General features: G+C 45.4%; 1 long non-coding RNA gene across 2 annotated transcripts; it reads right to left on the reverse strand.

The window, feature by feature from the left end:
• Window positions 1-32,549: 32,549 nt before the first annotated feature.
• Window positions 32,550-114,932, reverse strand: LOC138504863 (uncharacterized). 2 transcript variants are annotated; one of them, XR_011280021.1, is made up of 4 exons: window positions 114,849-114,932; window positions 114,616-114,758; window positions 33,986-34,146; window positions 32,550-32,633 (listed from the first exon to the last, which is right to left on the reverse strand). It is a non-coding gene; the product is annotated as an uncharacterized lncRNA (long non-coding RNA). The 2 variants fall into 2 exon arrangements; XR_011280020.1 differs by lacking the exons at window positions 32,550-32,633; window positions 33,986-34,146 and adding an exon at window positions 113,232-114,034.
• Between the last annotated feature and the right edge of the window lie 29,247 nt (window positions 114,933-144,179).

The following is a 144,179-nucleotide window of genomic DNA, read 5'->3' on the forward strand; positions in this document are numbered from 1 at the left end:
TGAAATGCATATGCTGCCCCACTATCTCAACAGTGGTGGAAAAACGTCTATGAGTAGGTATTGCCGCTCTTCCTTTGTCGTCCTAGGAGAAAGAAAACCTGAAGACGGGCCAAGGAGGACGATCCGGAGACCGGGAACGAAGATCCGATGGGCCCAGTGGACCGCCCAATACTCCCATCAGGACTGGCGAGGAGAACCGATCGATCAGTACCGGATGGAGAAGAAGATGCTGAACTATGCCATCTACAGAAGAGGAAGAAGATTATGCGGACAGACCGGTGCGTGGGTCAAAACCCTTGGGCACGCGACTCCCCATCGACTCAAATTCAAAGTTCAGTCGCGTGGGGGGGGCTTGTTGGGTGTCCTGACCCATGTTTAAGCTATCATGCCACAACGTTTGGTGCTGTGGGCTTAGAAAATTCAAGATGGCGGAAAACCCACATGTGCGCCGAAATCCAGGAAAGCTGCGCAGTTTGTGCGCACACCAAAATGGTTGCCTCACTTGCCACCCACCAGTGCGAGAATGAAAGGCCGGGTTGCCATGAGGGAAATGGGTTGCCAAAGGAAAAACAGTAGCGCCGGTTAGCTTCAAAGCGCTTTAAAACCACCATTGGACTACCCGCACAGTAGTCTGAAACCATTGGGAATGGCAATGCTGATTGCCAAATGCAACCTAGAATTGTTGGGAATTCATTTTCTTAAATCCCAAAAATGGGTGCAGTACCAGTACTCACCACTATCCAAAAGCCGGCAGTTTAAAACCACCCTGTGTTTCTCTGAAGGCAGGCTCAAACTGTCTATTTTAAACATTGCAACACATCTAAAAACTCACTGGACACCAGCAGACATTTGGTAGAATGGAGTGTTGTGTGCCTACAAAATCTGGGAAATGAAGAGCCCAGAACAATGCTTATAACAAAACTGGCTGAGCTATGGAGTCAGCAGTTTAAGTTGCACTGGATTTAAAGACACTAAAATCGAAAATGTTTAGATCAAATGAGTGACCTATGTTTGGTGTCACATGCCTTTGTAACTGTTGAAATGCCATAGTTTTGCACTTAGAATCAGCCTTCTAGCTGCATATGTGAAAATGTTTAGTTTTATTTGAAGGCAGAAACTGGGGAACAAAAAGTGACATTTTATCTGAAACCTGGCTTAAGGAACTGAATTCTGCCTGGCAACTACCCCCATCAGGAGTGAAACTTGAGTCACAGCTGTGTTCCCAGGCCTAGCTGCCCTTTTGCTGCTCACACTAAGGATATGCCATCTATCTGATAATTGAATTACCTGTGCTCTGCAGGAAAGTGAACAAAGCCCTGTCCTGGCTCAGGCAAAGGTTTTATTGGCAGGAGTCGTAAATGGTCGTAAAAAGTGGCTTCCTCCTGAGGAAAGGGGAGGGGCACTGCCTGTGAGAGCAAGCTGGCTTGGCAGAACTGGAAAAACCAGAAATTCAACCTTGTGCTGAGGGTAAACCACACCCCTTTGGAGCCAGAACATAACTTTAAAAAGATGAATAACTCATAGAGCGGACATGTGAAAATTTTATAAATGATACCATAATTCTTGTGATTTTTCTGCCCACAGTTTAAGAGGTTTTTAGAACCGGTGGTATGTTCAGGGGGGTGTCAGCGGAAAAGTGGGGATAACTCTAAATGTATGCATGTTAAAAATCTGAAACTTCATCAGTTAATGTCCGTACTCCCTGCGCACATGTATGTAAAGTTGGGTCAATGTCAGAAATTGCAAAATCAGTTAAAAAGTGAAATATGTGCCATTTCTGAATGCAAGCTCCCAGGAAGAGCAGAGTTTGAACAGGGGATACCTCCTGTAATGCATGATGGGTGCATATGATTTTAAAACAATATGTACCTCTGCAAATATGTATTTGTTTCAAATCTAGATTTGTGTGTAAGTTGACAGGAGGAGTGGACTTTCTGCAGGCTGTAAAATGACATCACTCTGACTCACAGTTCATTCCCCAATCAAATGATAAATGGAAGTTTGACCAATTAGAAGCTGAGAGAGAGGTAGGGTCAGTGATGCTAGAACACACCCACATTCTAAACACATAAAAGCAGACAGACAGGACAGATAGGGACTTTTCAATTCCATCTGCAGCGGGACGCTCTGCCGGAAAAATCCATACTTTACCTCCATCAAACCTCCAGAGAGCCAAACTAGAGACTTCAATCTATCCAGAACTAGAGACCCAGACCAGAGAACCAGAGAGAGCTGACCCAGATCACTGTGAAGTGCAGAGACCAGAGGCGAATTTAAAACCCTGACCAGATCCGTGATGAGGCCCATTTCACTCAAGAATATAGTGTGAGTACCTAGAAAACTGTGCAGAACCAATCTCCTAGTTAAAATAATATAATTCAATCCATTTTTAACCTAAGTAGAACTGCAGCTTAGCAATTGTGTTATCCTGCCATCATTTTTAAAGCTGAAAAAGTGTGCGTTTAAAATTTCAAATCTGAAAAACGACCTTTATTCAATCGCTCATATCTCCGCAACCGTCTGTGCTAGAGACTTGCAGTAACTTTTATTTGGAAGCTGAGATCCTAGGCTTTCGTAGGACCCCAAAACGATAGAGATAGTCCTTGTGGTTCCTCTGTAATAGCGCTCGACGCATCCGCGAACTTACAGCGATTTGCAAATTTCTTCACGTGTAAAACTGCTGCTGCTTGCCTTCCATTTGCCAGAAATTCGTTTAACCTGCTAACTATCCCTGCATCATTGCTAGTGTGAGCCTGGACTAATATTAACTAGATACCACTCACCCTGAACCTCTGAAAGGGAATTAAAAAGCATTTCCAGCATATTTCTCATCCATTGCTAGCACATATCAAAGCAATTTGGGCCTGTGTTTTCAAACTTCTGTAGTCTAAGCTTGCTGGGGTGAACTGATTTACATTGATTGCATTTCTGAGAACTGTGTGTTTTCCTTCCATTTCCTTGCCTTGCATCAAGGGGGGGAGGGGATTGCCAGAGAAAAGTGATTACATTGTTTGGTTGAAATCATATTGAGTATTTTCTGTACTGCATTCATTGAATATTGCATCCACCTGAGCTTACATAAAGCATCCTCTACCACATTATACTTTTGTTCCTATTTACCAGTGTGCTACCTTATCCATTTCATGTCAACTCATTAGTGATTATAAGAAGTGTGCTAGTGCCAGATTCTCCGTTGTTGATCTTTATCATATCAGATTAAGTGTGCTATTCAAGTATTAATTTATTATAAAGTGTGATATATATATATTTTAAATTATCAAATAAACCTTTTAAACTTGCAAAACAGAACTACTTCTTGGCTCAGTAGGGTCAGGGGGATTCCAAGAGAGGGGTGTTATATAGGGGTAGTCATCCAGAACGCATGAACTGGACCTAAAGATATATCAATAAGGGTTTTCATTCAGTATTATAGACTAGGCGTTGACTTAGCTGTAGTGTTGAATTGAATCCTCTTACAGGTTCAACTGTTAAATTAAAAATGTTGACATAAACAAAGATTACACTTTGCATATATTGAAAGTAAAAAGAAGCAGCATTTCATATAGTACATTAAGGCTAGATTCCCACCATTCAATAATAGTTACAAAAAAACAATATAAAAATACAAAGTCACATCCCTCTCGAAAAGTTGCAATACACCATCATTCATTGTATTCAGCCTACTCAAATATCTCCAATGTTTACAGAGTTTAGAAAGCCAGAAATTCTCCTTGTCAATTGAATTTGAATATTTAGTTAAAACTAGGCATTGTGTCATCAGGTGCCGAAGAGTTTCCTTACTAGCTATATCATTACAAAAGCGACAAGATTCGCCCTTCCCCTTAAAATTCCATATCTTAAACACAGCTCCTTAAGTGAATATTAATGCTGAACTTAAAATATTTTCTTTGTAAGAACCTGTTAGGACGCCTGGCTAGACAGGTAGCCAAAGTTCCTAATTTTTAATAGTCATATTTCATATGAGCTAAGGACTTAAATGCATGAAATTCCTCAATTGTATTCCACCAGTCATCTCTATATAATATATTTTTTTTACATTAACTGGATTATGTAGTAGATGTTGTTTAGAAATACCAATTTTCTCAAGAACCTACATGCACACAGCCATTACATGGCAGTTCTTACATTCAATTTTAATTTGATGAAGATCACAAAAAAAGGATTTTTTTGGATGGTCCAATATTTTAAGTAATATGATAGAAGCCTCCAAAAGGTTCTGCTTTCTAGTGAGCACAGACCCAATTCATATCAGATTGCAGCTATTGGAGTGGATTTTTGTAAATTTCAAACTATTCTTCAAATAAAACCTAATTGTTTTAAAATGTTTCAAATCCGCAAACAAGGTCTCAATACCACATACATTCCTTGTATAATTTATTCGAGTCAATGCATCTCATTTAATCACTTAATGCCATTGTGCACACTCTTAACGAGCCATTGACTCATGTCACACTTGGTTTACAATAAATTGGAAATCCCAAGTAAATAGAATGATCAACCTTTTCTAATACATCTGCTCTAACTGAGCAAGTATAGGACGACTCCCTTTTTAGCAAAGTGCACTGCATAACTTACAATTTTTGAGAATGTATTCCTAGGTGGTTCTCACTGGCATATGTGTCAAAGCAATTCAACAGGTACTGCAAATCTCACTTTGTTCAGTCAAACATCAGGAAGTCATCTGCATAGCTTAACCAAGTGATTTTAAAGTGGGCCACCTTTGGAGATTCAAAAGCTGCATTTTCCAGATGTTCCCCAATGTCTAACCTGTACACGTTGAAATAACGTGACGCGAGGATGCAGCCCTGCATAATCCCTCAGGTCACTGAGATTTCCCTACAAATTGGGCCATCTTGATTGTGATGAAACCTTAGCTTGGAATTATCATGGAATGCAATTATTACCCTCAATCGGTCACTTGGAAGACCCCATGCATGTAACTTCTTCCACAAATGTTCTCTTTTCACATTATCAAAGGCGGAAGAAAGGTCTATCATCACCACAAAAATAGATAAATGCTTTCCCGACCAGGCCAACGTTTGGAGGCTTTTTAAGATTAAACCATTGAGTGATGACCGTATACATTTTCTAAAGCTTGTTTGCCATTTTTTTAAATGGCCCATCTCCTTTGCACATCTCTCTGGATGCACAAATAGCAATCTAGCAAATACTTTGCTATCGACCTCCAGGAGAGAGATGGGACGACAATTCTTTGGTTCTGAACATGCACCTCCTTATGAATTGGCACTAAAACAACAACATGCCATGATTCTGAGAGGTGATGTGTCTCAATTATATTGTTAAATAGATAGGTCAAAATATTCAACCAAACTGCTAGGGTACTATGAATGATCATGTTTGACAATTTATTTGGGAAAGGCCTTTCCGAGGATTTCCAGAATGGCTTCCTGACTGATTTCCAGTTGCCAATCATCAAGACCATCCAGGAAGTCAAAGGATAATTTTGATTCACCCCTAGAAATGATAGCTTCAAAATGATGCACCCATACCTCCTCAGAAATGGGATTTAATTGCTGCATTACCCGCGAGCAATCAATTCCATAGATCAATCTCCAAAATGACGATGAGTTTTTAGAACCCAAAATCCTTTGCATATTCTCACAACCATTTTGGAGAATTAAGGCACGTCTTCCCCTTAGCCAGTTTCTATAGGTCAGCCTTGTTTTATTTGTAGTGTTCTTAGCAGTTGCTCTTTAAATTTTTGAAACCTAAATTTAAGTACCTTAATTTCTACTCTTACACATTGTTTCCATTTAGCCATTTCTGCATCAAATTTATGAAGAAGTTTTGGATTTGCCGACTTCTGGATCTGACTCCTCCCAGAAAATACACTTGATAAATAAATACACTTGATAAATAAAATAATCCACAGTAAATGTACTCATTTTCCATGCCCCTGTGAGCGTGAAAGCCAATCTTCCAGGACATCATTTAACCTATTGACACGGTCTAAGTTCCACTGAGTATGATAACCATGATCACTTCTGTCCGTTTTAGTGCTTTTCAAGGGGGAACAACACCCCAACAAATCTTTGTCCACAAAGATATAGTCAATGACTGAGCGAGCTATTCCACTATACCATGTATAATGTGCCCTCGGGTCAGTCCTCGATATCCCATTTAACATACACAGGCTTGTTCTCTCAAGAGAAGTTCACCATTTCCAACCATTAAAACGTCTATGGATCATTGGCTTTCAGGCAACAAGCAAATAAATGCTCAAATCTCACGCCAATATAACCCTCTCACCCACATTCTCATCGCTACAGTTATTGACAAGCAGAATAAGATGATTTATCATGTCACCTATCAGGCCTATCACTGTGTGCCAATATACATTCATAACTAGAATATGTTCTTGCTTCCACCCCAACTTGTATTTAACATGGGTGGATAACAAACCCCTCATAGGCCCTCATTACAACCCAGGCGTTAAGGGTTTAACGGCGCCGTCGGCGCCGTTAGCCCTTAACGCCTGAATAGCATTTTTACGCCTGCTTTTAGCAGGCGTTAAAATGCAAGGCGCTAACCCGCCTTGGTGCTAATTACTGCACCGTAATTTACGGTGCCGTAATTAGCACCTTCCCCTCTCCCATTATGCCCTACGGGGCAAAAATGGGAATGGGGAAGGGTAAATGTGGATTGGGGATTTCCCGCCCCACTCATCTTGGAATGGGGCAGTAAATCCGCCATCCACCATGGTGTAAACAGAGTTTACACCATGGTGGTAAATTAGGGAACGAGGGCTATAGAGTCATCCACCAACACCAAGGAGATGCCAACATTCGATTTTACCATAGTAAGTAGGCTTCCCTCTGGTCTCCCTTTCACATTTGATCTGGCAAGATGTTGCACAATAGTGAAACCATCCGGATACAGTACCCCCAACAACCACATTTCCTGCAAAAGTACAATTGTATATTGTTTCAACATTTGACCTAAGGCTGGACATGTGAATAATGTATTGTGTCCTCTGGTGTTCCAGGAGAGTAAAGACAGATGGCTATTATTCTCAAAGCTACTGATTGTAGGACAGCCCATTGCGTGGACAATTCAATGCCCCCGCACCCATAACCAAGCCAGCTCTTTAGTAGCAATTCAAGATTCCCGCGTCCGGGTGGCATGTTTTCCAGAAAGTTCAGGGTAGTCCTTTTCTACTAGGTTTTTATCCTTAAACAAGTAACTACTTGACACATTCCCTGTAACACCACCCTTATTTACAATTGGTTCACTGTAGGAGGAAACATCAAAGACTGCTTGGTGCAAAGCACAGAGTTCTTGCAAAATAAGACCAAAAACAAACCTAGTATTAATATACAGCAAGACACGATCAGTTCTGTATAAATCCACAAAGGCAATTCTAGCAATATCCACTGTTGAACATGCATGCAGATTGTCCACTGAATTTAGAAGTCTTAAGATATTTGTCCGATTTTGGTCAACATCGGACTCTCCGGCAATAAATATTTTACACATAATAAATATGAGGAAATATCTCTTGGCTCTAAAAAGGGTCTGATGCCATGTAGTGTCCTGTTTCCTTCCTTGGGATTTTGAGTGGTAGGAGCTGACTGCTGACTGTCATAATCCATACATCTTGACCTTTTTAGGATGCTCAACGTACCTCTCCGGGATGAAGTATTTACAATTCCAACAGAAGCTGACTGTTGATTTTTGTGATCCATACCTCTGGCCCCTTTTAAAATACTTAGCACATTTCTCTGTGTTGGTTTTTTAACAGTTTCCTTGATACTAGGATGAGGGATTTTATCTTTCTGCATTTCGTTTTGGGGTATTGGAAAGCCTTAAATATAAGAAAATAAATAAAAAAACAGGCCTTAGATGCAGTACTTCTTTCCGTAGAGGCCTTTCACCACTTTGATTTCCACCCTCCTCCACTTGCAAGGTGGTAGACTGTATTCCGAGATGACACCTCCCGACCCTCTGTTAAACAGTGGATGGGCTTTAATTTCTCGCAGTCTCAGAAAGAGCCTCGCCTGTGCATCCCTAGCCTGAGTCAGTTCAAGACATGAATCATCAGAATTGGAGGCTAAAGCTGCAAATCAATTTCCTATAGTCACTCATAGTGTTTGTGAGAAGCGATGAGCCGGATCAAAGGTCTCCATTCCTTCACTTCCTTCACCCATATTTTCTAGATGATTAGAAGACACATCATTAACCGAATGGTTCCAGACAAATCCGTCAAAATGTCCTTTACTTTTGCAGCACACATTTGTTGTTTTATCGGTGGCTTAGATTGATAATTTAGCAAAATGGAGACAACCGAGGGCTGATTAGTCACGGGTCTCAGAAATTTCCTTGATGATTGTTTGAAGGGTAGTTTTTGAAATGGTCCAGTAGCTATTTTTTCAATAGGCTGGGAAGTAGGTTTCCCTATTTTATTGTTCTGCCTTTTTGTAGTCTCTTTTTTTAGAGGACAAGCCTGTAGAGAATCTTCTACGATAAAAACATCTGAAGAGATTGAATTTATTGAACTCTCATTGGATATTAACTCACACTCTGACTGTGGCACTTGCACCTTTTTTTAAAATTTAGATCCCCCCCCCCCCTTTTTGTCCTTCATCTTAGAACCCCTCTTGAATGAAATCAAGAAGCGTATGTTCCTGGGACAGATAGGAGGATTGGAGTCAAGGAATGCTTTCATAGGGATAGCATGTACTCTTTCCGTCAATACTGCTGGTATCAATCTATTGTCCCGAGGCTTCTCCAGCTGATTACAGTTAAGAAAGGACTGTAGTTTATTTGGAATCCCTATGTTATTACATTTAAAAAGTAGTAATTCCATTAATGTTTTCCTATTCTTAGACTCTACTTTAAGTCCTTCGTACAAGGAAAGTAATATACATAGGACTTAATTAATTTCCTCAAATGTATTTTTGCTTGTGTGCATCATGCATGCTTCTTCCATATTGACATGCCTAAGCATTGTGGATAGACATCGTGGTGGATGCTACCCGGGGGTAGATGCATTTGTAGAAAGCGGTTCGGAGCCATAAAGCGATATTTCTGTTACATAAGTAGAGTCAGACCTATTATGGGAGAGAGTCACACCTTGCTCCCATTCATCTCCTTTGCCATTTCTGCCCATACTTAATCGTATTGCCCCCTTAGTTTACCCATGGTCCATGTCAACATGCTGCAGAATTTTTCCCTCTCCAAATTGTACCCCTTGTTCATGCAGCGGGGCGGAGGAACTTGTTGAGAAAGGACCAATTGAGCAGGTTGAAAATAACCTGTTATTTTCCCTTTTATATTTAGCCCTGCTTGATTTGCGTGCCCAGTAAATACGTGTTTAGCAGTTAATTGTCCCACTTTCTCTGGTGTAAAACCATCTAAATCCAGCCCTGTCCCTGAATTACCCTCACCCGGTGAGAAGGGTAATGGTAGGTCCAGAGCTATTTGCATAAGTTCTTGGTGGAGAAAAAAAAACAATCTTGAGACATTTGGGGTACAGACATGAATGCATGCTGCTTTCCAATCCTCAGATCATACAAACGTGTTTTGTTCTTTTAAGATGATTGTGTGTATTTCACAATGAATGCTTTCCTAAAAATCACCAAAGACTTTTGAAGTGCAAACCATCAGGTTTTAACCAAAAAACAATGTCACCTTGGGCGGCTCCTGTATCCTGGTTAAAGCTGCCAGTGCTACCGCTGGAGCAAGTCAGCTAGACAACTTGACAGCACTCTGCCAAGGCACTCCAACAATGCGCACGCGCCAATGCACGCAGACACCACATTAAATGGGAGTCCCGGGTTGGTGAGCAGGATTAAGATGAAGCAGCCAATCCAATGATTGAGTTGTGTGCTGCGCAGCTCTGTTCACTGCATTCGGGTCTTACTGGATATGGTGCATCCTGGAAAGAAAGTCCAGCAGAGGAAGTCTATAATAACACGGAACTACAGCAGAGCAACAGACAGCTTGACAGCACTCTGCCAAGGCACTCCAACAGTGCCTTTTTTGTTTTTACACAGCAGCCCATCATTATTCGAATGAGCGCTTGCCTAAAGCTGAGTTTGCATATAACAGTACTATACATAATTCCACCAAGATGAGTCCATTTTTTGGTACACTGGAATACACCCCACGTCACTCACACTCTCTTTCTGCTCTTCCCCAAACTCCCAACCTTTGACTTGCTTCTTGCCATCATCACGAAGAATCATAAGGAAGCCAATCACAACCTAGAACAGGCCAAACGAAGACTAAGTTTCACACCAATAAGCACAGAAGAACAAACCTGGAATGGGACATTGGTACCAAGATGTGGTTGCCCATTAGATACCTAACTCAGTGGATGTGTCCTCCCAAGCTGTCACCTCGCTATCTCGGCCCATTTTACATCATCGTCAAGATCAATCCTGTGGCTCTGCTTTCTTATTACAACTACCTTGACCTGGAGACGCATCCATACAGGTTTCCACTCTTCTTTACTCAAGCCATGCCTCACCAATAGATTTTCCACAAGGTATCCATCTTGTCACAGAAACCAACCTCCAACCCAAGGTCAAGAGGAATAAGAAGTCTCCGCTTCTAAAAATCATGCCTGTCGACTACTCAGGAGATTTGACTCAACACATAACTGGAAGCCTGGACCCCTGAGATGAGGAGGGTTCATACGGTCATCATGACCCACATGCTGATTCCCCAATGATCCCAATACGCTAGACCAGTAATGTTTGTTACCGGTCCCCCGTTTGTTCAAGATGGCTGGTGCCATAGCCACTCAACCCTTTCATAACACCGGAGATTGGGATGTGCTCCACATTGCATCCCTTGGGTTCCTGCCAGCTCTTCTTCGGGCGAGAGCCTTTTCTTCCCCTTGGCTGTCACGTGGTGCTTTCCTCCCTACTGCTTCTCTGCTAACCTTTCTTTCCCTGCTTCTGCTTTCGGCAATTCTCCTTGGCTCCCCTTGCTCCCCTGCTGTATTCCTCCAAGGAGCTGCCGCGGACACTGTATCTTTCTTTTCGTCAAAGTTTTTGTGTTGCTGTCTTGCTTTTCCCCCTGATTGCAGGTCTGATCCCCTGGTTCCCCCCTAGTCTTGACCTGTGCCTAGCAGGTATGCATGGTTGTGATTAGTAGGGATAATCCCTACCTCTACTCAAACCGCCTTCACTCCAGACTTAAGGAAGTCAGGACAACTTGGAATGTGGCTTTATCAGAACAAACGCTGAGCTAACCAAGACTGGACCCAGCAGCTGTGCTACAGTCAGGCATTGACCCTGTCTTTATGTCATGTCAAAACTTGATTTGTATGCAAAGTGGATGAGAATATGTACTGCTCCTACCTCGGTCGGCATTCAGGGCGACCAATCAGATGAGGATCCATTCATTATGGCAAATCGGGTGGAGATGTCTGCTAGAGCTCGGAAACACAGCACAGCCCCTGGCTAGTAAGCTAGAACTGGCCCAGCCCCTAGTGCAAGGCTGGAAGTGCTGCCCTGATGGGGCATTGGGGACTGTTCTGCGGGTGGACCTATCCCAGTTTGAAAAGTTGGTGCATTGTGCTACTGGTAGGTTTGGGCATTGCAGAAAAAGTCTGAACCTAAAGGCAGGCACATTGTATTGTCTGAATGCGACTCTTCTGCCTTATTCAGTCAGGTGCTGACTAAGCTTTTTGGTTTTTACCTGCGGTTGACTAGAATTTCGACACTTCTGTTCATGTGTCTATAACTGAAACAACACCTCGGCGACACAGAAGCACCTGCCCACACAGAGCTGCTGTGAGTTTCAGGAAGTCCGGAGAACTCCGGACAAGCCGGTGACAGGCCGAAGATCAGCGGTAACTGCCTGACATATGAGGAATTTTGCACCTGTCCTCTTTTCCTCTCACAGGATCTCCCAATGCTTGCATTGCCGGTGTCAAAGAAGGCTAAGCTATGTACCGGATGCGTCTTTTGTTTGACCAGGTCTTTTGGCTTCGTTATGAGTTTGGCGGTTTTACCTCGGGTAATAAATACTGCCAAACTCAATTACCATTACCCCAAAGAGTAGCAAAGAGTCCCCAGAGTATTTAGAATCCGAATGCCACATCAGCTGCCCCCATTTTGGAGTCTCACTGGTTTATTTTGGAGTGTCATTGGTTTCATTGGGGACAGGACTTATGGTTCAATGTCGTAACTGTAAGTCGAGGTAATGTCTGCAGGTATCCAGTGATTTTAACGAAAACATTTCAGAGAATGATTTTATAATGAAACGATTCCAAGGAAAACAAATTGGGCCTCATTACAAGTTTGCCGGTCTGGTAACTAAGATACCGGTAATCTTGCCAGTACCGTAGTTACCGGATCAGCAAACTATGAGTTCTGCGCGCGGGTGCCTTCCCGCTCGCCAGGTCGGGCCTGGCCGGCCAACCGGCACCCGCGAGCAGAGCATGTCGGATGCACCGGGGCCATTCACAAATGGCTTCCCCATTCCCATTGAGCCCAACGGGGCTCAAATGGGAATGGGGAAGAATATTTTCGGGTGCCTGGGAATGGGCAATTACCGGGTCCACCGGGGTTGTAATATCCCGGTAATTGCCCATTCCTGGGCGTTGGAAAAATGTGCAAGTTCGGCAGCAGCCTGTCGATTTTGCCGGCAAGGCTGCTGCCGAACTTGTAATGAGGCCCATTGATTTTTAAAATAAATATATATGGGGTGAGATAAGGGATTAAAATGGGTGTGGCGGGGTTTGGGATGAGTTCAAAAGCATAGGGAAACAGGGTACTGGGGGTAGGGAATAAAATAATTTGATACTTTTTCATTATAAAGGTTCCGTTATAAAATCATTCTCTGAAAATGATTTTAGTAAAATCACATAGAACCATGTCTGCACTTATTTGTTTATGTATTTATTTATTTTGCAATTTATATAGCACACCGAACCCAGAGGCATCTAGGCGCTGTTCTTACAGAGGAAAACTGTAAAACGTACAAGGGTTTCATAGTTGCACATAAACATGTCAGGCACTCTAATACGGGCTAGGCTATAATGTCACCTTGAGTAGGAATGTTTCTTATGTGACTAGGATTTTAGGTGCTGAGCATGACTTAGTTACGTATGTCCTGAGACTTATAACCTGGCGATTTCTATACATATAGGTTGCCAAATCCATAATTGTGCAGAGCGGTAAAACAGGCAGCCTTTTTAAATACACATGTATTTATTTATTTATTTATTTATTTATTTGGTATTAACAAAGCACATAAAGGAGCTTGCCGCAAGCCACGTCCGGTGTCCTGTGTAGAACTTCATGTTAAAAGAGCCTGAGTTAAAATGAACGATTTAATGGCACCGATAATTCGGCTGCCATCTTTTTCTGGCTCCTTCTGCAGAGCAGACATGTGGCATCTCCCCACGGCATCTAATTTGGAGCCGCAGCTCCCTGTGAATGCCTGAGGGGGCGGGAGCCAGAGCGCGCTCCTCAGGGTTTGTGCCATGCCTGAGCGAGGGAAGGCCAGCTACATGGAGAGAAGCAGGCAAGAGTGAAGAACACATCCTTCCCCAAGTCACCCACCCGCAGCAGCAGCACCACCGGTGCACGAGATGCAGAAAGAGGAGCCGGGTACCCCGGCCGGCTAGCAGCCCGACGCCGGTGCACATAATTAAGCAGCAGCCTTTTGGTTCTGGCCTGGCAATGAAGATATTTAGGGAACCTAAATGACGAGGCATGTTGTTTCATTCCGTTTTGAAACCGACACATGCACTGCCAGGTGTCCACAGCAAGACCCCGGATGCTCATTTTTCATTTCAAGTGTTCTTTTCTCCGAACCTTGTCGGTCACAGCCAAAATATCCTTCAGAATCCCTCAGTAGAAGCAAGTTGGAATTCTGTCTTCCCAAAGCAGATCGGTTCCCAATGGGCATCTGCCAGAGATTGTCCAGAAAACCCTGCAGACGTATTGACAGGCATCCATTTCTTTCACTCAAATTCACATTTAAGGCCTAACTCAAGTGTTTTATAATGGTGCAATCTCATTGGAAAACGCTCTGTGAACCAGGCCCTTAAGGTGTATAGTTTGTGTACATGACTTTCTGTCTTATGGACTGTTTGGATCTTTTGTCGTTTTTAACAACTTTATAAACTGTAAAGGCTTGAGTGCAAATCAGACTATTTCTGATTTATTTTAATGAATGTTTAATGGAACAGCTCCTGCCGTTCTTACATGATGAATGCTGACAGGTTACTCCGATTCTAGGTGTTAACAGAAGCACAATCGAATGCCTCTGAACTAATAAACTGTGGAAAGATACAGTGCAGGCTGGTCTCATGTGGGATGCAAGCACTTAACCTGTGATCTATCCACGCATACCAAGCGCGGCTAGAGGTAAGCATAGCATGCCGAAAAAGGTATCGAGCCAAATATGAACTATACATATATGTTTTGCTTTGCTAGTCAATCGGTATAACCCCTTAAATGCTGAGCTCTATGCAAGTCTATGCAAATAGGGCGAGCATCCTCGTCCTTAGCACTTAAGGGTTAACGGCTAGACCTTTGAGCTCAGAGAACACAATATGTACGCCAAGGCGGCCACAAGAAATGGAGCCACAATTTGGGCTTTCACAAACACAATAAGATTATCTTTAGTTGAGAATACATTTCTCAAAGACAAACCGTGTTTGTCACAATGTACATCAAATGCAATGCCACACATAGAACTAAACCATGGACATTTTGCTAACAGTCGCTAACACTGCTGCCCTAAAACCGTTAATGTAAATGGGCTCGTTTGTGGGCACCCCCTTGCGTAGGAAAATTCAAAGCAGCATTGATTGATCTTCTAACACAAAAAGGGGTGGGGATCTTTATCGTGGTGCAAACACGTAAAGGCAAATTTGATAGAGTTAGGCCGAAGTGATTTGGTGCAACACAGTGAACATTATATGCAACTCAAAATGAGAGATCAAAAAAGGCTCACAATACATTGAAAAAGGAACAGGTACCAGCAGACACAAACCACTGGATTGGCGGAATATTGGTCAATTAAAGAAGACTGTGGATATCAGGAATATCTAGACCAGATAAGCCCACAATCCACACGCTCGTTATATATGAGATTTCGTTTCGGCATACTACCATTGGCATAGTTTGAATACTCATGGCAAATAAGGTATACTGATATCTGCCCACTGTGTGTGAAACACAAGGACAGTGTGGCTCACTTTGTGTTCTATTGCCCAATATATTGGCATTTGTGGTGTGTATATTTAAAACCCATTATGTTACAAACTGTCGTATGCCATCTATCAGATGCTAATGCGTTATGCAAATCACGCAACAGAGATGTAGTTACTTATTCAGTGTCTTCCTTTATATTTAGAGCATGGTCAGTTAATAGGAAATATGTTGCGAATCAGAATGCTACTCCTAGTATACCCCAAGAGAGAATATTGCCTGCTGTAACTAGCTGATTTAGTATTTCATCATTTGTACTGTAACTAGCTAAATACTATGGGGCAGATTCATGGAATATTCTGCGTGGAAAAGAGAGTACTTGCGTAGCTCAACTGTGCGCACATCCGCCTTCGTCGATTCATAGAACTGAATGCGCGATACTTTCCCTGGACTTGCATGGAGTTCGCTCTCACTCGGCACGTCTGTGCGAGCTGTCAAGGGCCGTGTGTAACACTTGGAGCAGAGCATGGGTGTGGCCTGCATAGAGGGCTGGGAAGCAGTGGAACACCAAAAATGGGGAAGAACTTGCAAAAAAGTGGGCATTCCAATGGACGGCTTGAAGGCAGTCCCTCGCATACTCACTATTGCGTGTCACAAGATGTATTCATGGATTCGATTGTGCAATGTCTTGGGTGGGAAATGGCCACGCAAGTCCTTCATACGATCCGTCACTCGAAGGCAGGCATACGTACACTTGCACAAAAAATTTTCAGCATGCAGGTGGGCTTGCATGTTGGATTTCATGGTGTGTTAACTCAATCATGGTTCCTATGTAACTTAGGGGTGTGCGTAATCAGTGTAGCGGGGTGCAGGAATGATTTACGTGGGTTTGCATGCAGATTTCCAGAGTTACGCTGAGTTCCGATTTCTTTTACGCATGTTGTGCGGATGCTGGATACAGTTACAGGGGACCCCGTGCAGAGTCCCTGAGTCACAGGCCTGCTTACAGGCGACCCCACACACTGTTTGAATGGTGCATGTATTCACGCCGAGGGGAGCACGCAAAGGTAGCTGTTCTGGCTGTTCATGCTTTGCATGTGGGCGTGTCAGGGGCATTCCGGCGTGACTTACGAATACGGTTATTTTGCGTGGCGCGCATTATTCTTTCTGTGTGCAGGCTCGTAGAGTGTCCTTCTTAGCACGCATTGCTTGCAGGATTTCTGTACCCAATTCTATGAATCGGCCCCTAAATGAACTGCCAGTCTTGTGAATACTAACCACTGCTATTGAACTTCGTCAGCACATACCCTTGTCAGCCATAATATGGACAACCTCTTACTGTGAATTTATATAATGCACTTTTGTACTGTTTTACTTAGTTTGTAAAATGTCTGCACATTGAACCTAAATATTTTTATGAATTACTTGTGGTGGGTCCATTTTAAATTAGTCAAAGACTAGCATATAATTCATCTATATCGGATACATCATATTGTACGTTCTTCATTTATGCTTATATAGGGCCTGATTCATGGAATTGTCTGTGCGGACATCGGGACATTGCGTGACAAACTGCATGCAAAATCCCACTCAGCAGCACTTTATTTTGTACTTTGCAGAGACTTCGCGCAAGCCCGGCAAATCACTGCGAGAGGCCAAGTGACTTGTGCCCGACACCAAGCAGAGCATGGGCGTGGCTTGTGCAAGGGAAGGGTAGGGGGCGGAACACAGAAAATGAGGAAGAACACAGGCGTGCGTCCACTATTGCATGGAATGATACGTATTCATGGAAAGCAAGCACGCAACTTCTCGGGTGGAAATGGCCATGCAAAGCCCTCATACTATCCTACTACCCGAAGGCAGACGTACAGACAATTACGCATAGCATTCACTGCATATCGTCAGATTTACATGTGTGTGTGCACAGATTTTCTGAGTTTTCCCTGAGCTACAATAAATCATACGCATGTTGTAATGGGGCCAGTAAATGTTACGGGGGACCACGCGAGTGGGTTCCCGCGATGCACACCTGAGTGTGCGGGTCCCCATGCACTGTTTGAAAGGTGCATGTAATCGTACCCAGCGGGAACGCAAAGGTGGCTGTTCTGGCTGTTTCTGCATAGTGTGGGTGCGTGTCAGGGGCGTTCCTGCCACCACTTGCATATAAGGTTACTTTGCGCAAACAATTCCATGAATACACGGAGCACGCAGAATAAATTCTATGCGTAGGCTCGAGCGGTGTTGTTCTTGGTGTGTGGCCTTTGCAGGATGAATGTACACTTTTAGAGTTTTAACCGTGTTACAGCTTACTTAATGGTTCCAATGTAATTAAGCAAAAAATTAAGGGGAGTTCAGGGATTCCCTCTGATGGAAATTAGTCCCGGTTATGAGAACCTTACCCAGATTTGTTAGCTTATCAGTCTTTGTCCTGCCCAGGGGCAGTCCAGCACCGAAATGCTAGGCAATTCACCTCTTAACAAGAGTACCAACAGCAATCCCAGACACGTGTTTTGGTCTGGTTGAACCTCATCAGTGGGGTGGAGCTGTGCCTCTCTAAGAATAGTCTTGGGGGCATAAGCAAGATGACACAGAGCCACACAGGTTCGATTACGGGTCTGCACTTAGAAACCTCTGGGTATTATGCGTATTGTAAATAACCTATCATATCATAACCTATCATATCAATAGTGAGCAAGGGGTCCACGTATGGATTCTGCTAGTAACTTAGGATCTGATCCAAAGTTGTTTAAATTATGTAAACAACAAGGGTGTCCTGGGAGTCCCTCTGCCGGACATTAGTCCCGGTTACGAGAGCCTTACCCAGAGTCTTTAGCTCACTATCTTTCAAAGAGGAGAAATATCCAAAGCATATAAGTCTTTGTCCTGCCCTGGGGCAGTCCAGCACCGAAATGCTAAGCAATTCAAAATGGGGGTTGGGGGGGGGTTCCCCTGCGAAAGATAATGAGCAAAAGAATCTGGGTAAGACTCTCCTAACCGGGACTAATGTCCGGCAGAGGGACTCCAAGGACCCCCTGACAGAATTAGCAAATTCAGCAGAAGATCTTTATTGCGATAGAGGATGGTCTTGTTCCCAGTGAACAAGGCAATCCTGGCAGTGGATGGCAGTAGTGGCTACTGTGGATTCCAATGATAAAACTATCTCAGATTAATGTGTTTTGTGCTGCTGATGAGTGGTGACAGAGGTCATGATGAACAACACTTTTGATGACATTGGCACCCAGAGAGTGAAGTACCATGTGGCAAGCATTTGTTATGCCTAGTTTCAAAGCATAGAACAGGTATGTGTCATCAATTTATCCTAGATGTTTCAATGATTGACAAAGTCATTCACGCTGTCGATTTTGACACCTTACCTCTTTTGCAGGGTTGAAAGATATTTAATGTCTCTCTTCTCTCGCAGGAGTAGGGACACAGGCTAAATGTGTACATCTCTCCTCCCTAACAAGACTGGGCACACACACGTTTTTAAATCCCTCCTTATTTGTAGGAGTTTGGCAGACACTGATTTTTTACATCCCTCCTCTCCTATTCCTTTCTCAGGTGACATGAGCCTGAATAGAGGATGTGTCCAATGAACCACACTCAAGTCTGCACTGAGTATCTTCACATTATGGATCATAATGAAAACATCATTACCAAAGCTCAGGAAGGCATACAGTAAGTCACATTGTACACTAACAAGCCTACTTACTTATTAGTGCTTGGTGTGTTAGGAGAGATGACAATCCCTATTTACAGGCTTGCTCCCTAGAGAAGCAAATGATGCACTGCCTATCTAAAAGAGGTTTGAGAGATTATTCAAGGTCTCAGTGAGTGTCATAGGGTTACATTCCTATACAAATACATTTCATTTTGATTCCGCTCTCGACTCAATCAACGTAAGCTGTCCGATTTGGTGTACGTGCTTCCCAACCTCATCCGAACTCAAGAGAGAAATTTGGACATCACAATTCTTCCATGGTCTCCCATGGGTACATCCAAATCTGGTGAATGAGAGTGAAGGAATTCACATGGGGGATTTGGTGAGATTCTCCAAGCCTTAATATTATGGTCCTTTAGAATTGCCACAGAGTGTAGAGATGTATCCCCAAAACCCCAGCAATCCCAATTGTTGTCACTGTTTTTTGGATTTACAGGCATTAGGCAGACTAATCTTGTCTTTGGGCATCTGAGGGACGTCTGGAAATATCTCTCCTGTTCAAATCTCAGAAGAATCCTCCAGTTTGGTGGAGAGCTTTCATTTTATTATGTTTTCCTGCATAGAAACGTCCCTGGTGTCAAGTTAGTTGTTAATAAACCATAATACCATTTCATCTTCCATAATGGCACCAGTAACAATCTCTACCCCATATACACATGGGGAATACACAGTGAAAGATCCCCTTTGTTGAGTGTTCAACTTTTCTGCTTGGCTGTGTCTATCTTGTACGTGAAGTCCTCTGGAAGCGGGCCTATATGGTTTTTGAGATCTATAAATAAATAATTGGGAATAAATACCCATTCCAATAGAGGTGTCTTTACTTAATGTTATACATTGAGGATTGCTATTGTCCAGAAATATTCTAAAGAGTTCATCAGTATGATGTTTGAATGATGTTAGATGCAGAACTAGTCCTTGTTGTTGAAAGGTATTAGGTAATTGTTGGTTATTTACAGAGACAGAAACCTTTTCTTTGAATCGGTCTTCAGCAGCATATCGCAGTAGTTGACCAGACCAAAATGCCTTTTCATCATTGTATATGCCCACAACGTTACCCCTAAACTGAACAACATTGTGTTAATAATAAAGTCCAAATCCATGGGGGATCAGTGGAGAATGTCAATACTGTAACAGAAACTGAAATGACATATAAAATGGCCCAGCAATTATGTTTGATAATTGTGTTTCTAATCGAAATTTGAGACATACAGATTTTGAATTTTGAGTCCAATTTCTGACATATTTATCAAATGAAAAGAAGGAATGGTATGTTCTTTTTGTTATGCTATACATTTCATTTAAAGTACAGTGCAACGTATGCCAAAAGACAGTTTGGCACTAAAAAAGATTTCCAGAGCAGAAAGCAGCAGCTAGGCACGAACTATCAAATTAGCAGAGTTTTTACAACGGTGAAACTGCAGATGAACAACAGTGGACCGCAGAGCAAGTGGCAGGACATTTCAAAGTTTGGCAGCCGACATTGAAAAAGCCCGGTCACCAATCAGAACATATCGGAATCTAGGGACAGAAATAAAAAATCGGTCATTTGCAGTCATTGAATGAATATGTCACTTATGATGCTCTTTTCATGGTTTGGACAGACTTGAGCGAGTATAGAATTCATCTTGCAATTGATCTACTGAATTGAAGAGTGTATGTTCTCTTTTCTTTTGATTGTGGGTTATGCTACTATTCTGCCTTTGAAAATCACCCCTCAGAGGAACCTGTATTGCTTTGTTGGTCACCTACGTGTGAAACATCAGGGTATTCCTTTCCAACCTACAGTACCACTTGTTGTTGGGTGAAAGGTTATTTTTTTAATGACTGAATTGGAGTCTCTTCGCTGCTTTGTTTGTCTACTGAGAGTAATGTGATGTCTTTGATCTGGTTGTTTTGAAAGTCATTTTTTTAAGATGCTCTTCAATCATGTGACAAATGCCGTGTAAATTAACATAATTGGCACTTTTCCTTAACTTGATGGAGTGGTTAACTTGGGTCTGGAGGTCTTGGTTCATCTAACCAATCAAATGTAATAGAGGAAGTCATGCCCTAGAAGACTACAGCATACCGTCTAAAGCCAGAAAAATCACTTAATGGTTAAGCTAGTCTCATCCAATGTGTGTCTCCAATTCAGTAATCCATCTACTGTGATTTCCATTTCATCAAAACTACACAGTTCTTCAAAAAGGGGTATTTTATGATCCATGTTCATCCCTTGGTTTAAGTTCTCAAAGATATCTCTTAATTTTGTGGTTTCTTGTAACCCTGTGTCTATGAAAGCCTGGCGTCTCAATACCCTGAACCTGAATAGAGGCAAGTTTTAATCCTACTTAAATTCGAGTTTAAGCAGTATGTGTGAGATATATGACAAATTGAAATGTATTCTTTTAATGTGAGAGATTTCCTGGACTTGACCTTGTGTTGCCCCGATGTACGCATTTTCTCCACCCCGAGATCAAGGTAATGCGGGTTGGCAAGGGAACTTGTTGGTTTACAAAATGCACTTTGTGGCCACATATGGGCTATGTATATCCCCTATATTCCCAGATTGATACTGCAGGCTCCTTTTAAAGATCAGTCTTTCAATCTTTCAGATGGAAAGGTATATCTATCATTTCTGAACTCTCACTAGCTTGTATTTTAGTTTTGTTGTGTTTGATCTCATAACATCTGGTTCCTTGTTGCATTCCTCTTTCTGTTCCAGTGTTTTGGGAACTGTTTTAATGTTTGACCCACTTCTTCATGGAAGGCATCTGCCAACTTTACAAGTGAAATTCCCTATGCCTGTTATCGCTAAGCTCTCAGTGCTCTCTGGTTAACTATCAACTTTTTCTGTTTGTGAAAAATTACCCTTTTGTTTGTTTATATATGGTATATTTCTAACTTGCCAACCACGGGCAACGCGGTTCATAGCACTTGTGATTTTGTGCCATTTCAATTGGTGAAGAGGAGTCTCTACATGTTTTTCCTAGTTTTTGAGTTAATTCAGTGCTAATGAACGAAGCTTTTTCTAAGGCTTCATTTTGATTATTTTTGTGCCAACACAGTTTCTCTTATCCAGATCTTTTTAGTGTGTTTTTTTCTACCGTCTACATTTTGCTGTGTAGCACTGCGAGGTTGACATGCCTTTTGGGTCTTCATCATTTGTCCAATATTCTTGGTCAATTGCTTGGCCTGTTGCTCCATTCTGAGAGATCTAGTCTCCTCCCTGTAGACTACATAGAGGACTCTCTCCATACCTTTGTTCCGCCCTATATGTATGCGCATATTATATTATTTAAAACCTTGTGGGCTGCCTGTAGATCCATAAATCATAACATAATTGTTAAGACTACTTCATAAGAGGACCATTTTGAATTATTTTGAGTCTCCATCCCTGAAAAGATCCTCGAGAATTCTGGGGAGAACATCCATTTTGCATACAACATATTGGTTTGATTGGTCTTTATTCTGAATAAAGTCATCTTGTGTGCAAACGGTTCTAGATTTTCCCCGACAGAATATATGTCATTCTCATGATACTGAGTCATAAAACTATGGAGAGTTTTGGTTTTTGTAGTAGGGTTTTAAAGCATTGATTGCTGAGATCTGCCCTTCCTTTGTCTTTCAACGTTGTTATAACCTTCCTCTGAATTAGGGTCAATACTTAAACACACCTCCCCTACTTACATCCAAGGTCTCCCATTTGTGTTAGAGATGGGAAGGCTGCCTCTCAAAGACAAAGGTCCCTCTCCAATTGCTTTCCAAAAGAGTTGTCACTGAGTTGCTTTCTCAGATACCCTTTGAGGGATTTGATAATATGAGGATTCTCCTTCATACTGTTCAAAATATGCATTGTGTGACTTTTGGGGTAATCTCTCATTTATACCATGTCGATTGGCAAAGTTGTCATTCCCTCTCCTTTCCAATGCTAAAATGTTCATTGGGCCACCCACCCATTTCTTTCTTGTAGGTCAAGGTATTCCTTTGCTTCTGATAGGGAATCTAATTCTTTTTTTTTTTTGGGTCAGAATAAGTTTGGGGAGGGGAACTTATATACTTCAGTCTGTCTTGCTATTCAAATTGAGCAGGCAGTCTAAATCCACTAGAACAAATCAACAAGCATGAGGGCACATTGGAGGAGACCTCAGACACTGGAGAATAACCCCTTTGCCAGACACTTGTATTTGATGGATGTCAGCTTTGCTGTTGTAAGAGCCCTTGGCTGTCCCCCATTTCCTGACTTAGTTTGCCATTTTAGTCCATGTTAGGAAGTATTTGCTGTTTACAGTTAAATAACTCTTATTTCAAATCACAAAGAGTGAACTGACTAGCTCCAATATTAGATTGTTTGAGGAAAATAAAGTAAATTAGTTTTATTTTGTTGTTCCTCTTGGAAGAATTAATTCTCTCACCGGAAAACCTATACTGTAGTTAAGTTTATTTTATTCACATGTTTCCAGCTTAAATATTCTTGGTCTAGCAATCCCTTGTGTTGAATGGACTATCGTGACAAGATCAGTCACTGTCCACTACATTTAGTTTTTAGTAGCAGACTGTGATTGTAACCTTGCTATTTCTTCAGAATATGGCCAGATCAGGTTTAAGTGTCTCTGACTAAGTGGTTGAGTCACTTATTGTTTTGCTTGAGCTAGACTGCCTCTCTCTTGGATACTTGTACTCTTTGTTGTTTAAATACATTCAAGTCATGATGAAACTAGTCAAATGTATCTTGGCAGTCTATTTCTTTTGAAGAGAATAACAAAGATGTTTGTTATTTTCATCACTTAGTTTTTAGTTTGCTCATTCTCATTTTGGATAACTTGATTTTTTAATAGCACTCTATCTATTTTGAGCCTGCAAACACTGATTATGTCTCCTGGAGACTCTGATATTGAGTTTCCCTGTTTTCCTTTTTTTGTCTATTGGACCTTAACTCGCATTTGATTCATTATATTTTGTTGCTTTGGATACCTCTTGCAGCTCCGTAATAACGGCTTTATTTCGCTAATGACATATTTGGATCCATATTACTTGGACAGAGGCCTTCTGGGCAACTTAACTGTTTTAGAACAGACACTCTTGTAAAATGGGTACCCCTTAGGTTCAAAACCTGTACATTACATTCGGCTGGCATTCAAAAAGCATACACCCCCGATTGGATCACTTTCTTGAAATGTAACAAGCTTTGTATGTAAAATAAGCTTCAGCTTGTGAGAATGTTTTTGCCCAGAACATTGTACTGCAGCTCATTAATGGGCTCAAGCCTTCTTTTAAACTTGAATTCCCGTCCTATGTGAGATGAGACCTCCTACCCATATTCCAACACTCCAGCACAGATGTAAGTGCTGTGAATGGAAATTCCTTCATTGATTCTATTGTTACTCTGCGCATTCCCATTGATCTCCCCTATAATACCCTAGCCCCCATAATGCTATTTTCAATGGCACTGTGAGCCCTTTCTCGTCTAATAAATATGTTCTCTTGGGCTTTGCAATGGGAACACACTGATTTAAACCGGTTCTGAGTTCCCCAATGCATTGAATTTCAGAGGTTGTATTGCAATAACTTTCTTAATGTAACTGATCATTAATAAAGTTTTTCATTGAATTTCAAGATTTTTTTTTTAATTCCGTAGATTTTTTCTGCACTACTGCCCATGACCTTTGGCCATGCCCACTGTACATTTTAGAACACTACAAACACACTAGCCATGGCCTTCGGCTGTGCCCACTGTTCATTTTAAAACACTACCAGGGATACAATATATTACATATTCCCATATAATGTTTCCCACCTCGATTGTTCTAATTTTATTACCCTCAAAAATGGAACTGACTGGTACAGGAATGTATTGCATGTGTATGTCTTTACACCCAGCTAGGTCATACGAGTCTTTGCAAAAGTCTCCACCAGGGGTGTTGCTTGGTCTGGAAAAGATCTGGGGCTACACTAATGTCAGGACTGTCAGGACTCGGGGCTAGCTAGCCTTTTAGTTGTTGCCTCTGAGCTTCTAACCAGGGCTGCAGCCAAAAAACCCAGACTAAAGCCCCTTTAGCCCCCCTAGCAATGCCTCTGGTCTCCACACATCGATTTTTATCTCAAATGTCTACTTAAGTTTAATTTGTATTCCTCACCCTTTTCATCAACCACTTCTAGCTGCTGACTCAGTAACGTCCTCCTGAACCTTCTCTCTCCTCTCACTGCTGCACTCTCATCTGTCAACATGCTTGGTTGTGTTTTTGTGTGTATGTGTGTGGGTCTGCCTTTATTTGTCTGGGTGTTTGTATGCTTGAATGTCTGTGTGTGTGTGAACTCATGAAACCAGCCTGGCAAACAAAGGTCAACATTTAGTTTAGTATAGTTCAGTTTATTTATTTATAGAGCGTGCCTAACCCTGAAGTAACTGGGCGCTTTTGCTTAAGCATGGAACAATAGTTACGAAAGGAAAAAGTTGATTTAGCAGTTGACTTGTGTTACATATCAAGTAAACATGCCAGACAGGTGCAGTGTTAACAATGTGCACTATAGTTACAGTTGAGGTGAAACACAAAACAAATTGCCTAGTGTTACAGATTTAGGCAACAATTGAAGCGGTACAATTGAAAAAAGCTGGGGAAATGTGTTTGTTTTAGTTTTGCTGGGAGAAGAGCCAGGCTTTTACTTCTTTTCTGAAGGGCCAAAAGGATGGTTAAGCTCGTAGTGCTGTTGGCAAGGAGTTCCAGAGCTTAGCTGCCAGCATCGGGAAGCTAGACCCACCAGCGTTTTGTAATTTGTATTTGGGAATGTGTAGGCAGTGTGAGTAGTTTGACCTGGTCGGCCAGGTAGATGGTTTCCTGTTGAATTTGTCGAGCATGTATTTTGGGGCTGTGTTGGATAGGCATTTATGCATGATCACTAGGGTTCGGAGTGTAATTCTGTCTCTCACTGGTAGCCAATGAATTTCACATCTTACTGATGAGATGTGGTAGGTTCATAGGATGTTTAAGGCAGATCGAAGTGCGTTATTTTGGAACATGTGTAGTTAGTTCAGGTTTTGTTTATTGGAACCTAAGTATAAGGTGTTACGGTAGTCCAGTTTAGATAATATAAGTGCTCTGGCCAGTGTAATGCAGCTGTTGGTGGACAGAAAGGGTTTGCATGCATTTATCAGCTTAGAGATGTAAGCTGTCACTGAAGCAGTCGCATTGAGTTGCCTAGTGAGGGAAAGGGTGGAATCCAGGTATATGCCTAGTGTTTTAACCTTGTAGGAGACCTTGATATTATTCCCATCAATATTGAAGGATCTGTAAATGGTATCTAGTTTTTTTTAGATGTGACCGTGGGCCTATAAGAAGTAGCTCAGTCTTATAATCATTCAGCCTGAGGCCATGGGTGGCCATCCATTCCTGAATATGAAGGTAGATTTTGTTTAATATTTTGGTGTCTTTGTCATAGCAGCCTGTAAGAGTGATGAGGACTTGGGTGTCATCTGCATAGTTAGTATAGGTGACACCCAGGTCATCCAGGTGGTCAAACAAGAGCTTGGTAAATATATTATATAAAGTGTGAGAGGCAAAGGATTCCTGTGGGACTCTGCAAGAGATTGGGACTGGTCCGGCCCAGGTCGTAGGTACGAAGACCATCATAGTCCTATTTGCTAAAAAGGGTTGTGTCCAGGCATCGGCGTTCATGGAGAAGGAGGCTGCTGAAGTCAGGTGTTTAGTGAGGATGTTATGGTCGACTAAATCAAAAGCTGCTGATAAGTAAAACAGAAGGAGGATGGGCAAATTTCCATTATCTATTAATTCATCCATTTGGATTTTTAGATCGAAGAGGGCTGTTATTGTGGCATGTTTTGGCAAAAATCCTGATTGACGCAGCCCCAAAGGTTTGTTGTCTTCTAGGTGTTTTTGTATTTGGAGGTATAGGCCTGTAGTTGTTCGGGGTATTTTGGTAGAGGTTTGTTTTTTTGAGAAGAGGCATGACCATGCCTCTTTGAGATTATTTGGGACTCTGCAGGTTTGAAAGGAGGCGTTGATCAGGGAAGTGATGGAAGGAGCGAGCTCCTTTGTACCCTCCTTACTGATGGTAGCTGGGCATATGTCCCCCCTGGCATCTAGAGGTTTTTAGGCTGGCTATGATGTCTTCTACCTCCTTTGTGGAGACCTTGAAAAATTGGAATGGATGGCAGGGTTTGGAAGATGGGTCATGAGGCTTGCTGAATATAGTGCCCATTGTCAAACTACGTTTTTTTAGCTTCTATTTTAGATTGCAAAACAGCTATTTTGTCAAGTAAGGCTTTTTGGATGTTGGCACACCAAGAGACATCTTTAATGCAGGTTTCTGTAGGTGGAACAGGAGACTCCAACTCCCTGTGGATGTTGAATAGCTCGTTCAAGCCTCATTTGGCATTTTGTATTCTAACAATGTAGGTTTCACTTTTGGTTTTTAGGATGGCTGCTTTGTAGGCAATAGAAGCAGCTGTAAACTTGTCCTTGCTTAGGTGAATGGGTGTTTTTTTCCAAGTGGCTTCAGAGCTTCCTTTGGAAATATGTAAGGCTTTTAAGCCAGTAGAGAACCACTTGTTTAGGTCGGCTATTGGTGTAGCTTTTCCCATTTTTAGCGGAGAGATTCTATTTAATGCCTATAGTAAGGTATGATTATACAAGCCCACGAAATGTGACAGGTCCTTGTCTAAGCAATTAATGGGAATGAAGTAAGGGCAGTCATTTACCCACAGTGATGTTACAATTGTTTCTAGAAAGGGCTGGCGGGGATTGAGCGAAACTTGAGGTTGGACACTTTCTATCCTGTATGTTAAAGGAGATGAGGTGGTGGTCGGGCAAGGCACAGGGTGAGTTGGCAAGGATCTTAGAAGTGCAGTTTAAGTCTGCCAGCCAGTCCAAGGTTCTTCCCTTGCTACGTGCTGGATCACTGATATGATGTTCAAAGACGAGCTGTGAGAGTGTGTTCTCTAGGGCTGTTGCACTGATATTGTTCGTGTCATGGAGGCCTAAGTTAAGGTCTCCAAGCATTATTATTTGTGAACCAGGTTTGGCGTTCCGCGTGAGGAGGTAAGTGATGTCTTCCTAAAAGGAAGATATAGGTCCAGAGGGTCGACATAGGAGATGTAACAAAAGTGCACATGCAGCTAACAACAGGAGTTTGACTGAGAGAAGTTCACCTGAAGAGAAGGGTTCTTTAGAAAATGTTCTTAGGCCCAGTTGATTTTTTGTGATAAATGCGACTCCACCGCCTCTGCTGGTATCTCTGTCTGTCTGCTCTGATAATGGTGTAGTTTTGTGGGATGGCTAGAGACGGTGATGGCCCTGCGGCTGGGTGTAACCATGTTTCATGATCGCTAGGAAGTCACGTTGGTTAGATGTTGAGATCTGCTATATCTAGGGTGTGGGCAGTTAGTGGTCAAGCATTAGTAAGGCCTCCTTAATGTGAGGTACCTGAGAATTTGGTTCCTTGTAATGTGAGGTCTTGTTGGTGTTGCTGTGTTCAGTGTTAACTCTTGTGGACGTGAAAGGCGTGGGATTGAGATCTGTGGAGGTTATGTGGTGCACGTTAACCATCCCTTTAAGTTTGAGGCAAGATTCTAGTCTTGCATTTCAAAGCCACTGGCTTTTTCACTGTTTGTTGTTATTTCTTTCAGGAGAGGCGGACAGGCATCATAGATAAAAAGGCCATCTGTGAGGGCTGCTGTTGCAAAACCCTTAGGATTGTGGAGGTGTAGGGTCTAGCGGTGGAGAGTGCAGCCTTTTATGGCATTCAAGTATCAGAAAATATATAAATCTATGATAATATGAACATTTTAGGTCCCAAGTGAATCATGGGATCTAAAGAGGGCCTGTTTTCATTCATGTAGGTCTACTTTTGTGTAAGGAAAAACAATACCAGTACCAGGGTTCAACACCAGCTGCGGAGATTCTTTTTGTGAGGGACTTTCTAACCCCATGATAGGTGACATCAGTGTGCATTGGGAATTTGCCCATAAACAGACTTAGGGTATAATTGTAAATTACCACACCATCTGCAGTGAAAGATAACTCGGAATGACTATGTCTCATGCAGTTTGCAACTCAAACGTTTTGCATCTCATAAAATGATGTATTTTAGGTGTGAGGCTGACAATATAAATTCTGCCAATATATAGCACGACTCAATCCCGGAAACCCAAATAGAGGAGTTTAGTTTCCATGGTTCTAGGTGATTGGGTTGAGTTTTTTCAGTTGAATTAGAATTAGTCAATTTTGTTTTCTTTCTTCAAATTGGCTGCAAATATATGTGGGGGAGGCCCGCCGCAATTCCCCCAATCACCCCCTATATTAGTTATCATGATTACCCATACCCCCACATATATTTGTGTCCACATTCAGCCAAATAAATGAGACAGATTCTAATTCGATTAATTCTACCTCCACCAAACTTCCCGGTCCCTTTTCCAAAATTCACAAAGGGAAAATGTAGGTTATATGGCCACATGCTAACAGTTTTCACTGCACCAAAGTTTTATCAGAGTTTCTAATGATATTGCAGTACCCAGAGCATGCTTCTTATCGTGCAATGAATGTTTGCATGGGGTGTTTGTTGCTGTGAAAATAGCATCTGGATTAAGAATACGGGATAGGACAATTACAACGAAGGAAATTTGGTTTAACTCGTCGCATTTCTTGTATCAACTTTGGCTGAAAGTATATGTGGGGGGTGGCAATCGTGATAATTAAGAGTGGGGATCCGGGCCGGGGGATGTTGAGGTCTCCTCCTCATATATGTGCAGCCAAATGTAAAAAAAGAAGAAAAAAACAATCAACAAATTGGAATTTGGCATACAAATATCGACCAAATCACGCAGAACCCATGAATATCACATCACCTCGGGGGTGAAAATGAGACGTGCTCTGCTGCTGACTAGCTCATGCATGGGGCACCACCCTACATGATGCCAGTTGTGGATTCATGTCATGATGGCAACTCAGATTCTGCCTAGTGTTTTGCAGCATTTGAAGTGATATTATTCATCTCGGCTGTTGCTGGTGCATGCTGGGAGGGAGAACCCTTCAATGTGTGCGTGAACCCATAGCCTGGGGTTCTTTCTTCTGTTCCGGCAAGGCCGTTTTGGGGTCGTCTATAACTGTATTGCAGATTTTCTTTCACCTGTCAATTGTTCTTCCTTTTTATTGACACAATTAATTTGACCCCTTATTGTGGACCGGGGGAGGGGTGGAAATGAAAGTATGTTCGATTTCTCTACTTCCAGGGAAGACATTTTATTAATCATGGCCAAGTACCACTCAATATTTGAACACGGTTCAATTAAGTGAAGGCATGACACTCGAGAGGCCTTGAACAATGATAACTTCAGGAGTTGCAACCTGGGCTCCCCAGGTGTTTTGGGCTACACCTCACACAATCAGGCACCACCCATATGCATGTCAGTCAAATCCTGCCCATAGAAGCTGTGCAGCCCAACATGCCAACAGCAACAGGAGATGCATAATTCTGCCTTCCTAGGTGTCATCAGCGAGAGGTGTGGCTGCCATTCTGGGCACATGGAGCAAGGGGCAATGTTTTGATTACCATACTCATTTAACTGGGAAACCGCAAGCGATTAGAAATTAGCCAACAGTGTGAAATATCCTCCACCAGGAAAGAAGGAAAGATGAACAGCTTGTTCCATAGCAGAGCAGATCTCATTCTGTTACAGCTGCCTGTGCCATACCAGAAACAGAACATCCATAGTAGAATCTCATTTTCGTGGATACTGTTTGTGATGCCATTTTTTATCTGGTGCTGCAAACATTTTATGGCAAGCCACACCCATTATGAGTGCCTCTCTATTTGCTTCCTGGGTTTGACCACTCCATTACTCTGAGGCCCTGATTTACAGAAAAAAAGTGCAAAGTTTGTGTAAAAGTGTTTGCACGTTCGCTAAGATTGCGTGGTGCAAATGCAACACGCAAGGAGGTGATTTACAGTAATAAGTGCAAGCAGGGACCTACATTGCAAAGAAAACAGGTTTGCACCAGACACGCCCACAACACGCCCCAATGCAAACCAAGGACCCATTGAAATAGACTGTTTTGTGTGCAATGTGAACCATATTAATAGATGCAGCAAAATAATCCAATATTGCAGGATGATTACTCACAAGTAATCACCATTACTTGCACTTATTACAACCCCAGTCCCAGTAGTGTTACAAATCTGGGTCCGCAAAATGCAAATTGCACCTACACCCACGATTTCTACTCTCTGTACAGCCACCAATCTGTACTCGAAATCCAAATTGCACCTATGTCCTCTATTCCCACTCCTACACCTGCATCACCAATCTGAACCCTGAAATGCAAATTGCACCTACGCCCACTATTCCTGCTCCCTTTACAGCCACCATTCTGCACCCCAAATTCAAATTGATCCTATGCCCACTATTCCTAATCCCTGTACAGCCACCAATCTGCACCCGCCAAATGCAAATTGCACCTATGCCCACTATTCCTACTCCCTGTACAGGCACCAATCTACACCACACACATAGCAACGCACCCACACACCCCCCACAAACTACAACCAGACACAAGAATCAACCAAATACCTCTTGACTCTGCACCCACACATCTGCCGAAAAGTGAATCATTGGACATTTGGCTGACACATATATTTGTCTCTGGTCTGTCACCTTTGGCCCCCACTCCGTGGGGGCGTAACTGTGGATGGGAAGACTCCACCTAAGGTAGCGCCTGTGTGGTGCAGATGTTAGACGACCCCCCCTGTGCCTGTACATGTGCACCAGGAAGGCAGCAAGACAACCATCCCCAAGGTGGCTTGGGTGTCCCCAGTGCAGGCATCGCCCAATGGCCCTGAGCCCAGGGCTAGGCTAAAGTGAGGCTGGAAACTGTGGACCATGTTGGACCAGGACTGTGGCAGGGGTCCCAGCGGAAGAGCTGGCATGCCTCTGTGAGGTAGACAGGGACACACTGGGTTGTCAGCCCTGAGCAACGGGCATCCACCAAATGGTACCAAAGGGCCAGAGTGGAATGTGAATCCCAACAAAGCCCAGCAGCTGGATGTACAGGTGTGGTGAAGGCAGTCACGGTGGGACCTGGGTCCTGGACAGGTCTCCACAAGGCAGGCAGTGATGTCCCAGGTCTGCACCCCACAAAAAAACAGTCCTGTGGGTACCATCCTACGATGCAGGGTGGCAGCTCAACCCTAACCCGGCTCTGGTCCTGAGGTGTCGCAGCCCTCACTAGAGATAAAAATACCACAGCGCCAAACCCAGAGCACTGGAACTTGGGCAGCAGACTCATGTGACCTAGCCGATGAACCAAAATAAGAAATAAACCCAAAGCACACCTGGTTAGGCGTTTGTTCTTGGTAATTTAAGGTAGTATGAGAATAAGGTATATAGTGTTAAGGGAGGTTTTAGGTGCAAGGGAGAAAATCACAACCTTGGCATCTAGGCTGTTTTAGGAACACAACAGGAATGAGTTCCCTTTTGGGGAACCTGCATCCCCTACACACTGTCTGAGGCCATCAAACAGCCAAAAGAGTTTTTTTTATATATATAGAGCCTAACACCTGCTAGCCTAGGTGACAGGTAATTCATTTCTGGGTGTTCACATGCAACATTCAATCAAAGGTAACTTATGACATTAAGTATTCAATTGCCATTTATTTTTTTTTGTTCAAAGATAAAAATATGTATTTTTTTTACTGGCCCAACACGTTTCAAGTATGTCACTCTTCATCAGGGGCGAGAAGTAATTTCAAAAACGAATCTACAAAAGATATTGAAAGAAATAATAATAATAATAAGTAAACTTGCTTAGACAACAGATTTTCAACCATCATTCTGACATATATATTAGTGCATTTTTAGACATATGTTATTATTGTTATTCACAAAAAAAGTCCACAAAATCCCCATCACATCCTATAATCATGACTCATCTGTATAGATAATAATAATCCTTTGTTCTACCGTCATACAGACATAGAACATAATGCATTCATAGACATTGCTAGATTTGCAACAATCAGTCCCAGCCTTAGCAGTGCAAAGACCTCCTAAATCGAGAATTTGTGCACTTAGGTACCATATCAGTTCATTTAATCCACAGTTTAGTGGTGCGATCATTTAATTAGTTACCCAATACTTTATTCCAGTTTTGTTGCACTGTACCTAAACAAAATGTCTCACTATTTCTGACCCATTAGAATGCTGACTAAATTGCTACTGAATGAGCGGCTGGGTTTCTGTCTATTTAGGAGTAACAGTATGCACCACAAGGCCACCCAGTATGATGGGATCTGGGCCACCCCCATAAAGCCACTCACTCTGCATGCATTGTTGTGCTGGAGCGGGCTTCATGCTGCCCCCAGCCAATCTTGGCTGCCTGCAGGCCGCCAGTTCTCCTGCTGCCCTGGCACCTCTCGCCCTGCCCAACCCAGGGGCCCCTCCACCAGGGGAGGGGGTCTGCTTTCAGTAGCAATTAAATGGTACATGCTTATTATAATGGAGACAGTCAATTACAATATACGTATTGAGGATTCATGCATCGCTAACGGGTAATGATGTAGCTCTACATGGGATGGTGTGTGATGTTCTTTGTTTGCCATTGTTCATGGGTCATGTCCATGCTACTTTTTTTGTTGAGCTCTGTAGCCAAGTGACCCTGTTATCTGAATTTGAATGCCTAGGTAAGTGACTTGGGGAATGCAATATGTAATACTAAGGACCCTATCCATGTTTTCAGGTTTTCATGTGAAGGATGTAGATGGAGGATATGTGTGTTTTTTTTAGAATGAGGGACACACTGCATGTCCAACATGGACTGCTGTTCTCAGGTTATTGTTTATGGCCCAACTGTTTTATCATCAAAGACCATCAGGGATATGGCAATGGTGTGACTTTCACACTGGATGTTATTCGTGTGAACTATGTCTGGACGAGATGATTTCGTATTTGCTGGCCCCTCGTCCTTTAGCATGCTCATGGTATGGGTGCTGCCTGTGTCTGCGGCCGTAAGCCCTCATGCACCTCTATTGGTATGCCGCAACACGTGGCTATATTATGAAAGATGGAACATGCCATTATGATTTTACATGACAGAGCTGGTGCATACTCCACCTGATTGGTGCAGGCAGCAGAACCATGATTTCAGCACTCCAAATGTGCTCTCGACTATGCCTCTGGTGGAAATGTGGGCTGCATTGTAGTGGACCTCCGCTGGTGTTTTGGAATTTCGGATAGGCGTCATCAGGAATGGTGATAGCGGGTAAGCATTGTCCCTGTAAATGACAATCATCAAATATTGTTAAAGTATGTGATTCTATAGTGGTTTGTATTGGATTTGACCCCCAGTCAGTGTGTTTTGCTGTGTGTGCTGACTGATACTCATCAATGAGACTCTTGTTGCCGAACGTTCCGGATGCCAGTGCCTCGTGGATGGGGGAATGGCATAATATGTATCTAGCGTCGGTTTATCCAGGGTAGTTTGTTTTCACATGCATGATGTGACCCTTAGCATCAAAGTTGCCCTGCAAGTTCAGTGAATGCCATTTTTTTCGGTTCTGATATATATGTTCTGTGTCTCATGGGGACTGTAGTGCAACATGTGTGAAATCAATTGCCCCAAGTACCTGTGGGAACTGGGCAACTGCAGAGAATTCTTGAGCCACACTTTGCCATGCCAGCATGATTTATGTGGCTGTGCACAAATGCTATGATACAGCTTAGAACCTATTTGAGGCAATGTGTAGGCTGTGAAGTACCCCCGACAATGGCTGTGGTCCATTGGAATGCGACAGTCCCCAAGAAGCGAAGGACAGTTAGGAGTTTGACCAATGGTGGTATTGGCTGTGTGCACATGGTTGGGGGCAGCAGGCCATTCTCCCACTTCCTGACCAATTCATGGATGACATGGGGGAAAAGGTATGTGCCATATGCTTCCTCATCAGGCATGCTCAATATCATTGTGCGTGTATGGTAGATTCTGGCCCTCCTCCTCCTTCTCCTTCTCTTTCCATGAAGCAGTATGTATGCGAGCAATGCAGGAACGGGCATGGTCATGATGTTTCTGTATGATTGCATGGCGTTTATTTTTTTAAATTTAGGATTGCATGGTGCAGCCTTACTTTGCGGCTGGTCACGGGTGGTGGTAAAATCTAAGTCCTTTACATTTTGCATGATGCACAATTGAATCTGTAAATACTAGTCTGTTTGCACTTTATGAGGCATGTTTGTATATTTGCACAGTACCTCTCTCCCCACGCTCATGTTATGCCTCTTTTCCCTACTTTAATGAACATGTTTTAATACTCTGCCTCCTTCTTCTACTTTACACTGGCCATTCCCTCACACCACATGCAATGTGCACAAACATTGGGCAATCTGCCAGGGACCCGCGCAAAGTCAGATCAGTAAATCAGAGGATATTGTTTTGCACAGTGCAAACTGCACTTTTGGTGCAAAGTGCATTTGCTCCGCACAACATTTTCTGTAAATCAGTCCCTTGAAGTATGTGACAGTTTCTTTATGCCCTCTCGCTTTTTGGCTTCGCCTGAATCAGGCTGAGACTTTGTCCCTCTTTTTTCCCCTTTAACCTCTCACTCTCCCTCCTTTACAGAGTTTTTTGTGGCATCCCTGAAGCAATAGAATAAATACCTGCGAAATAATGTGCTGCAGTAATTTGATCACGTATGGAAAAAAAAATCCAAAGAACATGCTGGGAAGGTTTCACTCATTGTTCATTGATTTGCAGTCATTTGAAGTTGTACCCTAAGTGACTATGAGAATAGAGCCATGGGCCCTGTTCTCTATCTGCCTAGTGCAGGGTCTGCAATGTTGGGCTCTCTCATGATCCCTCACCATTTACTATGATAGATAGGAGTCATTGGGATTGTAGTCCAGAAGTTTCTAGGTGATCAGCGCAAAGCGGGAAATTGCGAATCCCAACATATCGAATCACAAATCCTTGTGCATAGTGATCACCTAGATCACGGTCGCCGGCATCCCACATACCCAAACCCTCCCTCTCCCCTACTTAGCCTTTCGGCAGCACACACAGAAGCGTGCAGCCGACTCTCCTCTAGTTCCCTCCCACTAATGTGGGTCAGAGCTGGTGTCGAAGGGTCCCTTTTTCTGATTTTTTCTTTTCTTTATTGTCACCTGCTTCCAATGGCATTGAAGCGGTGGATACCTCTGCAACCCCCAAAGCCCATAATGCCAATCATGGGGAGTGGAGACTACCCCAGCAACCGCTGCTCCCCATGTTCAGCATTATGGGATTCCATTTTATTGAGGAAGGATTCCGCTTTGTTTTTGGTATTTTTGGCGAATAGGGTCCAGAACATCTGGAGTACCAAAGGTTGCATAGCCCTGCCCTAGACAGACATTTGCACCAGACTGATGACACCCAAGGAGGTAGAAACATGTGCCTAGCTGGGTGGCTATTCGAACTCCTGCTCAAAGGAATTGTATCTGGCATTTCAGGCTGGACTACTCTCATGGGCAGGATCTGTCTGACATGCACGCGGATGTGGCAGAGAGGGTTAAAACTTGATTGGTATTCTCCTGAGTGTGTTCAATCCCCAAAAACAAGCTTTTTCTTTCACAAGAGGATTTCTCAGATTTTTCACAAATTATGATATGATATGATATGGTATGGTATTTATAATGCACATGTACACAAGTGTTTCAAGGCGCGACACGGCAAGGGAGGGTGAACAGAGGGAAGACAGAGACAGCGATCCTACTAGGCTAAGTGTAATTCAAATTGTGCAAGTGCAGGGGAGGGGGGAACGGGAACAATGTGGAGTGGGAGGCGAAGTGGGGACAGTGCAGTACATGGGGTAATAGAATAAATAAAAACATTAGGAGAAGTAGGGCCAGCTGGTGGCAAGTGCAGGGGTAAGTGCAGACATTGGGTGTCAAGTGCTGGTGGGGGACTGAAGGGATACAGAAAACAGTCCCCAAGTGCGGGGGTTGCCAGGGAGGCAGTGCGGGTGTGTAACTCACGGGGAGCGGACCTGCATGTGAATTGCATGTTGGGCAATCTAGACTTGGATACCTGCTGTCTGTCCCTAAGGGGACATTTGCAGCTCAGCCGCATCATGCTGATAATGCCTGAGGAGGCCAAAGCACATGACTTTGCTTGGTTCTGGCACTCTTGCTCAGAAGAGATGTGCTTGGTATTTTAGGCTGTTAAACAGGATATCATATTGTACATCCTGTATTGTATATATTGGCCTCAGCCCAGTCGCTCTGCAAAGAAATCCGCTTTCAAAGGTTCTGACCTTAGATCGACCTAGCCGCCATTTTAGGTCCATCCGTCATTTTGATTTTCATTTCAAAGTCACTCTGTGTTTGAAAATGGTGGACAGTGTTTCCCGCTTGTAACCTAGCGTCCTGACCTTCGTGCAAAGTTAATGTCTAAACTGCCCGTAGGCCAAATGTTAGGACCGTGTAATGAGACCTTGTCCTACGTATGACCTGTAGATCGAGGATTACCTGCGCCAACAAGTCCGATCCGCGGACATACATCAAATACAATGTTGTTTAAATACTAAACGTGAACACTTGTTGAACTACATTGTATAGGACGTGTACTAAGGCTTAATGTTAAATTCGAAGATACCCTGTTGCCAGTGTGACTTGTTGTTGTACAAACTGGAAATAATCCACATGCATATAGTTGGATAAACGAGAGGTGAACTCGGCACGAACCCTAGACCGAGAATTATTAACCTGCAGAGGGGTTGGAGTTTACGATTGGAAAATGTATAAAAGATGCAAATGTTTAGACGTCCAGTACCTCTCACTTCTCACACCGAAAGGGCTGGTATTCACTGTGATGTACTGAGGGCCAGATAGCTATCTGATACTTTGTTTCTTTGTGAACTGTACAGTTGTTTGAATAAAGATCTGAGAATCTGTTTAAGCCCATGTTTGGTGTATTTCCTTTTGGGGTACTCAGCCTTGATATCACAATGCCTTTGAAATTGATCTGTTCCTCTGGTCTACCACCAGCAGAGAACACATGATTGAAGTCTTTGAGAGTTAATCCCATCTGAAAGAAAAAGCTAGAGTTTATTCATTCTCAGAAGAGAATTTCAAAAATGTGACTTACACATCTTCATAGTTGTCTGCATTGCATTTTCTTGCACCCACTGCACAACCTCTACTGCCCTTAAAATATGAGTCGGTAATTTACCATGATCCTGTGGAAGGAGAATCCTATCCTGGATACCACTAATAGGAGATCATGCTCGTGAATGCAACAAATTGAGTTGAATCATTGTAATGCCTTGTATATGGGCACCCATAAGAGACTAATTCAGAGGGCCTAGACTAGTGTCACTAGGTTGATAACTAATTCACCCTATCAGATGCATGCTATCACGATTTTGCCCCATCCACACTGGCTAACTATCGAAGCCAGAACAATTTTGAGGGTCATCATGCTGACACATGAATGTGATTAGGAAGCATCCCTCAAAGATCTAAGAGCCAGGCTAACAACCTGCCAATCAACTAGATCTCTTCTCTCCTCTAAGTTGGCACTAACAGTCTCCCACCAGGTTCAACCTGTGATCTGTCGGTGGGAAAAGTGTCTTGGTTTGGAATAGCCTGCACTAACCTCACGCTCGAAGAAGCTATAATTCATTTTAAAAAGCAACAATATAGTTACTCTTTCATCAATTCTTTACAGACTGAGCTTGCCTTTGGTTGTTCAGTCTAAAATAACTTCAAACCTCTGCGTTTCGAGTTGTGTGTGCTTTTGGGTTTGTAGTGTGCTACAAAAGAAATGTCAATTGATATCATAAGAGAGAAACATTTCCATTTACCCTAGTGTGATTCCAGGTTTCTTTCATTTAATTATTGTATTATTGTTTATGAATTTTATTTAGAATTTTTCCATGGAGCAAACTTTAAAAAAACATATCACCTAAGGGATCACCAGTTATTTAAGTGAGCAAATGCGTTTAGCACCTCTCTGGGATGCAGCAGGTTTTGGGGTACTCACATTTTGGGAGGTGTGGCATGTCAGTCACTGCCACAGACAATATACCACCCATTGTAATGTTCCTGCTTACTGTGGGACATTAAGGAATGGTTCGGCTGCAGAATCATTGATGCACAGAGTCCTGTGAACTTTTCATGCCTCCCATAGAGAGTGATGAGGATGTTCCGCTGTGCATTTATGTAGAAGCAATTTATGACTTCGAAATTGATGTGTATTAAGACTGGTGGCCAGCGGAAGTTCCTCACTTGGTCAACACACAGAACTTCCCAGGTGTTCAGTGAATCGCAAAGAACGGTTCTATGTGATATTGCTGAATATTAAAGGCTGCATACAGCTGTTTTGGAGCAGTCTGTAATATTCAAAATGTGTCACTCCCCTCCAACACCCTTCTCCCATCCACCCAGTGAAATCAGTGTGTGAAATTGGGGTTTTCACACACAAAACCCCCTCTTTGAAACCACACAACCCCCCACCATAACCATAGCAGACAATTCCCATACGAATACACACAAATACACAAACACACACACGTAGACACACACACCGTATCCCCACATCATACACACATGCACGCAAACAAATACTTATGTGTCACCCATCTGCCGTCTTCCCTCTGCCTGTACTGAATCACCTGTCAGCCACTGCGCACACTCGTGTGCGGCAGGGGAGTAACAATTATGATTTAGAAAGACCGCTCTGAACATTCTCAGGGCGGTCTTTCTAAATTGGTTTTATTAATTTTTGCTTAAATTAAAAAGACCATTTCACTCCATACGCAAAGAACATGAGTTTATTATTCATGTTGAGGTGTTCTAAATATCGAGGGTGACCATGTTAAAGTCTTCTAAAAATGGCTGGGCTGCATTGCAGTGGCCAGGGTGTAACGTGAGTGTCAAATCTGCCATTTGACCACAACGAGGAACAACTGTACTATGTCCAGATGCATACAGTGCAGGCCCACCCTGTCATGGCGTATTTTCTAAACCAGGATGGTCCAACTCCAGGCATTAAGGCCCTGACCAATATCAGATTTTCAGGATACCCCACATTAAAATTCATGAGATACATTTACATACAATGATTCTAAATTCATGCAAGGTTTTCTCATGAATACAAAACCATCAGGATTCAGGCCCCCGAGGCCTAGAGTTGGACAACCCTGTATGCCATTGTTGGGTAGAGATTTCACCCTGAATATTGCTTTTAGGTTATTCCTTTGGGGCTGTGGGTTTGTGATCTGCCTAAAAGACTGAGGTAAGAAGCTTTTACTTTTCCTCCTCACTAATACAATCTAATCCATGAAGACAGACCAGGATATCAGCAAAGGGTTTTGAATGCGTCCGCCTTCCCTCCAAGGTGTTACAGCAGCAAATCAATTACAGTAAATAATGCACAATGGTTCTCGCAGCTGGAATATTCGGTAACTAACTGATGCAAAAGAATAAAGCTTAACCAATGCTAGTGTGTGTTTTTGTTGCAGACCGTAGGTTAATTAATTTCAATGGGCTTAGTGTATCTTAACAGAAACACACTGAGCTGCTGGCAAGAAATCATGAAAAATGAAATGAAGAATTATGTTGGTGACATGCAAACGACTGTGCAGTGCTAGCACTTGCATATTTTAGGAAGTCTAGGTTTTCTCAAATATACTTCAGAGAAAGGCAGTTTTATAAAGATCTGTTTGCAGGGTTAACGTTCATGAAATTAAATACAGCTTTTGTTGAAGTAGTGTGGAGGTTTCCAGGGTCTGGTAAATACTGCTTTGGAAATGAAACCAGGGGACCCACATCCTCATTTAAATATGTGCGTGTGAGTGTGTGTTTACGGTTGTGGTTGGGGGGGTTAAAGGGGTATCTATTGTGTCATGTATTTAGTCCACTTTTCTTATCCTTTGTTGAATAGATTGGTGGTCACTCTCCAATTTTCAGAACTGCAAACTTCCTGGAAGAGAAAGGGCCCGATTCATGGAACCTTTAGCGTGGTGCAAAGTGATTTTGCACTATTGCTAAATGGCTGTGCACTGCCAACAAATACCCCGATTCACAGAGCATATCAAAGTCCATTTTCGCACCACAAAGTGATGTTGCACACCTTTTGCACCAGTGCAAAGTCACTTTGCATACAATAATACACTCTGCACTGCTCTGCGAATCAGGCAGTGCAAAGTCACTTTGCTCCGTGCTAGAAAATTCCACGAATCAGGACCAAAGTCTTTTCTGCAACTTTTGGAAATACTAGACAGCTGACATGTTGCATTCAAGCCAGATGTTGTATCCATCCTGCAAGAGATGTACTGTGTTATCATTGAGCAGACACATTGACACATCATTGCCCTACTAAATCATTCAGTCGTCCATTTCAACGAATTTAAATGTATCAATCCAATTGAACTAACATGATACCCACAGGTGAAGAGATGGCCACACTGTGTGAGTTTAAAAAGTCAAAGTTCACCAGCTGCAGAGCTGATCTCTTTGTCTTAGCAGCAGCTCTGGTGGTGGCAACGCAACGGTGTCCAGACATTTGGTCGACCTAAAACTGGTCGAATGACATTTGGTCGACGTAATTTGGTGGAAAACCAAATGGTCGAATTTTTTTTTTTTAATTATATATTTATTTTTCGGGTTTTCGTTTTTTACAAAAATGGGTTTTTAGAAAAAAAAAAAGAGGGTTGGGAGAGGGACCCCCCCCCCCAAAAAAAAAAGGGGTGAAAATAAAAAAATAAAAAATTCGACCATTTGGTTTTCGACCAAATTGGTTCGACCATTTGTCTGGTCGACCAATTTTTTTCGACCAAATGTCTGGTAACCAATGCAACACCACAGGATGGCACCAGGCCCCTGGATAAGACGCTGGATCAGGGGAGAGGTGGAATCTGTAGCTAGAGTATGGTGGAGCGGCGCTGTTGCCAATCGGTTCGGTTCAGATACTGAACAAATAACGTCAGTTTCCAATGGTCACAGTTCAGTTAATTGGTATACTCCTTGGAGGGCAATCAAGCCTTGTAGTTCTTTGAAGATTGTTGGTCCTTCAAGGAGTAGGAAGGGGCTCCCCCTCACTACTGGTGTTAGGGCTTTTCCAGTTCTCCTGCCACCTTGTCAATAACACATGCAGGGATGATCAGCAAGGTTTTTCAGACGCTGGGTTCTATTAGGCTTTGAACCCAGCAGTGACCACCACATTAAGGGAAGGGTGCGCCGATCTGCAGGTTCTCTCTGGTTTCTTGAGAAGCCAAGGAACCCCAGACACCCACATAGCTCTCCTGTGAGACAGGACTTGGAGGGGGCAGCAGCAGGACGTCTTCTCTGTGTGGGAAAATATTCAAAACCCAAACTGTGTATCTGGTTAGAGCCTCCATACTTGTAGGATTTTCCAAACTTGTCTACAGAACATTTTCCTAGAGGAGTGAACATCCTTGGCCCGTGACTCTGGAATGCCTTTAATTGACTCTTTGCCACTTTGGGCCATGGTGTCTAAAGGCATCCACTGTCTAGGTCTGCTCATGTGTTTAGCTGTGTGTCTGAATAGTGGTGGTGATGCCTACATTAGGAATAGTGGGATTCGGCTTGCATTAATCTAATGGGGGATGTCCCTGGAGCCTGCCACTGTCTTATAATTATAATCAGTTCCCTGGGGAGCCAAATGAGAGGAGACTCCTTTGGCTGTGCATGAGTCACACCATTTGATTGTATTCAACACGACTGAAAATAAGGTGAAGTAGTGATTATCACGTTTTGACAAAGCTAATAATGGAACACTCATGTTTGTGATTTTGTTGTGTCTGTTTTTAAGAGTCATATTAATATGTTTAATGTGGTTTAATGTATTTAATGTAAAGCATTTTGCACTTTATTTGCACCCCATTTCTCATTTCTTGGGAGGGAAAACCGTGTGGAAAATTGTTAAAAATAAGGGATTGTAATAGGCCACATAACAGTTGTTTACATGATATATAATTGATCCTTTTTCTTATTGAATTTGGTGGCATTTGAATAGCTGAAATTTAATATTTGAATTGTGATTGATTTTATTAGATTATGATTAACTGAGTAAAATGGTTCTAATATGTTCTATTCTGTATTCTGGTGATATGATATGTATTTTGTAATTTGATGATTTTTGTTTGTTGTATTTGTATAAGTGTTTAAGGTTTTAATTAACCAATTACACTATGAATACATCTTTTTACAAAATTAAACAAAAGTGAATGACACTGTGGAGGTGGTATCCTGTCAGATGAGTGTCTTTTTTTAAACTTGCTTTTAAACAAAATACATTGAATTTATAAAAGAAAAAATAACAGGAACATTCATATGTTTTGATTAGTGTATAGTCCTCAGTTCCTGTAAGAAGAGGACACCCTCTTATGTTTGGATACTGAGTCTCATTACAAGTTTGCAGGTGTTCCAGCGATTAATCTGTGGGAATATTGGCAAATGGAATTACTGATACTGCCCCCGGTCAGGCGGTACTACCACTGGAGGTAACACTTGTGTATAGGCATGCTATAAATGCAATATCATATCATATCATATCATACCTGCTGCAGAAATGACCCATGATTACAACTGGCGGGTTGCCGATGTAAATCCATATTTAATAAAAGTCCATAGCACTCGATTGGGGATTTTTGCCGGTATTGCCGCATACCAGTGTTTTTTTTTTACATAAAGTGAAGGAGTTACCTACAGCATAAAGCTGGGGGTAACTCCTTCACTTAACTTTTAAAAATCACTGGTATTACCACCCGGTTATACTGGTGTCAGTAATACCAGCAAACTTATAGTCTGGCGGTGCAGGGAAAATAGAGGTAAACTGTATTACCTCCAGTTTTTTCCTGCACCGCCAAACTTGTAATGAGCCTCACTGTCTCATAATTCAGCATATGTTTGCCAGGTAGTGTTTGTTTTTTTCTTGTGAAGCAATATGGACGGGGCTCTATGTCTGGCCATGGCCTGTCTCAACGAGGTGAACAACTTATGAGTCAAAAACTGATATGGCGGCACAAATAAATAAGGTCTAGAAATCAAGAGCAGATCCACTGCTTGGGTGCTGGCCTATAAATCAAGGCAGGGAGGTTGGGTGGGTTTCCAACAAGGATTGAGTGCACTTCCATTGTTTCATGTCATGCCTCCTGCCTGTTGGCCTGAGTTTCCAACATAACCTGTGGGTTGGCACAGTGGCCTTCTTCTAGCCCCAGGGTGAGACCTAAGAAATGAGAGGATACCACCAACATGAAGAGGGCTAATCCTGATTCTGATCCTGAGTGAGTGCAATTTGAGAATTATATGAGACACGGGGGTATTCAAAATAAGAGAAAACTCAAAATAAGAAGCTAATTGGTATTATATATATATATATATATAAATATACACACACAGAGTGATCCTTGGTCATATTACAATACTATGTCACAATAATCACCAGAAGCAGGTATGTTATATAAATTGCATTGTATTGTTTTGTAGTCATCATTTAGTCATCAGGAGTTGAGGCACGTCTAGGGTTTCAGTGCAATAGGCCATGTCAGCAGCTAGACAGAATTTGGCATAGCCATAGCTGCATTCTAGAGTGCCTGGATGGAGAGCTATGCCTGCTGCAGGTGTCCACAGCCATGGCGGGTTTATGCATATCTTATACTCGGGCAGAGTTTATCTTCGGTGTTGCGTTGTCAGATTTGTGTCTAGCACTGTGATCCATTTACATCTTATTCTCCCAAGGCGATAGGCTGGTCACCTGAGTCCATCTCCTAGTGAGGTTAGAAAGCTACCATTGGGGACGATCTAATGTATCAGCGAATGGAGGATAGCACAGGGGCAATGTGCTGATCTTGGAAGCAAGACCACGCTGAGCAACAGAGGTTTGAATCCTGGATCCGTGCTTAGAAACCAAACTCAGGTGCAGTATTAGGCATGTTATAAAAACAAAAAAATAAGTATAGAAGGTGTTTTGGGGGTGGACACTGATTCAAACATAATTTGGAGTCTTGATAAAGCTCCACATCGTACCAAGTGAAATGTGTCAATTGGCACTCTTTTCTTAAGGAGAAACACACCTTTCTCTCTTTTGTACTTAATGCAATTATTCTGATTATTGCTAATCCACAAGTGTAGTGTCACTTCCTTTTGTTGTGATTGCAGGTGGTTGTCTTTGGAGAAACCCCACTCCACACTATGTACTTCCATGAGACACAACATGCGTGCGATCAATGATGACGTTTTCTTTTGGGAACAGTGTTGCTTTAATCTTCAGTGGCTAGTGCTCTTGTTCAATGAAAGATAAATAGGCCTTAAACAGTTATAATACGCTTACCATGTCTATGGGATATCAGCGCCTGACACAGTCTATGCAGTGCATCAATGTTATCTTCACATAGAAGAAGACAATATGAGAAAAAGTCTCTTCCACTGAATATCCCTGAGAACCGTTAGAGTAATGCATGGATGGGGTATGAATTAGATGACCTACACATGACTGAAATTGGGCACATGGCAATTCCATGAAAAACAAACTTAAGCAAATTGACAATTCACAATGACAAATAGAGATTGGGAAGCAACTGCATTGTGACATAGTATTGGTCCAATGTATTTCTGGATGGGCCAATAGAGGACAAAGAGGAGCTTCCACATTTGAACATAACATTGGCATTGGTGGAGTAAATGGGAGATGCACATTATTAACATATAAAATCACAAAGTAACTCCATAAACATTTCTCCTCATGTCCTCCATCTGCTTTTGAGGCACAAAGGTCAGCTTTCTGGGATGAGGTCAGAAGAGGAGAGGGTTGACAGAAGTGGCAAACCAATGAATGACATTGCTGGAGAGTTAATGTCGCTGTTGGATAACCTGAACCGAAAACGGAATAAGGGATGGGAGTAAGTTTCATTGGAAAATTGAAAGTTTTCCTGGAGCTTTATTATTTTAAAATCTGTAGGATATTTTGTATAGATTTGGGGTCTGTCAGTATTTTCTTACTGCCAAAAGAAAAGTGGTAATTTGGTAATAACTTGTCCTTGCATCTAGATTGGGTTTGGCCTTACCTTCTTCCAGTGACCATGTTTTGTTACATTATATTGGATAATCTAGTAATATACACTATTGGTGGGAATTTCTGGTGGTAAATTACTTAGTGGTGAGCATAACTTTCCTGTTCTATTTATGGCCCCATCATACACAAAACCTTCCTTATTCTTATAATATTCTTGTGATCTATAGAGAGCCTTGGACCTACATTCAGAGACACCACAATTTCACATAGAGCATCACCAATAACCTGTGGTGTTATCATTGATTTATCTACATCAGTGAACTATGCTTCCATAGGCCTCATTACTGATTCATTACTGGTTAATGGACCCCCAGTAATCTATATATTATATTATATTCCCCCAGAGACCATGCACTGGGGAACACACGCATACATCTATTTATCACTGCTAATTCTATCTATTATTCCATCTGCATGAACAAATGGGTGAATTAAAACTCAGAGGCATATATATATATATATATATATATATATATATATATATATATATATATATATATATATATATATATATATATATATATATTCTTATATTGCAAACAATTACAAGGTCATGATACAATTCTTACCATTTGCATTTCATCTCTACCTGTAACAAAATGAGAAGACAAAAACAAAACCACAGATACAATGCAAACAAATCTTTTATTTTTATTTTTTTAAACTAGGATTCAACACATGACAAATAAAAATGCAAGGGATTTTCTTTTGCTTTGCTATCCTAACTGCCTAGTATTTTTAGAACAGATTCGCCAAACAATCGCATAAAAATAACCTCACTTCGAACTGGGCTGCTTATCAAAAGATCTGTGGTTTCCTCCCTCAGGCGACCTCCTTCAAAAGAGCGGCCCAGTCGACAGGGGTTGCTTTTGTAATGTCAGTGTCTGAAGTGTGTGTGGCGAAAACATAGGGTTCTCAAGCCAGTGCTAAGTCACCAAGATCATCTGTCTCTCGAGTTCAGCAAAAGCGAAACCGCCACCCCCTCTGTCATTCTTTTCCCAGCAAACCTCTTCACCTTCCCCTTTTCCTACGTGGGGCCACTGCAGATACTTTGCACCAATCAAATTAAAAAGGTCGCATCACCCTTCATTCCACACAATAGCCCATTTTTACAGTAAGAAACTGTAACTAAAATCATTTCCTGGCATGCAGATTCTGCTTGCTGCAAATACAGTAAACAGAAAGAAAAAAAAAATATCCTAGTGCACGTTTGAAAACAAATTTCAGAACATGTACTTTCACCTCATTTTTCACATAGAGATTACATTATAATGTTAATGAGTTAGCACTAGTGATTAGTACTTGTTAATGGTTAGATAAATAATGTAGTCTCCTATTTATGAGGCATTTTAAGTAAGAGAAAAGAAAGAAAAAAATTCTGGTGCACTTTTAAACCTGCAGCCTGTCTCCATCTGCGTACTCATATGTTATGCTAGCAACATAGGACTGGCTATATGTGTATGCCAGATTATTGCTGTCAATAGAATGCTATCACATTCATTGAGGCGCTATACTTCAAAGCACTATAAATTATACTACATATCCCTTCTTATTATGATCTGGATACAACATCGTTACATGAAAGGTGGAGGTTCACAACTGAAAGCTCTAAGAGTCTGATACACGAAGTAGATGAGCTGGACCCCTACAGAAGAAAATAGAGAACTATCAAAATGCAATGAAATATAAGAAAAGACTCTCACTGATTATTCATTTTAATGAACAGGCAGGGGTGGTTGGACCACTCATCACGTTTGAAAATTTCACTCTGCAAATGTCTTCCTGATAGGCCTTCCTGCTAACCAAATTCATCATCTACAGGCATTCATCATGCAGCCATTAGACCTTTCTTGAAACGTTCTGGAACAAGCAAAGTTTCCATTCATCTGCACATTTTACAATGGCTTCCAGCACATAAACACATTATATTTAAAATCCAATGCATAGTTTTCAAATACCTTCATGGACAGTCTCCTTCCTATTTGGCCAGTAAAGTCTATCGCGATCCCTGCAATCCTCCCACCAGGATCTCCTCGTCACTCCCCCTGTTAGATTCAGGTTCGGAGGGAACAAGAGATTTTCTGTAGGCAGGCCAACTCTCTGGAATGCATTTACATCCAGGCTTCTGACTTTACAGACTCTCTCTGAAAAGCAGTTAAAAATGTTTCTATGTCATTTCATCGACACCCGTTTTTACGACAGGTTTTTTTACAAAGAGTTTTTGCCAAAAAACCGAATCAAAGTTTGTTTTACATTATTCTTGTGGGGTTATAACCCCCCCAAACCTCACACTCTCTACCAGATTCTTGTTATTCCCAGCCCCCCAACCCTTTATATGTCCTTTCCCACCCCCCCAAAGAGTTTCTAAGAGTTTTTTTCAGAAAAAATTCTTCGTAAAAACACCCGACGTAAAAATGGGTGTCGATGAAAAGACGTGGTACCTTAAAAACATAACTCTTTTCTATGTCATTATTCAGCAGCTTTAGCTTCAATATGATCATTTCGTTCTGCGCCTAAATGTGATCTATGATTGCCTGGAGTGCATTATTAATACCTCAATGAATCTATCAGCTAAAAGCAAGAACAACTAGCTGTGATACTGATGATCATCTCACTGGGTGAATTTGCACTTTTGCAAGACATTTTTGATAACACCAACAAAAACATCTCCAAGCAATGCAACCACATGTGATGTGGAACCATTGGACGTTATGAGGTGTCTCACATCAGGAGAAGATGAGCAAGAGGGACAGATAAATGGTGACAGAGTAGAACAGGTGACTTAAATTAGACATGAACCAATACTAATTCAATGGAGTGGCCGAAAAAAATAAACAATGCATACTCCACCCATGGAGAAGAATGGTTGCATAGACATGTTCAGCAATTGGAGAATGAAGAATTTTTAAAATCAGAAGCATCTACAAATGAGTGTCACATAAAACAACATATGAAAAACAAGCATCATGAAGCTGTGGAAGAACTTAAGCATAAAATAGATTTCATAATAAGACACACTGATAAGTGAGGAAAGGTGGTCATTTGGTGTGAACACCTGTACAAGGATGAAATCTCAGTACAACTGAAATATGTCACATCTTAACAGAAAGCCTATTGAAGGGCATTGAAAGGGCACTTTCAGAAAATAACATGAGACGTGAAGAATGATACCAAGACAATTTATTAGATCTCAAGGGAAGAAGCTACCTCAAGATAGATTTCGTCCTGGCCTAGCAAAGGCATAGCAGCATGGACTACTTAGCATTTCCATTTCAAAAAACGTTTCTGATATGATAGGTTATTTATAGCACACTTAACACCCAGAGGTTTCTAAGCGCAGACCCGGGGATCGAACCTGTGGTGCTCGGTGTCATCTTGCTTTCAAGATGAACATGTTGCCCCTGAGCTATCCTCCCAAGACAAAATGGAAATGATAAATCCCTCAGGGAGTCCAGCAGAAAAGAATGAACTGTAAACACATTTGAACTAAGAACAATTAGGCAGTGTTTGGGGGAGATTTGAATGACAAAGCCCATCCAGAGCTCGAGAGGTTGTCTCATATTGGGAGACATAGCGTACCCCACATGAAGCTCCACATATTTATAGAAAAAATGGGATGAAGGACATCTGGCGATGCTTGCATTCGTTGGAACAGGGATTCTCTTTCTACTCAAATGCACACAAATCCTTTTCAGGCATTGATTAATTTCAACTCCCATAGGTGATCTCGGGGCTGAATATCTAGCAAGAGGTATCTCAAATCATGCGCCAATTATGCATAAGTTTTGCAAGGGAGGGTATATGCATAAGAATTGCAGAGGAGCGTATATGCATAAGAATTGCAGGGGAGGGTACCAGACCGGGTGGGGTGGAGATTCAATGCATTCTGTCTCAAGAACCCCATAATTTTGGACCAGCTAAAAGAGGGTACAGATGAATATTCCTGAATGAACGAGGGATCGGTGGAAAGTCGTATTATGGTATGGGAGGCATATAAGACGGTACTTAGGGGACTGGGGATTTACACGATAGGGAACCATAGGAAGCAAAGGTGCTCCCAAATGGGAAAATTGAAAGCGGAAGCAAGGGAGTCAGAGAATAATTTTGTCAAACAAAAATCTGAAAGCTGTAGAAGGGAATTCATAAGGTCCTCAGACCATTATAGAGAAGTGGCCACGGACGATGCCAAAGCAGCATTCTTGGACAAGAAAGCTAAGCAATAAGAGATAGGGATACATGTGTGATAATGCTTGCTTGGTTGAAGAAAAGAGAGGAAGGGTCCAGATGGGTGCGTGCAATACAGGTGTGTTAATGGTGGATTTATTACCAAAAGCGAGAATATCGCTGGAGCTTTTGCACAATTTTATCAGGAACAGTACTGAGAGAAGGGTGGACCTATGGTGGAAAACTCTAGGGAATACTTAGAGGAAATACACTTGCAGCATGCAGCAAATGTTGATGGGGGAAGAAGTACAGACAGCCATAAGCCAAATGCAATCAGGGAAACCTCCAGCACTCAATGGTATCCCACTCGAGTTCAGGAGAAAAGCAGGGGACAAAGTGGTAGAGGCGATGGGGGCAATGTTTACAGAAAGCATGCAAAAGGGAGCTTTGCCCAAGGACCTGTGGTTAGCAAGGATAGTGGTTATACACAGGAAGAGGAAGCCCCCTGATCAGTGCATGGCTTACCAACCTATCTCTCTTCTGAACCGGTGAAACCAAAATCTTGGCAAAGGCATTAGCTACAAGAATGTTAAAGGTGGACGGACTGATCCCCTCCGATCAGGGTGGATTTGTACCAGGGAGGGCCTCAGGAGGGTGCACAATGCATTGGGAATTACCTCACACTTGATCCCTCATGCACTTATCTCCCTTGACTCAGAGAAGGCCTTTGACTCAGTGCAGTGGGGTTATCTTTAGGCAGTAATGGAAAAATGAGGGGCCGCCCAAAATATATGGCTTAGGTGAGACTATAATATACCAGTCTGATGGCAACGTTGAAAGTAAATTGACACACGTAAAGATTATTCCCGCTAGGAAGGGACACGAGACAGGGAGGCCCCCTTCAACCTCTCTTGTTCCAGCTGGCTACGGAACCTCTCGCAGAGAGGGTGAGAAGGGAACCACAAACAAAAAGGTTTCAAATGGCCAAAGGGAGAAGAGTAAAACAAGAGTGTCCGTGCAGGGGGGAGACACTGGAAAGGGTTAAAGGGATCCAAAAAAGAGTGAGGAAAGCAAAGAACGTCAGACAGGGAAAGTAGGGCTATTGTGTAACAGAGATAGGATTTGGGTCACAATGTTTGTTAATTTGTGGTTTGTTATGTATTTTGCAACTTCCAAAAACCCAATACAATTGTTTATTAACAAACAAAAGATACTGAAAACCGAGATAATGCATCTGCTTTTAACTTTCCCTATATCTTAAATCGGATGGAACGTTGCCCCATAGTATTTCCCCTGTTAATCTCTTATCATACATATTGAACTAATTCCATGCCTTTCTGAATAGATTAATTTAAGATTAAGTCAATGCAATAACTGGAAAATATGATGTGATTTTAAAATTGTTCTGTGATATGTACAAACTCTCTCCGCAATACATTGTGTCACATACACACTTTTTCATTGATGGGTCATCATGATCATGGTGTTCCCACAATTCCTTGCTTGCAGAAAAAACTCCTATGTTGCAGGCATTATGCGCATATGCACTTATCAAATTAATCAAATACATTCAAATATTTTAAGACATCTTGGCAGAATTGTATTTGAGAACTGCCTTGACAAAAGGGAAATTCACAATACTGAATTACAACAAATGAGAAGGGTATAAACAATACATATTCACTGTGATCCTTTGCACATTTTGCAATGTTAGCTTTAGATGGCAGCCGGGAGTGAAAATTTCACATGATTTTGTCATTATATAAAGTGTTAAGCTGGTGGACACAAATTAATAAATCATTTGCAGTCTTGAAAAAACTACACGACAGCCTAACATGTACCAACTTGTGCCCGTTTCTTGGTCCACTTTTTAATAAATGGAATTATTTTTTATGAGTCAGATAATATTTAACCTACAATCTACCAAAATCCCAGACAACCCAGAGTTTTGAAGGCCAAAACAATGGATGTTAGCCACGTTTCAGATGTCACATGAAACATAAGATAAGCATTGGGTTTAATCTTATCAAAGTAGATAAAGTTGAACTTTAAGGTGAAGAGGGATTTCTCTACAACTTTCTTAAAGAACCACTTACTCAACACAGTTCTGAAGCATTTCATTGAGTAATATGAGTACAGTGATTTAATAATCAGATATACTTTAATGGCTTGATGGGCAGGAACATATTCTATCAGCAGAGGGGTCATAAAAGCTGAATCCCCATGGAATAATACAAGCTTGTGATTGTGCACTGTTTTCACAAATGCATAGTTTATGCATACATGGTTTACTACTAGATCTGTGGAGGTGAGCGTTTAATGAGGTGTGTCGGTGAAGAGCCGGAAGAAGGCAATGCAGATATTGGTAAACACCCATGCAGACATAATTTACATAACGATTCACAAACAATTCCAAATGCATTTTCCATGATGATCTAAACAACTAGCATACACCTGAGTGATCTAGGTGTGTAGGGTCCATTGTGTTTGGAAAGCGTACCAATTTCCAAACTAGCACCATGTGTTTAGGATATGACAATACAAATAGAAACGTTGTATTTCACTAGGAAAAAAGGGGATTCGAAAGTTATTATACTTAAATACCATGCTTTGGAACTTTACACTTTGTGTACTGTACACATTGTGTGCCATGTGGACACATAAGTATGCATGTTCAGGCCAAACACCTTTCTTTTTGCTAACACCCATATATGTATACATGTCATTTGCAACATAGGTAAATTGTACATATGTTGGTCATGGTTTTGGTTGGCAGTCATGTCCAGTCTTAATTTACCAAAACAAGTGTGTACAATTTACACCTTTTGTGAATTGCTCCTGTAAATTATTTCTTTTCCAGCGCCTGACCATGACTGCAAGCTATCTGAATCTCTCCAGGACTTAGGTATCCTTACTCTAAAGGCCAAAGGATCTGCAAGGGTAAAAAAAAGGCTGAAATACACAAGATCCCTCTTTTGCTCCAAATTCCATGTATCTGCCTAGATGACTGTGTACATGTAACACCGATTTCGTGTGTGGTCTTTTCTCATGCCCAGGTGCATTTACACTTGTGATTGTCTACGTACAGAGTTCTACTCTTTGCCTTACCTTTTTTTTAAAAATGATAAATTGTTACCTGCATATCATTCTTAATTCATGTTGATGGTATTGTTCTAGCTTTCATTTACATTCCTATCTTCCATAAGACATGCATACACCCTCTGGGCCTGATTCATAGAATTCTTTGCACGCTGAAAACTGACTTTGCACACTTTTCAGCGTGCAAAAATCCTTTCACCAATTCATGGATCGGACTTTTGCGTGTATTTCCAGGACTTTGCGCAGGTGCGTCATGACTTTCCATGCCGTTGAGCTTTGTGTGCGACACAGTGCGCAAAGTGTGGGATGGGCCTATGCAAAGAAATAACTAGGGGCAGGAACATGCATATTCCCCATTCTCCCCGCAAAAATGAGGACGAACAAGGGATAATATGGGTGTGTTGAGAGACAGGCCACGCAGAGGTTTCACACGCCCAGTGATGCGCAATCATAACTGTATTCATGGACTAGAATGCACAACTTCACGTCGGGATAAGTCACACGCAAACCTTGTGATCCTACTGCCAGATGATAGGAGACGTGAAGCACTAACCAACGAGCAAAGGTAATGTTTACAAAACAATTTGGGGGTGACGGCATGTAGTTGAGGTGCTGCTTGGAGTTAGGGGTGATTGTATGCAGATTAGCAGGTTGCTGCCTTGAATTACAGGGTTTGGCATGCAGATTAACCGGGTGCTGCCTTGAGTTACATGAAATGGAACACTGATTAGCGGTGTGTGGTTTTGGGTTACAGGGGTTTGCAGGCATTCTCACCAGGGTACTGCCTTGGTTGTCGGGAAACGGCCCGCAGTATTGCAGATTGTGGAGATAAAGCAGGCTCAAAGGTTGGTAAATGTTGCTAGTTTTGGTTTGTGTGAAGGCGAGTTGTGGGCGCTCTGGGCGCTACTCTATTTTCTTTGCACATCAGGTTACTTTGTGGGTAGAAATCCATGAATACGCTGAATGCGCCAAACATTTTTTGCATGCAATCAGGCACAAAGATATTGCACTTTGCGGGGACTTTGCACTTTTTCTATGAATTGGGCCCGCTGTATGCTTTCTTCTACTCAGGGATGTCATTTAGGGGTCTTATCTATGACCCCTGATGTCTCACTTGCTATCCCTGTAGTCTTCCTTGCTACCCCTAAAAAATAGAACATACATTTTGCATTTTTTTTTTTAGGTTAAATTGAGGTTCCTGGGTTGTGGCCAGCATCATGTGGCTCTTTGTTTATTGAAAGGCTATTTTTCTGATAGCTATAGCAGGTACGATATCATAGTGTGTTGAGCACTCGCTGCTGCAATGTGTGTGTGTGTGATCTGCAGGGTGCAGCTTCGACTCCCAGCAAGGTCAACTCAGACTTTCATCCTGCTGAGGTTGATAAATGAGTACCAACACAGATTTGGTGATATTGCATGTATATTTTTTCCTAATAAAGCACTTAAGCGTAAGTGCTATGTAATAACATATCATTATCATTTGGCCTTGGGGTCTGTTTGCATTCACAGTATTTTGGTAATATGGGCCTATACACACTGATATTACCAATAAATGTGGTGATTCATTCTTATATGAAATGTATATAACTTTACAGTGATATCGTTAGAAACATTGCAATGTGATGCCACTTCCTGTTTTGTCAGGGGGTGAAAGATTGTGTTCCATTGCTTCGCATGATGTCACTTTAGGGTGGGACCAAATTACATCACTTCCTGTGATGTCATCAGAGGTCAAGGGTCATGTGATGTCACTTCCGCTACCCCTGGCATTTTGGTGAAATGACGTCCCTGCTTCTACTATCCATTACTAAAGACAAAAAGGGCTCTAAACCGATTAACTGCACCATTCTGCAGCTTTGACCCCACACCTCTGACGCCAATCCTCCTTGCTTACTTATTCTTGCTCGTGAGGTAAGCTTCCCTCGCACACAGCTACATCCGTGTGGATGCAGACAGGGCCGGCCTTAGGGGCAGCAGCGTCCTGGGCGGATTGGTGCCCCGCCTCCCCCACGTGCCCCTGGTCAACAGGGGGCGTGGCCACGGAGTGACACTTTTTTTTTAAACCTCTTCGCTCCTGCGAGGAGACAATTCAATGAATAGGGTGCTAATGCACCCTATTGTTCCTAAATGCGCTCCTCTGCCGCGGGCGCATTGCCTAACAATGAGGTGCCTGCCGCCACTGCGCCAGCTCGGGGAAGCCCTTGAAATACTCCCCCGAGCTGGCGTGGCGGGGGTCTAATGCCGTTGTGGAGAGCGCGGGGCCCCGGGCGGTCGCCCGGCTCGCCCCCCCCCCCCCCCCCCAAGGCCGGGCCTGGATGCAGAAGTACCAGCTAGAGGTTCCCATGCACACATGTGCACTGCAAATATGACGCATGCGTGTTGCCACTGAAGTAACCTCTTCATTCCTATCTTGGTCCATGAAACACTCTGGCCTAGGGGCTCAAATCCAGCCTTTCTCTACACGACTTTGCCTTTCAGATTTGTGCGATGTCTGGTTTGTGTGCCTCCCCTTAGCTCTGCAAATAAAATGTATAGTTTGTTCAGATGTTACTGTGACTCATGCTTTTTATATTGTACGGTTCCCAGTCAGTTCATCACTGTCCTTCAGTGCGTCATGTATTGTTTATCATTTGGCCTTTTTTCCTGTGCTTTGTTAGGTGGGATTGGATTACATGCGCCTCTGATCTCTGATACCAAAAAGCAATTCTTGCATGAGGGATGAAACATGCAAGTGTGAAAAGGAGCGCATGTAACGGTCCAAACAGTGAGAAAAGTGCATTGCTGCGTGTGCAAATGATTTCAGGTCCACCGGAAAGCAACGTTTCTGCAAAGGAGCTTTCGCAACGACCACTGGGTTTAAAAAAAAGGCTGAAGACCTTTCTCTCCCCCCCACCCCACCTGATTGATACCCCGCTGACCAGTCCCTGCTAAGTGATGCTTCTCTCCATTGATTTCTGGCCCTGCTGTCCTTAATTGTCTGTTCGTCTTTTTGTGCAGCCTGAGGCATTTGGGCGTGTGGTACGGTTTATAAAGATTCCAATAAATAAATAAATAAATAAATAAATAAATAAAAGGGAGGGCTCTGGAAAAGTGGATTGTGCGTTCTTGTTTTCGTCCCTGATTCATAATGTGACGCGCTGAGAAAATCACTCCCTTGCAGCGCCTTCCCATGCAAGCCCGGTCCCTTAACATAGCTCCCGCAGCCCTAAAATGACAACATTCTTAAAATCTAATGATGTTTATTTAGTTGATAATTGCTGGTAATCAAAATATAAAAACAGGACTATCACTCTCCCTTTCCCCAAAACCCGGATGGGGAAAGGGGCAACAAGCTTTTGTATGATAAAGAGCAATGTAGGTTTGAATCCCAGGCCCATGCTGAGAAACTGGTTGACTCCGATTAAGCGCATTATAAAAGAACACTTATAAACTATTATTATGAATCATGAATTCCATAAAACTCTCAGGACAGGGGGACAGAGCTCCCAAATCCGGGACGGTCCCGGTAAAAGCAGGACACCTGGTCACCCTATCCATGTGGACTGTCAATGTAAATGGCAGGCGTGTTCATGTCTTAAGTCTCCCAGTCCCGCCTCTCATCAAATTCATGCAAGGGGCCAATGCTTAGTAAAATATTAGGCACAAGTCCAGCACTCGAGCATAAACAGGGACATGCTCATGGACGTAGGAGACACATAAAATCTGGGGGGGGGCAGGGGACACCTTGGGAACTCTGCTTTTTTATTTATTTATTGTGTTTTAGTGAAGAACTCGACTTTTCACAACATTAAAATTAAAATAGCAGTACGTATTAAATTCAAATATCATCGCTGTATAAAACAAAAGAAAATAAGAAAGAAAACAGAAGAAAATTATAGGACGCAGCAGCAAAGAACATGTCTTTGGATGTTGCATTTCTGGATTTGTCATCTGACTATGAGCTCATGGTAATAGAGAGGAAATAACAATTACTTCCAGTGGGCCACAGCTAGGACGCCAGCTCGTTAAGAGGCAGATCACCTGTAAGTGGATTCCTGCCTAATAAAGGAGTTGCAGCCTTTTCTACCAACTGCAAGTTGCTACTTTTTTGTGTGGGGCAAGGAGACGTGTGGGTCTCTTGGAATGGAAGGATGGGGGTTTCAAAGAAAGTGGAAATCTTGCTTGTACCTCTGAGTAAGCTCTGTTATTGGAGTAGAGGGACCAGGTGTGTGAGATTGCTGCTTTGACTGTCTTCCGGGGGTGGGGGGTACAGCAAACAAGGAGGATGAGCGATCGCAAGCCCACCCCCTTATAAGCACTCCCCAGGTCCGCGGCCGGATGCGTCGGAACCAGGGGATGCCTAGTAGGTGGGGTGTATGTGGACCCACGGGGGTGGCCTGAGGGGCAGCCTGCTATGTTGGCTGCCCCTCTAGCGCTCCTGTGAGGGCTAGGCCAGCCTCTCACAATGAGTCTGGTCCCTCTTATTCCATCTCATGCTGGCTTTAGAGCGTAGCCTTTCTTTGCCTTTGTTATTCTGAATGCAGAGATGGACCATCTTCCTTTCTGCATTTGCTGCAAAGCCTGATCTATTTGATTCTCATATGTTACTAGGACGGCAGAGCATGGGTCCTCTGCCCTGTTACTGCTTGCTTGCGTAATACATATCTCCTTGCTTGAACACTCAACATATTCTCCCTAACACAGTAAAGGCAGCAGCAGTCTGTCTTAACGGCTATTTGTTCCGTGTCTTGAATTGGCCTCTTATTTCCACTTGCTTTACTGTCTGCCGGGGAAAGGCATTTGCCAGTCACTGCCATAATGGTTCTACCTGGCCATAAGAGGGCAACAGCTAGCCAATATTGGAAGAACATTGGCATATTATGCCAGAGGCTGGCAACTGCCTTCCTAATGCCTACACAAGAGACACAACTCTTGCCTTTGTTTCTAACAGTAATTCAGTGGATGAAGAAATGCGAGAAAACACATATTGCTAATAAATGAAGGGGATGATATCACACTTGGTTAAGACATTTTGATCACGCCAGGAGCTAATTTCCTGCTGTAATTAAGAGATTACCTTTTAGACTTCTGCTTTAAATAATGTTAGTATCACCTGGAAAACACAGAGGTTGCTCAACAGGGTTCCTGGAGAACAAGGGGTGCCCTACTTGTGGGCATGGATGATTGGAGGGCATTCTTGCCTTGGTTTGGAGCCTGGCCCTTACAGCCATGATGGGGAGAGGGGCCTATTACTTTTGGTCGTGCGTACCCTTTCAGGGTGGGCAGACATTGCCTCCTGCTTTAGCCCACTAACAGCTCTGCTTTGCAACCTTATCACAAATACCTGTTAGAGCACTGGATGTCGGACAATGCACAGCATGTGATTCTAAGCAGATTAACAAACATCAGAAACCATGTAACTCAATGCTACTAATGTTATCAGCCTCGGAAGTCTGGAATCCTTTGCCACATCAACTAGGTTACAGGCTTGCCACTTGAGACTTACCCATGTCTGAGTCGGCATCTGTCGCCCTGTGGGGAAGACACACGCAGAAAGAGCAGGGCACGGTGCCCTTGTGGGTTTTTCACACTTTTACCTCGGGGTAGGCACAATTCACTCCACAGAGAAAGTGGCATATTCTGGGCAACATTCTCCCACTTTGACAATGTCTCCCAAAGAGCTATATTGGCCATTTGAAATACCTCTGTAGACTTATTATTGCGCAATCCACACTGATGGGTTTAAGCACCTATTTAATGTGAAATGCCAATTAAGGGCATTTGCCAACGCACTCAAGAAGCACAGGACACCCTCTTACCAGCGGCATGCCAAGCTCACTCATTCTGATCACGAATTGCCATTTATCTGGGGTCATGTCAAATGTATTTATTTATTTATTACATGTGTAGCATCACACAAAACCCACAAGCATCAAGGCGCAAAGTAAACTGCATGGAGTGGACCACTTCCATTGGCGCAAGTTTTTACTTTTCCGCCACAAAATGGAAGATTTTAGCCTAAAAGGCAGGTGAAATCACATTGCTTTTCCACTCAGGAAGAGTGTAAATACCTTGCACAATTAGCGATTGCTGGCGGAATTGACAATGGCTTCCTCTGGACTCTGCCCGCTTTTTCCAGGTTTAATTTCCAAGGAGATCCCAGAGGAATCCCTTTCCTTATTTCCAGCATGAGAATCCATGCTGGCAGTAAGTGTAACGCTCACCTGACTCCCACGGAGGCGCTGGTCTAGTCTGGGTTGCTGTGGCCTTTTCGAGCGTGATGCGCAGAACTCGGAACACCGACTGAACAGGACCCTCAAATCTTGCTTGTCTGGCCCGTAGGAATATCCTTCTGCAGATGAGAAAGGGGATTAACAGTCTGCAGAATAGTGTGCTTGCTCCCCCCTTTCCCCATTTGTTCTTCTCTAACTTCCTCCGCAATCCCCGGTTGAAGCTCACCTTATGGTTTGAAAGGATGAACTCTCCATCCTGCTTCTGGTGCAGGGGCGCGTGTTTGTCCAGTTACTTCACTGGTTTTCAGAATGGCGCTGGCAAAATCCACTTGACTTTTCCGAGCAGAACGCCGTAAGTATGAAGATTACAAAAGTTCAAGTGTAGAGCCTCCTTTTCTGTTGCCTTCCTAACCTGTGATCTGTCCTTTATTTCAGGTGCAGAATGAAGGCGGTGCGTTGAGGGATTGAATTGCCGATGGTAAACTCAGGTGAGTTAGCGATAGGGGCAATCCCTCTTAATGTCTTTATATTCCTCCAGTAATGTCTTTTGTCCTTTCCCCATAGGGGCCGGGGTGCGGTACCTGCCAACGAAGCGGCGCCGACCCGAAATGAGGAATGGTCCTCAAACAGAAGACCGGTAAGTGTTATGGCGGAAAATTAGGCTTTCCTCATATGTTCCTTCTACTCACCTTTTGTCTCTTCTTCTCTCCCCTAGGCGCAGAGATGTGGCGACCGGTGCAGACAGTCGCGGTGGAGCCAGAAGAACTCCCGAGGACAGGTGAGTGAAGCGCGGCGCTGCAGCGAGCAACGCGGTGCTTTTAAATGAAAGTCTTTTCTCAGGAACGCTGGCGTGAAGGTTCCGGATGCAGGTAAGAAGTTTGATAATATTCTTGGTTTTCACCTTTCTCTTCTCTTCTTTCCTTACAGGTGTTCCAGGATCGAGGCGGGCGTGGCTGGAGACCAGATGCAGGAGCAGACACGGTGAGCGTTCAGCTGCTTGGATGCAGAACAACGCGAAGCGTGAGCTACTGTCAGGGCGTGGCTTAAATAGCCCCCAAAGTAGTTCCAGGTAAGTATCCTTCCCTGGCCACGCCCGAGTGGCAAAATAGTCCCAATGAAAAAATACTCCCTTTCAGGTCTCAGGGAGGCCTGAATCTTGCAGCATGGTCTGCATCAGGTAAGTGCACAAAACACCTTCCTTTATGAGCCTGGAGCCTATGGCACCAGGACTGATGTCCAACATGAGCCTGGCGCCAACGGCGCCAGGACAGAGTCCAAAGAGCCCCTATAAGGGGCCGCTGGGCTTTTACCCGGGGGCATGATGCCTGCTCCCAGGGGTGCTGGGCCTGGCCTGGTGCTCCGGGGGTAGGCATCATGACAGCACTCCCCCCCAAGGCCCCTCCCAAGGTCGTTCCCTCTGGAGGTTTCGGTTTGTTTGGGAAATTCCGATGGAACCTTTTTACCAGCCGAGGAGCATGTACGTGGTCGCTGGGTTCCCAAAACCTTTCCTGAGGCCCGTACCCTTTCCAATCAATTAGATAGAAAAGTTTTGATTTTGAGATCTTAGAATCTAAAATGTTCTTCACCTCGAATTCAGGCTCCCCATCTATCTGGATTGGTTCTGGTGGCTTTATTGATCTGGTTCCTGGTTGCACTGGTTTCAAAAGTGACACATGAAAAACAGGGTGAATTTGCATGTTAGCTGGTAGATCGAGCTTGACTACCACTGGGTTAATTATAACTTTGATCGAGTAAGGGCCCAAATACCTTGGATTAAAAGTTCGAGGTCCCTTGAGCAATAAGTGTTTGGTAGCCAACCATACTTGATCCCCTATTTGGTATGGAGGCGCCTCACTCCAATGCAGATCCGCATTCTTTTTGTATTTCCCTTTCGCTTGTTGCAAATGTGCAGTTGCATCCTTGAAGGCTTGAGTTATCGTGGAATGCAAATGGTCCACTGCGGGCATTTCAAGGCTTAGAGGTGAGTCCAGGTCTGAAGTACGAGGGTGATGTCCATATAGGGTATAAAAGGGGCTTTGTCCAGTTCCAGAGTGTACCGAATTATTGTATGCATATTCGGCCACCCATAAAATATCCTTCCAATTACCCTCCGATTGGTGCAACATACATCGTAGGTATTGTTCAAGGGTCTGGTTCGTTCTCGCCGTCTGACCATCGGTCTGTGGGTGGTGGCTGGTTGAGAGTCTTACGTCGATTTGTGCCAGTTGACAACACTTTCTCCAAAAATGAGAAATAAACGGGAATCCATGCAAACGGATGATATTTTCGAGGAATTCCTTGGCTAGGACAGAAGCTGAAGGTAATCCTTTCAACGGAATAAAATGGGCCATCTTGGAAAATAAATCCACCACAACCAGAATAGTATTGTATCCATTACAAGGGGGCAGGTCCGTGATAAAATCTAGTGACAAGGTGTGCCAAGGTGCTGGTGGAATGTCTAAAGGCTGAAGAAGACCGGTGGGTTTTGTCTTTTGGCCTTTGTTTTGGGCGCAAACTCCACAGGACATCACAAAAGATTTAATATCCTTTCGCCAGTAAGGCCACCAGAATTGTCGTTTAATTTTTTCCTCAGTTTTGGCAATGCCAGGATGTCCTTCCATCATGGTATCATGATGACGGGAAATAACCAGTTCTTGCAATTCCTTTTCTGGCAGAAATAAGCGTCCTTGGAAGTAAGGTAGGCCATCGTTGACCGAAAAGTAAGACCCCCTTTGGATCCAATCCTGCAAGGCTGTAGAGTCCAGGAGTTGTTTCACCCGTGCTTGAATGTCTTCAAGGGTTTGTAAAGAGGTTATCCCCAAAATTCTTTGTTCGGGAATTATCGGCACAGGTTCTGAGTTTGTGTCTATTTCTCCCATCCCTATTCGAGATAGCGCGTCCGCTTTGCCATTCTTACAGCCGGGGCGGTAAGTGATTACAAAATCGAACTCAGCAAAGAACAAAGCCCATCGGAGCTGACGTGACGATTAAGCCTTGGCAGTTTTTAAATATTGTAAGTTTCGGTGATCAGTGATCACGGTGATGGTATGCCTGGCGCCAAGAAGATAATGCCGCCAAGCCTTAAAGGCGGACTTAATGGCTAATAATTCCTTGTCGGTGATTGCATAATTTACCTCAGGCGGTGAGAACTTTCTGAACCAAAATGCTACGGGGTGCAGTTGGTTGGTTTCAGGGTCTCTCTGAGACAGGACAGCTCCCATGGCTAAGCTGGATGCGTCGGTTTCGACTATATAAGGGAGATCGGGACGCGGGTGCTTCAAAATAGGTGCGGACGTGAATTTAGCTTTCAATTCCTGAAAGGCCTGTTCGGCTTCCTCGGTCCATTCGAAGCGTTTATTTTTTCGCAAGAGTGCAGTGATGGGTTGTACCACACGTGAAAATTCCGGGATAAATCTGCGATAAAAATTAGCAAAACCACGCATGCTTTGGACACCTTTCACCGAACTAAGTGATGGCCATTTGAGGATGGCATCCACTTTTCGTGAGTCCATTCGGACCCCTTTAGGTGTCAAGATGAATCCAAGAAACTCAACCTCGGTGGTATGGAAAACACACTTTTCCAGCTTTGCAAACAGTTTGTGCTGGCGCAATTTCTCAAGGACGGCCATGACATGCTTTCTGTGATCAGATTCCGAAGAGGAGTACACAAGAATGTCATCGATATATACGACAACACAAACATCGATGAGTTCCCGAAGGACATCGTTCATGAAGAATTGGAAGGCAGCAGGCGCGTTGCACAACCCGAAAGGCATCACCTGGTATTGGAATAATCCATATTTTGTACGGAAGGCCGTTTTCCATTTGTCGCCTTCTTTTACTCGCACCAGATGATAAGCCCCCCGGAGATCTAACTTGGTGTATACGCAAGCGTCCTTCACCTGGTCAAGGAGTTCAGGGATCAGAGGCAGAGGGTAACAGTTTTTAACAGTTATCTGGTTCAATGCACGGTAGTCGATACAAGTTCTAAGGTCGCCTTCTTTTTTGGGCACGAAGAACAAAGCCGAGGATGCCGGAGACTTTGACGGGCGAATGAAACCATTGGCTAGGTATTGATCTAAATATTGTCTCAAATGCAGATTCTCAGGTTCAGTAAGGGCATAAATCCTGCTACAAGGGGGTTGTGCACCGGGCACCAGATCGATTTGGCAATCGTACGATCTGTGGGGAGGTAACGTGTTGGCCTGTTCCTTTTTGAAGACGTCCTGAAAGTCTTGGTATTCCGGAGGTAGTTGCATGGAGACAGAGGTTACAGACGCTAGACTAATCTTCAGATTTTCTGGGTAGCAGGTTTGTGCACAATCCAGGAAGGTTATTCTCTTCGCTCGCCAATCAATTCGAGGATTATGTGTCTCTAACCAAGGGATTCCGAGAATAACCTGAAACTGTGGAGCCTTGATTACATCAAACACAACTGCCTCCCGATGGCTGTCCGGACCTATAAGTGTCACCTCAGCAGTGGAATGTGTTACTGGTCCAGAGGCAATTTCGGTTCCATCGACTGTGGTGATGACATCTTTGCTGGTTTTAGGACGCAGAGGGAGGTTAATCATAGAGACCAATTCACGATCCACATAATTTCCTATAGCCCCACTATCGATGTATGCCTTTATTGCATGCAACCGCTTAGGCTGTTCCGGATCTACGAGGACCATTGGCACAATGAAATGCGAGGTCTGAGAGTTAGTTTTCAAGCTCGGCAAGCGGACCCCTACGCTTGTCGGGCGTGGTCGTTTCCCGAAATAGAGTCTTCATGGTTTTTTATCAGCGGCTCCTACCACCTTCTTGGGCGGTTTTGCCGGGTAAACTCGTAGAAAGTGTCCAGAGGACCCACAATAAAGTCATAATTGCATCTGCCGTCTTCTTTCACGTTCTTTTTGAGTTAAAGGTCCTTTAACCCCTCCAATTTGCATAGGCTCAGAGACATCAGCACCCTTGGGGTTAGCGTGGGTCTTGACCAACACCCGGGTCTCAAACTTGGACCGATCTGCTTTTCTGTTTTGAAGTCTGTGATCCAATTGGACCACTAAGTCTATATATTCTGTGCATTCTTGGGGTGGATTTACAACTTGGGCCAGGACATCTTTAAGTTCTCCGCGTAGACCTCGATAAAATAACATGATTCTTTTATCCTCTGGCCACCCAGTTTCCACAATTAGTCTATTAAAGGTTGCAATGTAGGATAGGAGGTCCTGATTGCCCGGTCGCAGGGATAGGAGTTCGTCATCCAGAGCCTGCCCCTGAGAGTGTCGAGCAAATAACCTTTCCATGCTTGCTTGAAATCCTTGAAAATCACGGAGAATCGGGTCATCTTGAGTAACCAGTGGAACTGACCAATCAGCAGCACAGCCGCTCAGATATGACAATACAAAGGCTACCTTGGTCTGGTCATTAGGGAAGGCCCCAGGTCTGCATAGGAAGTGCAAACGACACTGATTCATGAATACGGCGAATCGTTTGGGGTCCCCAGCAAAGCGTTCGGGTGGGTTAGCGGCATGTCTCCAGGTAGATTAATCTGCACAGGGTTACTGGGAACCACAGGAGCGGGGTTCCCCCCGGAACCGGGTAGAGGAGTGTGTCCAGCTTGACCTTGCAAAAACTGTCTAGCCAGGTCATCAGTTCTTTCCTTTGATACAATCACTTCCCTCCTGAGAGCATTAGTCTCTTGACGAGCGGCGTGTACTTCGGCCCGTAATTCCCCCAGTAGTTAGGCCAACTGATCAGTCTCAGAAGTTTCCATAGCGCCTGGGTGGGAATTTGTAGGAAGGCTTCGCGTTCTGTAACGCTCAACTGACTCCCACGGAGGCGCTGGTCTACCCTGGGTTGCTGTGGCCTCTTCGAGCGTGATGCGCAGAACTCGGAACACCGACTGAACAGGACCCTCAAATCGTGCTTGTCTGGCCCGTAGGAATATCCTTCTGCAGATGAGAAAGGGGATTAACAGTCTGCAGAATAGTGTGCTTGTTCCCCCTTTCCCCCCTTCGTTCTTCTCTAACTTCCTCCGAAATCCCCGGTTGAAGCTCACCTTATGGTTTGAAAGGATGAACTCTCCATCCTGCTTCTGGTGCAGGGGCGCGTGTTTGTCCAGTTACTTCACTGGTCTTCAGAATGGCGCTGGCAAAATCCACTTGACTTTTCCAAGCGGAACGCCGTAAATTTGAAGATTACAAAAGTTCAAGTGTAGAGCCTCCTTTTCTGTTGCCTTCCTAACCTGTGATCTGTCCTTTATTTCAGGTGCAGAATGAAGGCGGTGCATTGAGGGATTGAATTGCCAATGGTAAACTCAGGTGAGTTAGCGATGGGGGCGATCCCTCTTAATGTCTTTATATTCCTCCAGTAATGTCTTTTGTCCTTTCCCCATAGGGGCTGGCGTGTGGTACCTGCCAACGAAGCGGCGCCGACCCGAAATGAGGAATGGTCCACCAACAGAAGACCTGTAAGTGTTATGGCGGAAAATTAGGCTTTCCTCATATGTTCCTTCTGCTCACCTTTTGTCTCTTCTTCTCTACCCTGGCGCAGAGATGTGGCGACCGGTGCAGACAGTCGCGGTGGAGCCAGAAGAACTCCCGAGGACAGGTGAGTGAAGCGCGGCGCTGCAGTGAGCAACGCGGTGCTTTTAAATGAAAGTCTTTTCTCAGGAACGCTGGCGTGAAGGTTCCGGATGCGGGTAAGAAGTTTGATAATATTCTTGGTTTTCACCTTTCTCTTCTCTTCTTTCCTTACAGGTGTTCCAGGATCGAGGCGTGCGTGGCTGGAGACCAGATGCAGGAGCAGACACGGTGAGCGTGTCCAACATGAGCCTGGCGCCAACGGCGCCAGGACAGAGTCCAAAGAGCCCCTATAAGGGGCCGCTGGGCTTTTACCCGGGGGCATGATGCCTGCTCCCGGGGGTGCTGGGCCTGGCCTGGTGCTCTGGGGGTAGGCATCATGACAGTAAGGCTGCATTTGTCTGGTGGAGCAGGAAATCCTGGTGTGTCCACTTGGCTCCCGAACTCCACCCAGAAAATGCACCAAAATCCAGCCAATTAGAAAAAGCGACAGTAATGGTGTTTTCCACCACTTTTTCTGAACCAATTGACCTGGAAAATGCTGTGTTGCATCGGAAGCTGAATGCATTCACTCCGCATATTATCCCACCGGAAGATTAAGCCAGGTGCTGAACACAGGTGTTACATATTCCTGTGCACAATCTGAATTTGGAGTATTAACTCACTGAGCTGCCTTACAAATTATATCTCTTCTGAGGCTTTACGGTCTTAACCCCTTAACTGCCATGAGTATTTCTGCCAAGGCCTTTTTTGGTGATTTTGGTATGTCGCCATTCAATCCCTTGTAACTTTTTTGTTACATAAGATATCTCGGCCAAATTTGGCCCCTTTTTCCCTCAAATGTAGGCGGTCGTAATATTTTAGACTTTGCCGGGGATTGTTGGTAATAAATTCAGGGGCGATTCGCGCAAGTCAGACCTCTGTGGATTCCCACGGGTGTCCTCTTTTCGGAAACGCATGAGGTTCCCTGTTTTCCTTGGTGGCTTCGACACCATAGGCCCAAATCTGTATGTTGTCCACATGAGCAAATTCTGCTCTGCCGAAAGGATTGGGGTTACCAGTGGGTTAGCCTTTTCCCTTTGCTCCCAGGTAGGTACACTCACCCATGTGAGGTACCGTTTGAATTGGGACACCTGTAGGAACGCAGGATGGTAGGACATGTATTGTTGCCTGCGTGTTTCGGTGGGTGTCCAGAGTGAAATGTCTGAAAATTGTGTTTTTTTCCACCAAATTTTAGAGACATTTCCATCTGCCCACCCACTGAAACACGCCGGCAACAACAGATGTACTACCTTCACGCGTTCCCACAGGTGTCCTGACGAAAAAAACGGTACCTCATATGTGTGGGTGCACCTACCTGGGCGCAAAGGGAAAAAGCTAACCCACTGACAACCCCAATCTAGCAATCTGCCCCCAGGGAGGGCTACATGAGATGCCCCCCATATATTTGGGGTGGGGGGAGAGGGCCACCCCCTTTCCACTAATAACATCCATGGTGGTTCATTGGCCCCCCACACCCACCCAAAACAAGTTATAATTTGTTTTATTTTTGTTTTGCCCGTTTCCTAGGGGCAGATGGGCACATGTGTGTGGCCATCTGCCCCTCAGGGGGCAAAACATACTGCCCCAGGCTTGGGGGTAGCTCTGCCAATATTTGCAGTGGCCTCTCACCCCACCCCAAATGGATGGGGGCATCTCATGTACCACTTCCTAGGGGCAGAATCTGCCCCAGGGAGGGCTACATAAGGTGTCCCCCATCCACTTAGGTTGGGGGGAGAGGGCCCCCTTTAAACACAAAAAGAAATCCTGGTGGTCTAGTGGGCCCCACCGGCTCCCCCACCCCCACCCAAAAAAAGTTATATTAATGTTTGTTTTTTTTGTTTTTCCTCTTCTCTAGGGCCAAATGGGCACATGAGTGGGGCATCTCATGTACCCCTTCTTAGCGGCAGAAATCTGCCCCCAGGGAGGGGTACATAAGGTGCCCCCATCCACTTAAGGTGGGGGGAGAGGGCCACCCCCTTGCAAAAATCCCTGGTGGCTAGTGGACCCACCCGCACCCACCCCCACCCAAAACTATGTTTAAAAAAAATAAATCACCCATCTGCCCCCAGGGTATTGCCCCCATGCTTTGGGGGTTGGGGGAAGAGGGCTGCTTACATAGTAAGCAGCCACTCACCCCCCCCCCACTTCAAAAACATCCCTGCACGACACACCAAACATAGTCTGGGGGGGATTAATAACATTACATCCCCCACTTACAATTGTGGGGGGGGTTTGTCCCCCCTATTTCCCCCATGTCCTACACCCATGGACATATTCTGCCCAGCCCCTACAAACACAATCCAGCCATCCTACTGCCGATCAGATGTTTTTTTTTGTAAATAAGGCTACCGGCTTGTAGTTGACGCTGGTCACATGATATAATGACATCCTGCAGTCAGTGGCATGTATGACTTGAGGCAATTATTTGAAACGTTTATTTTAACTCAAGTTCTTGTACCAAAATTCTGACCTATTTTAAAACCTCCAGGGTATTCAGTCATGTTGTTGATCCCTTACGCACCTAATGAGGCCATGGGACTTTTCTGCTAAGTACTTTCTACTGTGCACTCCTTCGCACGGCGCAGTTATCTGCACGGACCTATTGGCAGGGTCGGACTGGGACAAGAAATAGGCCGGGTCACCCAAAAAAAAAGTGTCCCACCCCTCGCCTCACGTCCCTTGACTTCTGATGACATCACCAGAAGTGATGTAATTTGACCCCACCCCAAAGTGACATCCCGGGAAGCGATGAAACACGACCTTTCACCCCTTGACAAAACAAGAAGTGGCATCAAATAGCATTGTACCTAAGTACACTAAATCACTGTGAATCCAACCAGACGTCCAAGGGCAAATGATAATGTTATTGTATAGCACTTACGCTTAAGCTCTTTTTTATAGAACAAATATGCATAGCATATCACCCAGCCTGTGTTGGTACTCATTTATCGACCTAAGAATAATGAAAGGCTTTTTGAAAAAGAAAATAAAATTGAAAAAAGAAATATTTTTTTTTCCATTTTTTATTTCTTCCAAACCGGCTCAGGCATGGCCAGAAACCGGCCCCCGCTCCCCAGGCACGGGCCGAAAGGCAGAGGGGCCAATCCGACCCTGCCTATTAGAGGAGGGAGCTCATGGTGGTTAGGAGCACAGGCAGGGGTTGTAAGGCAAGGCAAAAGAGACCTCACAAGATGTTTCTCAGCACCCAGGCCCCCTATAATTAGTCATTTATGTTACGTCTGGCCCTAGAGGTTGTATCTCGGTTAGTGCATGGAATGAAGACAGGAATCAAGGAGGAGAGTACACTGTTCAGGTGTAGATTGTGGTAGTGTATTCTCCTTGGATACAGACTAAGACATGGCCAAGGTACCCGGGTATGGATGCTGGTTACATGCCAGGCAATGCAGGAATGCCGGTGCCAAGGCTGTACTGGCTTATAGGGAATTGTGAAGATTTCCCGTTAGGCCTCTGCATCCTGGCCCTCTTTTGTGTGGTGTTTCCAAATGTTCCCATAGAAGAAGGCATGGACTTGCTGAAAATATGTAATATGGGGCCACTGTGATAATAATTTGCAGGGCCGCTTTTGGTTCCCAGTCTACTGACCAGTGCCCACCACTCTGGGTGCTCTCAGCTGAGGTTCATACATTAACTGTCACAGCTGGAACCCTCACTTGCAAGGCGCACTGTAAAATTCCAACAGTGAGACCATTCACTGCATCACTGCCCATTCACCTGCCACTGCAATTTACATTTCGGGAGATCAATGCATTATTAAAGAAAGGAGGAGATTCCTGTAACGTTACAGACAAATTATAAAAGGCACACATCATTACAAAGCTCTCGGTGACGTTTTTCTGCAGGCTCCAATCTCGTGAGGATAGCTCAGCGGCAACGTACTTACCTTGGAAGCAAGACGACATGGAGCAACGTAGGTTCGATCCTTGGGTCTGTGCTTAGAAACCTCTGGGTATTAAGCGGGTTATAAATAACCTATCATATCACATCAATCCTGAGAGGAATATTCACAAACGTTGGAACCAGAAGTTGCTGTGGCATAGTGGGTAAGTCCCTTAACTCTGATGTTCGTGATCTGAGTTTGAATCCCGGTTTCAGGAACAGAAGGAGATAGGTTACCTTAAGGGGCACAAGTAGTTTTCCCAGACCCAAGGAGACATTCGTTGCTAAAGATTCAGCCCAATGACCAGCGCTGCCTATTGGAATTCAAGGGTGCATTCTCCCTTCAGTGCTAAGCATGGGTATGTTCGCGCTTTTTGCATTGACTTGTATAATAGCCTGGCAGCTAAGAGACAGTTTCTCAGGACTAAATCTCCACTTATAATGCAGATGCAAGATGAGATCAAGATATGCTCTTTAATGCGCAGAAGTTACCCATTCCCTCAAAGATGTGAGACTCTCCCCGGTGGACGTGGCGAGTGTGCCTCCTCGCATGGGTTTACGGTGGCTTAGTTTATCATCATTTTGATTCTGCCCACTGGGCGGCCACGTTATGCCCTGGCAAGGTAGCATGCAGCCATCGCAGCTGGTTCAACGGGGGCCCGTGCCAACCACACAAAGAAGCTTTGCCAGCTGGCAGCAGCAGGGATGCTGCCAATCTTGCCCAGGCCCTGGCGATGCTTAAACGCTCAATGAGACGGCCGCAGAATACAAAACGCTCTGTTTTTAGCCATAAAATCCCGCTTTTTTGGCAAAGAGAATGCGGCTGGCTTTAAATAAGTCTTCTGTGCTCTTTAGAACTGCTCGGTTTTTGGACTCCTGTCTGCTTTAAATCCTTGCCTCATCCCATACAGGTGCACTGCGTGAAATGCACCGTGATCGGTTTCATGTGAAAGGTGCACGTTACACTGGAAGACATGTCCATCACGTTTAGGGAGACGTGGTGTGCCTTAGGCTCAGAAATAAACCTTGCAGAGGATACCCTTTATATTTAAATTAGTATCTGAATTATAAAAAATGTTTAGTTCATACCTCATTTTATTCGAATACTATCTGATGTGTGCTTAGGGCGTAAATACCTTTCTCGTTTGCAAGGTTCCAGTTTCCTAGAAATGTTATTGCGTCTGTGCATTTTAGGGAGTGTGGTGACCTGTTGATACAAATATATGCCACCCGATGCTCTCCTGCCTATGCCATGTGATGCTCTCCTGCCTATGCCATGCACTGCCCTCCTGCCAATTCCATTTGATGCTCTCCTGCGTATGCCATGCAATGCTCTCCTGCCTATGCCATGCGATGCTCTCCTGCCTATGCCATGCAATGTTCTCCTGCCAATGCCATGCAATGTTCTCCTGCCAATGCCATGCGATGCTCTCCTGCCAATGCCATGCGATGCTCTCCTGCCAATGCCATGCAATGCTCTCCTGCCAATGCCATGCAATGCTCTCCTGCCAATGCCATGCGATGCTCTCCTGCCTATGCCATGCAATGCTCTCCTGCCAATGCCATGCGATGCTCTCCTGCCTATGCCATGCAATGCTCTCCTGCCAATGCCATGCGATGCTCTCCTGCCTATGCCATGCAATGTTCTCCTGCCAATGCCATGCGATGCTCTCCTGGCTATGCCATGCAATGTTCTCATGCCTATGCCATGCAATGTTCTCCTGCCTATGCCATGCAATGCTCCGCTGCCAATGCCATGTGATGCTCTCCTGCCTATTCCATGCAATGTTCTCCTGCCTATGCCATGTGATGCTCTCCTGCCTGATCTGCATAGGTTTCCCTACCAACTTCTCAGATTCTATTTGGAATTAATTGAAAGGAACCTGCGCTACTAAGCAACCATCAATCAATCAATCGCTAGGTATTCTTGTACAAAGGGGCCGTCGTTCGGTGGCAACAATTCCTTTAGTGCAGGGGTCTACAACCTTTGCCTCTCCAGATGTATTTGCATATAACTCCCATCAGCCCTAACCAGCAGAGTTAATGGTGAGGGATCATGGAAGTTGTAGTCCGAGACATCAGATGAATCACAGGTGCAGACCCCTGCTTTAGTGAAGGCATATCCAGGAAAAGTACTGTTTGCCATCAGCTATAGACTGATGACTGAATCATCTCGGGTTACAGCCCAGGAGAAGGCATTTGATCCGTTTTCATTTCCATCTACTTTTAAAACAGGGTGAAAAGAGCTGAGATCCTTGAGGGGTTCAGACACTGTCCAAGTGATGGATCTTGAATTTGTGACTGGTCACCTGTGATATGAGGAACTGCACAGCATGTAACATTATTTGCACTATTAGGACTAGACAAATATTATACACATTGCTCCCCAAATGTTTGCAAACATTCTTGTAAAACATCTCATGGGCAAAAAATCATCAGCAATGCTTATGGCCCGATTCATGGAAAGTGCACATTGATCCTGCAAAGTACCTGTGCCAAGAACGGATTTGCACGTCCCTGCGCTCATACAATTTTGTGCCTGCTCCGCGTACGTATTCATGGAATGTTTCCCGTTAAGTAACCCACAGGCCGATTCATGGAATAATTAGCGCGGCGCAAGTGGCCAAAAACGTGCGATTCGCAGTGGAATAGCGAAAATCGCAGTGCAAGTGCGAAAATCACACGAAAAGCAGCGCACATCGATTCATGGAAGGCCGTGCGCGAGAAAACCATCGGATGTGCGCTAAAAAAGTGCACGGCGCACGTTGGCGCACAGGCCATCTAACGGCGTGCGCCAGGTCACAGCGAAAATCGCACAGGCCACAGCGAAAATCGCACATAGCGCGGCGCACACAACAAAAGTAGGCGTAACACGGGGCGTAACACTCGGAATGGGGAACAACTTGCCAAAATGTGGGCGTCACGGGGGAAGTACAGGGTGCAAGTGCGCGGAACGCCCACACGCTCGCCTACAACACGTATTCATGGAATCGAATAGGGCAAAAAAGCGCACGGTCAAACCAGCGCACAGGCACAAACACGACCGCCACAAGAAAGCAGGCGGTAGCGTCTCAGCGCCTGTAATAAATGTGCGCCAACAAATAGCACCTATATACAGCCATGATGAATGTCCTATACTGTGGCCCTCCAGGACAAATGACGTGCAAAGGGGTACCCACAAACACGGACACCCACTGACTGAAAAATAACGTGTGCGTGTATTCCGGGGTGCGCGGGAACTTTCACACGCGATTTGGCTGGGTACGTGGATCTCAGGGGTGCGCGGGAAGTCCCACACGCGATTTGGCAGGGTACGTGGATTTCAGGGGTGCGCGGGAAGTTCCACACGTGATTTGGCCGGGTACGTGCGAGGGAATTTACCCACGCGACTTGGCTGGGTACGTGGATCTCAGGGCTGCGCGGGAAGTCTCACACGCGATTTGGCAGGGTACGTGGATTTCAGGGGTGCGCGGGAAGTTCCACACGCGATTTGGCCGGGTACGTGCGCAGGAATTTACACACACGATTTGGCAGGGTACGTGGATTTCAGGGGTGCGTGGGAAGTTCCACACGCGATTTGGCCGGGTACGTGCGCGGGAATTCACACACGCGATTAGGCTGGGTACGTGGATCTCAGGGGTGCGCGGGAAGTCTCACACGCGATTTGGCAGGGTACGTGGATTTCAGGGGTGCGCGGGAAGTTCCACACGCGATTTGGCCGGGTACGTGCGCAGGAATTTACACACGCGATTTGGCTGGGTACGTGGATCTCAGGGGTGCGCGGGAAGTCTCACACGCGATTTGGCAGGGTACGTGGAATTCAGGGGTGCGCGGGAAGTTCCACACGCGATTTGGCCGGGTACGTGCGCAGGAATTTACACACGCGACTTGGCTGGGTACGTGGATCTCAGGGGTGCGCGGGAAGTCCCACACGCGATTTGGCAGGGTACATGGATTTCAGGGGTGCGCGGGAAGTTCCACACGCGATTTGGCCGGATACGTGCGCGGGAATTTACACACGCGATTTGGCTGGGTACGTGTATTTCAGGGGTACGCGGGAAATTCTACACGCGATTTGGCTGTGTGCTCCCAGGTATTCCCTGTACACCCTCCACGGCCCCTGCAGGCAGCCGACACCACAGGGGACTACCCTGCACACCTGCTCATGTCACCCAGCACCCCCACCCCCCAGCATCCAGGGGCAGCCTCCACCAGGCCCCCACCCATGTTTCCCACCACCCCCATCCCCCAGCCACCATGGGCAGCCCCCACCAGGCCCCCACTCATGTCTCCCACCCACCCCCACCCCCCAGCCACCATGGGCAGCCCCCACCAGGCCCCCATTCATGTCTCCCACCCACCCCCACCCCCCAGCATCCAGGGGCACCCTCCACCAGGCCCCCACTCATGTCTCCCACCACCCCAACCCCCAAGCCACCATGGGCATCCCCCACCAGGCCCCCACTCATGTCTCCCACCACCCCCACCCCCCAGCAGTGTGGGGCACCCTCCACCAGGCCACCACCCATGTCTCCCACCACCCCCACCCCCCAGCAGTGCAGGGGCAGCACCACCAGGCCCCCACTCATGTCCAACTCATGTCTCCCACCACCCCCACTCCCCCCCAGCCACCATGGGCATCCCCCACCAGGCCCCCACTCAGGTCTCCCACCACCCCCACCCCCCAGCAGTGCAGGGGCAGCCTCCACCAGGCCCCCACTTATGGCCCCTATCACCCCCACCCCCCAGCCACCATGGGCATCCCCCACCAGGCCCCCACTCATGTCTCCCACCCACCCCCACCCCCCAGCCACCATGGGCAGCCCCCACCAGGCCCCCACCCATGTCTCCCACCACCCCCACCCCCCAGCCTCCATGGGCATCCCCCACCAGGCCCCCACCCATGTCTCCCACCACCCCCACCCCCCAGCCTCCATGGGCATCCCCCACCAGGCCCCCACCCATGTCTCCCACCACCCCCACCCCCCAGCCACCATGGGCATCCCCCACTCATGTCTCCCACCACCCCCACCCCCCAGCCACCATGGGCAGCCCCCACCAGGCCCCCACCCATGTCTCCCACCACCCCCACCCCCCAGCCACCATGGGCAGCCTCCGCCAGGCCCCCACTCATGTCTCCCACCACCCCCACCCCCCCAGCAGTGCAGGGGCATCCCCCACCAGGCCACCACCCATGTCTACCACCACCCCCACCCCCCAGCAGTGCAGGGGCAGCACCACCAGGCCCCCACCCATGTCTCCAACCCACCCCCACCCCCCAGCCACCATGGGCAGCCCCCACCAGGCCCCCACTCATGTCTCCCACCACCCCCACCCCCCAGCCACCAGGGGCAGCCTCCACCAGGCCCCCACTCATGTCCCCCTGCACCCAGGTCCTCACAATCCCCAATCATGTGCGTTATGGTCAGCCTCCACAGCCAAAAGGCCCTACCAAGTAACCCATTCACCCACATGGAAATGGAAATTACATGTTACACCCCCAATGTTCATAAAGCAAATGAACCCATGTCCGTCACACACAATGGTTGCAAATGAATGGGAAAACACCCAACATGACATGCATGAAACCAATGAGATGATACCACACAGTGAAGTATGAAAACAAAATTGTATTAAAAAAAATTGAATGCAAATGAAATGAAACAAACTACAATGGCAATGAAAAAAAGATAAGCTGCATGTCCGTCCAAAAAAATCAAAACTACAAATCCAAATCCAAAAAAATGTTGTTAAAAGTCACATTAAAAATAAAATCAATCCGAGAGAGAAAAATAAATGCAAAGACCATTGCTCCATGGAGAATAAATCAAAAATAAAAAAAATAAAACAATCCAATGAAGAACTATGTACAAAACATCCAAGGGTCCATGAGCACAACTGAACAAAGGAAACCTACAAAATACCCTAACTAAAATCCAACTATATACAAAAAGTGGAGCAGTGTCCGTCGACTCCAAATCATAAGAAGAAACAAAGGAAACCTAAAACTAAAAAACTATATACAAAGGCGGCGGGCAAGTCCAGCGGCTCACTCCGTGGTGTTCCGGGCCAGGGCATCATCAAACTCCTCGTCTATGTCCCGGAGGCGGTCCTGTTCCATGGCCCCGAGGGTCCGCAGGGACGACGCCATCTGCTCCTCCAACCCCCTGCGGATTGCCTCGAGGCACTCGGCCCGCCTCAGGGCCCTCCGCATGGAGTTCTCCGCCCTGACCATCGTGAGCCGCGCCTCTTCCGCCCGCCGCCGCTCCGCACCTATCTGCTGGCCCAACCGCAGCCACACGGAAGACACTTCCTGTCCTGGGTCCTCCTGCCCTCCGGCCAATGCCTGCCCCTCCGATGTTGATGGCCCCGAGCCATGATGCCTCCCACGTTGACTCCGCTGCTGCCTCCGACGCAACTGCCTCTGCCAGCACGACGGCATCCAGGCTGATGGAATCCACCGACGCCGTCGTGCACGTGGCCTGCCTGATGATGCCGGCACAACCTCCATCTGCTGGGGTACAGTTGCTGTGGTGTCCACCCCTGCTGGACCTCTGACTCCCGACTGTGGCAGGGATGGGATCCCCACTGAGCTGGCTGCATTGGTCAGGGCAGGTCCACAGGGGGCCCTGGTGGCATCTGGGCCGGAAGACGGCAAGGAGAACGACCGGCGTATAGCCTCCACAGAGGAGGAGAGGGCCGCCAGATTGGCCGACACATGCAGGAAACCCCCGAACATGGAAGATCCCAACTGGGCCACGTCGGCACGGTGCTCTTCGAGATGATGTGCGTGCTCCTCCCAGGAAGCACGCACGTCATCACGAATTGCACCCGCGTGCATCGCGACCCCAATAAGGACCTTCTCCATACGGACACGGGTCCCCTCGTCCGCAGGTGGAGGGGAGTCAGGTGACATGGACATCCCCTCTACCTGCGGACGGGCCTGGTACGGGGCATCCCTGCTGGTGCATGGTGGTGCACTCACAGGGTCAGGGACAGCGACATGCACAGTCCCCTCCACGGTGACCTGTGCTGCCTCCTGCCCCTGCACCACTTGCACCAGCAGGGATGCCCCCACCAGGCCCCATGTGTGCCTCAGTGGCAGCCCCCTCCTCCTCTGTGGAAACCACCAACCTGAATGGCTCCTCACCGTCTTCCGCCGTAGCAGGCCCCTGTGGGGGCTCACCCACCCCTTCCGCTGCAGCCGTGGGGGCATCCCCGCCGCCTTGCTCCACAGCACCGTCTCCGCCCTCTTCTTCACTAGCCGCTGCGTAGAGGGAGACATAGAACACAAGCATCAGGGTACTTACTGTTCAATGGTCCCCTAGACAGGAAGCAATAGCAGATGAGTACCACTGTCAAAGTACACTTCCATCATGTCCCTCCACAACACATGGGTCAGTCCAGGCAAAACACACACAGTAACAGGCATGGTGCATGCCATGGACATTTCCATACATGTCCAATGGACTCTTGAAACATACAATGATATGGAACTCACATGCATCATGGGTCATGCCTATCACATGCACACACTTCACCTCAGTCACATCCATCTGCCCTCATACATCCCAAACACAGCGGATACAAGGGTAACTAGGCTGCATCAGTGAATCTGTGCATTGTCACACACATGTGTCATGCATCCATGGCATTCACAAGTCACAGACACGCAGGTCAGGCACACAGACATGGCTACCATATATGTACCTGGCATCAGCACCCATCCCTCACCCCCACCCATGTCCAGGAACAGAGACTGGCATGCTCTCATGTGTAAAATCTGCATAGGGCTCCCCATTTCACATTTAAACACATGCAACAACCATGTGGTTCACATATCACTGGTCGCACATGCATTACCATGATATCCCTGCACACATACATGCATACATGGCCTATGTCACACATACAGGCAAGTATCAGACAACCAGCACACCGCAACATGCCCTGTCTCACACAGCAATGCTTGGACACTTACCGCTCAACTCCAGACGGGTCTCCCTCTCAAGGATCTGGGCGTGGAGCGCTGGGCGTACGCGTTCCAGGACCCTCATCTGGATGGAACTCATGCGGCCCCGGCCCTCCTCCACGAGGCGCCGGGCCTTCACGAGGGTCCTGGACCTCAAGTCCTCCCAGCGCTTCTTGATCTTCTGGACGTCGCGGGTTGCCACCCCCTCCGCGTTGATGGCAACCACACAGTCGGCCCAGATCCTCTCCCGTCCTTCCTTGCTCGCGCGGGACGATCCAAAGAGGGCATCATACTGCCCCAGGACATGCTCCACCAGGACACCAACTTCGGTGGCAGTGAAGCTGGTGCCCCTCTGCCCCTCTAGCCTGGGGTTGCCACTGGTGCCAGATGTGGAAGTGCCCGACATGGCAACCCCAGAGGCAGGAGTGGATGGGCAACTGGGTCCTGGGGCTGGGCTGTGGAGCGATGTTATCCCAGTCGGGAGTCTTCTGTTCCAGCAGGGGTGGACACAGCAACTGGACCCCTGCAGATGGCTGATGTGCAGGCACCAAATGGCAGGGCACAGTGGCAGCAGGCAGGCAGCAGCAGCAGATGGCACGTGGGAGGCTGCTCGGGGCACTGGGGGGCAGTAATTCGGCCTTCTGGGCAGGAGCGTGGTCTTCCGTGTGTTTTCGCGTGGCCAGCTTGATACGGAGTGATTTGGCAAGTGAAAATCCTGTACGTCAGCGTGAAATTCGAGGAAAGGCCCTTAGCGCGTAAGCGCATCAGCACGCATACGCGATTCTATTGGACCAAAGGCCCTCAGCGCGTAAGCGCGTCTGTGACGTGACCCGCACGGGTGTTTCCCTCATAGCATGTGATGACGGAGCACACGTGGAAAGACTGCACGTCAGAGTGTCATCACGTGTAATTGGACAAAAGTGCGCGTACACGCGATTGGCCTATGTACGTGTATTTCAGGGGTGCGCGGGCACTTACACACGCGAGTACATCAGCGCACGTGTATACCGGGGTGCGCGGAAATTTCCACACACTATTGGCCTGGGTACTGGATTTCAGGGGTGCGCTGGAAGTTTCACACGCTCGCCTACAACACGCGCAAAGAAACACGTACGCCAGTAGGAAGCAGGCATATGTCGACCCGCGACGCATAAATTTGCGCGCAAAAAAAATAACAAGCTCAGACGCCAGGATGAATATACCGTTCCTAGCAGCAGTGGCCGTGGGCTACCAAAGGAGGAGGAGGAGGATAGTCAGGGCCAGAATATTCACACCCAGAACCAGCCTTTTTGGGATGCCTGATGACCAGGTGTATGGGAGGTACAGGTTTCCACCACACATAATACTGGACCTGGTGAGTGAGTGGGAGGATGACCTCACATCACCCACCCTGTGCTCCCAAGCACTCGGCCCCCTGGAGTAGGTCCTCAATGTACTGCACTTCTTAGCCACTGGATCATTTCAGCGGACAAGTGCCATAGTGGGTGGGGTGTCACAGGCCACGCAGTCACGCTGCCTACACCAGGTCTTGAACATCATCACTGCACGCCCATCAGTCCGCAGGCACATATACCTGCCCAGAACACCTGCAGAAAGGCATGCTGCCGCCCTGGATTTTTACGGTGTGGCACGATTCCCCAAAGTGCTAGGTGCCATCGACTGCACCCATGTGGCTCTACGTCCCCCCAGGGCATCCGAGCACATCTATAAGAACCGCAAGCACTGGCATTCCATCAACGTGCAGGTAGTATGTAATGCCAAGGGAATCATCACCTCAGTATATGCCAACTATCCCAGGTCCACCCACGACAGCTTCATTTACCGAATGTCCACCCTAAGCCGGACCTAGAAGCTGGGCGGCATGGCGATACATGGCTGCTTGGTGAGTATGAATGCCACTGCACATGCATGCATGTCAGATACTGAGCAAGGTCACAACCCCACCAATGATACAAATCACCACCTCCACAGGGGACAGTGCCTACCCTCTCAGCCCCCACATGATGACGCCAATTCGGAACCCCACCACGCCACCCGAGGTAAGATATAACACAGCCCACATTGCAACCCAGGGCATAGTGGAGCGCACATTCGGAGTGCTTAAGTCACGCTTTCGCTCCCTTGACCGTTCTGGTAGTAGTGTGCAGGATCATAGTGGCAGCATGTGTCCTGCACAACGTTGCAACACGCCGGGGCTTGGCCGTGGACATGGTGGTGGCCCCACATCCCCAACCACATGCACGGCCGCTGCGCATGTGAGGGGAAAGGGCACGGGGGGAGGCAGCCCGTACACATCTAGTGGCTAATTACTTCACATAGAAATCACACCCCTGTGGAGTGCACACTGCCCTGGCACATACCATCTGACAATCAATGATGACTCAACCTGACACTGATCCTGAATGTCTGGAGAATCAACCGTCAAAACCATATGAGCCTGAGATTGTTCACCTGGAAGTGTTACAATGTGTGTATCCCTACCTACACAGACACCACCAATGCAGTTTCGTGAAAAAACACATTCATGCAGCTAAAATGAATACCCACTTGCAAAATGCAACATGAGGACAGTGCCATGTCACCCAACCCATCCCCAGCACCGCCACACGACACACGGTGCCATGTCATGCTATGTGCAGGTAAACAAAGTAATCCCCACAACATGACAAGTCTCACAATGTACAGTGTCCCTAATTGAAACTCGCAACACCTGAAATGCTCACAGTAATGCAGGACCAACAACACACTTGAGCAGGTATTTAGCAATAACACTTATCAGCTACTGACCCTAAAAACTACCATTAACATGACATTACGAATGTAAGGAATTAGTAGTCTCACCACCTGGAAAAGCCTGCACTCCCACCACTTCCAACTGTACAGTGTTGCCGCCATGTAGAGTTGTAGGTGCACTGCTGCCAACATGAACCCCATCTCCAAAGTAGAGGGCCTTGTGTAGACATGAGGAAAGGACCTGCAAATTAGGAGGTAGACACGGATGATGAGTTACACATCAATGCAACATGCAGTGTACAACACAACAGCAATATGCACTAGGAATGTATACACAGTATTGACTAGACTACCCACACATGTAGTGGGAGTCCAATGTCACCATGTACGTCAATGTCACTTGGGCACACCCTTTGCAAGCCCATGGAAACGGGAAGCAGGAGGGGTGTGTGTGACAAAAACCAAAGCATCTGAACCAAATACATGACAAGCCTGCATGTGCCCAGCCACAATGCAGCGTATGCCCACAGGAGCAACAGAAGGCAACACATTGTCCCAAAAAAAAAAATAAATAAAGATTAAAAAAAAAAAAAAATCAAAAATGGCCATTAATGGGCCCGGGGGGGTTGGGGAGGCCACCCAGGAGGTCCGAGGACAGGGTGCACACCAAAACTCACCTGTGTGGATCTTGCGAAAAAAAAACACCTCCATGGGCTCATGGCCCACACGGCTACCCTATTGTGGGAGTATCACTGCTGTCGCTATTATCACCCTGTGCAGCTGCATCCGGAGGTGGTTGCACTATGGGAGGCAGCCCACGCAAGGCCCTAGTCTGTTCCTCCATGGCTGCAAGCATGCGGGTGTGGTAGGTCTCGTTCTGGAGGATGAGTGTGCGGAGGTCCCCATGCAACAACTCACGGGATGCCCGGACCAACGCCCTAGTTGCCTGCATCTCAGCTGAGAGCGTACGGGTGAGACGCTCCAGCTGCTGCTCTGTCCTTCGGTTTGTTGAAGCCTCAAGCTCAACAAGAGTGGTCCTGAGGTGAAGGGGCTCCAGCCTCAGGGCTTCCCTGTGGCCCTGGGACTCTATGGAGATGGCTTCCTGCAGAGTCGCCAGTGCCACCCGCCTGTCCCTGTTGGACGCCAACATGTCCTCCCTGTGCGACTGGCAGATGGGGTCGGTTGCCTGCTGTAGTCGCTCCATCAGCCTTTCAGGGGGGACAATGGAAGTGGCCACCCTATTCATGGCCTGAGCCATAATCTCTGATGATGCTGCCTGTTGGGTTGCCATACCGTAAATGGATTGCTCCCATGCGGTATTGCCAGGTGGCGTACGGCCACCACGTCGGCGGGCACCACACCTGTCTGGGGCAAGGCGAACTGCGCCTTGCTGTGCCGGCACTGCCTGAGGCTGCAGGACTGCATTGCCCCTCTGATCTGCTGGCCCAGGAACAGGATCAGATGTCGAGTAGTGTGACCCTGCATCCGTAACCACCAAAGGCGTAGCTGCCAACACTGACATCCCCATTGAGGGTTCTGACCCTGGTGCAGGTGGGTGGGACAGAACAGAATCCCTCCCAGGAACACTCACCTGTGACGGCACGTAGGTCTCATCATCCGAATCAACACCTGAGTACAGCTCGGGGGAGGTGCAGCCAGAGACACCCCTTGAGAGCACGACCTGCAGCAGTTGTGGGTTCTCACCCACCACCACACCACGTCCCTCACTGGTGGTCGGTCGGCCCTCGGACCCCTCCTGGGTCTGCACCATCTCCACAACCCCAGCAGTATCAGGTGCGTCTTCCCCTGCAAAGACATAAAAGCAAACAAATGGAAACAGGCATTAGCACCATGGCACACAATGAGGGCTGAGAAGCAACAGAACCAGTACTTGATTGACACATGTCCCACATGACTAAAACCCTCCCATGCATGCACCCTCACTGCGTATGAAGGGCAGGCAAATGGCACACACTGATGACACCAAGATGGAAGATGAACACATTTTCTGCATGCTGCCTGGCAGTGGCATCACACATTGGCCTGTGATTGCCAGGTGAAATACACATGCCATCACACAGATGGCATGTACCATTGCTATTGAGTGAAGATGGAGAGGAGGGCAGCACTTATTCATTCAGTCCAGTTCCCTCATGTAATAGCTTTTCTAATTCAAACAGGTCTGATTTTTCACCTGGAGCTGCCAGTCCAAAATGGTCCGATTGCACAGGGACATGTGTGAACAAATGATATCCAGGTAACAAAGTCACTCCACTTTACCATAGCCATGTCAGACATGTGACTAGAGGACTGAGAAATGCCTAGTAAAAGTGGTGGAATGCAAACAATCTGCCTGAATGAACAGAGAAAAATAAGCAACAATGTTGTGGCAAGGTGACACTTCAAGGGCAACTGGCGTGCTGTTGGGCTAGATGTCTACTGTTGGCAGAAGGGATACTGCTATGGCCAAATGCTGCTGCGCAGAATGTATTGCATGAAGCACATGGGTGACCCAAACGACTAAGGCGCACACACCCTCACCTGGCACACAAACAGAAGCCCTCACACACACACCATGCACATGGATGACACACACATGCATGTGCACTCACCGGACCATGCCTCATAATCAGGCAGATCTCCCACGCCTTGGATCTGTTCCTCCGTGACGTAGGTCCCAGCGACTGACTCATGTGGAGTGAGTTCCATGTCTTCTACTGGAGACCCACCTCCAGTCACTAGAGTTGCGGCATGACTTGAGGCCAGCTTATTCTTTGCCCTGCGCTTTAGGTCATTCCAGCGCTTATAGCAATCATTGGCTGTGCGCCTTACGAGTCCAAGGGCACTTACGATGTCCGCAACAGTCTGCCAGTGTGCCTGGCGTTGTGCAGGTGTGGTCTTGGATCCTGCAACAATGACCATCTCGTTATCATGTGCGGACACATACTCGACAAGTGCATTCAGTTCGGCATACGTGAAGCTGGGCTTCCTCGACGGGCCGGACTGTGTAGCCGTGTCTGGGGCATCAGCCTGTGCCGGACGAGCACTCTTCCTCTTCCGCTTGGAAGGTGGTGGTGATCCTGAGTGTCCTGCGCCGCTCTGGACACTAGGGGCAGGAGCCCTGGTGGACTCTGTATCAGGAGTGTGGGATTGCACACTCAGCATGGGAGTTGGTGCAGGCATTGGCTGAAGTGTAATGGTGTCAGGGGGAATGTCAGCAGGATGGACTACGACCGACACTGTCCTGGCTGGGTGTGAGAGCTGGGGTGGATGGAGCCGCAGCTGCCCCTGCAGCCTCTCCACCCTGCCTACTTGGGGCAGCAGATGACCTTGCTGCCCCTGATCCACGTGGCCTGATGACATCAACGTGCACCAGCGCACGTGTCATAGGCCTGCTGACCTGGAAGTCAGCCATGGAGTCAGCCAGGTCTGGTGCCACAATGGGCTGGTCCAACAAGGGCTGAGCATGGATGGTGTCAGCCACATCAGCCTCATCCAGGGCGGGGCGGGGGGGATTATGGGTGCCCTTGACTGGTCCTCCACACATGGGGGGACAGGGTCACCCTGCAAGTAACGACCACGTCCCCTACCGGATCCACCACGGCCACCACTTGTGGCTCGTCCACCTTTGCCACCCTTACGGATTCCTCGCCTCCCAACCATGGCACTGATGTTAATGTGCGTATGGGAGTGGCTGTAAACTATTGTCCTGGGCAATTGGGGGCCAAAGGGGTTGGGTACCAGATGGTAATTGTACCCTAGTGCTCTAGCAAGGCTGAATGTGACCCCTTGGGAAAGATGACGGGTCACGCAACGCACAGGAAGCCCAAAAAAGGGAGATGACGTGCACGCAACCCCTCCTAGACCACGTGTGCGGAAAAAAAAACCTGCACTACGCTGTGGCACCCAGTAACACAAGAATGAACGTATGCGTGTCACACGCAGCCTAGAATGACCTCTGAGGGGTAGGCTACACACGGGGCAAGCACAGATGTTAGATACGTGCGTGACTCACCGTCTGCCAGGAAAAAGAGCGTGAAAAAGAAGCGCGTTTGGTTGGCAACACCCCCGCCAAAAGAAGAATTGTACGCTGTCTGAGGAGACAGGACAACAGTAGAAGGGAACACTATTTGAGGGAACAGGCCCAGGAAAACCAGAAAAAGAGAAAAAAGAGAAAAAGCTGTCAGAGGTAACAGGGAGTACGACCTTGAAACGCCGTGAAGTAAATCGCGCGTGAACCGACAAGAAGTACAGATTTCACCCACTCGCTCTCCACGAAAAGCACGTACAAGGAAATGGTGTTCTACACGTACCTTTTATGCAGGCCCACACGTCCAGCGTCACTTCCGCGTGTACGCGCTAGGGCCATTTCCACCAATTACACGCTTTGTCACTTCCGCGTGTACGCGCTATTTCCACCAATTACACGCTTTGTCACTTCCGCGTGTACGCGCTATTTCCACCAATTACACGCTTTGACACTTCCGCGTGTACGCGCTATTTCCACCAATTACACGCTTTGTCACTTCCGCGTGTACGCGCTATTTCCACCATTTACATGCTTTGTCACTTCCGCGTGTACGCGCTCTTTCCACCAATTACACGCTTTGACACTCGGACGTGTCTTTCATTTTTTTAACACGCAACATTTCAAACGTGTGCCATATTCAACGTGCACGTGACTTCATAGACCCGCATACGCTGGTGGCCTTTGGGCCAATGAATGTACAGACGTGTGCTGACGCGCTTACGCGCTAAGGTCCTTTCCTCGAATTACACGCAGACGTGCTGGATTTTCACGTGAAAAATCACTCCGTATCAAGCTGGCCACGCGTTCACACACGGAAGACCACGCTCCTGCCCAGAAGGCCGAATTACTGTCCCCCAGAGCCCTGAGCACGCTCCCACTTGCCATCTGCTGCTGCCTGACTGCCTGCTGCCCACGTGCCCTGCCATTTGCTGCCTGCACATCAGCCAGGGGTGCTGTTGCTGTGACCACCCCTGCTGGAACCGTAGACTCCCGACTGCTTTTCCATCGCCCCACAGCCCAGCCCCAGGACCCAGTTGCCCACCCACTCCTGCCTCTGGGGTTGCCATGTCGGGCACTGCAACATCTGGCACCAGTGGCAACCCCCGGCCAAGGAGGCAGAGGGGCACCAGCTTCACTGCCACCGAAGTTGGTGTCCTGGTGGAGCATGTCCTGGGGCAGTATGATGCCCTCTTCGGAAGGTTGCGCGCCGACAAGGAAGGACGGACTCGGATCTGGATGGACATCGTGACTGCCATCAACGCGGAGGAGGTGGCAGTCCGCGACTACGAACGTGTCAGGAAGCGCTGGGAGGACTTCAGGTCCAGGACCCTCAACAAGGCCCGGCGCCTCCTGAAGGCAGCGGATGCTAAGGGGCGCCGGGGCCACTTGTCGGAAGATCAGATGAGGGTCCTGGAACGCATATCCCCAGCACTCCACGTCCAGGTCCTTGAGAGGCAGACCCGTCTGGAGTCGAGCGGTAAGTGTACATGCATACTGATTGTAAGCAGTGCGTGTGGTGTGCCAGGAGTGTGCAGGTTGAACATGTATTTTTATGTGGGCAAGTAGGGGGGGGGTGTACAGGGCCATGAGGGTGACACATGCGAGGGGTCTCATGTGTGACACATGGATGGTGCTTGTGTGTGTGGGCTTGCATGGCACAGGATGTGGAGGAATGATTGTCAGGTGTGACATGGATGTCGATCGGAACACTGCGACAGTTGGCGGAGGTGTACACATGCATGCAAGTTTGGTGGTGTGTGTGCATGTGTAGTGTACTCCCTATGTTGCATGTGATGTGTGGATGACCTTTGGCTGCTCATGCTGTTGTATGTGAATGGATGGTGCTGGCTGTTGCAATATGCCTGTGGTATGGCTCATGTGTGCAAGTTGAAATGACATGTGTGTTGGGGATTGTGATGCCATGTCTGAGGTTTACCAATGCCACTCATGTATGACTGTCATGTGTGTATGAGTCCATTGGACAGTGCCCTGATGCCTGTGTTTTCTTTCTCCCTGTCTGCAGCGTCAACTGATGAAGAGGGCGGAGAAGGTGCTGTGGAGCACAGCGGCAGGGGTCGCACCACCAGCCGGAGACGCAAGGCCCGGATCCCCTCCCAGGTTCTGATCTCATCGGGGAGTGAGGAGTCCGGTGCCGTGTCCCAGGCCGCAGCTGCCGAGGGGAGGTCCAAGAGGTGGAGGTTGGAGTTGGACTCCTCGGCAGCAGAAGGGGCAGCTGGGACCCCACAGGGCCCAACGGAGGAAGGTGGCATGGAGTCATCCAGGTTGGTGGGGGGTTTGGAGGAGGAGGAGGCCATGCAAGCGACAGAGGCGGGGTCTGGAGGTGGGGATTCCACTGGTGCTAGTGGTGCAGTGCAGGTTCTGGGACAGGAGGCAGCACAGGCCGCCGTGGAGGTGCCTGTGTGCAATCCTGTCCCTGCTCCTGTCACTGCATCATCTTGCACCAGCGGGGATGCCTACCTCCAGACCCGTTCTCAGGGAGGGGATTGGCTTACAACACCTGGCCTTCCTCTCCCTGCGGATGTGGCTATCCTGCAACAGGTTGAGCCTGTCCAGGGTGGGGTGGCGTTGCGTCAACGGGCCATGCGAGCTGACCTGCAGTCTTTTCATGATGAGTCTGCACGTCTTCTTGCATGGCTCGTTGACTGCGTTGACCCACTGGGACAGCTCACCAGGGCTGGATTCCTCCGTTTCCTGGACCTTGTTCCGACCCCCTCCTCCACGGAACCCCCTATGCCCCAGTCGTCCTCCATGCCATATTCCCACCCATGTGTCACCTGGATGCCCTGTGGAGCTGCCTCCGACAGTGCAGCCAGGCTGGTGGACAACAGATCCCTGCCATAGTCGGGAGTCGGACGTCCAGCAGGAGTGGCCACATCAACGACTGCACCCCAGCTGGAGGAGGATGTGCAGGCACCATCGGACAGGGCACATGGACAGCAGCAGCTGCAGCAGCAGGAGGCTGTAGGTGGGAGCCACGATAGCTCGGGGCCTTCAACATCGGAGGGGCAGGCATCGGCCAGAGGGCAGGAGGACCCTGGACGGGAAGTGTCTTCCGTGTGGCAGCGGTTGGGCCACGCCATAGATGCGGAGCGGCAGCGGGCAGAAGAGGTGCGGCTCACGATGGTCAGGGCGGAGAACTCCATGCGGAGGGCCCTGAGGCGGGCCGAGTGCCTCGAGGCAATCCGCAGGGAGTTGGAGGTGAACATGTCGGCGTCCCTGCGGACCCTCGGGGCCATGGAACAGGACCGCCTCCGGGACATAGACGAGGAGTTCGATGATGCCCTGGCCCGGAACACCACTAAGTGAGCCGCTGGACTGGCCCGCCGCCATTGTATATAGTTATTTAGTGATAGGTTTCCTTTATAGTTTATTTTTATTTGGAGTCGACGGACACTGCTCCACCTTTTGTATATATTTCCATTTTAGATAGGTTTCATTTCTTCTGTTGGGATGATGGACCCTGAATACTTTGTACATAGTTGGACTTTGGATTTGGATATTTTTTTTACTATGGATATTTTTTTCCATGGAGCAATGGTTTTCATTTTCTTTTTTCCCTTCATTTCCTTTTTATGGACTTGAACTTTGGAAGAAATTTTTTAGGATTATCATTTATTGATTTTAATTTGAAAAGGGACAGCCAGCTTAATTTTGTTTTTTTTTTACTTGTGTATTTTGTTTCATTTTGATTGCCATTACTGTTGTTGTAATTCATGCATGTCATGATATGGGTTTTCAGGTTCACTTGCAACCATTGTGTGTGTGTGAGACACATGTGTTGATTTACATTGTTTCCATTGGAGTAGTATCATGGGTGCATGTAATACTTGGTTGTGTCTTTGGGCTGTGGTGGCTGGCCATGAGGCCCATGCTTGAGGATTGTCAGGGCCTGTGGGCAGGGGGACATTGGTGGCAGCCTGGTGGGGGCGGCCCATGGCGGCTGGGGGGGGGGGGGAGGTGGTGGGAGACATGGGTGGGGGCCTGGTAGGGGTTGCCCATGGTGGCTGGTGGGTGGGGGTGGTGGGAGACATGAGTGGGGGCCTGGTGGAGGCTGCCCATGGTGGCTGGGGGGTGGGGGTGGTAGGAGACATGAGTGGGGGCCTGGTGGGGGCTGCCCATGGTGGCTGGGGGGTGGGGGTGGGTGGGAGACATGAGTGGGGGCCTGGTGGGGGATGCCCATGGTGGCTGGGGAGGTGGGGGTGGTGGGAGACATGAGTGGGGGCCTGGTGGAGGCTGCCCATGGTGGCTGGGGGGTGGGGGTGGTGGGTGACATGGGTGGTGGCCTGGTGGGGGCTGCCCATGGTGGCTGGGGGGTGGGGGTGGTGGGAGACATGAGTGGGGGCCTGGTGGGGGATGCCCATGGTGGCTGGGGGGTGGGGGTGGTGGGAGACATGAGTGGGGGCCTGGTGGGGGCTGCCCATGGTGGCTGGGGGGTGGGGGTGAGTGGGAGACATGAGTGGGGGTCTGGTGGGGGATGCCCATGGTGGCTGGGGGGGTGGGGGTGGTGGGAGACATGAGTGGGGGCCTGGTGGAGGCTGCCCATGGTGGCTGGGGGGTGGGGGTGGTGGGAGACATGGGTGGTGGCCTGGTGGGGGATGCCCCTGCACTGCTGGGGGGGTGGGGGTGGTGGGAGACATGAGTGGGGGCCTGGTGGAGGCTGCCCATGGTGGCTGGGGGGGGAGGGGGGGTGGGGGACATGGGTGGGGGCTTGGTGGGAGCTGCCCATGGTGGCTGGGGGGTGGGGGCCTGGTGGGGGATGCCCATGGTGGCTGGGGGTGGTGGGAGACATGAGTGGGGGCCTGGTGGGGGCTGCCCATGGTGGCTGGGGGGTGGGGGTGGGTGGGAGACATGAGTTGGACATGAGTGGGGGCCTGGTGGTGCTGCCCCTGCACTGCTGGGGGGTGGGGGTGGTGGGAGACATGGGTGGGGGCCTGGTGGAGGCTGCCCCTGCACTGCTGGGGGGTGGGGGTGGTGGGAGACATGGGTGGGGGCCTGGTGGGGGATGCCCCTGCACTGCTGGGGGGGTGGGGGTGGTGGGAGACATGAGTGTGGGCCTGGTGGAGGCTGCCCTTGGTGGCTGGGGGGTGGGAGACATGGGTGGGGGCCTGGTGGAGGCTGCCCATGGTGGCTGGGGGGTGGGGTTGGTGGGAGACATGGGTGGGGGCCTGGTGGAGGCTGCCCCTGCACTGCTGGGGGGGTGGGGGGGGGTGGGAGACATGAGTGGGGGCCTGGTGGAGGCTGCCCATGGTAATGGGTGGTGGGGGTGGTGGGAGACATGGGTGGTGGCCTGGTGGGGGATGCCCCTGCACTGCTGGGGAGGTGGGGGGGTGGGAGACATGAGTGGGGGCCTGGTGGAGGCTGCCCATGGTGGCTGGGGGTGGTGGGAGACATGGCTGGGGGCCTGATGGGGGCTGCCCATGGTGGCTGGGGGTGGTGGGAGACAAGGGTAGTTGCCTGGTGGGGGATGCCCCTGCACTGCTGGGGGGGTGGGGGCGGTGGGAGACATGAGTGGGGGCCTGGTGGAGGCTGCCCATGGTGGCTGGGGGGTGGGGGTGGTGGGAGACATGAGTGAGGGCCTGGTGGGGGATGCCCATGGTGGCTGGGGGGTGGGGGTGGTGGGAGACATGGGTGGGGGCCTGGTGGAGGCTGCCCCTGCACTGCTGGGGGGGTGGGGGTGGTGGGAGACATGAGTGGGGGCCTGGTGGAGGCTGCCCATGGTGGCTGGGGGGTGGGGGTGGTGGGAGACATGGGTGGGGGCCTGGTGGAGGGTGCCCCACACTGCTGGGGGGGTGGGGGTGGTGGGAGACATGAGCAGGTGTGCAGGGTAGTCCCCTGTTTTGTGGGCTGCCTGCAGGGGCCGTGGAGGGTGTACAGGGTACACCTGTGAGGACCCACCCAGCCTAATCGCGTGTGATTATTCCCGCGCACCCCTGTAATACACGTACCCAGCCAAATCGCGTGTGATAATTCCCGCGCACCCCTGTAATACACGTACCCAGCCAAATCGCGTGTGATTATTCCCGCGCACCTCTGTAATACACGTACCCTGGCTAATCGCGTGTAAAACTTCACGCGTACCCCTGTCATACACGTACCCTGGCTAATCGCATGTAAAACTTCACGCGTACCCCTGATATGCACGTTACCCGCTTTGCGTTCCTTGTTTGGCAGCCCTATCAACTGGTCCAGGGTTAGCGCAGCCCTTTGCGATGATTTAGTGATTTTGATGGCTTTTCCTTGCGCGAGGGCGTTCTTGGGGGCGTTACTGGCGCTGCTGCAGGGTCACTGCGATACTCTGCGCCACGGCTGTTTTGGGAGCCTAAAATCCATGAATATGCTGTGCGCGGAAATCGGTTTTGGCGCACGCGCCTGGCGCAGACAATCGCACGCGGACACTCTGCGCCAGCCGCTTGCGACACTTTTCTGCGAAATTCTATGAATTACCCTGTCTATGTGCAAGTCGTGAACGGAAAGACTCTGACACCTCCCCCACACACAAAGCAAATCCAGCCACATGCACCTACATTTGTGGCTCCTCCGCAGCAAAATCATGCACCCTGGTAATACTGCGTGGGGACGCTGCAACCAAGCCAGCACCCTGGCTCCACTGCGTGGGGTCCGCCGGAACTGTTGCCAGCACCCTGACAACATGCGTGCCATTTTCTGTAACTCAGGTAATACTCCAGTCAATCTGCATGCAAACCCCCGTAAACCACGACTGCACCCTGCTACACTACATACGTGCACCCCTAACTGTGAACAGCACCCCACTGCCTGCATGCACCCTAAATTCCTGATTGGATCTTACCTTTGCATGCTGATTTCTCCAACGTGATGTTGCATGATACATGAATATGCTTGGTTTTGCTCTACAGATCTCAGACCTATAACACTAATTTCATCTCAAACTCACTGAAGCCATAGCTAAACTTTCTACAAATCATGAAAACATAAGTGTTTTGGGAAATTTCAATATTTGGTTTGAAAGAGAAAATGAAACCACAACCATCCAATCATATAGAGCGACCATCACATGATCACGTTCACAGCGAAAATCCGGAGCTGCACGATGCCCACAAACACAGAACTACCAGGGGCAAGCAAAAGAAACAGGAAAATACTTGACCTTGAAACCTTATCAAAAATATTAGAAAGTATCAAACCAGACACTACTGAAGAGAACTTTCACACCTGGATAACAGATGTGTTAGACCAACGAACACCCTTGAAACTCTTCAAACCCACACCGATAACAATCACAGCAAGATGGTTCACAAAGGAACTAAAGGAGCTTCAAAAAATAACCGCAAACTATAAAAGTGATGGAGGAAGTACCACAACCAAATAGACAACATTAACCACAAGTGACAAATACGGCTATACAAATCGACGATTCTGAAAGCATACTAGACCAGAGAATCCAATCAGCAACAAACCCACAAAAAGACATTTAAAGAATCGTAAAGGAAATGAAGAAAACAAGACAAACCCTATGTGACAGAATCATGGCCTGCCCAAGAGCAACAATAGAAGTAATATATCAGAACATCGACACACTCTGGAGGACCATAAACAATTCCCTCCCAGAAACCAGCACCCAACAGTCAACATAACACTCGATTGATTTGAATCTGTAAGCGAGAACATCTTTGACAAGCTATTAAAAGATACCAACATGGCCGAATCTACCAGTGGCCCATGCCCACCAGATATCTACAAACAGCTACTCTCCCGCAAAGCAGCAGCCCTCTACATCTGACTACCAATGAACCTACCACTAAACACTGGAACGGTGCCATAGTCATTCAAATTAGTGTACATCAAACCTCTCCGAAAAGAGGAGATGAAAGTACAAATGACCCTTCTAACTACAGGCCCCTATAAAGGCTACCATTCCCACTGAAAATTCTTGAGAACCACGTGTACAAACAACTACTCAATCATGTGGAAAGCAATGGAATAATTGACCAACCCCAGGTCGGTTTCAGACTCATGATAGGAAGAGAATCAGCAATGCTCTCCATATGGGACAACTTAAAAATAAATTCAGACAACAACACCCAATCGGCCCTCGTACTACTGGACATATTAGCTGCCTTCTACATGATCAGGTACACAATCCTAATCAAGAGAATGAAGGAACTTGGCATACAAAGATTCACACTACAATGGCAGAAATCTTTCCTCACCAACCGGATATAAAGAACTCACATTGCAACATTCACATCAAACACAAAAATATGACATGCAGTGTACCACAAGGATGACACCTCTCCCCACTCATCTTAAACATTTATTTGACCTTCCTAATGAAACTCATTCAAGTCTATGGACTGACAACCTGCAAATACACAGATGACACCCAACTCATCTTCAAGATAACGAACGACAACGACCCGGACAACACTCTCAATAAATGCCTCACTGATAGAAACACCTGGATGGCAAACATCAGCCTCAAACACAAACCAAACAAAACAGTTATTTTAATCACGCCCACAAGACAAAAGTCCAACACAGACATCCCTCACATGGCCCGCGACCATGGGAAATCAACCAGAGGCTTCAAACGTGATACGAAATCGGGGAATCCTCAGGAACAACGGCCAACCTTGGATCCACACGTCAATCCAATAGCTAGAAAATGCTCCTGCCTCCTCCGATTACTAAGAGAGGCCCTCCCTTACCTCAATTTCACAAACAAAACCCTCACAATCATCTCCTGGTATTATCAATGATAGACTACTCAAATTCTCTATACCTGGGAATGCCTGAATGCCTCACCAGAAAATCTACAACACATCAAAAATACTTTAGCAAGCCTATTCCTGAGATTAAATAGAAGCATACACATCACCCTTGCCCAAGAAGTATAGACTGGATAGCAGTAAATAAATAAATCAACTTCAAAGCCCTCTGCATTGTCCATAAATCACTACAGGAATAGGAGAGAAATTCCTCCAAACGAAAATCACCCGATACTAGACAAGGAGAGACTTAAAATCCAGCACTGACCACCAATCAGAAACACAACACTCTTAGAAAAGAAAACTTGCAGGAACTGCCTTTTCCTATCTGATAGCCAAACTATGTAACTTGATCCCTAAAGATATAAGCACAATGGAAGACCACCTTACTTTCAGGAAAGGTCTGAAAACCTGGATTTTCAACTTGCTGGGATAAACACCAATCAAGCATTTAACAACTGTCAAGGGTTTTGACCCATGTTGAATTATTAGACGGGGTAGATGTGGGGAAGAGCTGTCGCCGCCCATCATTCTATCCCAGAAACAGGAAAACCACACGGTTGTGCGCACACCAAAACTGGTTGTCTAACCTGCCACCCACCAGTGCGAGCATGATGGACCGGAAGTGCCAGGGGTGAAAGGTGGTATCAAAGGAAAAATAACAGTGTTAGACCAAAAGCGCCTTAAAATCACCTTTGTTTTCCTGAATGCAAGCTCAGAGTGCCAATTTCAAACATTGCAGGATATTCAAAAATCTTACTGAACACCAGCAGACATCTGGCAGAATGAAGTGTTGTGTGCATACAAAATCTGGGAAGATGAAGAGCCCAAAACAATGTTTATAACAAAACTGGCTGAGCTGTGGATGTCAGCAGCTTAATTGAAATTGGATTTAAAACCACTAAAATCGAAATATTTAAATTAAATGAGTGACCTACTTTTGAGTGTCACATAGTTTGCAACTGTTAAATGTCATGGTTTTGAACTTAGAATCAGCATTCTAGCTGCATGTGTAAAAATTGTAAGTTTGATTTAAACTGGGAACAAACAGGACATTTAGCTGAAGCTTGGCTTAAAGAAATTGAATTCTGCCTGACAACTACCGCTGCCAGGAGTTGAACTGGCTCAACAACTCTTCCCAGTCCTGGCTGCATCCTGCTGCCCCCACCAAAAGGAGATCACACCTCTCTGATTGATTTAAGGGAGGGGTACCTGCAGACTGCAGGAAGTTGAACAAAGCCCTGTCAAGGACTCAGGCAAATGTTATATTGGGGGGGTCGTAAAATGGCTTCCTCTTGGGAGAAACTGGGAGGGGCAGTGCCTGTGAAAGCAAACTGAGCTTGGGGGAAGTGGATAAACCAGTTATTCCACCATGTGATGTGGGAAGCCACACCCCTTTTTGACCAGGGCATAATTTTAAAAAGATAGATAACTCATAGTGCGGACTGGTCAAAATTATATAAGTAATATCATTATTCTTGTGATTTTTCTGTGCACGTTTTAAGAGGTGTTAGGACCCTGTGGTGTATTCTGGGGGGTTGCTAGCAGAAAATAGGGTCTTACTCCAAATGTCTGCATGTTAAAAATCTGACACTTCATCAATTAATGTCCATACTCCTTGCGCACATTTGTGTAATTGTTGGTAAATGTCCGATATTGGTAAACCGACCAAAAAGCGCAAAATGTTGTCATTTCTGAATCCCAGCTCACAGAAACATGGGGCTTGAACAGAGACATGTCTTAATTCATCTGTAATATGTACATGTAATGTCAACCACTTGTGTATCTGGGAAATATGTATTTGAATCAAATATAGATTTGTGGGCAAATTGACCAGGGGAGGATCCTCTGACCCATAAACAGACCTCATCATGATGACAATCCATTTCCTTCCCCCAATCATGGGAGAGGGGAGAATTGGGCCAATGACAAGTAGAGAGGGGCAGGCTCAGTTATGCCACGCACACACCCACTTTCTAAACACATAAAAGCAGACAGTGCAGGACAGGTGGAGACATTCACTTTCCATTTTCTTGCGGGACGCTTTGTCAGGAGACTTCAGACTTCACATCCAGAGATCCAGACTTCAATACCATCAATCTCCAGAACCTGTAGCAGAACTTAACTCCAGAATTTGTAGCAGAGAGGCCTGAATCCACAAAGTGAACCCTCTTCAGCAGGCCTCAAAACCAACCAAACTATTCAACAGCCGGGCAAGCTGTTTGAATTTTTTGCCAAGAACTTTTGCAAGAACCTGTAGCAGTATCCAGAAAGCAGTGCTGTACCCGGAACCAGAGAGAACCACAAACCAGACCGTTGTGAGCAGAACCGGTGCTTGACAGACCCAGAGAGCAGAGCTGACCCAGATAACCGGGACTTCAGAACCACCTGCCGGATGTCCCGTCCAACCTGACCAGACCTTGACGGCTTATTTAAAAAATATAGTGTGAGTACTCACTGTGCCAAAACCAATCTCTTAGTTTAAAATAATATAATCCAAACTATTTTAGCCTATTAGAACTGCCTCCTAGAATCGTGTCATTCTGTCATCTTTAAAACTGAACTGTCATCTGTCATTCTGAGCTTTAAAATTTCAAATCCGAAAAACTACCTTGACTAAATCGGCTGTATCTCCGGAACCGTTTGTGCTAGGAGTGGGTTTTAACTGTCATCTTAAAGCTACAATTCTAGGCTTTCCAACGTACCTAGAACCAACTTGCTACTCCTTATAGGGCCTCTGTAATTATGCTCAACGCACACGATTAAATTTGCCGCGATTTGACATTTTGCACAATTCCAGCCACATGTAAAAATCAGCAGCTCCTTGCTTTCCTTTGCTAAAATTCGTTTTAACCTGCTAGTTACTCATAGAGCATTGCTAAAGTGAGCCTGAACTAATATGAACTAGATATCACCCACCCTGAACCCCCTATAGGGAATTAAAAGCCTTTTTAGCATATTTTTCACTTAATTGCAACCACATCAAAGTATCTTGCCTGTGTTAAAACTCATACCTGTTTTCCTCTAAGCTTGCTAGGGGGGAACTGAATTATATTTGATTGCATTCCTGAGAACTGTGTGTCTTCTTTCCATCTCCTTATATTGCATAAAGGGGGGAGTGAATTGTCAAGGAAAAGTGATTACATTGTCTTTTGTTGAAGCCATATCAAGTTATTTTCTGTACTGCATTTCATTCATCATTGCGTTTCCTTGAACCATATAAAGCATTCTTTCCCACCTCATTCTTCTGTTCCTATTCATAAGTAACCAAGAACTGTGCTACTGTAGGATTACCTCTTGCTGATTACTGCTCATATTCACAAGTGTACTATCCATTATCAATTTATTTATAGAAGTGTGATATACATATATATTGTTTAATTTTTCAAATAAACCTTTTAAATTTGCAAAGCAAGCCTACTTCTTGGCTCAGTGGGGTCAAGGGGGATTCTAAGAGAGGGGTGTTTTACAAGGGTACATCATTCAGATTATAACTTGCCATAAAAATACATAAATAATGGCTTCCCTTGGGCATCCCAGACAAGGCACTGACTTTGTGGGATTGCTTGATTGGAGTCACTTACACAACCACCACACGAACAGACTTTCCAACCCACACAATTCCTGCTTCTACAAACCATTAACTGGAAACCAGAAAAACAACAGATTAATTTAGAATGGATAACAGTAATATAACTGCAAATAACTAAAAATCACCCCAAACCCACTAATCACTCCTTCTCTCCCACACAACCCACATTCCTCATCTACAACACATGCCTAGTGGTCTAGTGAATGAGCCCACCAAAACATGCAAACCACTCATCAATCTAACCAAGCAGCAAACCCAACAACCTCAGACAACTAACAAGTCAAACACTGTATGCCGCCCTTCCGGACACAAGCCCAGCACACAAAAATTAGCACATCCAGAAAGCTCACACGCACAGACACCAGTTGCTCCTCATTCTGCATAGTTCAGCATATGATCACAAAATCTATCCTATCCTTCTATCCCTCAATAACCAACCCTACCCACGTTTCGTTGCAGAGTCATATGAATGCCTGGAGACCATGAACATGTCATCAGTTTGCAGTATAAATCAATTTAACATAACCTAACAACTCCAGTTTATCTCAATTGAGCAATGCCTGTGTAGTGCCATTTTTTCTAAGCAATTATTCTACCAATTCAACATACCTACTGTGACTGGGACTGTTTGACAATCCCAGTGTGTACCCAGTTTGCATAATTCAAGTATAACCATTTGACAAGTACAGTAAAGTTTGGCAAACCCAGGGTACTTCCATTTTGACAATCCAAGCATATTCCTAGTTTACCATCCCATTATACCCCCAGTTTACAGCATTCTACAACGCACCCAGTTTGATTTCCCCTGTTTACCTAATCTTTGTATATTCTTAGTTTTATTATCCCAGCATAAACCAAATGTATCTAACTCCTGCATATTCCATGTGTGTCAAACTCTGCTGTGGTTCAGGTTTGACAGTCCCAGTATGTGCATCATGTTCAATTGTGTTGTAGCTTTTGTTGGACAAGCCCAGTACACTATTGGTTTGATTATCCAAGTAGACACCAATTTTGACAATACAAGAATGCTCTCATGTCACTCAACATCATCAAATGATGAGGAGGCTGTCAATACAAATAGTACCAAGTTTGACAATCTCAGTTTATATACATTTTCACAATGACAGGATATATCATGTCTGCACAATCTAATTAGAATTATATAATACTCCCAGTTGTATATTCCCAGTTTTCACAATGACACTACATTCCCAGTCTGACAAATGTATTATGCTGCTGTTCTCTCACTTCATCAGGGTGAAACTATAATGTAAAAAGAATGACACAACAGTAATCATGTTCAGTGATCCCTAATATACAAGTAAACAACAAAGGGAAAGACCGGGTAGTTAGGATCAAGTTCCTACCTATCTCAGATCAAATTAGTCATCTCCTACCTCTATGAACAAAATAAAAAGAAACATAAAACCTGTAGTATACGAATCAAATTGAAAATGATTGGGATATCCTGTAATAATAGGATCATCTCTAATACATAAAGAAACATGCCTGCCCATATAGAGAAACATACCTGCAAATGTGGAAATCTGCAGGTATAAATCATGTGCTGAAAAGTATAAAGAGCACTCTCGGTATGGTAACCAATGTTACTTATGGTCAACGTGAACAAAACATAAAAACACTTAGGTCCAACTCACCTATCCGTGAAAGGTTTAGAGGCCACTCACAGCTCCTGTTGGTAGATGGAGTGTACCGCAGAGCGTGCATGTTTGTAGGTTAATCAGAAAGTGGATGCCGAAGTGGGATCGCTGCGTCCTGGATGTTTCGTGACCTCATTGCATGTACATGATAATGTTACGGCAGTACAACACTTAGTAAACAAGGATAAGCTAGATAATCATAAAAGTAGAGGGATCTAGAGAGAAAGTCACATCATCCGAATACTGTGGGATAGGCACAGATTTGTCTACAAGTTAAGAGGTGTGAGATGCACAGTAACTGAGCACAAAATCAATGCTGGAACAGAGAATAACAAATTGTTAGGTTACCAAATGCAGCAAACATCAAGAACAAAAACCTATGATCATAAATCATCATGAGACAATATCAAAGAATAGAAAAAGGATAAATGCCAACAACGTTATTCATGGTAGAAAGTATCAGTACAGATATATTGAACTATCTAAAAAATACAGAGAAAAGAAATCGGGCACATAGTCAGAACTAAAAGATATCCATATAAGTGATGACAACCAAGTACCATTATACTTCAAAGGAAGCAAGATAGATTACATTCTTCACATCAAAGTGTACCAAAGAGAATCCTTCTGGATGGACCTCCTGGACTCGGTGATCCCAGGGGCTATGAATGTAGCTCCAAAAACTCAGGTGCCTACATTTGAGATGTTGGTGCCAAAATATGTTCAGGATATAGGCTTTGGCAAACAGCTGTGTCTGAATAGATGCACCCTACTAGTAATTCATGCACACTAAATGATTTTAAATAAGTAGCTTACTTTTAAAAAATGCTGTTGGGTGCAGAGGACTCCTGCAAAGAAACCCACGTCTGTTGCCCTACCTTTGATGCATTTTAAGGTATTCTACCTGCTGCTTGTTTGAGATTTAAAATCAAATGCTACACTAGCAGCTCATGCATTTGATGTTGTCCATTTGAAACTAGTGTTAAAATGAATGGGGAATAATACATAGCCTTTACTCATGGTGGCCATTTTTCGTGAATGATGTTAATTAAAAAAGAAATGTTTCACTTATTATCTAAACAACCTCATATGAGCCGTAACATTCACTCTTACATACTGGGTTGTAAGAGATAAGTCCTAACAGTATTTTTAAGCATCGCCATTATATCCACCTCCTGTGCTTTGGGGGTGGGTGTCAAGAATCGCTGTTTGACTAATGCATTCCCTGTCAGTGCATCCATTATAAATCATTATATCAATTATATAAAGACTAATGCTTTATATCATTATAATATCTAGACTCATAGAGATGTGTCACATCCATTATTAATCATGCAATGAATCTCTATGATTATAGATATTATCAGCAGACATTAAGTCTGGCATTAGTCTTTATATCATGTTGGCATACTCAGAAATAATAGATACATTGACTTCATTATCATAATGCTATCTTTTTCTTTCCATATCAGTATTCTCTTACAGAACTCTACAGCTGTCATTTGTTTGTTATGAGCCCAACCACACATTTGAAAAACGTCTGTTCATAAAAGTATGTCTTGCAATGTCTCTGGATAAATCCATATCCTCATAATTAGATTCCTTCCTGTTATCGATGGTAATTGAGCTTTCCTTTCCATTCAATATTTAATTTAGTATGCTTTTGGACAAGATAATTAATATAAAATCATGACTACCAACCCCAATTCAATAATGATTTCTAAAAATATAGTCATATAGTTCCATTTGATTTAATTCTTGAATATTTTATGTTGTATGTGGTAACTCGATTTGTAAAATGTTTCATTAAAAGGGACTAACAAACTCATAGATTAGTTATAGTTTTACCTTCACTTTTAATGTGTCCTATCCCATCTTGACTGACAATCAAGCGAAATCGCCAAAAATCAGATCCTGGCCATTTAAAATGTGATAGAAATTACTCAGTGTGGGAACTCAGAGGTGAGTTAAATAAGTATTTCTTCCAGATAATTGATCAGCTGACCCAGCCTGCAGAGCCAGCATAGTTTTCAAAACACCAGACAAAAAGGACACATTTATCGACTTGCATTGTACCACAGGTGAGTCGTACGCTTTGCATGTGAGATACAAAGATGGAAAAACGAAGCATAGACCTGTCAATAGAATTCATTTGCTGGAAGATGCAAACCAGAGAAGCCACAATAGATATCTGAAGTTCCAGGATTTTAACAACATTTAAAGGATTACTTGTGAGGATGAAGGAATCAGAAATACCCACACCAACCTGAAGGCATTGTGAGAGCTCCCACCCAGATCAGCATCAGTGGGTTCTAGAATAGGAGCAGAGCTATGAGAAAAGGGTACAGAAATCTCACATGTACCCAGTAGAAAGAGGCAAAGAGAAGTAGAGCTGGCGAAGGTACGGTAGAAGCTGAATTGAGAATTTTGTAGACACAAATGATGAAGATTTTGCAACTACATCAATAGCCCCTCAGCAATCTAAGCAATTTATAATCTAATGAAATGTTAAAATAAATTGTATTTAAAGTTCTACAATTAAGTGAGAAATGTATTGTCGGTGAAATGCTGTAATTTGGTCAAATGTGTCAAACGTTCCACGGCAATGAGAGAAAGGTATTGCCAAGACAAACCCTTCACACTAGGAAACCTTATCAAATGCCCCATTTGCCGCTAAGAATGTTGTTGTTGAAGAAAGGAGTGCATGTTGGGAAAATTAGTAAAATGTCATAAAGCGTACGCGGCAAGTTGTTGTCAAATTAAAGGCTGCAGTTTGGGAAATGTACTATTTTGTTCCACAGAAAAGTTGCTTTTTTGTGAAATGCTAAATATTGGGCCACTAGGATAAAGGTTCCACAGGAAATTGAGAAAGATTTTTGTATGAGGAAGTGCTGCATCGTTGGATCCAGAGTCAAATGTCCACAGCAAGCTATGAAATGAAATTAAATTATATTTTATTTATATTGCGCTTATACACAAGTGTTTCATGAATGCTGCTGTTTAATAAAAGATTACTTGTTGGAAAACCAAATCTAAAGTCCTGCTAGAATCAGAGACAATCGTTTTCTAGGGAAATCCTTCATATTGGGAAAGTCCTATATCAAATTGAGAAGCCACTCTCTTTTGCTAAGCAGAGACTGAATTCTCCTTACAAACTAAAAAACTGGATGTCTTGTTTTGCATTTTATGCTCGGACTCTAAAAATAAATTTCCAGAGTGTACAGAGTTGGTTTTTAGATAAAAATATATATGACTTTTCTGAGACAAAATGCTGTTAATGTTTTCTTTTACCCCATTACTCCACATATATATATATATTTTATTTTTATGTATTTATTTACTTATTTATTTATTAAGTTAGTTTCTAGCCTTAAGTTGTTTGGTAGGTCATTCCACTTTGATGTCACTTTGGCAGGGAAGGCTCGCCCACGCCCATTGACCTGGTTGGATTGAGTTACTTTCACAAACCCTTGCACCCTGGATCTTAAGGTGAGTCAAGGTTTGTATGTGTTTATTTGTTTTTTTTTAGGTAGATAGGGTTCAATCCAAATATACAGTGCTGGATGATTGCTTTAAAGGTAATGCGGTCTTCCAGGGCGAACCAATGAAGGGACCTTCTGTCCTATGTGACATGTCCCCCCCCCTTTTTTCTGGTAATTATCTCACTGCATTGTTTTGTATGATCTGACATTGTTTGGTGCATTCTTTGCTAGCCCCCATCTGCAGTGCATTCCTGTAGTCCAGTCTAGATAAGATTGTGGCTCTGGCAATGGTGGTGCTGTTTTGTTTACTCAATACAGGTCTGATTATGACTGAGCCGCCTTTGGTGATATCGGCAGTTGTTTTTCAGATATGTTACGTGGGCATCCGATCCCAAGGATACTTGCAGGTAGATATCTAATGTCTTGACCTTGTCATATACCCCTACATTTGTGTCTTTGACCTTAAAGGTGGTGTAATCTGTGTCTAGTTTAGCTTTTGCCTGGGGTGATCCAAAGATCACAAGTTCAGTCTTACTTCCATTGTGGCAAAGCCAGTTTGTCAACATTCAGGCTTCGATGGAGCTGTAGATGCTAGCAAGTTTATTATTGTCAGTTGTATGACAGCCGGTCAGTTCAATGACTAGTTGTGTATCACCGGCATAATTTGTAAAGATGACTCCTGAGTTGATTAATAGGGTAAGATTAAACAGAAGGAGCGATAGGCTGGCCCCCTGGGGTATGCCACAATTTATAAGTTGGGGTATGGAAAAATGAACACCACAGTGGATCTTAGAGCTCCGATCTTTAAGGAAGGATATCACCCAGTCTATGACTCCTTGAGAACAATTACTTAATTTGTCTAGGGCCTCGTGGAGTTTTTGATGATCGAGCTAATGAAATGCTGCTGAGAGGTCTAATAAAATCAGCATCCCAGCTTTTCCGTAATCCAGGATACTAAGCATTTTGGTCTGAAGGTTGAGCAGGGCCATCTCTGTACCATGTGCTCTTCTAAAGCCTGATTGTTGGTGTGTAGGAGGGTGTTTGTGTCGACATAGTCTTGGAGTTGGATAGTAGCAGCTTTGTCCAAGATTTTTAGGAGAAAGTTACAGTTCGTTATTGGGCGGAGATTGGAAGGGTCATGTTGATCTAATCCAGGTTTTTTGACAACAGGTATAAGAGTAACTGTTTTAATTGCTGAATGGACTTTGTTGTCTCTAAATGAGGTATTCACCATTCTACGAAGATAAGGGGCAAACATACTGGCATTGTCCAGTATAAGCTTGGGAGGTAATATGTTTTCAGAGCAGGCCGTGCATCCGATGGTAGAAAGTATGGAGTTTATGTTGTCTAGGGAGATAGGGGAGAATGTGAATGTTTTCCTCTCTTGGGGGGTTTGCTTTAGGTTATCCAGGAGTTGGCGAGGGTGGACGTCCAGCTTACAGGATTTTATGACTTCATGAGCTTCGGAATTTTATTTTAAAAGGCTGATTGGACCTTATCACAGTCTTCCTGTGATGGCAGAAATGGAGGGCACAGTGTCAGGGGATTTTCTACTGATTTTGGAGTCTGGAACAATTTTCCAGTCGAGCTGGAAGCAGCAGTGATTTGTTGTTTGTAATAGTTTTTCTTTCCTTCAGTAGGTTTTTCTCTATGTAGTCTGTCCAGTTCTTTCCATTTCTCTTTGTTGTTGTTTGTGGGATGTTTTCTCTCCGATTTCCTTATTTCCTTTTTGAGTGAACAGGTTTCAGCATTAAACCAATTCTGATGATTGGGGGTGAGTCTGACCTTTGCTTACATTTGATGGGAGCGTGTTGGTCAATAAGCTTTTGGAATTGGTTATTAAATGTTGCCACAATTTTGTCGCACAAGTCCTCGTCTACTATCGTGTTCATGATGTTTTCAATGCCTTGTGCCAGGATAAGGGGTGCAATCTTTTTAAAGTTCCTTCCACAAACTTTGTTAGGTACATTGTTTGTATTCCTGGCGTTCTCTTCGGGTGTCAGTGTCAGTTCTATTTTACGGTGATCAGACCATATGCATGGATTTGTTCCAAGTATAGTAGTTTTCACATTATTGGAAATTATCCAATGAAGTTGGTTTCCCTTATTCGATGTGGGTACCAAGTTATTCACGAGAAAGTCAGTTGATTTTAGATCTTTCTCAAGAAATATGGCTTCTTTGTCTTTGATGTTCCCTCTTCATCTATTTATGTCGCCTAGGAGTACTGTCCCTGTATTGGGCCCTTTAAGGTTATTTATCAGCTGTGTCAGTTCATCATTGAATTCAGAGGCCAGTGATGGGGGTCTGTAGATTGCGATGATGTTAATACAACTATTTTTGGTTGGGGTCAATTTGAGAAGAAGATTTTCACATCCATTGCAATGAGACTATCCCCCGCAACCCCACCATAATCCCCACATTTGTTATTCACTTAACCCATCAACCCACATATATATGCAATGAAATGTGGCTGCTCCATATCATTATGTTCTTCTCCAAAGTGATGGTCTGCGATATTGTGTAGTAATGCCTTAGTTCTTTAGGTCCTTTGCACAAATCTGCTGGATGATGTATTGAATGGCTGTGTGTTGTGTCTTCTTGTAGACTTTGTTCTAGTCATATTCCTGTTCCAAGCTTGATTTCTGCTTTCTCCAGTGGCGGTGTTGGTGGGGGCAGATCCAGTGGGGGCTGCAACAGTTTGGTCGCTCTCCCACTTCAGTTGTATTGCTGTGGTTTGGAGTAATTTGTCAGGCTCTCCGTATTAAATGTTTGATCATTGGTTATAGGTCATAGTACCAAATCAAAAGGATCGAATGACAAAAGAGTCGAGTCAATTCGACCCAAAAAAAGAATCGAAATTTGTAGTTATTTTATTTATTTTTTTGCCCCCAAAACCCCTGTTTTTGGTGTAAAAACACCCTTTTAAAGCTAAACTAGAGCAAAAAAAAAATACATTTAAAAAAAGAAATTGATCCTTTGGTTTTCGGTCAAATGCACTCTCACCTTTTGCATTCCATCCTTTTGTTTTCGAAACTTTAACTGGACACCTTGATCATTGTGATGTATCTTCTGTTGGTTTCTGTCAAGGTGTTGTGTGATGGTGAAAGTATTGTGGCTCCCTGTTTTATCTATCGCCATGTTGACAATAATTCTTAATGGTGATGTATTAGGAAACCAGGTTTTTAATAAAGTTCTAAATGTTAGATGGTGTTCTGGTGTCCAGCTATCTTCTGGGATGAGGTTCGACAATTTTGGTATGAGAATGGCGAAAGCTGTGCCAACATATTTGTTTTCCTCAGATACAATTAGTGTGTCATTGCTAAAACTCGGGGTCATTCATGGTAGCTAGGGGGTAATTTTGAATTCTGCTCCCAGTCTATGCAGCAATCTGTTACTGAAGCACAGTTCTTTGAAGCAGATTAATTTCTTCAGACCATCATTCTTCCCCTGCCAAGTCATTAGACAATCCTTGAGCGCAATGACTCACATGTCCAACCTTACATTTTCACCCTTGCACTTGGGCTTCCAGACAATCACGCTCCTTGCCAGAGACTTGTTCACAGATTACAACTTGGGAACATGGCATGGTTTGGGGTTCAGTGCAGTGAAGAAAGATTCTGGGGTTATCAGATATCTCCACATCACAAGGGTCGTTTTTCTATTTTTAGGTTCCAATCCATGAATGTGTAAGAGGTGATGGGACCGCAAAGGAGATGCGGTAAAGGCAGATTACCACAGATGGGACAGAACAGACATAGGGGAGAACAGACAAAAAGCAAGCCTGAGAGAAGGAATGGGAGGTTTGTACATTCAGTCCCATATGGTAGCAGAAATTAGAGGAAGGTAAGGGGGGGCTCAAATGAGCTGAGAGAACATAGAGACTCCCTTTGGTTCAAGATGTTCCTGCATTTCGGCTGAGGTGTAGGAAGATGGGGGAAGATTGAACATTGGGGAGCAGAGTCAGGTCCCCCAAATAGGGAGAAGTGGCACAATAATGATGCCAGCCTATAGATAAGCCGAATTGTCCGACACCTGATGGAAACTCTGGAGACCGCACTGGTAGAACTCAGTCCTTGCTCTTGCAGCTGCATAGGCCTAATGCACATACACACTCAATCCCTGAGACTAAGGGGACACAGTCATTCATGAACAGGAGGAACCAGGATAGAAGAGGAAGACCTCAATCAGAAGGATCCAGAAGCCCAGAAAAGAAGTATGGGTAACCTTAATCTACACCAAACTATGAGTGTTTGAGAGTTACCAAATATCTTTCGGAAGGGATCCTGGAAGGTGAGATATTTTGTTGAATATGGAACTTTTTTGGGACCAAAAGGACTCTTTTTTGGTATATGTTTTGAGTTAACTGAAAGACTTTTAAAGACTTAACGAACAAGCCTAAAACCTCCAAGTGGTCAACAAGAGGGCTAAACACATTGTCAAATTACTTTCTCAAAACAAATGCACTTAAAAAACGTGTGTCGAGGCCCGCTTGGCCTTCCATGTTAAAATCACTGGTTTTCCAGTTCACCAAAGTTCTATCACAGTACAGAAAAGATTCACATAGGTATCCCTCAGTCAGGCTCGGACCTCGCAATCACAGCACTTGCAGGGGTTCCCTTCCTCAAACTTAATTCTCATTCTTTAGGGGTTCCCTTCACCACAGGTCTGCCTTCCTTCTTGTCTCATCCACAAGTGTACAGCCATCACTTGTGAGATTTACTGTTGCAACTTCAATCTTTCCTTAACACACACTGATCTTTCATGTCGCTCGCCAACTCACTGGCTGTGAGAATTACTTCCTTGTCTTTGCGGTTTCAATTAATGAGTCAAGGTTTATACCACAGGCTTCGCCTTGCCTCCCCAACTCTGTCTTTCACCCAGGAGGGTCACTGGTGCCCTTAAAACACAATGCAGTTTTCTTGTCCGGGATTTGGCCATCTCTACATACCTTTCACAGCTCTTCGGAGGCAACAACCTCCTACAGGGATCTCCTGGGTTTCTCTACCCTTTGCTCTCGTCCCGCTGTTGGTCAGTCTGCTCCAGTAGGTCCCTCTTTTCCTCAGGAAGTGCTGCTCCGTCGCAATGGCCGTGACCGGGCCACCTGGGTGACAAGTCCCTGAGGACTAGCGGACGAGACACCCTTTGGTTTCCACAATGCACCACTCTGTTCGGGATGACATATGACCAGGTATATGTCAGGTACAGGCCCCCCCCCATCTAATCCGAGACCTAGTCAGCGAGTGGGAAGATGGCTTAGCATCACCCACCATCTGTTCCAAGGCCCTTTTCCCACCAGACAAAGTGCTCACTGCAATCCATTTAATTGCAACTGGGTCCTTCCGCCGAACCACTGCAATAGTTAGTGGGATATCATGGGCCACCCATCCCACTGTCTACACCAGGTATTGTCATGCATAACAGCATGTGCATGTGTGTGCAGACACATATATATACCCCGAACAGTGGTGGTAAAGCACACATTGCTGCAGGATTTGTATGCAGTAGCACACATCTCCTGTGTACTAGGTACAAATGAATGCACACATATTGTGCTATGGCCACCCTGAATGATGGAGCACATCTACTGGAATCGTGAGCACTGACACTCCATTAACTTGCAGGTAGTCTGTGATGCCAACAGAATCATCATGGAAGTGCATGCCAATTTCCTGGTCAGAGCACATGATAGCTATATCTTCCACTAGTCACCACTGAACCAGGCCCTGATATCTGGTAAACATGATAATGTATGGCTCATTAGTGAGTATGAATGGTCACGCACATGCATGCATGTGACACACTGAACACTAGACCCTGACAATAAATGACAATGACACTGTCCCATTTACATCGACAGTGCCTACCCACTGTCAACATTTCTGATGACACCAATCTGTAATCTCACAACATCAGCTATGGGGAGATATAATACAGCACTTGTAGCCACTAGGGTCATAGTGGAGTGGACATTCAGAGTGCTGAAGTGCACGGTTCCGCTCACTTGACCACTCTGGTGGGGTGTTGCTATATGCCGCACCAGTAGTAAGAAATCATAGTGTCTGCATGTGTACTGCACAATGTCGCCACACAGCATGCTGTACCAGTGGAAATGCAGGTGGGACACTGCCCGCACCCACAGGCAACACGCTTGCCGATAGTTGGCCAAAGAGCACATGGACAGAGTCTGCACACAACCAGCTGGTGCAATCATTCTTCACATAAAAACCAGCCCCTGTGAAGCACACACACTGAGGCCACATCCTAGGTGTCGATCAATGTTGAATTGGGGCATAGCCTCCATGCCCATAATACCCTGAGAATGTGCTTCTGGGAGGGCACAATTGTGTGCGACATTAAAACAATATTCACAAACTGAGCACCAGATAACATGTGTAAGTGGGAGTATACCACTCCCACTTTGCAAAGTTGGGAGTAAAATGATTACGGAGGCAGAACAAATGTACAAATGTGAAAAATGTGTTTTGTGAATATATGTTCTAATCTTCCTACCATAAAATATAATATCATTTTTCTTTGTTAATGCTTCTAATTAAATAAATCTGCAAATTTCTTTGTTTTATTGTGTAACGGTTTGTTTAAAACATAAGCACACATAATGTGTGAAAAATGCATACACAAGTAAAAACAAGTTGGAACAGAAAAATGCATCAACTTGGCAACATTCAATTCTTAGTACTAAGTCATACATGTACATGAAAAGCAACATGTTCACTAATTGCAATCAGCTACTCTAAATACTATTGTACACCTGTGGGACTAGATGCAGTACAGGCTCAAACCATGTTGATATGAGCATGAAAGCGGTTTATAGTGATTCCCTCGGAAAAAAAATGGTCGACATGCTAAAGCAACAAATACAAACAGTCGAATACCAAAGCATCGACAATCTATATTTTATATGTAAAAGTGCAATTCCATTGAAAACCAGTCCTTCGACGATATACATGGACTGGTTTCAATGAAAGTGCACTTTTACATGTAAAAAGTAGCATTTCCATGCATTTTTGTGTAAGTTTAAAACGTTACATGGCGTTGTCCAGTGCTGAAATGTGAGCACTGGCCAGCCCCTTGAAAGGTTTTATTTTATTTATATTGGGGGATTCCCCAGCCCCCCAACCCCCATGCTTACGCCCCAACCCTAACCCAATCCCCAACCCTAGCCCCAATTCTAACCCTAATTTAACCCTTAAACTATCCCAGGCCCCAACCCTAACCCTAGCCGCAGCCCTTACCCTAATTTAACCCTTTTTAACCCTTAAACTAACCCAACCCCCAACCCCAACCCTAACCCTAGACACAGCCCTAACCCTAATTTAACCCTTAAACTAACCCAATCCCCAACCCATCGCCTTAAACGAACCCAAGCCCCAACCCTAATACTTACCATTACATGTCGATGGAACCATCACATTTTTTTCACTGAAATGGCCATTGGATGGAATGGTATTTCAATGAAAATAATTTGAAGGTTTGACATTCGATGGTTTGAGTTTAGATGGAATGACAGGATACCTGTGAAAGCTGGTGCTCAAGATTCCACATGTCACATTCATACTATGAATAGGGAGACTCTGCATCTCATAACAAATTTACCACTGAGCCCGAGCCAATTTGTAAGTGTGAAAAAGCGGGTGAAACAACCCAAGGGCCTGATTCACAGAAGCATCAACTAATGCTGCAATACCTTAGGGAAACACTCTGTGAATCAAGACTGCTCTCAAACCTTGACACTAACACTCCCTCTGTCCTCATTCTCTTTGACCTCTCCTCTGCCTTCAACATGATTAACCACAACATCCTGATCGCACATCTCTGTGACACCCTGGGAATCAAGGGTTCAGGCTCTGGCGTGGTATGCCTCCTTTCTCTCTGACCGCACATCCCAGCTGGAACTCTGAGCCTTTCTCTCGACTTTCGCTCTCTCAGCCTGTGGTGTTCCCCAGGGATGGAACCTATCCCCCTAGTTCTTTAACATCTATATGGCTGCCTTGGCGTGTGTGATTGCCACTTTCACCTCTAACTTCCAGTGCTAAGCAGATGACATGCAACTATGTTTCAGACTACCCAAAGCCACCTCCTCCTCTTCGTTCATATTTGACTGTTCACTACTCAGTCATGGTGTGCTGCAAATGACCTCTGCCTTAACGCCAGTAAGACTGAGATCGTTTGCATTGGGGCTCCTGCTCCCACCTTCCCACTTTCATTCTTCTGGGTTTCCTTGGCTCTGCACCTGCACCTACCTCTGAGGGCTAAAACCCTTGGGGTTTGACTCCACTCTTTCCACCTCTTATATCTCAGACCTCTCTGAAAAGTCTAACTATGAGGTACACCTCCTCATAGGTACTCTACCTTTTCTCACTTTCCCCCAGCGGCTGTCTCCAGAGCCCTGGTTCTCTATAGGCTGGACTACTGCAGCAGGCTCTTCCTCAACCTCCCTGCTTCTGCCCTGCGCCCTCTGCAACTCATCCAGAACAGAACCACAAGACGTATCATTGGCCTCAAGCCCAGGCGCCGTATCTCTCTGGTGCTGGAATCCTTTCACTGGCTCCTTGTAGCTGTAAGGATCAAGTTCAATACCCTCTGCATTGTTCACAAGGCTTTCTGGGGCCTGGGACCTACCTATCTGCAATGCTGCTTACCTAAATACTGTCCCTCCTGAGCCCTGTGCTCATCTACCTCCAACCTTCTGCGAGTGAGCTAGTTCTCCAAGCAGAGATTCGGAGGCAGATCCTTATCCTCAGCAGGGGCCTCCCTCTGGAATAGCCCCCCTGCCGCCCTTCATCTTGAGCCTGATCTCCTTAAGTTCAGGAAACTCCTCAAGATCTTCCTCTTCTCCTCTTCCCTCTCTCTCCCTCTACCCTGCTAACCTAGCTCTCTACCATTTCCCTCTCTCCCCCTTTTCCTTACAGCTTGCCGACTGGCTGCCTGGTGTACCACAGAATCACACAGGTCCCTGTCACCCCCACCAGTCCTCTCTCGCTCTTGCCTCAGGGCCCTGCACTCAGCCCACCCTCACTGCACTTGAGAAATGACCCAAGAAATTGGGCCTCATTACGACCCTGGCGGTGACAGTATGAATGGTGCCGGTAAGGCACTGGCACCGTTCATACCGTCCCGCCACATTATGAGTTCTGCTCATGGGTTCCTGACAGCCCGCCAGGGCTTACCTGGCTGGCTGTGCGGCACCCGTGAGCAGAACTCGTGATTGCACCAGCACCGTTATCAACGGTGCCGGTGCAACAATGCTCCCCACGCCGATTCTGGCCTATGGGCAATTACCGCCACCCGCGAATGGGCAAATACCAGCCCATTCAACTCGTAATGGGCCGGTTATTGCCCAATTATGGGTGGCGGGGCCGGTAGCGAGCATGGCGGTTGCCATGCCTGCCATACAGGCACGGCTACCACCATGCTTGCAATGAGGCCATTGACTCTCTCTGCACTTACCCCAGTCTCCACCGACTAGGTGCACTTGGACCTCCCCCCCCCTACAACTGTCTGTGCACTTGCACAATCCGAATGCACCATGCCTGAAGATCATCTGCCTGTTCTCCCCTGTCTTCTCCCATTAATTGCACTTGGTAAAACTGCAGAATCATCAGCAGGCCTATTTGCTGTGTCTCAACTGTTAATTGTATTATATGCACTTACTCTGCAGACTATTATCGTCTCAGAATTTTAAGGGCTCTGAATGACTGTTGTTCCTTCCCCATATTCCCACCACATAATCCCACAATGCTGGATGAAAAGTTCATGTCCATGCATGCTCAGACTGTGAACCACCACTCCCACAGATACCCTTCACCTTACGCTTGTTGCAACAAAGCCATCATGCCACATCTGGGTGTGTGATGTTGCTGGAATGTCTGACCTTATAGGACGAATGACATGGTTGTGGGTAACTGTGCATGTATCCAGTTCATAGAAAGGCCAATGTCTGTGCAACTTCATGGCACAATAATGGAAGTGACAAGGCGTGTGCCTGTCAAGTATCAACTGACAGACACGTACAGGCCTTTGATGCCAGACAGGTACCTTAAAATGTAATTAGCCTAGTATGTCTGAAAACTGCTATGCACATGCATAGAATGGAATGCAGCCATGTACACTCATTGCCATTTATGATGTACACGACCAACCGCATGTGCTGTCTATGGCCATGTGATTTTCATGTTGCAAGTATGCCAACCTCTGCATGAGAACCCAACATCAGCTATTGTTCACCATATAGTGGATGGTGTAACCCCTTACTACACTAATTAGTATAAGCAACTATACCCCGCTTGTAACTCTGGGCTGTGGGCATGTATGCACCTTCAAGGTGTAGTGACAGACAGCTCAGATATGCACCATGACAAGGTATCCCATAGGAGCAGGTGGAAAATGGAATATGCAACTCAGCATGACATGATGTGATAGTTCAACATCGATTGCATGCACCCGTCTAGCAGTGCAGAGTGACATGCCACAAGGATGTAGCCCACAACAGTACATGTAGGTGTCTCATGGTGCCCATGTACTAGGGGAGTACCCACTGGGTGATGTGTACTGCCACACATATCCTCCACACGGGGTACTCCCAGTATGATGGTCATGTGACATGAGTCTTTACATCAGAAAACATAAAATATCCAGGGATGTCATACAACTGCAGCCACTAGACAACTAAGGTGGGTCATGCATGACTGGCACAATATATGATGCACAATGACAGCCACTCAGCAGATGCGTCCTCATAATTTTCCAGGCCTACAACGCCTTGCACCTTCCTAAGGAGGATGATTTGTTTTGTGGCCTCTTCGTGCAGTTTCAATATACACAGAGAGGGGCTCCAAATAGCACAGGAACACAATGGAGCAAACACCAAATATACAACAGAGTTCCCGTATGGCTATAATTTTGACATAATTTTGAAAAACTAGCAGTACCTATTCACCTGGTAGTTCATAGAGAGTAAATCATTAAATTAGTAAGCAAATATATTTACATCACCAGTTATACTGAGCCTATAAGGTGCCATTTGTTAGAGGTACAAAACACGCTAGATTCAGAAGTATATATAACCAAAAAATGTTTTTCTTTTTTTTCGAAAGAAACATTTAACAAAAACATATAAAGGGAAGGAAAAACATATATACACAAAAGTCTTCAAATACATATAAAAAATATATACATCCTAAATTTGCGACACTACACATATATACAAAAAAAACATCCTAAGTAATTAGAGGTTAAAGAGAAGAAAAGAGAGAAAAAGAGGAAGAAGGGGAGAAACAAAACATTTTTTGTACAATATAAAAAGAAGAAGAGAAGAGAGGTAAGCCAATCAAATTAGTAAGAAACACTTGGTGTGGTAGACATCTTTATCTATCCGAATTACATGCGTGATTCTTATTCTAATGCATGCTAAGTAGTTTAAACCAAATTCAAAATAGAAAAAAGGGTTTAATTGCCTCACCCTTATTGATTCAAACATACAAATCTCACATTTAATTGTGACAAAGGTAACCGTGAAGTATGAGCCCTTTGATTTGGGACAAATAAGAATACTAGAAAACAGATAACAACAGACACAAGTCCTGTATAAACAAACACATTTAAGGGGGGAAACAGCAAATCCAAAAGAATGCCCCCTGAGATTCAAAAAATCTATAGAATTGTTTTTAATGAAATCCGAGGGGATTGTATAACAGGCTGAAGTGATATCCTACGCCTTCCGCTAGTAAGCATGACGACCGCGTCCTACGCAAAAGGTGCATATACACCCGTGCCCAGGGCGTGGTGAGATTGGCGTTTCGGTGGAGTGTAGATTAGTCGAGACCACCTTCTTCAGGAAGTTCAATCCTAAATTCAGCCCCTACAAAGTGGTCAAATGACATACCATCATATTATGTTCGTAATATTCTCTTGTTAACACATTAAATGAGCGGCATAAAGCATAGCTGGGGATAAAAGAAATATAAGGAATAGATCCATTACACCGAGTCAACACCCCTGATCAGTGTGGCAAGCGTGCCCAAAGTAACCTGCTCCCGGTGACCATGACATGAAGTGGTCAAGACGTCAGGTCGTCCGAGTCAAAGAAACCAGAAAATAAAACAATCCCACATCCAGAAAAAGAACTGTAAACCAGGGATCAGTGCAGACACTTAAAAAGATGTGATAAGCTATAAGAATAAAGCATGGTGTAGAGTAACGTGAGATCGCAGGGAGGCAAATCCTATCAAATGCCAGAAAGAGGAACCCCAAGATTGAGTATTTTTGGTCCATAGCTAATAATGCCCAAAGAAGGCCTCATAGCCCGGCCTCCTAAGCAGAAGCGACCTCATATGATTCATTCAAAAGGGCATATGTGACCTGCTAGTAAAGAACACAAACAATTAACAAGTGCTAGCTCACAGGCGATACGTGAAAACATTTGTGAAAAGATTCGCCCACCTGCAGATGTTAATAGAATCATATGCACGAGATGCCGACATATTCCGGCGTCAGGAAGGGCAGGGAGTTAAGCTGTCTCAGCGCGCCATCTAGGAAAAGTGACATTCAAAAGCACCGTCTGCACTTCCGATGCTTGCTTGTGTCTAGAAAAGCATACATACTAAGTTATCATTATGCGCAAGTTGAGTCCAACAGGTCTGGAGATAGCGGGTCGGAGGCACAACAACGCTTACCTGTGGGATATCTCTCAGTCACAAAGGATTCGCGTAAAGCGAAGTGTGTTACTGCGTCCAAGATTGAAACGGAGACGTTTGTATTTCCGGGAGGTGTGGCTACATACTTACTAGGCAGCAAAGAAAGAAGACTGCGTGATTTAACTGTCTGATGTACCTAAGTGCACAATGAAAGTTACCTCTGTGCACTTAAGAAACATGCAACAAATCAACATGATCTTCTCTCAAGAATAAGTGGAAGGTAAACAGATAAGGCAATACGTAGTAGAGAAATGATGTTATTATTAACAGCCAATAGAAAAATAAAAAAAATGAAAAATGAAAAAAAAAAAATTGAAAATTTGAAAAAAGAAATGAAAAGGCAACATAGGCACACCAAATGGAGAGAACAATGGGACAAGAAAACTGGCCCCACGCTCAAGATGTTACATACAAGCCATATTCATAAGTAAAATTAATGTAAACCATTGATAAGAAATCACAGCAGGCAACAATGGTGATCGAATACAACAGGCAAGCCCTAGACAGCTAAAAGCAGTGGGGTAGAGTAATTAGCCCCACTTTGGCTGTGTTTCATTTAGGCCATGTGCAATCGTGTCAAAAAGAAAAATCCAGCATGCCTCTTTGTCAGCGAGTGCTTGAGGTGGATTTGAAGCATTCTTGACCACATCGATCACCCACCAGCGTAAATGTTCTGGGGAATGACCATATTCCATAAAATGGCTCACAAGAGGCGCATTGATGGCTTTGCACCGGATCCGGGAGCAGTGTTCTGTAATGCGTGTGTGGACCGGTTGTGTTGTTTTAACGATGTACTTCAATCCACATGGACACTCAATACAATAGACAACCCATGATGTCTTACAATTAGAATGGTGTCGTAGTTCCCAAGTTTTGCCGTGTAGGGGGAAAGTTTTTATTTTGACTGTAAATTTGCAAATAGAACATATACCAAAGGGAAAATGACCCGTCAGTGGGCGTAAGTCCCAACTCGATGTCGTTGACCTTGAAGATTTGTTTGAAGTTGACGCATGAACCAATTGATCCTTTAGGTTTTTCTGCCTTTTCATGGCAAATATAGGCACTGGTTCTGCTGGTAAGCAGAGTTGTGCCACGGACCAGTGGTTTTTTTATAGCTTTTTTGATTCGAAACGTATGTGGAATATAGGTTAATGCACACACTAATTTCTCATGATGGGGCATCTCTTTAGGCTGTAGTAGGATATCTCGGGGAGTAAATCTGGCCTTTTTCAATGAATTAGTAACCAATTTTTTGGGGTAGCCCCGCTGATGGAATTTACTTGAAAGAAGACGTGCATGAAGGTCATAGTCCAAAATCGAAGTACAGTTTCTCCTGAGTCTTAAGAATTGAGAAAATGGCAAATTCTCTTTTTGTGTCCGTGGGTGATAGCTTTTAAAGTGCAATAATGTATTGCGATCTGTTGGTTTTGTAAAATGGGAACAGTCCAGTTTGTTGGTATCATGCTGAATTAACAAATCGAGAAAAGGGATTTGCATATTACTTTTGGAAAGTGTGAATTGAATAGTGCGGTGACACTGATTCAACCATGACAAAAAAGCATTCAGAACATCAGACGTGCTATGCCAAATGAAAATAATATCGTCTATGTAACGCCTCCAGTTTTCTATATATTGGCGAAAAGGGTTGAGGTCTGAAAAGATGAATTTATTTTCAAAGTCAGCCATAAAAATAATGGCAAGACTTGGGGCAAATGCTGCTCCCATAGAAGTCCCTTGGGTTTGCTCATAAAATTGATCCTGATATTTGAAATAGTTCTTGGTCAGTGCCAAGGAAACAAGTTCCATAATGAATTCCACCGGAGCCTTGCTACTCGTTAGAGACCGCGTGAGGTTCATGCGAATAGATTCCATAGCTTCGTTATGAGGAATATTTGTATAGAGTGCTTTAATATAGGGCGTGACCAGTAAACTAGTTAAGGGATTGAAGGGTTTACCTTCAAAAAGTGAAATGACCGAAGTGCTGTCCCTAAGATATGAAGATGTTTCTTGACTAATAGGCTGACGGTATTTGTCAACAAATTGGCAAACAGGTTTGAGTACAGTTCTACGGCCTGCTAGTATTGGTCTGCCTGGTGGTTTAACTGCGTCCTTATGGATTTTAGGAATCACATAATATTTGGGAGTAGAGCACTTTTGTTTATTGAGAAATTGGGCTTCTTTATCAGTGATCCACATACGTTGGAGTGCATAGTCCGTAATCTCGCAGATAGACTGCTGGATTTCTATAGTGGGGTCTTTACGCAGGGGGCGGTAGTTTCATGCAGGTTCAGCTGCTCCTCTTCTGGTGGCCCCCACCATCCAGTAGTCAGTACAGAGGCCAAGTTGAGAATGAGCTTGTGCTTGGTGCGACAGATGAGATAATTCCAGTGCTTCTGAACGTGTTCAGCAGTGTGCATCTCCACCCCTAAAGCGTTGATCTGGTCTGTGACATGCTGCCAATGAAAAGATTTGTTGTGTGGGTGTATGGGTTCTTCTCGCATACAGGCAGATGTCACAAAGGTGATCGGTCATGTAGTCAGTGAAGTTCTTCTTCCTCTGAGGGCTACTGTCCTGTGCTGTGTCATGGGGTTGAGCCTTGTTCCAGTGTGCAGAGCATCACTTCCTGCCCCGATTGTCATAGGGTGTTGGTGCTGCCCTGACTCGCTGGGACCACATTGGCATCCAGGTGATGGGCAACCTGTGGACTGGGGCCTACATGTCCTCCTGGGGCTGAGGCAGATAACTCCACATCACGTCACCAACACCGTGGGGCTGGGGCAGATTTTCCACACCACGTCCCTGACCCCCTGGGGCCTGGGCAGATGTTTCCTCACCACATCCCGACCCTGTCTGCCCCTTTTCCCTCTTGGTGTCTTTCACTCATTTCACAGGTGTAAGGGATGAATGGAATGCACAACAAGTTATTGTCCTGGGCAATATGATTAAGGGAACAGTCTATGTGATGTGCGACATAGATGTGTGGTCCAGCAAGGCTTAAATGTACCCCAAAAGGCAAAAAATACAGTGTGCGATATGTAGAGGCACCCAGGGACTCAAAAAGTGCATACACGATACCAGGAAGGCATCCAAAAAGTAAAAAAAGTGGCACGCAATATGCAGAGGCACCAAGAAACTTAAACATTGGGTAGGCAATACCTGGAAAGCTTAAGTAAAGTCAACAAAGTGGTACACGATACACAGAAGGACCCAGAGATTTAAGAATTGTGTATGTGACACACCATAGGCCACAAAAAGTTCACAAAAACATGCGCTTATGCACAGAGGCAAACCCTCCCCCCAAAATAAATGTGCTATGAAGTACCTGAAGGGAACGATTACATAGCACCCCAATATACATTTGAAAAACTCGTTAGCATTGTAACCTTCACCTGCACAACCAGTCAAGCACTGTCCACCTTATATCACCCCGTCATTGCTGTGAATCGCCAAGGTGTGGCCCGTAGGTGCACTGCGTCACCGCACAGGACGTAACTTACAGGTTAAGGGCCTTTACTCTGACATCAAGTGCTGCGGATGCAAGACGCACACTCTGTTCCTCCTGCCTAAGTACTGCTGTATTTGCCTCCTCTGGGCCAGCTTTTCCTCCCAAACACCTATACTTCTGCTGTCTGATCCAGAGTGAGTGCCTGCCTGCGACTAGTACTGTCTTAGTGTGCCAGCTATACCACTTTTGCCTGGGCCCCTGTGTTGGGCCTGTGACCGGTTCTTCTGTATTTGCCTGGAATTCCACCTCCGCCAACACCATGCTCCACAGCACCTACCCAGGACCCAGGAAGTCAATTCCTGCCTCAGGGGGGCCATTTCTGTGCCATCTACGTCATTTGAGGAGTGCATCACTCCCACATTGAGGCAGAGGGCTGCCAACTTCACCTCTGCCAAAGATGGCATCCCAGTGGATTGGGTCCTAGCTGCCTATAATGCCCTCTTCAACACAGCTATGCAGCTGGGAAACAATGCAAAGCTGAGAATCTGGGACAAGATCATGGCTCCCATCAAAGGGGAGGGGGAGGCAGTCCACCCCAGGAAGATGGTCCAGAAACATCGGGATGACCCCAAGACCTGTAGCCGTACCAAGATGGTTGCAGCCCTCGACAAAGAAACCACTGTGGAGGTGGACCGTGCTGGCTGCCACTGGTTCACCCAGATGGAGCTGCGGGTACTTTACATGTTCTTTCCGGACATCCACTTCCAGATCTTGACATGGAGAAGTAATCTGGATGCCACTGCTGAGTACCATGTGGGCCAATGCTATATGGAGTATGGGAGGCATGCATGATTGCAGATGCCACATCCTGTGTTTGGCTTGTGTGTGTAGAGGTGCAGCTGAATTCCTCTACAGGAAGTCCCGCTCCATGTTGGAAACCAGAAATTGCGACATGTGCAACCCCAGTAATAGTACTGATACCCCGAAGAATCTTTGAGGCAAGGTATCCTTTGAGAAGACCCTATGTGAAATATCCCCGAAAGACTGATAGTCTCCTAAGAAGTGTGAAGATGTGAAAAGAAGAAGCTGGTGATGTCAAGAGAAATGATTGTGATACATTGGGAACCTTGACCAAAGAAGAAAATGCAGAGGGGATATAGAATTTGATGGCGAAGTAAATAATTGAGAAGGATTTTATGTGTGTAATGAAGATTGCATGTGTGAAGAGCACCTCAGAAAACACAAGCCATTTTACAATTGTACAGATGCTGCAACACAAGTAGATTAAGTATTCATAAGGCTGGCTATATGTAGTATGTAGACTGCAGGTGGTGCCACCAATATTTATGTATATAGAGTTCTGGACAATCGATGATACAATTTTAGTAAGTGTGTCTCCATGAAGGAAAACAGATTGAGAGCTATGTGTGTGTCTCAGCAAAGAATAGGCTTAAATTCGAAGCAAAACCAAGGAGGGTGTCTGGCTTGATGTCAAAGACTGGAAGCAGCCAAGAACTGGTTATCAGCCTGCAAAGAACATCATACGTGAAAAGCAGAGGCATCCCTTGATAAGTTGCAAAGAGAGAACACCATAAGTGTCAAGAGAATTAGAGGCCAGAATATGAGCAAATTAACGGTCTCTGATCACATGAGCTGAGGGTGAAAATAGACGATGGGCATGGTGCACTGGATTGAAGATAGCGAGTGCTCACACTCCCTTATATTCCCAGAGGTGAGAAGATACTACAAGGCCGAGTTCAAAGACTACGTGAATGGCAGATGGCATGAGTGATGGGAGATGTTGGGATAATTGATTTGGGAGATAGGGTCAAGTTCACCCACCAGCCCCTCGGGTACCAGTTTACGAGCTTTAAGAGCATTGAATGTTCCAGAAGGGTACAAGCATGCCAACCAATTACAGAAGATTGTATAACAAAGAGCCTTATAGTTTGAGAGCCAATGGAATGTTGTGTTTCTAATTACTGTTGAAGATAACTTGCAAAATGACTTGCTCTAGGGGAGGTGTTAATGCCCACCTGATTACAGCGATCCAATCAAGATCATATCCCATATAGAAAGTATACTTAGACGGTCCCCTTGAGCCAACCACAACCTCCCATAGGTTTCCTTAGTTGCCACATAGTATGACATCACATATGATGCATTTTTAGTATAAAAGTGTTGTTTTTTTATGGGATGCTTTGAGATTATGCTGTGTGACATCTGTTGATGTCCATTGTACTCCCTGTTTTAGAGAATTGTTAATAAAACAGAGTTATTTGCCAACTTCCTGAATCAGATTTATTATTTAGTTTGAGAAGTTAGTCTCTGTCCCATCCATAGTATGATGTGTTACCTTGAATAAAAGGGCCTCTAGGATTCACGAGGTAGCATGTCGGATGGTTGACAAAAGACCCATCAACCCCATAGACTCCAGTGCTACGGACGATCGAGTGCCCTTCGCCATCTAGCTGGAAGATCACAAGATTCCTGTGGAGAGAGGCTGAGATAGAATTCTTGCAAGAAAATTGATACAGGTGGGACGTGTCCCTCTTTGACAAAAACTCTCCTGGATTCCACAGGTGCTTTGCGGATGAAAGGCGAAAGTGGTTGATTGGAGAAGGTAGTCGATACTGAAGGTCTCGAGCTGAAAGGGCGAATGGTGAGTAGACTAAGTGGAATTGCAAATTGAGGGGATGGGATTGTGGTAGTTAAGAAAATAACGGCGGACTTAGAAAATAGTGTAAGAAAAGTAATGAGTGGTGTTTTTTGTGTATATGAATAAGAGATAGGGAGATAAACGGCCCAGGGAAGTCCTGGTCAAAGGGATTTCAGAAGAAGTCATTCTACACTTCAGTCCAAGTAATCTAGGCAACACAGAGGGCAGGTCCCTCTAAGATGATGACTTAAATCTTGTTTATCAGGGTATATTCAGGGGCAGAGATAAAGAATGAACTGCTGAGAATTAATGTGAAGAGTCGACTAGTCTTTCTGTTTGTATTTGTGCTATATTGTGGTGTTGAAGAGCAACAAGAGCATAAAGAAAACTAAGAAAAGGTTGAGAAGATATAGCATCTAGCTAGAGAAGTTATCTGTTCTGACTTAGAGCTGGATTGAGACTCTTGGAAAATAGAGGGTTTGAGCGGCGATTTGTTGGAGAGCGCTCATATTTGTTGTTTTTATACATTTATTTTTTGTAAAGCACCGGTAAGTATTGACAGTCAATTGAGACTTGTCACAATGGAAGATGTTACACTTTTGATGCACTTGTGTAAATCCCTGCCAAAACACATGCCCAACCTCAAACAGTATAGTGCAGAATGGGTGAAAAACACGGCAGACAAGATGTTCATTCCGTGGCCACAAGGGGGATCTTTGGCAAATTTGGTATTGCAACACATGACCACATACTTGAATGCTGCGTACATGGGAAATAAATTAGAGAAGAGGTTAGCTATTTTAGAGCTTTGGAAGATGTACCAGGAAGAGAGAGAAGATCTGTCACCTGAGGATTGGATGCTTAATCAGTGTAAAGGGGAAGGTGTCAAGCCTTCTGCTTCCCTTGCCTCAACTGAAGAAAAAAGCTTTAGTACAGAAAGCACTGGATTGTATCCATTGTAGGAACGGAAAGCTGCCATGAAGTATAGTAATCCAATATACAAACTGCCTGCTTATAGTAGTGACAATAGTCCAGAGGAGCCTACGAGAACAGAGGAGACCTTTAAGGCCTTACAAAACAGGGAAGAGAAAGGTGAGCGATCAAATGTATTGGCAGACATATGATGAGAAATTAAGAGATGGAAAGGAGAAAATGATAAAGCTGATGAGGTAATGCTTGTACAGAACAAATGGATGGGAGGACAGATATTGCTTAAGCTAGATGGAAAAAGTTTTGAGGAAGTTAGGCAAAAGGAAGATCGAGATGAGCAAGATAGAAAAGACAGGGATAGCGAGAAATGTGATTAAAAGAAGATGAGCAAAAACAAAGTCGACAGCGGTGAGAACAGCTGTATGAGGAGGAGCAACAAAAGAAAGAATGAAGGGCAGAGGAGCAAAGGAAGTATGATAATAGACAGAGTGCAATGGAAGAACATGATAGACAAGACAGGAGGAGAGAAGAAGAGGAAGTGAAAACTTTAAGAGATAAGACGATACACCGATGAAAGGAAGGGGAAGAAAGAAGAGCGGGTTAAAGGAGGGAAGAATTGAGAAAGGAAGAAGAAAGTGTTAGATGGGAGGCAAGCAAACAGAGAAAAGTAGATGAAGAACTAGAACAAACAAGGAGACAATGAGAACGTGAGATTGATCGCATTCAGAATGAATGAATGGAGCCAAGTCCAGTGATACAATGGAGCGACATAGAAGATTTCCGCCCGTTAAAGAGAGCAATGTCGAGGCCATCTAAATTTGCATCAGATGAGGATTTCGATATAGGGAGCATCGGAGATAGGATCGATAAAGCCTATCCAGATTTAAGAGAATGAGATAAATCGGGAAATCAAGGGGAAGGAGAATGATTTATAATCTCCCAATCGTAAGGTGAAGAGGAAGCTCACTCGGTTCTGAGCACAGAACCTTGTCTTTAAGTTGGCTAACTTTAGACAAAGGTGAAAGAGAGGATAGCCATACTATTTGGGGATTAGACATGTCAAGACGAAGAGAGAGAATCATTGAGTGAGGAGAGAAGGAGCATGTGTGCTCCCGAGGGAGGCTTGTAGGCAAACAATGGAGTATGATGGTCTGATTTAGAACAATCTAAGGATAGGACGCCATATACTATAGCATGCCCAGAGCTTCCTAGAGAACGATCGTATAGTGAGAAGGAAGAGTCACCGCCATATGTAAACCGGTTAAGGTCCATGCCAGGAAGAAGGCAATCAGGAACTATTGTTCCTACTATGGTAGATAAACAATGGGAGAGGATAGCAGAATAGGATTTACGAAGTTTCCTTTATTGGAGTAGGGACGGGTGAGACCACAGAATATTCCATGGCCACAGAGGTACAAGGATAATTTAAGGTGCAAACTCCCCAGCTAAATGGTGGGTGCAGGAAAATGGATTTATGAGTTAGAGAAAATGACCGAAGGAAATACCTTGGCAATAGGGAATATCAAGGGTCTCCTAGTAGCTATTCTTGGGGAAAGAGCAGATGACTTTTGGACAAGAGCAGGTTATTCGAGTGTCACGGCACAAAATACAGCGCACAATGGAGCATAATTTAATGACTAGGACAGATGTTTGAAGAGCCCTTAGAGTACAATATCCTCATGTGTCAGATATGGGTGTGATTATGACACGAAAGATGAAAGAAGATGAGGATCCACTTGCTTACATTCAAGACATTCAAGAGCACTGGTCTCTTGAAATGCATGAGCCATGGAGTAAAGAAGTTCCAGTATTTTTCCACATTGTGTGTCAGGGATTGCCTGGGCCGGTACAAATCCAGCTTAAGAAATTGGGGTGGATGGAAGCAAAACCGGGCCTGAAATAAAGTTGACTATAGTGCATCACTGTCAGCTGTTACAGGAGAAAGATAAAAAGAAAGATGATGCTAGAAAAATTGAGGAAGCTAATTTAGTCCAGAAAAAACTGTCAAAATATGCCATAGAAGGAGCGGTATTGCCAAGCGCAGAAGAGCTAGAAGTACAGCAAGCAGTGAACACATCACAGGTGAATAATCTGCGCCCGATGAATCAAGGAGGAAGTGGGTTTATACGATGAGGTAGAAGCATGGATTACAGAGGAAGGGGTGGATTTCAAAACACTCAAAGTGGGTTTCAGAATGGGCAGAATCAGAATGTATAAGGAGGATTTAACCAAGGAGGGCTAATTAGACGAAACCCTCCTAAATGTTGGACATGTGGAATGACAGGGCATATTGTGCACGCATCTAGGAGCCAAGGGTATATACACAATGGTCAATATTCAAGAGAGGGTACAGCTTATCCTCCAGCATTTAGCTCACAGGCTAGGGAAGGATTTGCCCAGGATAAGACAGTGTGTCAGGCACAAGCACCACATGTGCAACATGAACAGCAACCTCAGTATCCACAGCAAGCACCATTGAATCCACTGCAAGGGCAGTGGCAGCATGCCGCCATGCAGATACAGCAGAATGCAAACACAGGACAATTACTGACACCTAGATTAGGGGGTGCACAGTGGTAGAAGGGAATCATTTTACAGGTACAGGGGTATCTATGTATCAACAATATGACAGCTCACAGGGCGACTCAATGTGTTCAGTACTATCCCTGACACCAGACCCCCAAGAGGAACCAAGGGTTGATTTGACGATAGGAGGAAAATTCTTTTCATTTTCATTTAACAATGTGGCAACTCATTCGTGTATAAGAGAGGGAAAATACCTGATGTCGGGAAATGCCCTGAATGCTCAGGGATTATCTGGAGCTACAAGTTGAGTTCTTTCTACTGATTAATAACCAGTCTCTATAGGAGAATGTGATATGCCTGTCCCATTGTTGTATTCAGGGCAGACACTGGTTAATATTTTGGGAAGAAACTTAATGACAAAACGTAATATGACAATTTCTTCTACTGATGAAGGTATAGTGTGCTCCGCTCCTGGGACACACTACCTGAATGTGGGTGAGTTTATTTTGGCATTTACAGGGCAAATGTCTCTGCGAGGGGGGCTGATGGAGCCAGAAGTCTACATTTTGTTAACATGGCTACCCGGCTCAATGGGATGGACTATGACAATACCTAATGAATTTCTGTTTAGACCACAGGTACCTATAGATGAAGAAGGGGGACAGACACTCCCCTTAGAATTAGATGCAGCCATAGTATGAGGGGAAATGATACAAAGGCACAGATGATGATGGAAGGCCATGCAGAACAGTGATTGCCATTGGGGAAGAGTGTAGATTGACTGACGTCACTGCCGATGATATGTTTTAGAGATGATTTAAAAAATAAAGGGTAACTGAAATAATCTATGGCCCTCCAAGTGAGAATAAGATATATACAACACAATGGGTGGTTAGATCGACCAAAACACGTGTTGTCTTAACATTGTCAGTGGGTTGCACAAATAGAAACACATGTACTGGAAAAGGGTGTTAGAAACACTTTGTAAATAATTTGTGCTAGATGGCTATATGAACTAGGAAACCATGTATGAATATGGAGAAATAGGTTCTATGTATGTATGGTATGAGTGTGTGTGAGCGATGGAGGAATTTAAATGGAGCATTTAATTTAACAAATGTCTGAGAAAAACCTATTTTTTTTTACCACAAAATGTATGATGAAATAAAAAATTAGTATGAGAAAATAGCAAGTGAGTAGTGTGTTGCCATCCCTGATCTAACGGTTGATTTTGTTGTATATGTTTGGAGATGATCCATCAGACAATGAAGTAGTTTTCTTTATGAGCATTACGCATTGGATCAGAATAGAGAAAAGGGATATCCCACTGCACTGCCAATAATGCGAGAGCGTCCAGCAGTTTTTGATGACGACGTGGAAAAGGTGCCAAGTGTTTTATGGACTACAGGCCCTATGATGTATGCCTATTAAAAGGAGTGGGAGAGGTCAAAATAAAGTTGAAAGCAGGAGCAATTTTACCTTGAGTGAGACAGTACCCAATGCCTCGAGAGGTGGATGAGGGTGTTTTTGAGACTATCTCAGCATTGATGAAGCAGGGTATTCTGGTACCATCAGAGTCATTGGGCCTCATTCCGAGGTGGGCACAAAGGGATACCGGGCACTGTTAAGGACATTGGTGCCGGTAATCCCTTTGTGCCCTATTCTGAGGTCCCTTTGCGGGTCCCACTAAGGCCGCCTGGTTTTGCCAGGCGGCCTTAGTGGGAGCTGAAAGGGTCCAGGGAGCAAATAACGGTACCACAAATTGCGGTACCGTTATTTGCACCTTCCCCATTCCCATTGAGCCCTATGGGGGCTCAAATGGGAATGGGGAATGGTATTTTCAATGGGGACTTACCGGTCCCACCAAGGTCGGACTGGACCGGTAAGTCCTCATTGAATGAGGGCGGACTCAGTCCCGTTATTGGTGGTAGTCATGGTGCTAATAGCGCCATGACTACCACCGACCTTAGAATGAGGACCATTGTGTAATACCGTGGTGTAACCTGTTAAAGAATTAAAGGAAGTGTCGTGGAGATTCATACAAGACATGAGAGCGATTAACCAGATTGTAGAGGCTGAGTTTCCTTTAGTTCCGAAACTGGCAACAATAATATTTAGTATCCCAGTAAAAGCTCGCTATTTCACAGTGATTGATTTGAAAAATGCGTTTGTCTCAATTCCGTTGCACAAAGACTCACAAGACTTAACTTCCTTTATGTTTCGCCAAATTCGACTGAAACATACTCAGTTGACGCGGGGGTACTATGAGACTCTGTCGATCTTTAATAGAGTCCTGCAGATGGACCTTGGCAATACTGATTTGAAAAGTACTGTGATACAGTACGTAGATGACATTCTGATTTGTAGCACTACAGAAGGTGAGTGCAGGCAAGACTCGATTCAATTAATGACTACCCTTGCAGACAAGGGATACAAGGTAGACAAGGAGAAGTTACAGTATTGCCAAGAAATGTTGTATTTAGGCCAGTTGATCCCACATGAGGGAAAGAAGGTCACACCTGAGAGAGCGGAAGCAATTATGAAAACTGCAAAACTGCACATGCTAATGCAGATGCAGCGATTCTTGTGATTATGTAATTATGTGCAAGCGTGGATGTTTGACTATAGCTCATACATGAGACCGTTTTGCACAGGTAAACAAAATAAATAGAATGGACTGAGGAAGGAGAGGAAAGATTTGAAGAATTGAAGAAAACAATTTGTACAGCTCCAGCTTTAGGAATTTCCAATTATGCTGATAAATTATTTTTATTTTCACACATTGATGGGACAGTTATGACAGCAGTGCTAACACAGAGAACCAAATTAGGATACAAAACTTGGGCATATCACAGTGGGATATTAGACCGAGTTATAAAAGGGTGTTTTCCATGTGAACAGTCATTGGCAGCTGCCACGTTTGCAATTGAGAAGTCTGCAAGCATTGGAATGGGTTGTTCTATGACACTTTTTGTAGAGCATGTTTTATTTCCCATGTTGGAGAAACCTAAGGGTATATTGACATCCCAGAGGGCTTCCAAGTACGAAGTTATTATATCCAGTCCAGTGATTAAAATTGTCCAATGTAAAATAATGAACCCTGACACATTTTTAGCTGAGCCAGTGGCAAAGGGTGAGCATGTGCATGATTGAGCGAACTATGAGGAGTATTACGAAGACATACCACAAGTTAAAGAAAATGCACTGTCAGGAGGAGAGATTCTCTTTATTGATGGAAGGCATTCTGGTGCAGCTGTAGTGAGTCCTTGAGCAAATGGCGAGTACAAAGTTGTAGCAAGTGCAAACTATGTCTCACTATTCAGTACAAGTGGCAAAATCGGTAGCATTCATTGTTTTGCTTGAAAAACTCAAAGGACAGGAAGTGACGATATATGGTGACTCCGCCTATGTGACATCGACTGTACATGCAGGACTAGCACGTTGGAAAAGAAGAGGTTGCCTCCGAGCTGACAGCACTCTAGTGCAGCACGCATCACAGATAGGCTTATTAAGGCACTACAACTCCCAGTAGTCATAGTGATAGTCAGATGTGCAGCACATACAAAGCAAACTGATTTTTTTCTTCTTTCAGGAACAAAGCCACAGGTGCAGAAGCCAAAAAGATTGCGTATTCACCAGATATTTCGGGTTTTGGTGGTGCAGAAGTTAAGGAAAATGTGGTTAAGATTATGGTGGTAAATGAAGGGTTTAACCATTTATCAAGAGCTCAGTAAATGGCAATCCAAGGCAGTGAACCACAGGAAGAGCAAGAATTATGGAAATGAAGGGCGTGTTATTTATCCCCCAGAGAAGCACTATGGCAACAGGACAGTACCGGAAAGCCAGTGATGCCAGTAGCATTATTAAGGTAGCACTTGAACAGCTGTACTACCCAGCGCATGTAACTAGGGAGAGTCTATTTCAATCTTAGGGCACCTGGCTAGGTCCCGATTTACCCAGGTGGGTATGCGTAGTATAAACAAAATAATCGGGATGGGGAGATCCAAAACAACGATACAGAAGTGCTAAGTGTGTGGGTTTATTATGTATTCACACAGGACGTGGTAGATAACTTCACAATTTAATTTACATTACTTCCGATAAGCACGAAAGTTAAGTTGAAGAAGACGGACAGGGTTGGTTTATGCAGTAGTGACTCAGGTGGGTGTAGGCCTCTGAAGTATAGAGGTCGGCACTACACTGGGATACATGTTGCCTCATAAATCGAGGGGGTATAGGAACCCGCAGTTATACAAAACACAAAATGCACACAACAATCTTTGAATTTTAACGGGTGCAAGTAATGATACGTTCGTGATAGGAAGTTCGACACAGGGAGTGACACAGGGTGTGTTTCGGCCAAAGAAAGTGGCTTGGTTGTAGCCGTCTTTGTGCTGGCCTTCGTCAGGAAAAAGGGGCACCAGTGGTGGTGCTGTCCGTGCTGTCTGTGGGTAAAACAGAGTTATTAGGATCTCGGATAGTTGTTCGTTAAGTACTATAAGTATTAAATACGGGCCTAATTGTTGCCCATGTTGTACACCATGTGGTGTTTCTAAAAGACAGCTTACCTGCCGTGCAGGGAATCAGGTGGGTGCTGTCAGGGAAGCCGCGAAAAGTGCGGAACGTCCGGTGCTGGAATTAGCACTTGGTGAAAGGCTTTAGTTTCCTAGGGGCTGGCGTGGTTCAAAGTCTCACGAAGCCGGAGTTGGGCGTAATTGGACCCAAGTCTGAAATGAAAATTAAGATTAAAAACCGGTATAGGTAACCTGTGAGGGTCAAGTGCGCCGGGGAGTGTGTCCGCGTAGGAGTCAAGGGGAACTTACTGTTGTCTGGGTGGTACGCTGCCGTGCTGGACGTGGACTGCTGGGAGCCGGATGAGTCGGACAGCGAGGGAGCCGTGTTGGACTGTATAAAGGACAGCCAGTGGCTGGGGACAGGCGAATGGGAACCCACGATTCAAGGGCGACACCCAGCTTGGGCCAATCAGATGGCTGTGCGCCGTGTCCCAATGAAAAGGCGGTACTCCGTGTGTGATGTTGGGTAATGTAGTCCGGTGCGGTGTATGGGGACTCCTGCTCTTGGGTACTTGCACAACATAACAGGTAGGATACATGGTTGCAACCAAAGGTCATTTACGTGCGCCATGTGGATGGGCGAATGCCGACCACCACTACAGATGGTGAAACAAAATAGACTCTCGTATACAATAGTGTTCACAAGGTGGAGGATAGATGTCCAGTGTGTACAAGAGAAGTTAGTGCCAGTACAATAATGTTCACAAGGTGAACAACATTGGTTTCTAATGTGTGACAGGACACAATTTCATACTAAACGGTCGAGCGTGGTGGCCACTTGGAGGAGTACTCTAGAAGTGTTCTCATTCGACGGTTACATTTAGGCCGTCTTGCACAGAGTTCAATTTGTGGACCCATTTTTGTTCAAGTTTGGTGAGGGCAATGTTTATGTCACCTCCTCGTCTTTGTGGCTGGAGTTGTTGGACCACGGTCCATGTGAATTGTTCGTGGGTATGCTTCTTCTTAGTGAAGTGTTCGACCAAGGGTTTGTCCTCGACTTGGTTTTTGATGCATGATCTGTGTTCATTAATCCTTTGTTTGACAGGTCTAATGGTTTTGCCAATATAGATCAGATCACAGGGACACTTAATGGCGTAGATCACGTGTTTGCTCTCGCAGTTGGTGTGGCTGTTCTGTTTCCATACCAAGTTCTTGTGGATGAAAGTTTTGCTGTTCGTGGTAAAACGGCAGGCTACGCATTTACCACAGCTGAAGTGGCCAACTACTGGTGGAAGGTTCCATAGTGTGGTGGCTGGTTTGGTAGGTTCTAGGAAGGTGTGGACTAGGGAATCTCTTAGATTTCTGTTCTTTTTGAAGGCAAACAGTGGTTTCTTGGCGAGGGTGCCTTCATTTTTAATCAGATGCCAGTGTTTGTTGATGGTATTTTTGATGAGGTTGCTGACTGGGTTGTATGTGGTGACGCAAACAGATCTATTGTTCGGGTCTCTTTCTTTGGTCGTTAGGCAAATTGAGCGGTCGGTGTTGGCTGCTCTTTTCTTGGCTGTCTTGATGGACTTCCTGGGGTAGCCTCTCTCTCCAAGACGTGTTTGTAGTAATTGTGCTTGGTGGTTGAATTTTTCTCTGTCTGAACAGTTTCTCCGGATACGTAGAAACTGACCATATGGGAGATTGTATTTTAATCCTTGTGGATGGTAACTGGTGAAGTGGAGAAGGGTGTTCCTGTCGGTGGGTTTCCTGAAGAGTTCCGTCTTCAGTGTCTCTCCGGACCGATAGATGTGTAGGTCGAGGAAATTGATCTTTTGATGGTCCCATTCAATGGTGAACTTGATGTGTTCGTTCCGTGCATTGAGCCATTGGTGGAAGGCTAGTAATCCTTCAGCGCTTCCTTCCCAAATGAGTAATACGTCATCAATGTATCGACGCCAGACTTTGATGTGTGGTCTGTATGGGTTATCATCGTGGTAGATATGATCTTCTTCATATTGTGCCATGTAGAGATTGGCGACGTCTGGGGCGAACGTGGCGCCCATACTGACGCCTTTGATTTGCTGGTATATCTGTTGGCCGAATAGAAAGAAATTCTCGCCCATGGCAATCCGGATGCACTCGACCAGAAAGTTGGTGGGTATGGTGGAGGTGTTGGCTCGTTTTTCAAGGCATGTGGCCAAAGCCTGTAGGCCCTCTGTCTGGGGGATGGAGGTATACAGTGCCTCAACGTCCATGGTGACCAAAATGGACTCATCAGTCAGATGTATGGAGTCTAAGATCTTGATGGTTTCTGTGCTATCTCTTAGGTAAGAGGCCATCTTACCCACGAAAGGCTTCATGAAAAAGTCTGTGTACAAGGAAAGGGGTTCCAACAGTGAATCACAAGCGGAAACAATGGGTCTGCCCGGGGGTTTCGTGGGGTGCTTGTGGATTTTAGGTAAAATGTAGAATGCCGGAGTCCTCGGGTGTGTTTTGTTGAGGAAGATCCTTTCTTCTTGACAAATCCACCCTTGTTCTTCGGCATGTTTCGTAAGGTTGATGATCTCTTCTTGCAGCCGTGGTGTCGGGTCTCTGTTCAACATCTTGTATGAGGTTTTATCATTGAGGAGTCGCAAGCATTCCTGGTTGTAATCTGTGGTGTTCATGATAACAATGCCGCCTCCTTTGTCTGCTGGTTTTATGGTAATAGTAGTGTCCAGATTGAGGTCCTTAAGGGATTGTCTCTCCGTTGGTAATAGGTTGTCTTGGTAGAAGTTTTTTTGTTTAATTCCGTCGGTGATTGTTTTCATCACGATTTTTTCAAATGTCTCAAATTCACTCGGGATCATGTGGGGAGGGGGTACGAAGGTAGATTTGGGTTTGAAACCTGTGATGTTCTCTTTGCTCCTCTCTAGTCCCTGGTTGGCTGAATCTTGTTTGCTGGGTATGTATACTTCGAAAAAGTATTTTAGCCTCAAAGTGCGGAAAAACCGTCTTAGTTCTGCTTCCGTATTGAAGGGGTCTGCTTTGGTAGCTGGAACAAAGGACAGGCCCCTCTCGAGCAGTGTTTGTTCGGCTTGGGCTAATGGCCTGGAGGACAAATTGAAGATAGGAATGGTTTCTAGGGCTGGTTCGAGTACCACTGGCGCGTCCTCATATATTGTCCGGATTGTTGAGTGCGCCTTCTCGGGCGGCCCCGTTGGCCCCCTCTCTGAAAAAACGGATGTTGTGGTGGTTGGTTCTGATTTCTGCCATTTCCGGGGGAGCCTGGAGTACTCTCGCTTGATGTGTCTGAACTGCCTGAGAAATTGACTATCCGATTACGCCTATTGTAGTTCGTTTTCTGTTGTTGCTGGAGTTCCTCGTAATAAGTTTCTTTTAGGTAGGGATATGTTTTCTCCTCTACGTAGTTGTTAAGATCTTTTCTGAATTTTTGTACCTTACGCTCTACTGTAAGTTGGTTAAACTTGGTAACCTCTTCTTCTAGTTTTTCTAGTTTTTGTTTGGCGTCATTGATGGTTTTGTCATCTAAGAATTTCTTTTCCAGGGTCGCAAGATCATCTCCCTGTTTTTTGCATTCTTCCTGGGCAGTGTCGATTATGAGGATTATCCAGTCGCGGCTGCATTTGTTGCCCACGCCGCTAAAATTAACTTTGAACTTAGGATTGTCGGTGAAGACCCTCGGAATATTCCTGACTTGTAAGCCTTCGGGGATGATTCCTGCTTTCAGGTATTCTAGCATGAAAGTTCCATGCATCTCTGTTCTTACGAGTTTTTTCTTTTTCTGTAGGATGGTGTCCAGTTCATCTCTGTTGGCGCCCTGGGCGATGGGTCCACCTTCCGAGCCTAGGGTGGTGGTTATGCCCATTAATTTCCGAAAATATTCATCCGTGTAAGACACGATATTGACTTTGTCCATGTTTGTTAGATATAGGAGGATGTCCGGGTGACTACTCCTATGTTTTTGAGTGGCCCTTCAACCGTGGGTTGTGCTCAATATATTTCAATCTTAGGGCACCTGGCTAGGTCCCGATTTACCCAGGTGGGTATGCGTAGTATAAACAAAATAATCGGGATGGGGAGATCCAAAACAACGATACAGAAGTGCTAAGTGTGTGGGTTTATTATGTATTCACACAGGACGTGGTAGATAACTTCACAATTTAATTTACATTACTTCCGATAAGCACGAAAGTTAAGTTGAAGAAGACGGACAGGGTTGGTTTATGCAGTAGTGACACAGGTGGGTGTAGGCCTCTGAAGTATAGAGGTCGGCACTACACTGGGATACATGTTGCCTCATAAATTGAGGGGGTATAGGAACCCGCAGTTATACAAAACACAAAATGCACACAACAATCTTTGAATTTTAACGGGTGCAAGTAATGATACAGTTGTGATAGGAAGTTCGACACAGGGAGTGACACAGGGTGTGTTTCGGCCAAAGAAAGTGGCTTGGTTGTAGCCGTCTTTGTGCTGGCCTTCGTCAGGAAAAAGGGGCACCAGTGGTGGTGCTGTCCGTGCTGTCTGTGGGTAAAACAGAGTTATTAGGATCTCGGATAGTTGTTCGTTAAGTACTATAAGTATTAAATACGGGCCTAATTGTTGCCCATGTTGTACACCATGTGGTGTTTCTAAAAGACAGCTTACCTGCCGTGCAGGGAATCAGGTGGGTGCTGTCAGGGAAGCCGCGAAAAGTGCGGAACGTCCGGTGCTGGAATTAGCACTTGGTGAAAGGCTTTAGTTTCCTAGGGGCTGGCGTGGTTCAAAGTCTCACGAAGCCGGAGTTGGGCGTAATTGGACCCAAGTCTGAAATGAAAATTAAGATTAAAAACCGGTATAGGTAACCTGTGAGGGTCAAGTGCGCCGGGGAGTGTGTCCGCGTAGGAGTCAAGGGGAACTTACTGTTGTCTGGGTGGTACGCTGCCGTGCTGGACGTGGACTGCTGGGAGCCGGATGAGTCGGACAGCGAGGGAGCCGTGTTGGACTGTATAAAGGACAGCCAGTGGCTGGGGACAGGCGAATGGGAACCCACGATTCAAGGGCGACACCCAGCTTGGGCCAATCAGATGGCTGTGCGCCGTGTCCCAATGAAAAGGCGGTACTCCGTGTGTGATGTTGGGTAATGTAGTCCGGTGCGGTGTATGGGGACTCCTGCTCTTGGGTACTTGCACAACATAACAGGTAGGATACATGGTTGCAACCAAAGGTCATTTACGTGCGCCATGTGGATGGGCGAATGCCGACCACCACTACAGATGGTGAAACAAAATAGACTCTCGTATACAATAGTGTTCACAAGGTGGAGGATAGATGTCCAGTGTGTACAAGAGAAGTTAGTGCCAGTACAATAATGTTCACAAGGTGAACAACATTGGTTTCTAATGTGTGACAGGACACAATTTCATACTAAACGGTCGAGCGTGGTGGCCACTTGGAGGAGTACTCTAGAAGTGTTTCCATTCGACGGTTACATTTAGGCCGTCTTGCACAGAGTTCAATTTGTGGACCCATTTTTGTTCAAGTTTGGTGAGGGCAATGTTTATGTCACCTCCTCGTCTTTGTGGCTGGAGTTGTTGGACCACGGTCCATGTGAATTGTTCGTGGGTATGCTTCTTCTTAGTGAAGTGTTCGACCAAGGGTTTGTCCTCGACTTGGTTTTTGATGCATGATCTGTGTTCATTAATCCTTTGTTTGACAGGTCTAATGGTTTTGCCAATATAGATCAGATCACAGGGACACTTAATGGCGTAGATCACGTGTTTGCTCTCGCAGTTGGTGTGGCTGTTCTGTTTCCATACCAAGTTCTTGTGGATGAAAGTTTTGCTGTTCGTGGTAAAACGGCAGGCTACGCATTTACCACAGCTGAAGTGGCCAACTACTGGTGGAAGGTTCCATAGTGTGGTGGCTGGTTTGGTAGGTTCTAGGAAGGTGTGGACTAGGGAATCTCTTAGATTTCTGTTCTTTTTGAAGGCAAACAGTGGTTTCTTGGCGAGGGTGCCTTCATTTTTAATCAGATGCCAGTGTTTGTTGATGGTATTTTTGATGAGGTTGCTGACTGGGTTGTATGTGGTGACGCAAACAGATCTATTGTTCGGGTCTCTTTCTTTGGTCGTTAGGCAAATTGAGCAGTCGGTGTTGGCTGCTCTTTTCTTGGCTGTCTTGATGGACTTCCTGGGGTAGCCTCTCTCTCCAAGACGTGTTTGTAGTAATTGTGCATGGTGGTTGAATTTTTCTCTGTCTGAACAGTTTCTCCGGATACGTAGAAACTGACCATATGGGAGATTGTATTTTAATCCTTGTGGATGGTAACTGGTGAAGTGGAGAAGGGTGTTCCTGTCGGTGGGTTTCCTGAAGAGTTCCGTCTTCAGTGTCTCTACGGACCGATAGATGTGTAGGTCGAGGAAATTGATCTTTTGATGGTCCCATTCAATGGTGAACTTGATGAGTTCGTTCCGTGCATTGAGCCATTGGTGGAAGGCTAGTAATCCTTCAGCGCTTCCTTCCCAAATGAGTAATACGTCATCGATGTATCGACGCCAGACTTTGATGTGTGGTCTGTATGGGTTATCATCGTGGTAGATATGATCTTCTTCATATTGTGCCATGTAGAGATTGGCGACGTCTGGGGCGAACGTGGCGCCCATACTGACGCCTTTGATTTGCTGGTATATCTGTTGGCCGAATAGAAAGAAATTCTCGCCCATGGCAATCCGGATGCACTCGACCAGAAAGTTGGTGGGTATGGTGGAGGTGTTGGCTCGTTTTTCAAGGCATGTGGCCAAAGCCTGTAGGCCCTCTGTCTGGGGGATGGAGGTATACAGTGCCTCAACGTCCATGGTGACCAAAATGGACTCATCAGTCAGATGTATGGAGTCTAAGATCTTGATGGTTTCTGTGCTATCTCTTAGGTAAGAGGCCATCTTACCCACGAAAGGCTTCATGAAAAAGTCTGTGTACAAGGAAAGGGGTTCCAACAGTGAATCACAAGCGGAAACAATGGGTCTGCCCGGGGGTTTCGTGGGGTGCTTGTGGATTTTAGGTAAAATGTAGAATGCCGGAGTCCTCGGGTGTGTTTTGTTGAGGAAGATCCTTTCTTCTTGACAAATCCACCCTTGTTCTTCGGCATGTTTCGTAAGGTTGATGATCTCTTCTTGCAGCCGTGGTGTCGGGTCTCTGTTCAACATCTTGTATGAGGTTTTATCATTGAGGAGTCGCAAGCATTCCTGGTTGTAATCTGTGGTGTTCATGATAACAATGCCGCCTCCTTTGTCTGCTGGTTTTATGGTAATAGTAGTGTCCAGATTGAGGTCCTTAAGGGATTGTCTCTCCGTTGGTAATAGGTTGTCTTGGTAGAAGTTTTTTTGTTTAATTCCGTCGGTGATTGTTTTCATCACAATTTTTTCAAATGTCTCAAATTCACTCGGGATCGTGTGGGGAGGGGGTACGAAGGTAGATTTGGGTTTGAAACCTGTGATGTTCTCTTTGCTCCTCTCTAGTCCCTGGTTGGCTGAATCTTGTTTGCTGGGTATGTATACTTCGAAAAAGTATTTTAGCCTCAAAGTGCGGAAAAACCGTCTAAGTTCTGCTTCCATATTGAAGGGGTCTGCTTTGGTAGCTGGAACAAAGGACAGGCCCCTCTCGAGCAGTGTTTGTTCGGCTTGGGCTAATGGCCTGGAGGACAAATTGAAGATAGGAATGGTTTCTAGGGCTGGTTCGAGTACCACTGGCGCGTCCTCATATATTGTCCGGATTGTTGAGTGCGCCTTCTCGGGCGGCCCCGTTGGCCCCCTCTCTGAAAAAACGGATGTTGTGGTGGTTGTGGTGGTTGGTTCTGATTTCTGCCATTTCCGGGGGAGCCTGGAGTACTCTCGCTTGATGTGTCTGAACTGCCTGAGAAATTGACTATCCGATTACGCCTATTGTAGTTCGTTTTCTGTTGTTGCTGGAGTTCCTCGTTATAAGTTTCTTTTAGGTAGGGATATGTTTTCTCCTCTACGTAGTTGTTAAGATCTTTTCTGAATTTTTGTACCTTACGCTCTACTGTAAGTTGGTTAAAAGTTCAAAGTTAATTTTAGCGGCGTGGGCAACAAATGCAGCCGCGACTGGATAATCCTCATAATCGACACTGCCCAGGAAGAATGCAAAAAACAGGGAGATGATCTCGCGACCCTGGAAAAGAAATTCTTAGATGACAAAACCATCAATGACGCCAAACAAAAACTAGAAAAACTAGAAGAAGAGGTTACCAAGTTTAACCAACTTACAGTAGAGCGTAAGGTACAAAAATTCAGAAAAGATCTTAACAACTATGTAGAGGAGAAAACATATCCCTACCTAAAAGAAACGTATTACGAGGAACTCCAGCAACAACAGAAAACGAACTACAATAGGCGTAATCGGATAGTCAATTTCTCAGGCAGTTCAGACACATCAAGCGAGAGTACTCCAGGCTCCCCCGGAAATGGCAGAAATCAGAACCAACCACCACAACATCCGTTTTTTCAGAGAGGGGGCCAACGGGGCCGCCCGAGAAGGCGCACTCAACAATCCGGACAATATATGAGGACGCGCCAGTGGTACTCGAACCAGCCCTAGAAACCATTCCTATCTTCAATTTGTCCTCCAGGCCATTAGCCCAAGCCGAACAAACACTGCTCGAGAGGGGCCTGTCCTTTGTTCCAGCTACCAAAGCAGACCCCTTCAATACGGAAGCAGAACTTAGACGGTTTTTCCGCACTTTGAGGCTAAAATACTTTTTCGAAGTATACATACCCAGCAAACAAGATTCAGCCAACCAGGGACTAGAGAGGAGCAAAGAGAACATCACAGGTTTCAAACCCAAATCTACCTTCGTACCCCCTCCCCACACGATCCCGAGTGAATTTGAGACATTTGAAAAAATCGTGATGAAAACAATCACCGACGGAATTAAACAAAAAAACTTCTACCAAGACAACCTATTACCAACGGAGAGACAATCCCTTAAGGACCTCAATCTGGACACTACTATTACCATAAAACCAGCAGACAAAGGAGGCGGCATTGTTATCATGAACACCACAGATTACAACCAGGAATGCTTGCGACTCCTCAATGATAAAACCTAATACAAGATGTTGAACAGAGACCCGACACCACGGCTGCAAGAAGAGATCATCAACCTTACGAAACATGCCGAAGAACAAGGGTGGATTTGTCAAGAAGAAAGGATCTTCCTCAACAAAACACACCCGAGGACTCCGGCATTCTACATTTTACCTAAAATCCACAAGCACCCCACGAAACCCCCGGGCAGACCCATTGTTTCCGCTTGTGATTCACTGTTGGAACCCCTTTCCTTGTACACAGACTTTTTCATGAAGCCTTTCGTGGGTAAGATGGCCTCTTACCTAAGAGATAGCACAGAAACCATCAAGATCTTAGACTCCATACATCTGACTGATGAGTCCATTTTGGTCACCATGGACGTTGAGGCACTGTATACCTCCATCCCCCAGACAGAGGGCCTACAGGCTTTGGCCACATGCCTTGAAAAACGAGCCAACACCTCCACCATACCCACCAACTTTCTGGTCGAGTGCATCCGGATTGCCATGGGCGAGAATTTCTTTCTATTCGGCCAACAGATATACCAGCAAATCAAAGGCGTCAGTATGGGCGCCACGTTCGCCCCAGACGTCGCCAATCTCTACATGGCACAATATGAAGAAGATCATATCTACCACGATGATAACCCATACAGACCACACATCAATGTCTGGCGTCGATACATCGATGACGTATTACTCATTTGGGAAGGAAGCGCTGAAGGATTACTAGCCTTCCACCAATGGCTCAATGCACGGAACGAACACATCAAGTTCACCATTGAATGGGACCATCAAAAGATCAATTTCCTCGACCTACACATCTATCGGTCCGGAGAGACACTGAAGACGGAACTCTTCAGGAAACCCACCGACAGGAACACCCTTCTCCACTTCACCAGTTACCATCCACAAGGATTAAAATACAATCTCCCATATGGTCAGTTTCTACGTATCCGGAGAAACTGTTCAGACAGAGAAAAATTCAACCACCATGCACAATTACTACAAACACGTCTTGGAGAGAGAGGCTACCCCAGGAAGTCCATCAAGACAGCCAAGAAAAGAGCAGCCAACACCGACCGCTCAATTTGCCTAACGACCAAAGAAAGAGACCCGAACAATAGATCTGTTTGCGTCACCACATACAACCCAGTCAGCAACCTCATCAAAAATACCATCAACAAACACTGGCATCTGATTAAAAATGAAGGCACCCTCGCCAAGAAACCACTGTTTGCCTTCAAAAAGAACAGAAATCTAAGAGATTCCCTAGTCCACACCTTCCTAGAACCTACCAAACCAGCCACCACATTATGGAACCTTCCACCAGTAGTTGGCCACTTCAGCTGTGGTAAATGCGTAGCCTGCCGTTTTACCACGAACAGCAAAACTTTCATCCACAAGAACTTGGTATGGAAACAGAACAGCCACACCAACTGCGAGAGCAAACACGTGATCTACGCCATTAAGTGTCCCTGTGATCTGATCTATATTGGCAAAACCATTAGACCTGTCAAACAAAGGATTAATGAACACAGATCATGCATCAAAAACCAAGTCGAGGACAAACCCTTGGTCGAACACTTCACTAAGAAGAAGCATACCCACGAACAATTCACATGGACCGTGGTCCAACAACTCCAGCCACAAAGACGAGGAGGTGACATAAACATTGCCCTCACCAAACTTGAACAAAAATGGGTCCACAAATTGAACTCTGTGCAAGACGGCCTAAATGTAACCGTCGAATGGAAACACTTCTAGAGTACTCCTCCAAGTGGCCACCACGCTCGACCGTTTAGTATGAATTTGTGTCCTGTCACACATTAGAAACCAATGTTGTTCACCTTGTGAACATTATTGTACTGGCACTAACTTCTCTTGTACACACTGGACATCTATCCTCCACCTTGTGAAAACTATTGTATACGATAGTCTATTTTGTTTCACCATCTGTAGTGGTGGTCGGCATTCGCCCATCCACATGGCGCACGTAAATGACCTTTGGTTGCAACCATGTATCCTACCTGTTATGTTGTGCAAGTACCCAAGAGCAGGAGTCCCCATACACCGCACCGGACTACATTACCCAACATCACACACGGAGTACCGCCTTTTCATTGGGACACGGCGCACAGCCATCTGATTGGCCCAAGCTGGGTGTCGCCCTTGAATCGTGGGTTCCCATTCGCCTGTCCCCAGCCACTGGCTGTCCTTTATACAGTCCAACACGGCTCCCTCGCTGTCCGACTCATCCGGCTCCCAGCAGTCCACGTCCAGCACGGCAGCGTACCACCCAGACAACAGTAAGTTCCCCTTGACTCCTACGCGGACACACTCCCCGGCGCACTTGACCCTCACAGGTTACCTATACCGGTTTTTAATCTTAATTTTCATTTCAGACTTGGGTCCAATTACGCCCAACTCCGGCTTCGTGAGACTTTGAACCACGCCAGCCCCTAGGAAACTAAAGCCTTTCACCAAGTGCTAATTCCAGCACCGGACGTTCCGCACTTTTCGCGGCTTCCCTGACAGCACCCACCTGATTCCCTGCACGGCAGGTAAGCTGTCTTTTAGAAACACCACATGGTGTACAACATGGGCAACAATTAGGCCCGTATTTAATACTTATAGTACTTAACGAACAACTATCCGAGATCCTAATAACTCTGTTTTACCCACAGACAGCACGGACAGCACCACCACTGGTGCCCCTTTTTCCTGACGAAGGCCAGCACAAAGACGGCTACAACCAAGCCACTTTCTTTGGCCGAAACACACCCTGTGTCACTCCCTGTGTCGAACTTCCTATCACAACTGTATCATTACTTGCACCCGTTAAAATTCAAAGATTGTTGTGTGCATTTTGTGTTTTGTATAACTGCGGGTTCCTATACCCCCTCGATTTATGAGGCAACATGTATCCCAGTGTAGTGCCGACCTCTATACTTCAGAGGCCTACACCCACCTGTGTCACTACTGCATAAACCAACCCTGTCCGTCTTCTTCAACTTAACTTTCGTGCTTATCGGAAGTAATGTAAATTAAATTGTGAAGTTATCTACCACGTCCTGTGTGAATACATAATAAACCCACACACTTAGCACTTCTGTATCGTTGTTTTGGATCTCCCCATCCCGATTATTTTGTTTATACTACTAGGGAGAGTCTTACTATAGCTATTGAAGAAGACTGGTTCATGCCGAACCTGTTAGAACACGTTGCATTGTATGTAGTAAATTGCATTGTATGTCAAATGTTTATCTCTGGGCATACACTGCAAACAATTAGAGGAGTGATCCCTTGACCGAATGGTCCTTTTCAGCACTTTCATATTGATTATGTTGACATGCTGCAAGAAAGTAGTGGATATAGTTATTTGATAGCAGTGGTGTGTCCCTTCTCTAGGTGGAAAAATGCAGGTCCTGTACACACCCTGATGCCACTTGTGCAGCAGAGGTTTTAGTATGTGAAGTCGTTCCAAGATGGGGAGTGTGTGAAATGCTGAGATTCGATAATGGGCCAGATTTTGTCAATTAAGTATTTGAACAAATAGGATAGTTATGGAATATTAAACATATGTTTTCTTCTGCTTATCATGCACAAGCAAATGGGATATGTGAGAGATGTAACAGCCTCTTAAAGTAGAGAGTTGCCAAGCTAAAATTGACACTGAAGAAGGGATGGCTATATTGCTTGCCCTTAGCATTGTATGCCCTAAGGAAACAGCCTGGTTCGGACCATCACCTCACACCCCACAAATTAGAAACAGGAAGATGACTGAAAATGCCTTTGACTTTTCCATTAAGGAGCATAAGTGATGCCAAGTGTTCTGCAAAATTGAAATGGATTAAATGAGTACTTAACATGTGTGACTGCTAGTATCTCTATCATTTCAGATCAACTCAAGTGTCAGGCGGTTTGGTCTCAGAACACAGATGAAGACCATTCAGCGGCCGGAATTTCGAAACTATTATCAGCATCTAGTTTGATTATTGGTGTTACAATGCTGATTCAGAACTTTTTTTAAAAGTGACATGAACCTAGATTTGTTGGGACATTTATCGTGGAAGACATTACTCCCTCTGCAGTAAAGGTTCAAGGCAGGAGACCATGGATCCATCTTAACGATGCTGAAACCTGCATTGGAGAGGCTGATGTACCCCTACAAATCAATTTGGAAGCAAGACAAGAAGAAGAATTTCAGCATATGCAGACTCGATCGATGACGAAGACGAAGGACGATAAACCAATGGATTGACTAAAAAGTGCAGATTTGCATTTCGACTGTGGCTCTCATAAACACTCCTTATAGATATTATAGCAGGCATGCAAATCTATTTCTTGAGACACAGAGTTCTCTGTAAATGAACTTTAGAACATTGTCAATGCATCATAAAAATGCCTAAGCTAGATTTCGAATTTAATTTCGGCAACTGGAAAAGGTAGCAGTATCCCAATCCATGCCTTACTGAGTATTTGCTTGATTGAATCTATGGTTTGAAAAATGACAATGACCATAGGCTCTTACGTGCTGTTTTCATATTTATTCTTATAGCTTATCCTGCTCTTACTGGGCATAGTGTCAACATACATACTTTTCTGAGTGATCCTAACAATGGCCCTGTTACGCTTACCTGGTCTCTGCGGGGACTTTGGGGCACGGTTCCAGTCCTCCCAGGAAGTAGAACCCCCTGTCTGCTTTCTCCCACTGCAAATAGTCTGTGGGCTGCTGCGATGAATTGGAACACTGCTCCTGCGTAGATATGAGAGGACGTAGGTTTGCTGGCCTGTGAGTGAATTCCCTCTCAAACCCTTCTTCCGATAGCGTGGTTTCCGTGAGCATGCATCGACCCATTAAGGCTCACCTGCAAATTATTAATGGTGAGCTCTCCGTCCTGCTACTTCTGGCAGGGGTGCATTTAGGATGAGGACTGAGTTCCTTCACTGGCACTTCATACGTGGTGTCGAGTCCAGCTGCGACTATTCCACGCTCTTCTGGTAAGTGTCTTTCAGTTTTCTCTTTGTCTTGAAGTATTTGTATTGTCTTTCTCACAACCTGTTGTCAGCTCTGTAATAATGTCTATCTTTCTCCCAAATAGGTGTGATTGTGGCCCAGCAGAGCTACAGAGCACGAGGTGGCTCCAGATGAGGAGCGTAGGATCCCGCAGCGGTCAGCTTTTAAGGATAGACACGAAGAATTTGGCAAGCGCGACCTCTAACTGAAAGTTCGTAACGTCTAACCTTGCCTTTTGTCCTTTTACAGGGTCCGCCTTTGTGACTGAAGAAGATGTCGTGCTGTGGTTCCCAGAGCTGAAGTCCTGTGTTCCGCAGGATGAAGAATGGACGCTTTGCGGTTGGGTTGGCTTTTATAGCTGAGCTCTTAAGGCCACGCCCACTAGTTCTGTTCTGCTTGCCACACCCTGCCACTCCTTGAAGTTGCACGTGCAGCTTATAGATGGAAAGTTGCATGTGCAGCTCAAGATGGAAAGCCACACCCGGACTGACTGTACACACGTGGAAAGTTACTCAAAAGCACTCCTGCCCATAATAAAGAGTCTTGCTTATGTTTCTCCATGAGCCTGGTGCCAAAGGCTCCAGGACTGAGTCCAACTGGGCCCCCTGTGCATAAACATCCCAAAGGGACGTGTGTGAACCATGCTACCCCTTGCTCCCACAAACTGATAGTGCAGCTCCTGTGATCCTGGGCAAGTGGCCATGACAGGCCCTGCGATAAGGATGCTACTTGTGGTGGTAATTGAACAGATTCTGCAGCTACCTGATTTGCCTGAACTGCCTGAATAAAAAGGTTTTTTTCCTTCCTTAAAGTAGTATACATGCATAATTAGGAATCTTAAAAATCGTACAATTACGGAGAATGTGCAAGGCCAAGAGATTTCAGAATGGCACAAGTAGAAGGGGTTTCGTATATTGCTTTTTCATACACGTGTTTACAGTCATGCATTGTGCCTTCCTGTTTCTTCTGAGTTATTATTTTATTGATCCAAAGAAGGCAAAAAGTCCTTTGATTCTTCCCACTCCAGTAACTCATGCAGATTTATCAATTACTAATGGACCTAGGTCTCGAGTGTTATATGCTCTGGGCAGAGCTACTTTAGAATTATTTACATGGGCAGCAACCAATCTGTTAGGAAG

This window comes from Ambystoma mexicanum, chromosome 11 (assembly GCF_040938575.1).
Source record: "Ambystoma mexicanum isolate Mex_15411 chromosome 11, UKY_AmexF1_1, whole genome shotgun sequence".
Lineage (NCBI taxonomy): Eukaryota > Metazoa > Chordata > Amphibia > Caudata > Ambystomatidae > Ambystoma > Ambystoma mexicanum.